The 101227-nt window shown below is 35.0% G+C and overlaps 1 protein-coding gene across 4 annotated transcripts; it reads right to left on the bottom strand.

Moving 5' to 3' along the window:
* Positions 1-16676: 16676 nt before the first annotated feature.
* On the bottom strand, positions 16677-100990 carry AGL (amylo-alpha-1,6-glucosidase and 4-alpha-glucanotransferase). Of its 4 annotated transcripts, none has more exons than XM_074188247.1 (34): positions 100892-100990; positions 100278-100412; positions 89560-89770; positions 87495-87661; positions 86959-87162; positions 75386-75567; positions 75099-75210; positions 74768-74894; positions 73984-74086; positions 73790-73887; positions 67006-67145; positions 62699-62886; positions 60553-60676; positions 59305-59468; positions 58943-59044; positions 57422-57577; positions 57183-57333; positions 52273-52397; positions 52068-52180; positions 51813-51947; positions 48774-48904; positions 46920-47056; positions 46543-46676; positions 45346-45521; positions 41872-41974; positions 35313-35538; positions 33200-33311; positions 32334-32469; positions 30236-30348; positions 27257-27468; positions 25674-25771; positions 21540-21627; positions 21312-21445; positions 16677-19626 (listed from the first exon to the last, which is right to left on the bottom strand). In XM_074188247.1, the coding sequence occupies exons 2-34, from the start codon at positions 100357-100359 to the stop codon at positions 19509-19511; spliced, it is 4602 nt and encodes a 1533-aa protein (XP_074044348.1). In that variant the 5' UTR covers positions 100360-100412; positions 100892-100990; the 3' UTR covers positions 16677-19508. The 4 variants fall into 4 exon arrangements, with proteins under 4 accessions (XP_074044348.1, XP_074044346.1, XP_074044349.1 ...); XM_074188245.1 differs by lacking the exon at positions 60553-60676 and adding an exon at positions 60107-60230; XM_074188248.1 differs by lacking the exon at positions 60553-60676 and adding an exon at positions 60107-60230 and having other exon boundaries at positions 73984-74083.
* Between the last annotated feature and the right edge of the window lie 237 nt (positions 100991-101227).

Here is a 101227-nt window from a genome sequence, read left to right as displayed (position 1 = left end):
AAAGCCACACAGCTAGATAATTAAGTGTATGAGGCCAAATTTTAACCCAGGTACTCCTGACTCCAGGGCTGGTGCTCTACCCACTGCACCACCTAGCTACCCTCATGGACCTCTTCTTCTCTCCTTTGATATCTTGGTGACTTCATTGGTTTCCATTTGTTGGTTTAATTATCATTCCTTAGATTATTCAATACCTGAACTTGAATACCACATGACAAGGTGTCTATTGGACATTTCATACTGGAAATGCCAGGATCATCTCAAACTCAATCACATCTAAAAGAATACTTTTTATCTTTTCCTTAACCCCTCTTCAAAACTTTCCTTTTTCAGTCAAGGACCTATTCTTCCAGTCCCCCTTGTATGTAACCTTGGTGTTGTCATCAGCTCCTCATTCTCCTATTGCTCCCATATCTAATCAATTCCCTAATTTTGTTAACACTACCTTTTACAACATCTCTTAGATCTCTTCTCTCCAGTCACCCATATTTAGACTTTCAATATCTTTTGCCTAAATGATTGGAAGCCTTTTAATTAATCTTCTGGAGATATTACTATATCACTTCTCCATTCAATATAGTGGTGCTTTACTATTTCTAGGATAAAATAAAAACTTCTCAGTAGCATATAGGTTGCCTCAGCCTATTTTTCCAGACTCATTGGCCATTACTGCCTCTCTTGCCCTTTGTGATCCAGCCAAAAAGACCTTCTTCATTCCTCATATATGACACTCCAGTTCAGTTAAAAAAAAAAAGAAACTAAAAGACCTTTTTCTATAGTGAAGCCTTTTCTGATTCTTTAAGTATTAGTGCTCCTCACCCCAAACTATGTATTGAACTTCTTTTTATAATTCTTTCATATATATTTATATATTATATTTATATTTATATTTATATATATTCTTATTGTCTCTGCAAGGCAATGAGGGATTCTAAGTGGCAATGGATAGGTGATTTCAAGTTAATACAAAGGAATAATATTCTTTTTAAGAATAATAACAGGGGTGTAGCTAGGTGGTGCAGTGGATAGAGCACCAGTGCTGAGTCAGAAGGATCTGAGCTCAAATATGACCTCAGACACTAAATAATTACCTAGCTGTGCCTTGGGCAAGTCACTTAACTCTATTGTCTTGCACAAACAAAAAAATTAAAAAAGAATAGTAACAAATAATGTCTTATCAGAATAATACCAGAAAAGTTAACATTTAGAATGAGCCCATCTAATTGTCCCTAAGTTTCAAATACACAAAAAAGTGGTTTTAATATTACATTGGGAGCAAGAAGAGAAGTAAGGTGTAAGAAGGAAACACTTGAGATGGATGAGACAATGGAAAGATGACACAAAGAGAAAACAACTATTCAAGTTCTTTATTTTTTTTCCTATTTTTTTTCTATCAAGAAGAATGATCCTTGACTAAGATGGTCTTAACTCCTTTCAGCAATACTGATCTAAGACAATTCTCAAAGATCTGTGATGGAAAATGCCGTCCACATCCAAAGAAAGAACTATGGAATCTGAATGCAGAACAAAACATACTATTTTCACATTTTTACTTTTGTTTTTTGCTTTTCCCTTCTTGTGGTTTTCCCTGTTGTATTCTGATTCTTATTTCACAGAGTGACTGATGTGGAAAATATGCATAACATGATTATACATGTATAACCTGTATCAGATTATTTGCTATTATAGGGTGAGGGGAGAAAAGGATGAGTGGGAGAAAATTTTCAAAAATGAATGTTGAGGGGCAGCTAGGTGGTGTAGTGGATAGAGCACCGGCCCTGGAGTCAGGAGTACCTGGGTTCAAATCCAGTCTCAGACACTTAATAATTACCTAGCTGTGTGGCCTTGGGCAAGCCATTTAACCCCGTTTGCCTTGCAAAAAACTAAAAAAAAATGAATGTTGAAAATTATTTCTTCATATAATTGAAAAGTAAATTAATTTTTTTCTTTTTTTCCTTAGTTTTTTTTTTGCAAGGCAAATCGGGTTAAGTGACTTGTCCACGGCCACACAGCTAGGTAATTATTAAGTGTCTGAGGCTGGATTTGAATTCAGGTACTCCTGACTCCAGGGCCGGTGCTCTATCCACTGAACCACCTAGCCACCCCTAGATTAATTTTTAAGAAGGATGATCCTTATGCACATCTTCTTATCTATCATCTCAACTTACACTGACAGATTGGGTCAGTTGGGGGATGGAATTCAGGGACTATGAGGTATAGCCTCCTAAAGTTATTGCTCAGAACTTTACTTTGGGTGGTGGAAGTTTTTAAATATTCAATGAACTGAAAAAGGTAGTTCAAAGCAAAGGCATTCATTCAAATGGCAGAACATGCACAAGTAGCAAAATGTTCTCCTATGAACTTGGGTTGTACTTTTCTATACATATAGCATCTGTAGGGGGAATGGGGACACACATAGAGTATACTAGTAGAGAGGCACATATATGTAGGAAACATGGGTTGAAGGAACTCACACCTCTGGCATTACTGAATTTTTTTTCTCTTCTCTTGGTCTCCTCATGATTCTTCCTCTGGTTGCAGCATTTATGCAAGAAACATTGTTCCACTGGACTCTGGGCCAGCTCAGCTTTCTGGGACTGCTCTCTGATAGATGAGATGTTTTTTATAAGTATCTGCTTCAGTTATAAGATTCCACTGTTAATGTGGGGGTTGGGGAAGGAGAAACTGTTCCTTAATGCACTCTGGAAGGAAGGTAAATTTATTATGATTTCATAGCATCTGAGAGCTGGTACCTCAAAGATCAAGTATTCTAAACTATACCTAGTAGGTGTCTCTTCTATAATAACTCTGACAAATTTCTGGTCAAGATGATGGAGAGAAACCAGGATTCCTCTTAAATGCTCCTGAGTTTCTCTCAGAACCAACATGAATCAAGCCATTTAACAGAGTTTGGAGAGGTAGAACACACCAAAGATCAGACTGAAACATCTTCCAGAAGGTCTGTTTGGGGGTGGAGGGAGGGAGGGGAGTGTGGGCATGCAAAGAGAAAAGACCAGAGACCCAACCCGAGGCTGGCAGGGTAAGGAAAGGGATTGATTTGAGATCCTTGGTTGTGGGAGTGGAGCTTTGGAGTTGGGACTTGGCTGCTTGATAGGAGGCTCCAGCACAGCCTCCTGCACAACTGATCTAGACAGGGAGCCTCTGGCATTCTGATCTGGGAAGTGGTACTGGTATCTTGCTTGGAGATAACCCCAGCCTTTTCCCAACAAACCAGGGTGGCTGAGTCTCCCAGTACTGACAGCCAATCCAGAGAGAGAACCACTGGCATTCCAACTTAGCCCCGAGTGTTTCCACCTCTTCCAAGTGAGGACTGGGTGGATGATTTTCCTGCTGAGAGAGCTTCTGGCATTTTCACTCTGGCCCAGTAAGTAACTGGGCTGCCTGTGGACAACTGCAAGGTAGCCCCAGATGTTTCCACTGGCTGACATCTCCAGCAGGGATGGCCCAAAGTGATAGAGCCTCAGATTTCTCTTACCCTCAGTCCACTAAACAACCCCTAGATGTTTCTAAATAGGGCAAGACTAGGATCTACCTAGGTCTACAAGGAAGACCCTCTCAAATCACAAGAATCTTGGGATAGGTAACAAAACTTAAAATTAATAAAGGTCAGAGAAAACAAGGATCCATCAAAAGTTACCTTGGAGATAAGGATGGGCAAAATACAAGCTCGGAAAAGGAAAGCAGAAGGGGTGCTACATGTGAAATTATGGAGGAGAATATGAATTGGTTTCCAGCCCAGAAACACTTCTCAGAAGAGCTCAGAAAGAATTTTAAAAATCAAATGGGAAAATTGAAAGAAATGCAAGAGAAAATTAACATCTTGCAACAAAAAGTGACAGAAGAAAACAAATCTTTTGAAAATACAATTGGGTAATTGGAAAAAGATATCAGCTCTTTTAAAAAGAAAATTGACCAAATGGAAATGGAGATACAAAAGCTAAAAGAAGAAAATACCTCCTTGAGAAATAGAATAGGAGTAATGGAAACTAATGATTTCATGATAAATGAAGAATCTGTTAAACAAAATTTTAAAAAATTAAAAAAATAGAAGAAAATGTAAAATACTCATTGGTATAAGATTCCCTGACAAATGGTCATTCATCTTTGAGGAAGGGAAGTCTACTTTCTTCAATGTGTGCCCATTTTACTTTTGGATAGCTCCAATTTTTAGGAAACCTTTTTTACCTGAAGCCTAAATCTTCCTCTCTGCAACTTTCACACATTGTTCCCAATTCTAGTTTCAGGTGCCAAGCCGAACAAATCTAATTTCTTTTTTAATTAGTTATTTTCCCAATTTTATGTATAGATAGTGGCATTCATTTTTGTAAAGTTTTCTCCCTCCCACTCTTCCCTCAAAGCTGAATTGCCTAAAAGGTTAATCATGAATTCAGAAAAGATTATTCTTGAGCTGAATCATATATGCTTATATATTCAAATAATCAGATATAGGTTATACTTGCACAATTATGTTATAGATATTTCCGTAACTAATTTCTTTTCTATGCAGTGGAACTGCAAATGCTTAAAGACAGTTCCTATGCCTTTTTCCTAGGTCTCTATCTATACTTTGAAACCTTTTTTCATGGATCTTCTGCAGCACAATCTCTAATCCTCTCATCATCATCATCATCATCACTGTTTTCCTCTAAACATGCTCCAATTTGTCATTCATTTCTAATTAGCAGAACTAATACAGGACCTTACCTGAGAGGCAGTGTTCCACAATAGATAACTTCAGAATCAGGAAGAGAATCAAAATACTCTCTCCAATACATATAATCTATGTCAATGACCCTAAGCAAGTCTCAAAACCTAAGTAATGCTCTAAAATTATAAAAAACTGAAAGTTACTTATCTGATATAAGAAACTTCCCATTATAGGCCCCTCCCAACCTCCTAGATCACAATTATCTTAAAGCTACTATCAAAACTGAATTTCTTAAAAGATTAACCATGAGTTCAGAAAAGATTGTCCATGAGGAAGATGGCAGAGTGGAGGCAGGAATTCCCACCAGCTCTCCCTCAGACTACTCCAAATGCCTTAAAATTATGAGCTGGAGCGAATCAGCTCCAGCCAACCAGGAACAGTCCACCAAACACCTGGGTTCCTGGGGGTACATGGACCTGTGGCAACAGGGTGGTTTTCAGACCTCTCAGCTCAGGGATTGCCAAGGACAACTTGGAAGTTCAGCGGGAAAACTCTGCCATACCAGAGTGAGTGCAGAGCCCAGGCCAGCACAAACTTCAGGGCAGCCCTGACACGGGAAACAGAAGCAGGTTTGTAGAGTAACTTGGCAGTGAGCCACCTGGCAGCTACTTCCAGAGTGTTCAGCCCACAGATAGTAAGGGGGTTGGGGGAGATCTCACAGGTCTCTCTGCTATCCCTGGGGGAGGACTCTGTTGCTCTGCCCAAACTAGATCCAGGCTGCAGTCTGAGGCCCCATACTTCCATAGCCTCACAGCTTCAGGGCAGAGGGCAGGGTCTGTGGTCATCTACAGACCAGAACACAGGCCAGAAGAACAGTCAGAACCTCTCATAAGACCTCGAAGGGATTGAGGTCCCTGGGGTGTTCCCCCCAGACCCTCAAAAGCTTGGAAAGTGCATTAAAATCAGGTCATAGGCTGAGGAAATGAGCAAACAATAGAAGAAAAGGAATTTGACCATAAACAATTACTTTGGTCCCATGGAGGATCAAAATACACACTCAGAAGATGACAAAGTCAAAGCTTCTGTATCCAAAACCTTCAAGAAAAAATAGGAATTGGCCTCAGGCCATGGAAAAGTTAAAAAAAGACTTTGAAAATCAAGTGGGGTGGGGTGGGGAGTCAGGAGTACCTGAGTTCAAATCAGGCCTCAGACACTTAATAATTACCTAGCTGTGTGGGCAAGCCACTTAACCCCATTGCCTAGCAAAAAAACTAAAAAATAAAACCAAGTAAGGGAGATAGAGGAAAAATTGAGAAGAGAAATGAGAGTGATGCAGGAAAATCATGAAAACTATCTCACAGCACCTTGGTGAAGGAGATACAAAAAATACTGGAAAAAGCAGACTAAAAGGTCAATGAAGAGAAGAATACCTTAAAAAGCAGAATTGGCCAGATGTAAAAGAAGATTAAAAAGCTCTCTGAAGAAAATATTCCTTCAAATGTAGAATAGAGCTAAAGGAAGCTGATGACTTTGTGAGAAATCAAGAAACAAAACTAAACCAAAAGAAAGGAAAACTAGAAGAAAATGTGAACCATCTCATTTTGAAAAACAACTTATCCAGAGAGATAACACATCCAGGAGAGATGATTTTAAAATTGTCATGCTATCTGAAAGTCATGACCAGGAAAGGAGCCTAGATTTCATTTTTAAAGAAATTCTCTAGGAAAATTACCTTTATATCCTAGAAGCAGAGGGTAAAATGCAAATTGAAAGAATCTATTGATCATCTCCTGAAAGAGATCCCCAAATGAAAACTGCCAGGAATATTATAGTCAAATTCCAGAACTCCTAAGTCAAAGAGAAAATATTACGAACAGCCAAAAAATGAAACAATTCAAATATCGTGGGAGAGTCTGTGGTCATCTACAGACCAGAGAATCAGGCTAACAAAAGATTGAGTAACTTCTACATTAAGAGCTCTTAGGGCTTGAAATATATTATTCCAGAAGACAAGAGAGCTTGGATCACAACAGAGAATCAACTCCCAGCAAAACTGAACATCCTCTTTCAGGGGAAAAAAACGAACATTTAATAAAATAGGGGACTTTCAAACTTTCCTGTTGAAATGACCAGAGCTGAACAGAAAGTTTGATCTTTAAGTACAGGACTCAGGTGAAGCCTACAGAAGGTGGATGAGAAGGGCAAATTATGAGATATTTAATGAAGTTGAACTGCATGTATTCTTGCATGGGAAGAAAGATACTGATAATTCATATGAACCTCATTTATTAGAGCAGTTAGGAGGAGCATATGTAGACAAGGAACAGGAAGGAGCTGAATATGAAAGAATAATAAATTATAAAGATGGAGTCAATGGGCAATAAAGGAATGTACTGGGAGAAAGGTAAAGGAGAGGTAAAATGGGATAAGATATTACCCATAAAAGAGGCAAGAAAAAGCTTTTGCAGTGGAATGAAAGATGAGGGGAAATGAGTGAGGTTTTTTTCTCATTGGAAGAAGCTCAGAGAGGAAATAACACACACACACACACACACACAAAAACACACATTCAATAGGGTATAGAAATTTATCTTACCCTAGGGGAAAAAAGGAGAGAAAGGGATGAGAGCAAGTGGACAGGGGGAGAGAAGGGGAGATGTGAGTGACAGAAAAAGAGGGAAAATTGGAAGAGGATAGTCATTTTTGAAGAGGGGCAGGGTAAAAAGAGAGGAAGAGTAGAATAAATGGGGGTGGGGAGGACTAGGATGGTAGGAAATACAGCTAGCAATAGTAACTGTGGGTAAAAAGTATTGAAGCAACTTCTCTGATAGACTCATGATAAAGAATGCCATCCATCCCAGAGAAAGAGCCAATGATCCAAACACCAACTGAGGTACAGTTTTTTCTTACTTTATTTTTCTTGAGGTTTCTCTATCTTGTGTGTGTGTGGGGGAGGGGGGTTGTGTTTGCTTTTACAACAAGACTGTTGTACAAGAATAATATGAAAATGAATAAAATTTAAAAAAAAGATTGTCCATGAGTTCTGGACAATTAATCTAACCACAATCTTCAAAGTGGATGGAGACTTTGCTGATAGTGATGTTAATAGGTCAGTCAATAAAAATTTATTGAGTCAATATTTGCCTATTTGCTAGGTATGGTCCTAGGTATTAGGGATACAAAAAGGGTCAAAACACAAACCTGGCTCTCCAGTTCACAGTCTAAGGGAGAGACTACAAACAAACAAAATGCACAGACAAGGATGCCAGGAACAAAGGATTAGCAGGAAATAATAAATAGAGGGAAGGAACTAGAATTGTGATTAGCTGTTCTTTTTCAAAGAGGAACAATGAGTTCACAAGGCTGATTGATGTCTTGACTTGCAAGTGAATTGGATTTAAACTAGACAGAGCTCTGGAAAGTTATCAACCTCACTCTCTCCTCTAGAGTCATTAAAGTTCAGTGGCAAGACAAAAATCAAAATAATGCAGTGAGTGATGTTGGCCTTTTTAAATTAAGATACACTGGAAAAATACAATAGATGAAAGGTACTAGAATTGAGATGTATTGGGGGTATACTTCCTGTAGAAGGTGAGATTTAGCTGGGACTTGAAGGAAACTAGCTAAACTAGAAAATGGAAATGAAGAGAAAGAGAATTTGATGCCTGGAGGCAGTCAATGAAAATGTGGACCCAGGAGATGACAAACTCATCTCAGTACCTACTGGGATAGGAATGGCTGATAAAGCCTGTTAGAAGAATGGATTTTGACAAAAAGGAAAAAAAAAGTCCTGGAATAGATAAGAGAGAAAAATGGTCTTTCCTGAGGATTGGGAAAAGCTTCTTATAAAAGGTGACATTTTGGTTGGGATTTGAAGAAAGTGAGGGAAATCAGGAGATGGAAATCAGAAAGGAAACATTCCAGGAAGAGATAGCCTGAGAAAATGCCTGGAGCAGAATGATGAAATGCCTTCTTCAAGGGCAGCCAAGGAATTCAATGTCACTTGATGAAAGTGTACCTGAAGAAGTATGAGAAGATTAAAGACATAGTGTCAGGGAGAGTAGATTTATAATGGACTTTGAATGCCAAATGGAAGATTTTGTATTTGATGATGAAAGATGATAGTGATAATAGCAGTAATAGCTAGGCTTTCTATAGGTTTCTTCAAGGTTTACAATACATTTTGTAAATATAAGCTCTTTTTAACTACTCAACCCTGGTAGATGGATGCTATTATTATCACTCTAATTTTACAGATGAGGTAGACAGGGATAAAATGATCAAAATGTCACAAAGTTGGTAAATGACAGGCTGAATTTGAACTCATTTTTCTAACTCCAGATCTACCTTTGTCCACTGCACCATCTAGCAATCCAGACTCACATTGCATTGCTGTTGATTTGTCCTGTGATTTCTGATGAATTTTCTTTTTTTTGTATTGCCATGCCAATTACTATGGTTAAAACTAAAAACTTATAAATTTGGCAGATTGTTCTTTTTTTTCAACAACTTTTTTTACTTTATTTAGGAAGGCATAAAATTAATACACACACATTTAACTACAGTCTCTATTCTGATGCCTCAAGTCTGCCTATCTTTCTGTAACCTTTCTGCTGACCTTCTGTCTTGCATCTACAACTGCTTTTCAAACATTTAGAATGGATATCCAGTATATATTTTAAACTCAACATGTTTAAAACAGAATTCATCATTTTTCTTCCTAAACCCTCCCTACTTCTTAGCTTTTCTGTTACAGTAGAGGGCATCACCCTCCTCCCTGTCTCTCAGGCTTTCATGTTTGCAGTCTTGGAATCATTCTCAGCAACTCCCCCATCCAGTCTGACCTTTATCAACATTTCTCAAACATTCCTTCTTCTCTCCTCTGATGCAGGCCTATCACTTTACACCTGGACTGGGCTGTAGTAAACTGCTGCTGGGTCTATCAATCTCAAACCTCCCTCTGCTCCCATTTATCTTCCATTTGATCACAAAATGATATTCATAAAGTGCAACTTCAACCATGCCACCCTCCTTTTCAGTAAACCCCAGTGGCTCCCTGCCACTTCCAGGAGCCAGCACAAAATCCATGTTTTAGCATGCAACATCCTTTACATCCTAACCCCTTTCAACTTTTCCAGACTCCTTTTTTTAAGATTTTTTTTTTTTTTTACAAGGCAAATGGGGGATTAAGTGGCTTGCCCAAGGCCACACAGCTAGGTAATTATTATGTGTCTGAGACCGGATTTGAACCCAGGTACTCCTGACTCCAAGGTGGGTGCTTTATCCACTACGCCAACTAGCCGCCCCCTTTTCCACACTTCTTACACCTCATTCCACAACATTTCAGTCCAATGATGTTGGCTTTCTGGCTTCTTGAACTTTATCTCTTGGCTCTGACTGTTCCCCATGTGTTGAATGACCTCTCTTTATCTCCACCAGCTGCCTGTTGCAAGTCGCTTCTAAAACTGCTTCATCTATGGGATGCCTTTTGCAACCCTTCTTAATTCTAGTAGCATCCCTGTGTTCACTATTTCCTCTTTATCCTGTATATGATCTGGTGGTTGTTCTTGTCTTAGCTCCCATTAGATGGTGAGCTCTTTGAGGGCAGAAGCTGTTTTGTGACTCTTTGTATCCTGGTACTCAATAAATGCTTATTGACTTATTTGAAATCCAAATGAAGGAGGTAGTTCCTTTTTCATTCTTTTTTTTTATTATTTTACTTATTTTGAGTTTTACAGTTTTTCCCCTAATCTTATTTTCCTCCCCCACCCCCACCCCACAGCAGGCAGTTTGTCAGTCTTTACATTGTTTCCATGGTAAACATTGATCCAAATTGTGATGAGAGAGAAATGATATCCTTAAGGAAGAAACATAAAGTATATAAGAGATAGCAAGATCAAACAATGAGATATCAGGTTTTTTTTTTTTTTTCTAAATTTAAGGTAATAGTCCTTAGTCTTTGTTCAAACTTTGCAGTTCTTTCTCTGGGTACAGATGGTATTCTCCATTGCAGACAGCCCCAAATTGTCCCTGGTTGTTGCACTGATGGAATGAGCGAGTCCATCAAGGTTGATCATCACCCCCATGTTGCTGTTAGGATGTAAAGTGTTCTGGTTCTGCTCATTTCACTCAGCATCAGTTCATGCAAATCCTTCCAGGCTTCCCTGAACTCCCATCCCTCCTGGTTTCTAATAGAACAATAGTGTCCCATGACATACATATACCACAGTTTGCTAAGCCATTCCCCAATTGAAGGACATTTACTTGATTTCCAATTCTTTGACACCACAAACAGGGCTGCTATGAATATTTTTGTACAAGTGATGTTTTTACCCTTTTTCATCATCTCTTCAGGGTATAGACCAAGAAGTAGTATTGCTGGGTCAAAGGGTATGCACATTTTTTTTACAATTTTTTTATACATTAATAAAATATTTTTGTTTAAGAATAAACAAAATACCCCCCCCCCAAAATATAGACTTGCTTGAGCAATAAAGTAAAGGGGAGAGAAAAAATTAAAATAAAAAATAATAGTAATAATTGTAGGCATGGTCAGGTGGTGCAATGGATGGAGAACAAGCCCTGAAGCCAGGAGCACCTGAGCCCATATCAGGCCCTGTATACCCAACAATCACCCAGCTGTGTGACATGCTAGCCACCCCAACCCCACTGCCCTGCAAAAGCCCTAAAATAAAATAAAATAAAATAGTAATAATAGTAGGGGTGGCTCGGTGGCAGACAGAGCATTGGCCCTTGAGCCAGGAGTACGTGGGTCCAAATCTGGCCTCAGACACGCAACGATCACCCTGCTATGTGGCCCCAGGCAGGCCACCCAGCCCCATTTGTCCTGCACCCCCCCAAATAATAATAATAATAATAATAATAATAATAATAAAATGTGCTTCAGTCTTTGTTCCAACACCAACAACTCTGTTGTGGGTGGATCACGTTCTTTATGATAAGTCCATCACAAAAGTCAGTTCCATATGTTTCCACCATTGCCATTGCTGATCGCAACTCCCTCCTTTCATATTTCTCCACTAACATGTACTATATTTTCTCTCTCCTTTCACTCTGACTCTGCTATAGAGTAGCTGAGTGGTGCAGCAGACAGATCCCTGGCCCTGGGGCCAAGAAGCCCCGAGCCCCCATTACCACCCCTTAGGCCCAGCATCTACCTGGCCCTATGGTCCTGGACAGGTCTTCCAATCCCAGCCCCTTGCAAGAAGTAAAAAAAGAAAATGTGTTATATCTCACCACTCTCCCCCTGTGGTCCATCCTATCCTCCTTCATTCACATCCCCCCTTCCCCCTGTCCCCCCTCTCCTTACTCCAGATACCTATACCCCATTGAGTATGTATATATATATATACATGTGCTGTTTCCTCTCCTAGCCACCTATGATGGAAGCAAAGATTCCCTCATTCCCCCTTGCCTTCCCCTCTTCCATATCATTGCAATAGCTCATTATAATAAAGAAAAATCTTATTATATGAAATATCTTCACCTATTCCCCCCTCTCCTTTTTCTTTCTCCCATTCCATTTCTCTTTTTTCTATTGACTCCATTTTTACACGATATTTTATCTTCAAATTCAGCTTTCTTCTGTGCTCCATCTATAAAAGCTCCCTCTACCTGCTCTATTAACTGAGAAGGTTCATGAGTATTATCAGGGTAATTTTTCTATGCAGGAATACATGCAGTTCATCATCATTAAGTCCCTCATATTTTCCCCTTCTCCTCCAATTTCTATGCTTCACCCGAGTCCTGTATTTGAAGATCAAACCTTCTGTTCAGCTCTGGCCATTCCCACAGGAACATCTGAAATTCCCCTGGTTCATTGAAAGTCCATCTTTTTCCCTGGAAGAGGACATTCATTTTTGCTGGGTAGTTGATTCTCGGTTGTATTCCAAGCTCTTTTGCCTTCTGGTATATTATATTCCAAGTCCTATGAGCTTTTAATGTAGTTGCTGCTAAGTCCTGTGTGATCCTGACTGCAGCTCCACAGTATTTGAATTGTGTCCTTCTGGCTGCTTGTAATATTTTCTCTTTGACTTGGGAGTTCTGGAACTTGGCTATAATATTCCTAGGGGTTGCTTTTTTGGGATCTCTTTCTCGGGGGGGGGGGGGGAATTGATGGATTCTCTCCATTTCTATTTTGCCCTCTGCTTCTAGGATATCAGGGCAATTTTCCTGTAGTAATTCTTTGAAAATGATGTCAAGGCTCTTTTCCTGATCATGACTTTCAGGTATTCCAATAATTTTTAAATTACCTTTCCTAAATCTGTTTTCCATATCAGTTGTTTTTTTTCGATGAGATGTTTCACATTTTCTTCTAATTTTTCATTTTTTTGGTTTTGAAGTATTGAGTCCTGATTTCTTGTAAATTCAGCAATCTCCCTGAGTTCTATTCTTTGTCTGAAGGATTTGTTTTCCTCAGAGAGTTTTCTTATCTCTTTTTTCCATCTGGCCAATTCTGCTTTTTAAAGCATTCTTCTCCTCAATAACTTTTTGAACTGTTTTATCTATTTGACCTAAGCTGGTTTTTAGCATGCTATTTTCTTCAGCATTTTTTTTGATTTCCTTGACTAGGCTGCTGACTTCATTTTCATGTGTATCCTCCATCTATCTCATTTTGTTTCCCAGTTTTGCTTCTAACTCCCTCATTTGATTTTCAAAGTCTTTTTCTGTTTTTCTTGGAGTCTTTAGATGCAGGAGCTTGTGTTTCCTCATCTTCAGACTGAGTATATTGATCCTTCTTGGGATCATAGATAATGTATTTCTCAATGGTGTTCCTCTTTTTTCTCTGCTTGCTCATTTTCCCAGCCTAAGCATGTTTTTGGGGTGCTTCCTGAGCTTTTAGGAAACTCCCACAAGGGTCTCAGTGTGTGAGGCTCTGTCCTCCCTCCTGATCTGTGAATGACCATATGCGCCCCCCTCTGCCACAGGGCTGAGGTGGGGGGGGCCCTGTTGTTCTATGGGGGGTCCTAGACTGCGATCAGGATCTGAATGTGCTCAGAGTCCCAGAGTCCTGTTCCAGGGGCAGAGGACAGAGCTCGGCAGCCTCTCTCTCTTCACTCCCCTCCCTCAGCTCAATGGGCTCATGCCCTGGGGGCTCCTGCTTACTGGGTCACCTGCTTCTGTTTCCTGGATCTGGGCTGAGGCGGCCATGCTGCTCACTGTGTGCCCTGAGGGCTGGGCTTCATGTGCCCGCTCTGGCAGAGGTCCCCCGCTATTCCCCCAATTTGCGTCTGGTGCTCCCCGGGGTGTAGCTCAGGAAACTCCCCCGCTGCTGTGAGCTGTGGCTCCCAGCGCTCTGGGGCTGCCTCTGGGAAGCTGAAGTTCTTTCGCTCTGGTGGGCCACCCCTCTGGCAGGCCCCCCCTCTGACTCCGGGATGCAGAGCCTTTCTGATCTTTTCCAGGTTACCTTGAGTAGGAGAACTGTCTCACTGGGTACCTCTGTGAGTTCTGTCTCTTAAAAATTTAGTTATAGTCCTTAGTTTCAAAGATTTATGAGAGAGCGCCTAAGACACGATCTGCTCTTGTCGCCATCTTGGCTCCACTTCTGGCGGATTGTTCTTTGAAGTACTTGAGAACAATGTCAGCAGCATTCACATTTCCTGAATTCTTTATCTGTTTGAGATCTGGTCACCAAAAAATCCTTTAATAAATCCTAAGGAGACATATGTTAATTGTATGTTGGATTTTTGTTTTCATCTTGGTGGTGTAGAATTTACACCTTTTCTTTTATTTTTTAACTTTTTGTTTTTTGCAAGGCAATGGGGTTAAGTGGCTTGCCCAAGGCCACACTGCTAGGTAATTATGAGATGTCTGAGGCCGGATTTGAACTCAGGTACTTCTGACTCCAGGGCTGGTGCTCTATCCACTGCACCACCTAGCTGCCCCTTTACACTTATTCTTTAGAGTTTTTGCTGCTAAAGGCTGGGAAATGATCAAGGGAGATTGACTACCCTGACAAACTTTAAATTACTAAAAAAGCAGTATATGATCTTATTGCTGGTGACTGCCAATGATCTGGATTGTAACCCATCCATGCTTTTCTGTCCTGTTTAACTCTTGCTTTGTTCTTCCAAAAGTTCACCAGAGAGATCTACTCAATGTGCTGGAAGCTTTCCTTTCAACATTGCAAAACTACCAATTGAGCACTTTGACTATCTACTACTCTTGCCTCACTTATTTTTTTTAAGGTTTTTTGCAAGGCAAACAGGGTTAAGTGACTTGCCCAAGGCCACACAGCTAGGTAATTGTCTGAGACCAGATTTGAACGCAGGTACTCCTGACTCCAGGGCCCCTGCTTTATCCGCTACGCCACCTAGCGATTAGATTCTAAAGGAAGGTTATAAACTTGGGAGAAAAGAAGGCTATTTTTATTTATGCTATTCTCCCAACTTTAGTGTAATTCTGAGGAAGGGCCCCTTGGTTTTACAAGACTGGCAACAGGGTCTATGCCACAAAAAGGATAAGTCCTAATTCATGTTGTCTGTCCCAGAAACATACATACATACTGTTGAGCAGATCTATATGCTGTCCATCCATACACATAATAGATATTGGATACTAGATAATGAATATTCTTCATTGCTTTCCTTGCTAGGATGAGATTTCTTTTTTTAGTTTAAGAAAGAGGTTATTTCCTATAGCTTCTATAAAAGCTATAGAGAAAAGTCAATCCTTTGTGCCACTAGTTTAGGATTTTTCAGAACCTTGAAAACTGGAAGCTGTATGGTTGGTACCTGTTCAGAGCCCCATTGGTAAAGAGGTGGAATGTAAATCTTTAATCCTGAGGTTCACCTCTCAGGTCTATTGTTTTCCAACCAGCAAAAAAATCCTAGTGACTTGTCACTGCTTCAGACCTTGGGCTTATCAGGATTGGGAAGGCACTGTAGGCCAGTTAAGGATCTGATATGTGATTGGTCTAGAAAAACAAAATCAAAGATTTGAAAAAAAGAAAAAACCCATTGATTCTAATAGTGGCCAAATCAAAAAAAATAAACATACTCCTTTTTTTTTTGCTCAAAGAGACAAATCTATATAATTTGGTCTCCAATATATATGGAATTTAGGAAGAAGGGTTATGCACTCCCAGTTCAGATGAAAGGCAAAGAGCATAAAGAGTCCATTCTTTAAAGTGTATTTCCTTTATCAGATTACTTGCTGCCTTGGGGACAAATACTAGACTGATAACCAGGAACATATAACCTCTAGGGGTATGTGTGTTTACAGTAGGATAAATAATATAAAATATATTCACTAGAAAAATCAGAAAAGGTCTCCTGAAGTCGCACTTCAAGTGAGCTTTGAAGGGAAGCATAAGAAAGGAGAGAAAGCATTCTGTGAAGAGGACCAAGCAAATCTAGACCAGTGTGGTTGGAAGCAGAGGAGTGATATGTAATTGGTCTAGAAAGACAAAATCCGAGACTGATTAAAAAAAATGGATTCTAATGGTGGCCAAAGCAAAAAGCAAAAAAAAAAAATACTCCTTTTTTGCTTAGAGATAAATCTATATAATTTGTTCTCCAGTATGTATTATTCCCTATTTGAATACAGACTATGGACTTAAAAGTTCGTAGTCAAGATTCTGAAACAGTTATGTAAGATGTTCTATGATCTAGATAATAATTAAAGGATTTATTTTTTAGAAATTTAAAGTTTCTCAAGAATCCTTAATTTGATATAGGTAGTTAAGTGTACAGATTTCTACTTCTTTTTTCTTGAAAACCTGGTGAACAAACAATGACTCAAATAAATAGTAGTTGGTCTAGATAAAGTTCAGTTACTTTGCTGGTGGAGATGGCCTTTAGGGGACATCTGAGTGTATGCAGTGGCTAGAGTACTGAACTTAAAGACCTAGGACCAGATTCCCACCTCTAACATTAATCAATCATTCTGGGACTCTTACTTTCTTCATTTGCAAAGCAAGAGAACTTAACCAGATGCAACCTCAGGTATCTTTCAGTTCTAGATCTATAACATGAAAACAACATAGTTCTTTAGGGAGGGTTTTATTTATTCCACACACAGATAACTGAAAGGACAAAATTTTTCAAAAAACAGTAATTGGTGAAAACATACAGTATACTTAATATAATCCTTTTTCCATTATAGCACACAGAGTTAATGAATTTTCTTTGTTTACTCAACTGTTTCTGATGTTATTAAAAAGATAAGCGCATATTAAAATGTCTGTAATGTTGTAACATGGCAAAGTCCCTTACATTAATCTAAAGAGTAGCATCACTGGGATTAGTACAAGAACAAGGCACAGAATAATTACAACTTCTTAAAATAAGTATAACACTTCAATTTTTATTGGGGAACGAGGTAGTCTACATAAATGAATTTTCCAGAAAATCAATGCTTACCACCTTTAAAAGTGGCAAAGATTTCATTTTAACCACCTTAAGTCAACATTTCTCCAAAATGTATTAAATATTTCATTTTTTGCTTTCTCTAAGAGTAATAACATTCATTTTTTTCTTTCTTGGTATTAATATGAGCAACTATTATATTGTACTGTAATGTAATGGTGTTAACAGAAGCTAGTGAAATGTTTAGGATTGCTTGCTCTGTCCACTAAAAACCAGACTACTTTTTTTTTGAGTTACATCAACTTACTTTTTTGACTCTTTCACCTTTAGTCTGATTAGACAGGCTTATCTTTTTACTTTCAGAAATTGCTGTTAACTGTAAGCCTTATGAAGGCAGGGACTGCTTTATCTCAATTTATAAAATACTAAATTTATAGAAGAGCTTCAATAAATGTTTGATGAATTGCAATTTTAATCTCTGTTGAGCTAAGAAATCAGAAAACCAAGCTAGCTTAGGGGCTTTTTGGTGAATGATATACCTAAACCTTTGTGCTTACTGACTTTTTTTCTCTCCCTTCAGTTTTTAGTTCTCACTGTTATTGAGAGTTGAGGTTCCCAAGTAAGTAATCCTTCATAAGTGAAGTGTCACTGTACTAAAAGCAATTCATTAACTGTAATATGATAATGGCTACACTTTTATTATTAGGGATACCATTTAAACAAAACTATGGTTCAGAGCACACAAACATTGTAAATGACAATTATTTCACTGATCATTTCTGTAATTTGATTTTTTAAAATTATTTTTGGGGTGAAGTCCAGTACAAAGTATTGCTGCAACATTTTTCCTGATGCTGTTTCTCAAACTAATAATCCTCCCAACCATTTAAAAGTATAGTTTCTATTTTTCCTAAAGTGACAATCAGATTTCGCATGCAAATGACAACTATTGTTTCTGAGGCCAATGCCACTGAAAGCATAATTGTAACTAATTTAACTGTTATTAATCACTTTTCACATTGAAAAATTTGCATATTATTTGGGGAAATAACTAATATTATTGCTATTCTTTATTTATATACCTTTATTTATATAATCCCTAATAAAACAGATGAATTCTCTTTAAGAATATGCTTTCATATTAATGTTTAAAATTATGTCAATCTAAAAAGATTTTAACATTTTAGGGTGTTAATGGCATGATTCACAATCCATACTCGGGTAAAGAGTATAAAACTCGCAAGGTAAAACAATTTCTTCCCTTCATACTTCCTACATAATTTTATGGATTAAAAGATTAAAATAAATTAAGTGCAAAACTTGTTTAAAAATGCATTTTTTCAAGAATGTAAACTTTTTTCCTTTTAGAACTGTTTATAAGGCTAAAAATAGTTGTTATATAAATATATTTAATGGAAAAAAGTACCTAGTATAAGTGACAAACAGAATCTTTTATATAATATGTAAACTGATATGTTTCACGAATTAAGAATCTATTTTCTTCAAAGAATACATTCTGAAATGTATTTATTATTTCAATAGGAGGTTAAAGTTTCAAAGGTCATAATTTCCCCCTCAAAATTAGAACTCAACTACTAATTATTTCTATATCCCGAGTTTAGATGCTAAGAAAAAAAATCATGTATCTCTATAATAGAGGCTATTTGAAAACCATCTTTTTATTTGGTCATTACCTTTATATTTAACTAGTACTTAATTGTTTGCATTTAAGAGCTATCTAATCAAGACCCTTCAGTTTTCTTCATTATTTGACTTTTTCCCTCTCTTTACTGGGTCATGAGATATCACTTAAAATGTAATATAAATACCTTAGCTATTAGCTTAGTAAGTATGTCTGACTGAAAATTTTATCCCAGACATTGCATAGAACATTATGAATGGGAAAAGATTTTTATCAGACCTGCATCAAATACAAAATACCAGAAAAAAAGGGCAATGTCTAGCATGTTGCTTTCTGCCTAGAAGGTATTTAATGTTATATTCTCTATTTATTGAAAATAAAATGTAGATGAGAGGGCAATAATGAGTCCATGGCCTAAGGAATGCATTACTATATGAGAACATACCCACCCTTATTAAAAGGATGCCTTTTTAATTTCTTTTAAATTGTTTTGCCTAATTTAGCAAATGCCCACAGAAAGAAATGAGACCATGATTATTTTTCTAAACATCTAATATTTGTTAAGTTGAAAAATATTTTCTAAATTTAAAGGTAAAAATAAAAATAAATACTTTATGGGTAAAATGATTTTCCTATTCTAATATAAATCAACTCATCTAAATTTACAATATTAATGCTTTCATTAAACATTAGCACAGTGCTTTGCACACAGTGGGTGCTTAAGATGTATTGGTTGAATTGAATTCAAAACTTTACCTAAGCACTACAACACTAACGGGATTAATTTTTATTTTTAAATGAACTGAATGTGCAAACTATTGTAGTTATACAACTGAGTATATACTTTATGAAACTGTAAAAAAATAAACTATAAGTCGAAAAGAATCTCCAGAATAGCAGCAATTGACCAAGCCTGTGTTTCACAGCTGAAAGAACAGTATTGTCCATTTTCATTTGTCAGTTCAGGAAGGCCCTTCCAAGGGGATCTGAAAGAAAGAAAAAATACAAATGATGTTCTTTCAAAACTTGATTGTCCCTCTAACTTCTTTTTCTTGTCAGCACACCTAGATTAGCCCCTTGGAGCTTTCTTCTGGACATTCCTCATTTTATTATTAGTTACTAAGTCCAAACTAGAAGTCTACTTTCACAATGTATCTTTCATCTGTCCCGTCACTTTTACTTTTACTGCAAATGTCCTGGTTTAGGCTATGATCATCTCTTTCTCTTGGGACTATAATTAATGATGTTCTTTATGGTCTTTCTAGTGCTAGTCTTTGTTTCTGTCATCCATCTTTTATGTGGCCATATAGCTTTTAATGCAGTTTTCTAATCATATTACTCATATACTTAAAAACTTTCAAGACTCCCCAAATCCTATTATTGAAAAACCTATACACATACAAATTCTAAATCTTTGTGTTCAAGCCTCCCTTCATAATATGGTTGTAATTATCTTTCCCTTATCTTACTCCTCTTCTTATAATATATATTTCAGCCAATAGTACCTTGTTAATAACACTGTTGTTTGTACTTAGGATTAATCTCCCTTCATCTTTGATTAGTCTTTAGAGTTTAAATCTTGGTGGTATCTTCTTCATGAAGCCCCCTTTTTTAAATATTTTTCAAGGCAATGGGGTTAAAGTGGCTTGCCCAAGGCCACACAGCTAGGTAATTATTAAGTGTCTGAGGCTGGATTTGAACTCGGGTACTCCTGACTTCAAGGCCAATGCTCTATCCACTGCGCCACCGAGCCACCCCCCATGAAACCCTTCTTGACAACTTTCTCATATTTGTGAATTGGAAAGAAACCCTCCATCTTCACATTTGTCACAGAATTCTTCTTTGCTCTTACTACACAAATTAACTACATTCATAAACTACATAGTTATGTGTGTGTATGATGTTTCCCTATTACGAGTATGGTCTATGAAACATACACATGTGGATCTTTTCAACTGAATTTCTGCATGACTATATCCCCAGAACCTAACCTTATGCTTTGTATAAAGTAAGTACTTAAGTGTCTGCTTTATAAAACATTAAGGAATACCAAAGAATCTTCTATTTTGACTAACAATTCTGACAGGATACTCGTTTGCAGAAAGATTGATTTTTCTCTCTCCTTTCTATTTGAGAAAAAAATAGTCTATAGTAATTTGTTATAGAAGAAAACAAAAGTCTAGGTATAATGGTTTATGCCTATAATCTTTATCTTGAGAGTAGCCAAGGCTTCTTGGGCTCTAGAATCCTGAGCTGCAGTGGAGTAAGCCAGCTGGGGCTCCCCTGGAGAGGAAGGGCATGGTACCAGATATGGGAAACCCATTCTCAAAAAAAATACACATATTTATGCATATATAAGTAAAACAAATATTTTAGAAGTTTATGTGGAGAATATAAAGAATCTAAACTTGCACACTAAAAAGGAACTCAGTATAAGCAATTTGGAAATGAAGTACTCAAAATATCAATCAATTCTTTGAAAATCACACTACTTATGAAGAGTTAAAATCAAAATTCCTTTGTAGGACTATGTTGTGTATACATTTACAATTTCCTTTAGAATATTACAAAGTAAAAAGAAGTACTTTTAAGAATAATGTATTTCATTGGTATCTAAAATGTTTAATTAAATACTTGTAAAAGAGTTTAAATATATAGTTTCACAACCTACCTCTCAAGATGAACATAATGACGAGAAAGAACATTTTTAACCAAAAACACTGTTTGTGAATAAGTTTCCTTGCCCATTAACTTAGAAAAATATAATTTTGCACGAAGAAAGTATCCAATTGGCCACAGCCATTCCTAAATATAAAAAAATTGATAATATCTAAGTTAAACTTGTGAGAAATGAAACTTCAATTTAACTGAAAACTCAGAAAAAAAATAATATTCTTACAGGTCCTTGGTGATAATTAAAACCTTTAGCAAGATTGTAGTTGTCATTGTCTAAGGAATTATCATATACTCCACAGTAAACCATGTCACTGAAAAATGATAAAAAACATTTGTTATAAAATAAAATAAAGCATAACAAACCACACCTAGCACATTAGAAAATATTTACCAATTACCAGAGCTCAAGTCAACAACAGTAAAGATTTAATTAACTACGTGACAAAATATAGTATCAACATTAATATTCATTTATCTAGTCATTCCTTCAACAAACATTTAAATGGCTAGGTGCCAGACTCACCTTGGAGACAGAAACAACAATGACAACAAACCATTCCTGCTTTAAGAAGTTTACATTTAATTGGGGATGGGAGGACTGGAGAAGAAGGCAACACATACACTATTAAGGCAATATAAGATTTATATAATGTAAACAGAGAGTAACTGGGCTGGGGCAAGCCAGGAGGGGAACATTTGCAGTGAAGGGGACTGTAAGTGCCTCTGAAAACTTTAAAGAAGATAAGAATTCATCAAAGGAGAGGTGAGGAGAAGGAATATTCCGGGTCAGAGGATAGTCCATGAAAAGGTAAGGAGATGGGCAATGAAATGTTGTATATGGGGAACAACAAATAGATCAGTTTGAATTAAAATGCAGAATGTGTGGAGAGCAATATGCCTAGAAAAAGTAAGTCAGAAGCCACATTACGATGGGTCTTAAAAGTCAAATAGGATGTATTTTATCCCTGAGGCAAGTGGAAATCCTTGTAGCTTCTTAATTAATCAATAAGCATTTATTTACTTAAAAATATTTTTTGGGGGGTTAAATGACTTGCCCAGGGTCACACAGCTAAGTAATTATTAAATGTCTGAAGCTCCATTTGAACTCAGGTCCTCCTGACTTCACAGCTAGTACTCTATCCACTGCACTAGCTCACTACCCCCAATGAGCATTATTAAGCATCTACTTTCTATTCCAGATCAACAGTGCCAAAAGCTAGGGATCAAAAGATAAAAATCAAACTAGACACTGAGTATAAGGAACTTATCCAAGGGAAACAATACGTAAACAAATAAATATATACAAAATAAATGAGATAAATTCTTGAGTAAAGTAATGCTATGGTCAGATCTATACTTAAGGAAAATCAGAAAACTTCTGCTTTGGCAGAGGTTGGAAGATGAATTCAAATTGGAAGAGATTTAAGGCAGGGAGAACAATAATAAAGGATTAAGTGCAATAGTTTAGGCAAGAGATAAATAGAATCTAAACTGAGAAAGTAGCTATGAGTAGAGAGGAGACAGAGAAAAGGGATGCTGTGGAGATAGGGCCGATATGACAAATACATAGTAAGTGGACAGGACGTGGCTGGTTATCTAGACAGCTAAACTGACTGAGAAGTGGTGATCAGGCAGGAAAGCCAGGGAAGCCAAGGAAAGAGTGCTAAGAATGTTGAAAAAGATGTAGAAAAATCAAGAGGATGATGTCTGAACAAAGGAATAAACACTTAAAGTAGATGGTTGTTACCTTTATAGAATAATTTAATTAGAGTAGGAGGACTGATGGGGTAAAAAAAAAAGGTTTTAAACAATAAAAAGGGGATAGATTGAAGATAAGAGAGAAAAGATCAAGGGTAGATATTTAGAGGTTGACCTTGGCAAAGAGAAGGCTCAATTCTTCTTGGAGCTAAATTCAACAGAAGAGAGTATAGGTGAAGACATAGATGATTTTACGTAATGGAACAGAGAGAGGAGGAAGCTTAGGACAATAATTCTAATTATCTCAGTCAAGCAGAAAATGAGCTTACTTCCTATGAAAGAGGGGAACAGAGATGGCAGTAGAAGTTTCAATGGCAATGGAATATCCAAGCACTGAAAAGGGATATTCCCTAGGGATAACAGCACCATCAAGAGAGAACCAGATTTTCAATGAAAAAAAGTGAGATGAGAACTAGGATGGAGTTAGTTAACAAATAAATGAACATGTTCCTAGGGGGGCATTATAGAAAGGGAGGGAAGAAAAAGAAATGCGAAGAGTTGAATGGTGTGAAGTCAACAGAGAGAAAAAATAGGGGAAGAGGGTCAAGCAGTTTTGCATCAGGGAGATTAAGAGGCTTTGGGGTGAGAATTTATTAGCTATAGTACTGGAAAAATACCTACTGATTAGGAACTCTATCTTCCTAGGTCTCATTATCATGAAGGCATCATTCATGATGATGTTCCCTCTCTAAATCCTGGAGGTGGTGAAGTGTTGGGCCTAAGGGTCTTGGTCAATAAATGCTGGAGATTGAGGTTGGAGTAGCTAGGCTGAACTTACAGGTGGTGCGGATTCTGTAACTTCTTCTCAAGCTGGTGAGGGATAAGACCAACCACAATATCCTATGCTCCATAAAGCATGCACTTGGTTCCTTTTTGGATCTAGTTTCTGAAGTACTAATAGTATAACCTCTGTTCTTATTATCCTGTTTTATAGGACCTTCTTTAGTTCTCCTCCTCACATACATCTTTAGCTCTTCTTCTCTAATGATTCCTTTGCAATTCTAAAGGGTACTGGTTTCCCTCCATAGCTGAACTAATTCTTTTATGAACACATATATGTTAAAAGTATATTTATTCTTCTTTCTAATGCCAACACATATTAGCTTCTGAAAATGAGTACCTTCAGAACTGATACTCAGCAAAGTAGACCAGTTGGGAAACCCTAGCCTGAGAGATGATATTAATAGACAAAAAACATCTTATACCTTGTAAAACTCTCTTGTCCTATTATCATTCCAAAAAAAAATATCACTTTTTTTTTTTAGGTTTTTGCAAGGTAAACGCGGTTAAGTGGCTTGCCCAAGGCCACACAGCTAGGTAATTATTAAGTGTCTGAGACCGGATTTGAACCCAGGTACTCCTGACTCCAGGGCCGGTGCTTTATCCACTACGCCACCTAGCTGCCCCTATAACATCACTTTCTTAGGGAGAGATAAAGTCTATTAGGGTAATAGATCTTTCTTAGTGGCTAAATCAGGTCTTGGGGAGGTGAAGAAATGACTTTCTAGTCTCAGTTGGAAAGTCTTGGGATCCCAAGATACATCACTGCTAAAATGTTATTCATTTAAAAGATCAATTGAGAAAATCAGCAGAAGTAAAGGACACCTGGAAAAATAAAAAAAAATCAAGAAAATCAACTTTCATTTGGATTTGAAATGCAGTCAGAGGAACAGCCATTCATACGAATAACCATACAGTCACATGCATTCAATTCTTCAAAGAGAAGTTCTCAACTTGATTTAGACCCAGGTTTTAGATAATAGGTAGGGAAAAGGGATAAGGAAATACTAATATGTTGTAGGTATTTTACTTATCCAAAATATGTTAGGACATTGAAAACTTTTCCAACATAAACTATTACTGGGTCATAATGGAAAAATATACCTTTGCTTACTGTAAACAAAAATAAGATTATTTTTGTTCATAGTAGTTCAAAATTCCCCTTTCACTTATGACAGCAATGGGTTCAAGTACAGAATCATATTATATATGTAAAATATTCTCTTTATAACAGTAAATAGTTGTAATTATTATTACCCTTGTCTTAGAGGTGAAAAATCTGAGTGGTTCAGAGAATAAGCATTTCTTAAGTCTTACTATCTGATGTGCTAAGCAATATGGACACAAAGAAAAGCCAAACACAACACCTGCTGCCTACAAGGACCTCACAATAAAAAAAAAACCAACCAAAAACCCCTGATGTACATATGAACTCTCAGTAGGATAAAAATGTAAAGTAGCAGAATGAAGAGAACCTGAGAAAGACCTCCTCTAGAAGGTAGGATCTGATCTGAGACTCCAAGGAAGCCAGGAGACAGAGATGAAAAGAATATTTAGACATGGGAGATCTCACAGGACACAGGGAGAAGTAAGAGGGCAAAGTAATGAAGGGCTTTGAACACCAGGGTTCCAGGACCCCTGGGGGACACAAGATACTTGGAATAGGACCTGATTTGAGTCATTTGAGTCCAAGTCAAGAGTCCCCCCCCCCCCACTATTTTACAGGGCCTCTCAAATGAGAAGAATTATAGTTTTTCTATGCCCCCCCCCCAAAATGAAAAATTACTCAAGTATTAACTAAATTTGTCTTTCAACTTACTCAGGGTCCAGAGTTTTCATTCCCAAGGTACCAAGTAACTTTTCCTCTGCTATTTCCAAAGCTTTCCAGGCCTTCTTTGGAGTAAAGAGCTCAGGGGCCTGATGATATTTAGAAATAAGAATTGTTAATTCTTGAGATTATAGTTGAAATAGTTTGTTTCTCACTGTGATTATTCTAAGTCCTCCAAAATAACAATAATAGTAATAAAGTTTACAAGTCCTTTACACACATTCTTTTAAGCCTTAAATAGTCCTGGTTAAGGAAGCATTAAAATGTATTATTTCCCCAGTTTATAATTTCATAGAAGCTCAGAGGAATACAAATTCAGAGCTGGAGGCCATGTAGCCTGACCTCATTTTATAGATGAGGTAAATGGGGCTACTGATGTTAAATGGTGCACCCTAGGATACATTCTAAAAATCAAAGATGGGATTTGAACTTGGTCTTCTGATTCCAAGAACCACTGGGTTTTCTATCCTACAGAGTTATATAAAAGAACTAGCAAGTCAAAGAGTATTATTAAACACTTATAATGGGTCAATGTTAAGCACTGGGGATACAAAGGAAAGGCAAAAACAAAAGTCATAGGAGGGATATGAACCTCAGTCTTCTTAGCTCTAATTCTAGGATTGGCTTCCCAAAGTCATATTCAAAATACAATTTACTTTCCATTGAATTGGGTGCTTAAAAATAATGCAACAATCTGACCCTGAAGCATGTCAAACTAAAGTTTGGAGGTGCTATTTTAGGTTTTGGAAGCTAGGGAAACTGAGACAAATTTACACTGATGCTTTTCAGGGGCAGAAAACAATCCAAAAAGAGGGGAGAGGGGACTCAACATTTATTAGTTCTGTCATGGTGAAGAATTCAGTGGATACTATTTTTTATTTGATTTAACTCTCAAAATACTCTTTAAAGCTATTACAGCCTCTTCTAAGAAACAAAGGACAAGACCAACTTCAGGAAGCTGCTAGATGGCATCATTATTCTGCTAACAAAGAAGAGCCTAAGGATGAGGTGAAATTGTTGGAGGATACCTGAGTTTGAGAGGGAGAAAAAAGTGATGGAGGAAGTCTTTCCATTTTAAAGTTTTGTTTAGCAAAATGCTAATTTAAATAAATAAAATCATCTGAAAAATGATAGTGAGTTATTTATGCTTTCCCTATGGTAAAGAGCAAAGTGTTTAGGTATATCTTTTTGAAGAAAAAATTTTGGAGAAAAATATTAAGCTATATTGACTGGGGTAGGCAAAAAAAGGGAAGATACTTTATGATTATCTTCAGTATCTACTTTCAATAATATAGGGATTGAGAAAGGCCTGCAAACAATTCCTAGTAGTAAACATTAGACTTCCTATTTTATTCTAGTAATAGTTATAAGTTGAAAGTCTTTATATAAAAGATAAATCAAACTAACAATAAAACTCTTTTAGTTCTTAAAAAATTAAAAACAAACAGAAATGAATCATTTGTTAAGGAACTAAAAGCAAATCTTTACGCATGTAAACTTGAACCTAGCATTTTAGGAACAGTTTTTTAAAAATATGATTTTTCAAATTATTTACTAAATCTGAAAATACTTACTACGACCATGGCTATAGTGAAATTTGGTCTGAGTTGGTAGTCACACCAAGGACTTGAAGCTCCATAACTGTCTTTGTATATTCCACGTTTGTGAACTAGATCAGGACGCTTTTCATTAGGATCTGATGGATCCTCTGAAACATGGAACAACTTTTCAAAGTGGTCTTGTATTTTCCTGTTCCACTCCTCATATGAAATTTTAAAATCTTTTCCTGTAATATGATAAAATGCACTGTGGTACATTCAAAGCTTTCCATATGCAAATTAATATACTAGGAAAATCTAATGAAGAAGGCATGAATCCTGAATAAAGACGATTATATATTACTAGCCTGTTAATTGTCCAACAGGCACAAGGAAAAAAAACCTTATTTGACAATACTGACCTTTTATGACATGGTAACAGAATGATTTGCATTTCTCAATTCAAAGATACTGTATCATTACAAAACAGTATTAATAATAATTAATTATGTTACTCCCCTAATGATAGGAAAATGATAATAATGCTATTTCATATAGTCTTTTTTTCCATGTCTAAAAAAAAAAAAGCCTAAATTTACACCAAATACAATAGCACTTTATTTGGTAGATTGGTAGAATTTTTCATTGAATCCTCTGAAATCATGTTTGGTAATTACATCAGAATTCTTAAATCTTTCAAAGGTCTTTACAATATTGATATTAATTCCACAAATTATTCTAGATTCTGTTTATTTCACTCTACATCAGTTCATGCAAATCTTCCCTGGTTTCTTCTGAAATAATCCCTTTCATATTTTTCTGTTACTCAATAGTATTCCAATACATTCATATGTTGTAATTTGTGCAATCATTCTTCAAGTGATGAGTATTACCTCAATTTCCAATCCTTCACCACGAGAAGAAAGTGATTTTGTACATATGGGCCCTTTTCCTCTTTCTTTGACCTAGTATGATATCAATGGGTCAAAGGGTATATGTAGTTTAATACTTTTGGGGGCAGTTCTAAATTGCTTTCCACAATACTTTTATTAACAGTGCATTAATATACCTGTTTTCCAATATTACCTCCAACATTTGTCACTTTCTTTTTTAAAATTAGCCTGACAATCTGATGAATGTGAGGTAGGGCTCCTTTAGAATTGTTTTAATTTTATTTCTGTTATATATGGAGCATTTCACAACATGACAACTGATTTTTTATGAGATTAAGTCTTCTATTTCTTATTCTTTTAATCTGGTCATTTTTAGATTACTGTGTATATATTCATTCCTTTCATTAAGATTGTCAGTTTTATAGTATATATTTGGGCAAAATATTATCCTTTATTACTTTATTTGTTGTGAATTCAATTCATTTTTCATTTCATTCATTTTCTTTTTAATCAAAGAAGCTAATGGTTTTTCTCTTTTATTCTTTTTCTTCCTTAAAAAACTCCTAGTTTTAGTGATTAATTCATTTTTTCCTTCAAATTAAAAAAAATTTCAATTTTTGTTAATTTTTTCTTTGATTTTCAGGATTTCTATTTTGGTATTTAGCTGAGAGTTTTTAATTTATTGGTTATGTTGTATGTTCAATTAATTCCTGGGTTTATTCTTTGTTTTAACGATGAGAGTATTTAGAGATACAAATCTTTAATTACATTCCAAAAATTTTGGTTATGTTGTTTCATTGTTGTCATTATTTTTAATGAAATGTCCATGTCTATAATTTGTTCTTTTACCTACTCATTCTTTATGATTAAGCATTTCTTTAGTAAGCCTTTATTGAATATAGTTTTATTGTAATATGATCTCTTAAAGATGAGTTTGGTATTTGTTTTTTTGAATTTGTGAGTTTTTTTTAAACGAAAGATTTTTGTAGGGCTGAGAATGTTTACCTTTTTAAAATTTTATTCAATATTCTCCAGAGGTCTAACACATGTAACCTTCCCAAAATTCTATTCAGGTCCCTAACTTCTTCATTATTTATTTTTTGGTTAGATTTGCCTAATTTTATTATCTATTTTTTTCCGGGTAACTAACTTTTCTTTTTAGTATTTGGATGCTATGCCATTCAGTATCCTGTTTAGTTTTGATATTAATTTATAGTCTATGATATTTTTCAGCACAAAGTAAGTTCTTTTAAATATGTTTATTTCTATTGTTGTTTTACCTTCAGATTTAGTGCTAACTTTGATTTTTTTTAACTTCAAGTGAAGCATAACATATTTTGCTACAGCACCTTAGTTTATATGTGCGAAATTTTCTGAAGCAACAAGTGTTGCTTGTAAATAACTTATTATTGGAGTCTTCTAATTATTTGACTAATTTCTTCCTTTTTATGACCAAGTTCATCCTATTCATTATGACCTTTAATTCTGCTATTTCCTTTCTATTCTCTTACAATTTCTTCTTTTTATTTCTTGCTATCTTTTTATAAATCAGAGTGTGATAAGACATAAGAATTATGTTCTGCACCTGTGTTCTGGAGTCGATGCATGTTCTGTTTCCCCTTTCTCTTTTCTCTCTCCCTCACCCAGAATCAAATAGTAGGTTCTTATCTTTTCTTTCTTTCAAAACTATAATCTCAATTCATCCTCCATAATTAAGAGTTTGTTTTATTAGGATGGATTCTTCCTCTCATCTCCCATTCTTCCCTCTTATATCTCCCTCTCCCTTTCTTTTCTGTTTTTTCTCTGTAGATAGAAATGTTCCTCTAACTAGTTTAGATGAAAATAAAGTTTTAAGGGTCACCTATTTCCCCAGTACTCTGCCCTCTTGTTTGTATTGTCTTCTATTTATTCATCCTGATAACATGAGATAATTTGACTTAGTTTTTTGTTCATTTTCTAGAGTCCATGGAGAAGCTTTTGGGGAGTTCACTTATACTTCTTCCAGTTATTTAACTATTTATAGTGAATTTATAGTGAATTTCAAAAATTCCTATGCTAACAAGAACAGCTGGCGATCCAATCCTTTGTACTTTAACATAGTGATTTGATGCAAGTAGCTTACCATTTCTTTTTACTGTAACTGCATGATAAGGGAACAGATTCCTTTTTGATAATTCTAGTAACCAACGAACAGTGGACTTGCTCAGACCAACAATTTCCACAGCAGAACCATCTCTAAAAATTAAAATTCAAAATTTGTGACATATTAACAAAATTTATAAAAACAAAATCTAAGTTATGAGTGTGCATCTCATAGAAATGATAATGTTTTGACTACTCAGGATATAACTAGTACATAAGATTTTACTTTATCCTTACAAAGTGTTTTACTTCTATTTTTTTTTTTTTGATCCTTACAACCCTTTCGAGGCAGCAACACTATTATACTCATTGCATAGATGAAGGAATAAAAGCCCAAAGAAGTTAAGTGATTTACTCAAAGTCACAGTTAGAAAGTGGCAGGGGTAATGATAATGATGATAATGATAATAATAGCATTTACACAAGCATTTTAAAATTTGCAAAGGCTTTATACAGACTTCTCATTTATTCCTCATAACCCCATTGAGATCAGTTTGATTATTATTCTCCATTTGATTGAGGAGGAAACTGAACCTGAGGACAGGTAAGTGACTTGCCTAGGATCACACAAATACTTACTATCTAAAAGCAGAATCTGAATTTAGGTCTTCCTGACTCCAAGTTCAACATTTTATCCAGTGAGCTACCTAATTGCCCAGAGATAGGACTTAAATTTAACTCTTATCACTCTAAGTCTAATTCTTTCTATTACTACTATGTTGCTTCTTGAGGATAATATTTCCTCACTATTTATGTCAACTATCTTTAAATGAAAATCATTTCATGTTTTATCCACATGGATTCTATCCTATAGGAAACCCTTTTCAAAATTATTTTTTGCTTTTCTCCATCCTCTTGAAGAAAATAATACATGTTGTATAAAGTACAATTGGGCAGTAGGTAATGGCAAAAGATTAGATAGTCTTATGTAGAGAGTACAAAAGAGCAGATACATATATGTTTGTGTGTGTATGTACACAAAGATATAGATGCCTACATATCCACACACACACACACACACACACACACACACACAGATACGAAGATTAAAAGGGTATTGAGAAACCAAGCATGACATATAAAAAAGACAAAGGCTGTAGTGGGAAAATGAAGCATTTTAAAGAATTTCCTTGTAAGTATAGTTGATACATATAAAAATATTCAGAGTGTCTAGAATTTGCAAATAATTTTGTGACATTTAATGGCAGATTTTTTTTTGAGGATCTCTTTTTTATTATAGTGTAGGATTTGGAATAAGATGCCATCAATCAATAAGATTTAAAATGATCTATTATTCCCAGGAAATCAGCTACTGGAAGAAAGGCAGGAAAGAAAGAAGGAGGAAGCATTTATCCTTTACTGCACTTTTTGAATAACTCAAATGATTTTCACTGTGGGATATAATTATTATTCTCATTTTACAGAAGAAGAAACTGAAATACAGGGAGGTTAAATGATTTGCCTAGGACCAACTAGCTAATGTCTTTGACTGGATATGAACTCGGGTCTTTCTGTCCATAGGCCTGGGATTCTATCCACAGTGCCACCAAGCTACTTCTAAATGGGCTAAAAGTTAAGGCAAAAGACTTTTCAAATGAATATAAGGAAGAATATGATGATTAAACATAAAACTGGAATGACATATACAGAGAGGGTGTGGTTACTCCATACCCAGAAATCTTTAAAAAAAAATAGGGAACTCTTTCAAGGCTGATATGATAAGGTAATTTTTTAGGGTTTCCTTTAAGTTCTAAATTCTAAAGTTTTAAATACATGCGAAATTATGGTAGGTTTTTGAGGTCAAAAAATAATTATTTTCTTCATTGAGAGCTTTCTATGGAGTAGTACCCGAAAATATCTTAGCAGAGATATTTTTCTTGAGTAATTAAATTTAGTAACATTTTCAAATGTTAAAAAATCTTTTGTAGATAATTATTTATGGCTGAAAACAGGAGATGAATAACAAACTAGTACATAAAGATCAGAATGTTCTCCTTGAAGAAGGCAAAAAAAACTAGATCCTGTTAAACTACTTTCTGAACAGTCAAATTATACAAGCATTTTAAAACAAACTATACCTTGGGGTAGCTGGAATTCCTTTGTTTCGGGCTCTGTCACTTTCCCCCATTTTATCCATCCAGGTACCACAATTAAAGCGATTTCCTCCAAAAACAAAACCTGTTTGATCATCTACTCCTGCAGTTATATTAAATCCTTCAAAAGGAAATAAAAGAAAAAGTCTTAAAATTCTCCAAGAATTATCTTAAGTTGCTCTTTAGATAAAAATGTTTATGCTTTAGAAATTTCTGGTCTAGTCAAGAAAATATAATAATATTCAACTGGTACATGCTATTTAAAACTTATGTTGCTTCTACTTTGTTATCTGAGTATTAAATTACATTTATTGAATATTTTTTGTTTTGACAGACAGTGGGGTTAAGTGACTTGTCCAAGGGCATACAGCTATGTAAGTATTAAGTGTCAGGTTTTCTTGACTCCAGGGCCAGTGCTCTATCCACTGTGCCCCTAGAATGTTTAAGAATAAACAAGAAATTCTTAATTTACAGCAAAATTGTGTTAATGAATTTGCAACCCTAGGCAAATCACTTCTACCTTAAATTCCTTTTCCCCTTGTTATAAAAGATAATATTAACACTTAATAACCAAAATATTTTTAGATTTTTGCTAAAAGGACTAAAAATTACAAAATATTATCTATCATATCTTGATGTCAGAATATCTGGTGTTATGTTGTCAGGTTATGCAACTGTGTCTACCATGGGACTTAATAGTTGTAATAAGGTATTCAAAGAAATAATTTACTTACCTCTAAGAATGACAAAAAAAGTTTATTCTAAGTGTAAAATGAACTTCTAAAATAGCCAAACCAAAAAAAGTCTAAATTGCAATTTCCAAAGAACAATGTATGTCATTTCAGCTCTACCTTCATCCTTCATGTTTCTATCTATCTGTGGGCCAGCATTTCTTTCCCGGAACTGTATACCCTGCAGGTGGCGTTGCATAGCTTCTTGTATTACTTCATATAATGGCTGATCCTTATTAAGATAAGAGTAAACAATCAGTCTTTGAGAAATTACATTTTTATTTATTATAGAAAAATTCCCAACTGAATTGAAACAAAAGTAAATTATCCCTTCCAAGAACTATTTACTACTTTTTATTCACAAAACAAAATAATGAGGTATTACCTAATCTAATAGTATGAAATAAGATGAAGAAATTAACAGAATTTTTTTTGTGTGTTCTTATATACTGGTATATTATTATAGAAGTAGTAAAACAAAATCTATTATCCAAAAACTATTATTTGTGAAATTGTGCACAATTTAATTTTATTGAAGTTTATAAACTGAAATTTTTCCTATATTGGTGTGAAAGTTCCTCCTTATAACTATGAATAGTTAAATTAAATAGTTGTAAAGTCAGTAACTGAATACAGTAATAGGCTCTTGAAAACAATGGCTTATATATGCCATAACTAAAAAGTTTAAATCTGTCAATACCATAGATATCCATTTATGCCCTAAATTAAATTTAAATGTTATTTATTAAGTACCTACTATATGCTGCCTATTGAATCTCATAGTGTTAAATTTTCAAATTTCTTTAATAGTCTCATCATTAAATGCTTCTTATTGCATAAAAACTGCATGACATAAAGCAATACAATTTTAATTATCTTCAGTTTTAGAGGAAAAAAACATTGTTATAAATTCTGACATAAATTTTAAGTAATCTTTTAAATTAGAATGATCTAAAGACAAACTGTTAGCTGTCCAAAAAAGTCAATAGGCAATAAATGGTTGATCAGCCAAAAAGGAGGAAGTAGATTCATATTTCATCCGTAAACACATCATTAGAATCACATTTTTAAATCACATAAGGAAGCTGGCTATGTGCAAAATTAGGGTAGAATCAGAATCTTGAGGAGATTCATTTTATCATCTACTTTCCTCTCAAAAATGTCACTGATTTATGGTAATTTAAAAAATCCTTATCACTACTCTCCAAAATATTGTTTTAATTATTTGCTAAACTAATATAAATCATGTTTTCCTTTTATATTTCCTTGAAACTTTCTCCCCTTATTTGGATTTATTGCTGTTTTTCAGTTATTTTCTTCTCTTTGTGACTCCATTTAGGATTTTCTTGGTAAAGATACTGGGGTGGTTTGTCATTTCCTTCTCCAGCTCATTTTACAAATGAGCAAAGTGAGAAAAAAGGATTCAAACTTGTCCAGGGTCATCACATAGATACCAAGTACCAGAGGTCAGATTTGAACTCAGGAAGATGAGTCTTCCTGACTCTAGACATGACACTATATCCAGTGTGCCAACTGCCCTGTCCCCCTCTTTTTTTGACATCTATGGCACTTTAATAGAACAGTTTCTTTTCCTAACTTCCCCAATCATTCCTGTTTAACATCACTCTGGCCTCCAAAATGACAAACATGCATTTTTTTTTCTCTTTAGTAGAAATAGATCAAGTTTTAAAGATTGGAGAAAATTTTGTCTCTATCACCCTTGTATTCATCATGATGTCTTTGTGTCTAGTGGGTAATCAGTTTTTTGGTAAAGGAATAGCTACTGAGTTCTTGTGATTTATATTATTTTATTTTATTTTTTAAGAGTAATGAATAATTTATTAGAAATTATATTACTGATGAACTTGTTCATTTCAGCAGCACATTAATCAAAGACGATTCTAAAAGACGTGATAGAAAATACCATCCATATCCAGAGAATGAAGAACAAAGCTTACTATCTTTAATTTTTAAAAGTTGTCTTAGGCATTTTTCCGTCTTTTTTGCCATTTTTATTTGATTCTTCTTTCATAACATGATTAATATGGACCTATGTTTAGGCATGGTTATACATGTATAGGCTATATTAAATTGCTTTCTGTCAGGGGGAGGGAAAGGAGGGAGGGAGAAAAATGTAAAACTAAAATTATCTTATAAAAAATGATTGTTGAAAACTACCATTGCATGTAGCTAGAAAAATAAATAAATATTTTAAAAAAGAAATTATATTCACCAATGTTCCTGCTGGCAAAGGCAAAGAGTCATCTGTAGGATACATTCTGGAAACTGGACACTTAAGAATATCTGTGCCATTTGGAACCATTTTGCAGTAATCCTGAATACACTGTAACCACCACCATACAGCATCTCGGCAATTAAACCTGGCATGAGTTCCTTCACCAAGCAGATTAGGAATGAGTCCATGTCTCAGGGTACCAGCAAATGCTAAAATTATATTTCTAAAACCAGAGATTTAAGCATATAATTTAACAAAATCATTTTAAAATACTAAAGACACAATATATTAGATTCAATCTTATCTTCCCCTTTTCTTTTAACAGCAAATTAGTGTATAATTGAGGAACTTTTAAAAATTAAATTTATTTATTTTGAATTTTACAATTTCCCCCCTTAATCTCACTTCCCGCCCCCCACCCCTCACAGAAGACAGTCTGTTAGTCTTTACATTGTTTCCAAGGTATACACCGATCTAAGTTGAATGTGATGAGAGTGAAATCATATCCTTAAGGAAAAAAAATAAAGTATAAGAGATAGCAAAAATATATAATTTTTTTTTTTTAATGGAAGGTTAATAGTCTTTGGTCTTCATTCAAACTCCACAATTCTTTCTCTGGATACAGATGGTACTCTCCATTGCAAATACCCCAAAACTGTGCCTGATTATTGCACTGATAGAATGAGTGTATGATGTTCTTCAGGTTCTGCTCATCTCGCTCAGCCTTGGTTCATACAAATCCTTCCAGGCTTCCTTGAATTCCCATCCCTCCTGGTTTCTAATAGAACAATGGTGATCCATAGTGTACACATACCACAATTTATTCAGCCATTCCCCAATTGAAAGACATTTACTTGATTTCCAATTCTTTGCCACCACAAACAGGGCTGCTATGAATATTTTTGTACAAGTGATGTACCCTTTTTGTACAAGTGATGTACCCTTTTTCATGATCTCTCTGAGGAACTTTTCAATAGCTTGCTACCAGTAGATGAATTTTATTTTTCTTTCTGGTCACAGAAACTCATACAATCATCCATTTCAACTTAGAGATGTTGTGACTGAGTTTCTGCTATAATGAAGATTCACACTGATGAAATGAATGTATTCCAGAATCATATACTCAGAGCTACATGGGGTTTGAGAAGTCACCGTATTTCAAAGCTGGTTTGTTTTTTTGCAAGGCAATGGGGACAGTTAGGAAATTATTAATTGTCTGAGTTTGGATTTGAACTCATGTTCCTTCTCACTCCACTATATCACCTATCTGCCCCCTCAATGCTGTTTTACAGGTGAGGAAGCTGAGGCTCAGAGAGGTCAAATGACCTGCCACAGGACAGAAAAGCATTAGGCAACAGTCATTTTAATCCAACTCAGTTTCTCTGATTACACATGCACTCTTGTCTTTTACTATCTTGAGGAAACAAGGCAAAGTCATGCAGTCTATAGGATCATGGCTTCTTGTGTATAAAGGGAGGATGCTGGCCAAGGTGACTTGGGAGTACCTACTTTCTAGTTCTTCAGCAAAGCAGCTGGGAATCTTTTATTATAATGATAAAGAGCCCTAGATTCTTCAATATCCATAGCTTGACTGCTTTAATAGATGAATAAAAACAGATGTTCATAACACAATAGCCAGCACTTACATAAATTAAAAAAAAATAATAATTGTAGGTATGGCCAGGTGGCGCAGTGGATGGAGCACCGGCCCTGGAGCCAGAAGCACCCGAGCCCAAATCCAGCCCCAGACACCCAACAGTCACCCAGCTGTGTGACTCTATGCAAACCACCCCAACCCCATTGTCCTGCAACCCCCACAAAAGACCCAAAATAAAAAAATAAAAATACTAAGAATAATAGTAGGGGCGGCCAGGTGGTGGACAGAGCACTGGCCCTTGAGCCAGGAGCACCTGGGTGCAAATCCGGCCTCAGATAACCAACAATCAACCAGCTGTGCAGCCCCAGGCAGGCCACCCTGCCCTATTTGTCCTGCACCCTCCCAAAAAATAATAATAATAATAAATGTGCTTCAGTCTGTGTTCCAACACATCCAGCTCTGTCGTGGGTGAATCAGTCTTTAGGATAAGTCCATCACAAAAGTTACTTCCATATTTTTCCACCACTGCCATTGCTGATCACAACTCCATTCGTACTTATCCACTACTATGTACTGTATTTTCTCTCTCCTTTAACTCTGACTCTGCTGTAGGGGTAGCTGAGTGGCGCAGCAGACAGATCCCTGGTCCTGGGGCCAAGAGGCCCTGAGCCCCCATACCACCCCTTAGACCCAGCATCCACCTGGCCCTATGGTTCTGGACAGTCCTTCCAATTCCAGCCCCTTGCAAGAAGTAAAAAAAGAAAATGTGTTATATCTGACTACTCTCCCCCCAAGGTCTATCCTCTACTCCATCACTCACATTTCCCCCCCTTCCTCCTGTCCCCCTTCTCTCCTTCTTACTCCAGATGTCTATACCCCATTGAGTATATGCTGTTTCCTCTCCTAGACACCTCTGATGAGAGCAAAGATTCCCTCATTCTCCCTTGCCTTCCCCCCTTCCATATCATTGCAATAGCTCATTGTAATAAAGAAAAAGCTTATTATATGAAATATCTTGGCCTATTCCTCCTCTCCTTTTTCTTTCTCCCATTACATTTCCCTTTTAGCCATTGACTCCATTTTTACACCACATTATATCTTCAAATTCAGCTTTCTCCTGTGCTTCATCTATAAAAGATCCTTCTGCCTGCTCTCTTAAATGAGAAGGTTCATATGAGTATTATCAGTATCATTTTTCTATACAGGAATACATGTAGTTCATCATCATTAAATCCCTCATATTTTCCCCGTCTCCTCCACTCTCTATGCTTCACCTGAGTCCTGTATTTGAAGATCAAACCTTCTGCTCAGCTCTGGCCATTCCAACAGGAACATTTGAAATTTCCCTGGTTCACTGAAAGTCCATCTTTTTCCCTGGAAGAGGACATTCAGTTTTGCTGGGTAGTTGATTCTCGGTTGCATTCTAAGCTCTTTTGCCTTCCGGAATATTGTATTCTAAGTCCTACAAGCTTTTAATGTAGTTGCTGCTAAGTCCTGTGTGATCCTGACTGCAGCTCCATGATATCTGAATTGTGTCCTTCTGGCTGCTTGTAACATTTTCTCTTTGACTTGGGAGTTCTGGAACTTTGCTATAATATTCCTGGGGGTTGTTTTTTTTTGGATCTCTTTCTCAGGGAGATTGGTGGATTCTCTCAATTTCTATTTTGCCCTCTGCTTCTAGGATATCACGGCAATTTTCCTGCAGGGTTCTTTTCCTGGTCATGACTCACGTATTCCAATAATTTTTAAATTATCTTTCCTAAATCTGTTTTCCATATCAGTTGTTTTTTCAATGAGATGTTTCACATTTTCTTCTAATTTTTCATTCTTTTGGTTTTGAAGTATTGTGTCCTGATTTCTAGTAAAATCAGCAACTTCCCTCAGTCCCATTCTTTGTCTGAAGGATTTGTTTTTCCTCAGACAGCTTTCTTATCTCTTTTTCCATCTGGCTAGTTCAGCTTTTTAAAGCATTATTCTCCTCAATAACTTTTTGAACTGTTTTATCCATCTGACCTATGCTGGTTTTAAATGTTATTTTCTTCAGCATTTTTTTGTATCTCCTTAACTAGGTGCTGACTTCATTTTCATGTTTTTCCTGCATCTCTCTCATTTCTTTTCCCAATTTTTCTTCTATCTCCCTCACTTGATTTTCTAAGTCTTTTTTGAGCTCTATCATAGCCTGAGCCCAATTTCTATTTTTTTCTTGGAGTCTTTGGATGCAGGAGCTTATACTCCCTCATCTTCAGATTGAGTGTTTTGATCCTTCTTGGGATCACAGGCAAAGTATTTCTCAATAGTGTTCTTTTTTCTCTGCTTACTCATTTCTCCAGTCTGTGCCTGGTTTTGGGGTGCTTCCTGAGCTTTTGAGTATTAGTGGAACACCCCCACAAGGATCTCAATGTGTGAGGCTCTGTCTTCCCTCCAGGTCTGTGAATGACCACAAGCGCACCTCTCTGCCACGGGGCTGAGGTGGAGGGGGCCTGCTGTTCTATGGGGGACCTAGACTGCGATCAGGATCTAAATGTGGTCAGAACCCCAGAGTCCTGTTCCAGGGACAGAGGACAGACCTTTGCAGTCTCTCTCTACTCCCCTCCCTAGGCTCAGCCTCATATTTTTAACTTGCATAATTTCCTTCCATCTTCCCTTCCCATTCCCCTCCCCCTTGGTGGTGAACAGTCAGACAAATGCTGTACATACACATTTATGTTTAAAATGTTTACATATTAGTTATTTTCAGTATGAGGAATTAGGATTAAGAGAAAAGAAAGAAAACAATGAGATAGGAAAGAAGTACATAAGAGAAATATTTAAATAATGAATGTAGTGTTCATTCAGATTCTGTGGGTTTTTTGGTTTTGTTTTGTTTTTCTTCCCCTGGCTGTGGACACATTGTCCTCAGCTAGTCTCCTAGGGTTGCCATAGCTCTCTGAATTGCTCAGAAGAGTTGCATCCATCATAGGTGATCAACTCACAATATTGTAATTAATGTGTACAGTGTTCTCTTGATTCTGCTTCGTTTGCTCAGCATCTGATCCTGTAATTCATTCCATGCTTCTCTATAGTCCGACCATTCATGGATCTTAAGAGATCAATAGAATTCTGAAACATTCATATAACATAACTTGTGCAGCCATTCACCAATTGGTGGGCATCCCTTCAACTTCCAATTCCTTGCCACTTCAAGTAGAGCTGCTCTGAATATTTTGGAACATGTGGGACTTTTCCCATTCTTTTTATGATTTCTTCTGAATATAGACCTAGAATTGGAATTGCTGGGTCAAAGGGTATGAACAGTTTTGTTGCTCTTTCTGCCTTCCAGAAAGGTTGAATTTGTTCATAACTCCACCAGCGATGCATCAATAACCCAGTCCTCCCACAACCTTTCCAACATTTTGTCATCTTAGTCAATCTGATACATGTGAGGTAGAGCCTCATAATTGTTTTAATCTGCATTTCTCTAATCAATAATGATTTAGAGCATTTTTTATATGATTCTAGTTTTATAGCTTTTATTTCTTCATTTGAAAACTGTTCATATCCTTTGACCATTTATCAATTGGCGAATGACTATATATTTTAGAAATGAGACCTTTATCAGAACCCCTAGCTATGAAAATTGATTCCCAGCTTTCTGTTTTCCTTCTAATTTTGGCAGCATTGGTTTTATTAGTGCAAAACTTCTTAATTTTAACATAGTCAAAATCACCAATTTTGTAATTTATAATGTACTATATTTCTTGCTTGGTCGTAAATTTTTCCCCTTTCCATAGATCTGACAGATAAGAATATTTCTCAGTCTGTTAATTAAATCCTATACCCATTTTCACCACATTTTGGTAAAGGGTTTATGCCTAGTTTTGTCATAGTATTTTCCAGTTTTCCAGTTGTCAAATAGTAAATTCTTATCCTAGAAGCTGATGTCTTTGGGTTTATCAAACAGTAGGTTGTTGCAGTCATTTACTGCAGTTCCTTTACAACCTATCCTAATCCACTGATCCATTACTCTATTTCTTTCTTTCTACTTTTTTTTTTGTTTTTTTGCAAGGCAAAAGGGGTTAAGTGGCTTGCCCAAGGCCACACGGCTAGGTAATTATTAAGTGTCTGAGACCAGATTTGAATCCAGGTACTCCTGACTCCAGGGCTGGTGCTTTATCCATTGTGCCACCCAGCTGCCCTCATTACTCTATTTCTTAATCAGTACCAGACAGTTTTGATAACTATCGCTTTAGAGTTTAGTTTTAGAATCTTAAGTTTTTCTGACTCCAGGTCCAGGGCTTGCTCCCTCCACTGTACCCTATATCTGACTCTGTACAGAATTTCACAACACTAAAAAAAGGTTGAACATACGTGTAACATATTCTTTTCTTCTAGCTTGTTTTTCAAATTGCTTTGACAATTGAAAGGATAAATTTAGTTAACTTGAAAAATCACTAAGAAAAACCTCATTCTCAGAAGATGTTAAATAAATGAAGTGTTATGATGACTTTTAAATTAAATATTTCTTTTAAAGTCAAGGGTTTTTAATCTGTACAGGGTTTCTTTTGGTTTTGTTTTAACCACAATTGATTAGTTGCATACATTACTGAAACTTGTAAATCTTCGGAGGCAAAATAAAATCATGAATATATTTAAGGTCAGATAAGAAATAACTGGGATTAAAAAATCTGAAGCTTCCCAATTCTTTCTCCAATGCTCATTTTATCCCTAAAACTGTCTCCTTGTAGAAAACATAAAAGACTAGTAAAAAGCAGCAAATTATCTTTTCTGCCTATGATATTTAGAGATGTAACCAAATAATACATCTAAAAAAACTTTCATCATATAGGACCTAAATGAAGTATTCTAATGTGTGCTTGGAAAAAATTTCACTCTAATATTATCAAGATTGATTAAAATAAGTCATACTGAATATGTAAGTAGCAATATTTTATAAATATTTGAACTTAATAGACATCTTACCTGGCCTCTAAATAGCGTCCAGTAATCAGTAGTAAACCTCTAAGAGCAATAAAGGTATCCCTTCCCCAGCAGCGAAAAATACCAGATGAAAAATGAGGTAAGCCTAATAGAAAAAATCACAACAAAATATCAATTTTTCTTAATCACAATCTAGGCTCATTGCAGAATTTCATTTTTTTCCAGCCATTTTTTAGTCATGCCTGACTCTTCATGACTTCATTGGGCTTTTCTTGACAATAATTCTAGAGCAGTTTGCCATTTCATCCAAATAATTTTACAGATGAACAAACTGTGACTTGCCTAGGGTCACACAGCTAGCTGAGACTGGATTTGAACTCAGGAAGATGAATCTTTCTGACTCTAGGCTTGACATGCTAAAATACATTGTACCACCTAGCTGCCCTTCCTGACAAAGCAGCATTTTTCAAAGTGTGGTATGGGACTCATGACCCTTACCAAAGATTCTGCAATGTCAAAACTCCTTTTTTGAATAATACTAAGGCAATTTAATTTATAATTTGATAAATATCAGTAGCTACAACCCACATAAACAAAAGTTCTTTGAGAAAGAAGTCCTCAATTTTTTAGTGCTTTTCAGGGGGTCCTGAGACCACTGCTACTATGAGAAAAGAAAGCAGAATTGAAGCATTGCTACTAATGAATATTTTTATCTGAATTAAATATAAATGTATGTAAAAATACAAATTTAAATAATCTTTTGATTGACCAAATTTAGAAAACATGAAAAGAAATATAGTCTAATATTAAAAATATTTTCAACAGAGTTACTTGTAAGTTTAAGAGCGACAGATAGAACTGAGCCTGAGATTATAGTTGTTTCTATTAATAAGACAAAATTTAACATTACTCAATACTCTACACTAAATAGTGATTAGCCCATTATAGCCCATTAACCTAACTTAATTAATTTGATGTTCAATTTTCCTCCATGTCAGGGAAGGTGAGAAAATACCCAAGACAAACAAATTAAAAAACAAACAAGAAGAGAATGCTTCAAAGCAAAAAAGAAGTTTCATCCTCAAACAAAAATAGAATGCTTCAAAGCGAAAAAAAAAGAAAAAAAAAAGAAGCCTTACCCATCCCCTTTACCATCCACCAAAATGTATTAGAAACAATTTCAGAACCACCTGGCTTCCATTTCAAGATATGATTTTTTTTATCTTGATGGCTCTCTAGAAATGTGTATTTTTATAGTCTAAGGACTTGAAAGTCATACATGTATATCTCATATTGCTTATTTTAGAGACTGATAAAAATATACACAATATCTTTTTAAATTCCTATCTCTAAAAATAAAGTCTACCACTCATCTAGCAGAACCACTTTATTTGTAGCCATTTTTGTCTATGAAATTTCAATCTACATGGAAGAAAGCAAGGGTTCCTTTGTCAAGGTATCTATATACTTCCAGGTAACTATATAAATGAACTGAGACACAAATGATTGAAGAACAAAAAGGGAAGTAAAAACTGTGGATAAGTTTGGTGTCTTTCTTTTCATTGAAGATACTAAGAGTACTATCCTATTATTTGCTTCTTTGGTAACCAGAAAATCAGTATGAAGCAATAGGACAAAAACAACACAGTATTTATTTAGAGAACACTTCAATAAGTATTAGAGTTAAAGCAGAATGAATGTCAAAGAATTGGGAAAATAGATGACTAAGCCCAAAACATGTCTTTAGAAATGAAAGATGAGAAAATCTCTTAAAACATTTTACAATTCAAATTAGATCAATTAGAGCTATTTCTAATAAAAGAATATAAATGCCATTATTTCATTACTGAAAGATTAGAGTTGAAGTTGGCTATCTTTCCATACATGAAAAGCAAACATTCCTAGAAAGAAAAATTCTGCATGGTAAAATACATTTTTTTATATTTGATTTGGAAAAAAAATTATAATATATTCCTACAGCAATGCCTTACAAACAAAAAGTAGAGAAGCCAGGTCAACTTCAACACTGACATTTATCTCTCTGTATAGAATCTCCTAAAAGAAACATAAATATTAGAGGAGCTCATATTTTCATCTGATTATTGAATTTTTTTTTTAGGTTTTTGCAAGGAAATGGGGTTAAATGACTTGCCCAAGGTCACACAGCTAGATCATTAGTAAGTGTCTTTAGGTCACATTTGAACTCAAACCTCCTGACTCCAGGGTAGGTACTCTATTCACTGAGCCACCTAGCTGCCCCTGGTTATTTAATATTAAAGTCAAGGTGCTTTTCTACTACTTAGAGGGACTATTTACTGATTGTCAGTACAAATTCACTAATTCTTAAGTACTACTCTCAAGGCTTTTAAAACACTTATTTCTCCCTTATCTTTTTTGTTTTTATTTTTTAAACAAAAAAAAATCTTTTCTAGATGGCCAACATGAAGTAGAACTGTTAAAACATGAAGAAATGAGTGAATATCACTATTTTCTGATTTATAAATTCCATAAAATCAAGTTCCACAGAAAATTGTTGTATAATGACATAGAATGAGAAGTATCTTCAAATTTTTAGTCTGCCTTTTAGTCATAGCAGCCTGTAGCACAGAAATGTGTGTGTGGGGGAGGATTTACTTAAGCATTGTATTTATTTATTTTTATTTTTATTTTGTTTTTTCAAGGCAGTGGGGTTAAGTAACTTGCCCAAGTCATACACACAGTTTAAGTGAGTATTAAATGTCTGGATCTAAACTCAGTTCCTCCTGACTCCAGGGCAAGTGCTCTATCCACTGCCCTACCTTTAGCTGCTCCTAAAGTCATTCTTTTATAGAAGCTTATGAAAAACTCCTATGGCAGAAAAGTTCAGAGAAAGAGATGAAAGAAACTAATAAAGAATTAACTATGACTCAATTAACAATAAGTTTGTAGGTGTGAGAGCAGGTTCAACTGTCAAATCTTTTTTTCCCCCTCTGCTAAGAAGATCAAAGATGGAAGTTAAAAAATATTTTAAAAAGGTCTTTATAAGACATTCTTTTATTACTTTCTGATAGTTTTCCATCATCTTACTAGTTATGTTAATTCATCCAGGCCATGTTTTGGTCATTTCTTAGGGAACAAAACAAACACAAGAGCCTAACCACATGAGTGAACTGGTTTTTCCTGCTTACATTTATTATTTTATTCAGCTTTTATTCTTATTTATTACTTAGAGACTCCTAATTTATCATAAATCTTTCAAAGAATTTGAATAGCTGTCAAAGTCTGGTTGACTTAAAAATACATTGGCAACAAAAGAGTTCAAAAATTAAATGGAATAAAATGGAAGAGGACTAAATGGAAATAATTCCATAGATTAGTTTGACTAGTTAAAAGTCTTCAGACTAAACATAGATTATGTTCAAAACCACAAGGTTTTATAATACCACAAATTATAAATCATTACACACCCCCTTAAAAACATGCAGTTTCTCTTAGAATATGGTATAGTCATACATTTTAACATCATATATTTCTTACCAGCAGCCAGAGAAACACAGCATTGCTCCTTCTCATTGGTTATCTCATTTAGTCTGTATGGAACACCAGGAAGTGAGGGAGAAAGAAGGGGAAGAGAGGAGAACTTTCCTATTCCACACATTTGAACTGAACCCAATGAAAGGTGTTTTACAAATGTTGAACCATTCTGAACAAAGCTGTATTAAAAAAAAGTTAACCATTATTTGATTTACATTCCTCATTCTAATAATCCTATCTTCACAGTTAACTATAACACATGTGAAGTGCTGGTAAAATTTCATTGAATAAGCATAACTATAATTTATATAGCACCTTTAAGTTTTCAAAGTTCTTTGTATATTATCTCATTTTATTCTTAAATGTAAAGTAGATGCTTTTGTTTAACCTGTGACAAAATTGAAGCTGAGTTTTAATGACTCATTATAGAGGCACACAACTATTAAATGTTTGAGGAAGGACTGGAATTCAATTTTTCCTGATTCCAAGTTTAACACAATGCCCTGAACTATCTGGCTTATAATTCTGAACTGATTAGCTGTTAGAACTAGTAGAAAATACTTTTATTTTATTTCTAACATGAAAAAGAATTTATTTTATAAGGAAATCTTATGAAATAGGAACTTTTGGGTTGGAATTTTATTTTCTGAATATCTCTATTATATGCTTTAAAAAACTGAAATATATTTTGAATTTACCTATTTTATGTTTAAAAAACCTGAAATATAATTTATCATTTACTTCTAAGGTCAAAATCTTTACAAATCTGAAAGATCATTATATTAAAAAAAGAAAATTTGAGGACTACTGAAAAGAGAACTAAAATAATAGGTGAAGACACTAAAAAACAAACACTTTCGATTATGTTCTATGACAATATAAAATGACAAACAAAAAACTGAAACTAGGTCAACTTTCTGAATTGTACTTTTTCTAAGACTTAGGGGAAATTTCATAAATGGGATCATGGAGATATGCTCCTGCCTTTAGTCTCTTGTTAATGAATTAACTGGCCACTCAAAAATTCTTTCCAAGACTATGGTTTTAAGACAAATTATTCATTCATTGATATTTTTATTTGTTTATTTAAAACTTGGTATTGAAAGTCTTTATGTACCTTTATAAAAGAGAGTATGATAAAGTTATCACATGTGTCTTCTTTATAAAAATTAACATTTATTCTACTTTTGCTAGGTATACCTTGACATCTGATTCCATGCTGCATCCAGAAGAGTAGTATATGCACCAATTAATATAGCATCAAAGTAACATGGGATAAGATAACGTGGTATCTGCTTCAAGTAGAAGAACATGGCTTGCAACCATTTACCAACCTTTTAGAATAATAATTGAAAAGTTAGTTTAAGTTTGTTTCCAGGCTAGCTGAGATTTAGAAAAGGAAACCAAGCACATGATTTTACAATCTAGCAATGGAACAGTGAAATTTCCATTCATTGATAATAAAGAAAATAAGAAAAAAAATAGCCACATATTAAAAAACTATGTAAAGATAAATATGTGTATTTCACGTCTTTCCAGGGATAAGGCTGCCCTCCCTAAAAAATAGTTCTACTTACTTCTGCAACAGCTCCTGAGCGTGAAATCAGCCGATTACTGACATAGTCAATCATCCAATCTCCAGACCTTAGGTTATTACAAAAAGGATGACCCAGGTCATTTTTTGGTCTTATTTCTGCTAACACAGACATTAAACCTGAAAAGAGAAAACATTACTTTCTATTCCAGCTGTAAATCTATGCTTCTAGGAACAATTTAATGTTATGGACTGGGTTGTCATTAGCCTCTTCTTACTCTTTAAGGGCATTTTATACATGTAAAGGAAGATGGTTACTGTAAAACCTATCTTGGCATTTAAAACTAAAATATGAGTGATGAATATGTGAAAGATATTGTGTAAGTACCACGAAAATGAAAGGTGCACTGCAAACTGAGAATTAATGGGACTTGGGAAGACAAATCTTCCATCAATGAGATGTGTATCTCGGAAGCCTTGAGAAAGAACTGGGTCTGTTTTGTAAGATGTGAATGTTCCTGTACAATGGGCTGACTGGGCTTGAAGCTTCTGGCATAAGGTAAGAATTCTTAATCTGTGCACAGCTTTCTTCAAGCTATGAAACATTCCTGTATAAATTAGATTGCAGTCAACAGCCATTAAAGAAGTGTGGGAAGGAGGATAAACAAGAAGGAGTGAAATTATCTTTCCAGTGGCCAAAAGCAATGTATGTATGGGGTTACAATGAAATAGGTTTCTGAAACGACACTAACATTTTCAAGTTTAATGATAAGAAGTCTGGAGGACTTAGCCATAAATGAAACATATCTGCTGGTATGCCCACATCTCTGGAACCTCTGTTACATAACATCAAAGCAATGGCAAAAGGACAAACTTCCTTGACAGTACTGGATAGACCTTGCATACATTGATATGTGATGGAACATGATGTCACTGATTCAGAAATTAACCCATTTTCCTATTTTCCTTTCCAGGCTGTCCCTCAAACTAAGGGTTCCAAGAAATGAAAGTGAAGAAGGAGAATATTCTAGGCATGAGTTCAAAGACTCAGCTCAAGTTCTACCTTCTACATGAAGCCTTTCCTGAGTCTCTCAGATGCCAATATACTCCTTCCACAAATTGCTTTGTAATAATTGTCTATGTTTTATATGTTAACACATATATCTCACAAGTAGACAGGATTCTTAAGGGTTTGAAGGTGAGGGTTGTTTCTTTTTGTTTTTGTATCCCTAACACTTAACACAGTTCTTAGCAACTAAATATAATAAATAAAAAATAACATTCAAAATAGCACTGTAAGGTTGGCTGAATTCTTTATAAATATTATTTAATTTTATTATACAAAAATACCTTTCATATATACTATATAAAGTAGTCTTCTTGTTGTTTAGTTGTTTCAGTCATATCTGATTTTTTCTGTTCCCATTTGGGGTTTTCTTGGAAAAGATGCTAGAATGCTTTGCTATTTCCTTCTCCAACTCATTTTACTGATGGGGAAACTGAGGCAAAGAGGGTACAAGTATCTGAGACTAGATTGGAACTCAGGAAGATGAGTCTTTCTGACTCCAGGAACTCTTATCCATTGTGCCTTCTATGGACTGACTCCTTTTATGAAATCCAAGTCAAATCATTTACTGACAGGAACAGTAGAGCGAGGGCTCTTAGAGGGAAATATAAAAACCAGTTCAACAACTATTTAAGTACCTTCTAATTGTAGAGCACTGCCAACTGGGAAAGATACCAAAATACAAAACACAAGGCTCCAACTCTTAAAACTGCAGTGTCAGGAAGAGACAACACATACATAGGTAACTGTAACAGAAATAGAAATTGAAAGCACACCACCTTTTGTTCTCCAATCTAGCTAAGAGGTTTAAGTGTCCTTGAACTTGCTTACCCTGAAGTCCTGCATATTTTAGGGGTGACCAATTTGGAATATTATAGCATCCTCCACCATCTTCTTGTTCTTCTGACTCACAGCGGTAGAGTAACTGATTTAGGTCAGCCAAAGTTAATTTGGATGCTATTCTAAGAACAAGTAAATAAGTAAGGAAAAATGATTATTTCATCTACCAAGTTCATATATCATAAATATTTAAATGATCTGTGATTTCACTGACATAAGTCCCGTAGTACATTAACATCCAATTCATATCCTCAAAGTTAAATAGTATTTTAAAACCTCAGACTAATTGTGCTAAAAGAAAAACTACGAAACAGTCTGGCTTCTTGTTAACAAAAATACAGAAAACACTAGAACTCTAATTAAAATCACATTTCAGTTATGTATATGTTTAGAAATTGAACAAATACAAATATAAGGATTCCAGTGGTTCTCAACTTACCCACCTATTGTGATTCTTGTTCATGTCCTCTTATAGATTTTCTACAGAATATATATTGAACATGTTAGGAACCTTTTTTTTTATTCTCCTGAGATGGTATGGATGCCAGTTCCAGAGCTGTCTTTCATTTTGGCATCTGACTAGCTTCATCTCTTCTGGTCAAACATTTCTCCAATTATTTCTTTTAGAATGTTTTCCCTATATTTTCTCATTGATAATGTGTTGTAGCCTATCACTTTCACCATATGCTGCTCCACTGCCCTTCAGGTAATCCTCAACTTCAATTGTTTGAAAACCACTATTTTGTGACTAATAGCTATGCATAATGCCTTTGGTTTAGGAAGATTAGTGTCATTAAAAGAATTATAAAATTTCCCAAAAGCAATCTAATCAACTTTCCTCTTGTTCAATTCAAAGTTAATTCATCACTGTTCATTTGAAGATATGTGTACTATTAAAAGAACACTCTAAGTTCACAATCTAAATGTTTATTTAGGACATGATACATCTATTGCCTCAATCTTCAGAACTTGTTACAATTAGCCTGCAAAAATAAGAATCTGAAAACTCTCAGTAACTGTAAGAAATACTTTTTTTTTCTTTTTTACTTAGATTTTGTTCTGGACATTCTCCATGACAGTGACAAACACCTTTGGGTGAATTTTCATCTCCCTGTTTCATGTCTCACTTGATACAAATAATAAAAGTGTTGAAGAGAGTGTTGTTACTTCTTAAATGAAATCCTGTAAGACTTTGACATATTTATGAAAATTGTCTTATTGGAGATGAGTTTTTACAAGGGAATTTTATTCTATTGAGTGAAATTTATTTTTTGTAGTCAACCAAAAATAGCACAGGGGAATCTGATTTTCCATGTATCTTTCAATCAATTTTATGACTGAAAAAAATATGTGATCTACTATGGAATATAATTTATGAAAGTCTGAAGTCCCTTTAGATAGTTTCAAGGATAGCTTGATACATGAATTCATGTGCATATTATTCTCAAAAAATTTTGTATATATAATTCAAAATGGCAAAAAGATAGTAGCTATTAATATTTTTGGGTTATTTTTTGGTTCCCCCCAAACTTCTGGCATCTTCCACTTTCCAGACACTCTGAGAACTGATCATGAAAGCCTCTGCAATAATGAATGCAGGCCTCCAACATGAAAGGATGCTTGGGTCTGGGCTTTTTTCCTCATTCTTGTTTTCTTTAGCCTTGTTGCTGCTTCTTCAAGCAGCATTTTGGCATCATAGTTTGAGAATTGTAGGCTCTACTATATGTAAACTATCAGTTTTTAAGGATTTAACATGTAAAGTATCAAGAGTAAAATGAACATTTATGGCATGTGATTATTGGTATCCAGTGCCTTCTTTTTGGTCACACTGTCAAGAAATACCAAATTTAACTGGCAAAAATCTTCTAAAAGTTCTTTCGGTTGTCATATTCTAAAGTCTGGAGAGTTATTTTATTTTTTCGAATGTCCTCAGTTTGTCTTTAAAGAGCTTTTTTACTTCTTTTACATCCTCTAGATAGAGAACCTAGCTATTGTTAATTGTCACAATGAAAAAACAATGAATTTGGAGTTGGAAGAAAAGAGTTTGAATCTTGGTGATGCCATTAGTAATCATTTCCACTTGGCATTGTTTTTTTTTTTTTAGGTTTTTGCAAGGCAACCGGGGTCAAGTGGCTTGCCCAAGGCCACACAGCTAGGTAATTATTAAGTGTCTGAGACTGGATTTGAACCCAGGTACTCCTGACTCCAGGGCTGGTGCTTTATCCATACCACCTAGCTGCCCCCTCCACTTGGTATTTCTGTGACCCTCAGCAAGTCATCTGAGCTCTCTATAACCCTGTTTCTCCTTTAAAATAGGATTAACACTGGAATATTTGTTTTATAGAGCTATATCAAATAAGGATGTGTATTCTTTGCAAAATAATTTGTAAACTGAAAAGATCCAGAAAAATGCCAATTATTTTTATTACTAATTACCGAAAGCTATTTTTTCCCCTTATTTTTCAATTACATGCAGTTAATTTTCAACCTTCATCCTTCTACATTTTTTACCCCCAAGATATTTAATTGGAGAATTAAAGCATGCCCCATATAATTAACAACTGATGCACTGATTAATATTTGTACACTGCTTTTCTATCTTCCCCAACTCAGAGAATGTTAGGCTCCTCAATACAGCTAGGTTAAGAACTAACCAGGTCTGAGACAATGGCACCACCACATGGTAGTCATTATAGCACATCTTGATTAGTTGGCTTTTCAGTTGTTGCTTTTTTAAATTTCATATCGAATACAGTATTTAGTTATCTCTCCTTTTTGCTGAAAGTTTTTTAGATAAAGATTTTTTTTTACTTAATTATTGCACCTAACTTTAAGACCATTTAAGACCTGTATTTTTTAAACTTTAGAGAATGTATCCTCAACAAACTGAGATTTTATATACATATATATAAATATATATATGAATATAAAATATTATTCAAGCAGTAGAGAATCAAAATTAAATTGAAAAGGGCAAATAGTTATTAGCTATTAAAAAGTGATCAGATTTCTTAAATAAGGCATACTTACGAAACAAAAGGAATTTTCAGTATAGGATCTGCATTGTCAACAGGAAGGCTTCCAGTTTTAAAATGAGGATTAAACTGTGTCAAATGATTTCGAAGAATGCCAACAGCTACTTGTGCATGAGGATCAAGACTAACTCTGAAAATATTAGTGAAGAAATGATAAAATGGAACAACTTGTGAAAAAACAATAAAACTGATAAAAAGTATCAATTATATAATGTACACATATTTAAATATTTTAACGCAATAACCATACCTGAATATAATAATACTTCCTGGAGTTAAGTTTTTGAATTCTATTTCTTGAACATATTCATTAGGACCTTTTTTGGCAATCCCAGCTTGCTTCACAATTTTGCTTTCATTAAGCTTAAAAACAAATTAGTTAAAATGTCAAATGAATCCATACTAATTGTCATTAATGTATTACCTGTAATAACAGAAAGAAAAGTCATACATACCTGGATATGTTCTTTAATCTCTACTGTGAAATTTGGCATTCCATTGATTACATTCTCATCTTTTCTATATGGACTTGTATTTCTTTCAACAGTTCTAGCCTCAAGAACAACTTCTTCAATTTTGCCTGGAAAAAAATTATATTATTTTTCAGTTACAACATAACTTGGAAATAGCAATTTTTAATGCCTTTAAATTTTTTGAATTTATAAGCATGTAGTATTTTAGTTCCAGTACAAGTTAAATAGGTGCAGTAGGAATTTGGAGATGAAAATGAAATAAAAATCATAGAACTGTAGGGACAGAAAGGTACTTGGAAGTAATCAAGTGAAATGCCTGATGCAATAAATGGATCTCTTCTATATTCTTACTATTACATTTAGTGAATACTTCCAGTAACAGGGAACTGCCTATTTCACAAAGTAATCCATTCTGTTTTTTAGATAGCATCAACTGATAAATTTCTTATCTGCTAATCCATCTTCTAAGGGACTGTAAATTAATCCTTTTTTTTCCACAGGATAACTGCTTGACATATCTGAAGATTTATCATGTCTACCTGTCTAATTCCTTTAACTTTTTCATGGCATAGTTTTGAGTTCTTTTTCCATCTTAAAATACACTGCTCTTGGTTCACTATGGCCTGACTAGCTTAAAATACTTCAAAGCAGTCTTACCCATACAAGGTACAGGGGGATTATTGCTTCACTATATCTGTAAACTGTGCTTTTATTAAAGTCAAAAAGTGCTAATAGCAGTACAAATGTCAAAACAAAATAAGAGTTGAGGAGGGATACTTGGGGGATTTATCACTAGAGACCCTCCTCCAGATTGACACCAATATTTTATTTAACACTTTTCAACCAACTACGAATATGCTTATTTATACTATCTCCTATACCACATTTTTCTACATTTGTCCAAAAGGATATCACAACAGATATGATCAAATTTCTTCTTGTTATCTTGATAAACCATGTCTATTTCCCTTAGACTAGTCTAGTAACTGTGACTTCAGTGAACCCAGCCTGGTTCCCAGTGATCTGATTCTCTAAGTTCTCATAAACTATCCACTTAATAATCTATCTCAGAATTCTGCTGGAAATTGAGATTAAGCTCACCAACTTATAATTTCTGGAATTAATCATTTAAGAAATATACTTCCACATGGTATTAACTTACATTTTTAAAGGTATTTTAAAATTTCAGAAGTATTTAAAAATAAAAATTGTCCCTTAGCATTTTTCTACCTATGAACTCATATAATACATCTTAGAAAAGTCACAATTTATTAAACATTTAAAAATCTTAAAAATACTATCAATGGCTGCAATATGCAAAAATATATATACATATAGTTGCCAAAACAAACCAACTACTTTAGTTCAGATGAGGCAGAGATTGTTAGTGGATTTTTAACTGGATTTTAAAGCATGTAGTATTGATAAGAAATTAAAAGAGGTAGGTGGGAACAAAGATAAAAAGCCCTAACATTAAAAAAGTCCGTATACTAATTCTATTGAAGCAGAATATCTGTAAGGAGAGTAGGCTATAAATGCAGGTTGGGGTAGATTACAAGGGCTTTGAATGCCAGGCTCAGATTTATCCTAATATACAAAAGACACTTTGATCAAAGAAATGACATCATGAAATTTGTAGAAGGGATTTATGTTTAAGTACAGAAGACTCGCAATTCTTGAGATTGTTATACCTGATACTTACTAGTTGTACGACCTTGCGTATGACACTTAATCTCTTTTAGCTTTAGTTTCCTCATCTGTAAGATGGGGAAAATTTTATTTGTAGTACCTACTTCACAGGTGGTAATGAGGATTAAACACAATGCTTTGAGAAGCCCTTAAAATATTATATAAATGCTAGCTAGTTATTATTACTGTAAAAACCATAAGAATACCACTTGATTTATTGCCTCACATTATTCCTCAGTGGTTTTATTTAAGTCACCTTTGTTTCTTCAACTAGATTGGAAGTTCCTTAAGGGAAAGTATTCTGTTTAATATTATAATACATTCCCAATGTTCCTTAATCCCCAAAGTAGCACTGTTCTAGATATGAGTTAAATACTTATTAAATACCTACTAATTAAAAAGATAGCTATAGTTTGAAAAGTTTGATATTAGCATTGTCGCTTGATATATGAGATCTGAAAAGTCACATTGCCTCCCTGGTTGTTTCCTTATTAGTACCTTAAAAAAAGATGCTAAAATTTACATCCTGATGAAAACACCAGCTTCCCCTAAAGGAAATAGGTAATAATGTAAAGAAGTAAAATTGATTTCAAAAGTCTCACTGATATTGGTGAAGTGAAATTCAAGATGACAGAATGGCTCTTATTCAAAATAAACAAAATAGGAAAAGAAGTGTGTAAGCAAGTCAAGTCAGCATTCCTTATGTGAGGAAATTCAGGAAACAGAAGGGGGGGGGTGCAGTTAGGTGGCTCAGTGGATAGAGCACTGGCCCTGGAGTCAGGAGTACACTTAATAATTACTTAGCTGTGTGGCCTTGGGCAAATCACTTAACCCCATTGCCTTGCAAAAACTAAAAAACAAACAAACAAACAAACAAACAAAAAACAGAGGAAGGAAATCATAGTGGAGAGAATTTGGGTGAAAGTCAAGGGAATGAGGAGAAATGCTTTTTAATAAAATTATAATATAGACCTAAAGAGAAAAATAGAGGAGATTGGGAAATATATCACTAATCTAGCATAGACACATCATATAGAAATTGGGGGGGGGGACTTCAATTAGCTAGGAATTTGCTGGACATCTCTCTTCCAAAAGCAGTGCAATTACAAATTCTTGGCTTGCTTAATGAGAATTTCCACCTTCAAAAAGTAGATTGATAAAGAAGGAGGAATTCCATTCTGGATTTCAAGCTCAACAATATGGGAGAATTACTTTCTGGGGGTAGAAATGATGAGGCTCTTGTGTGGAAGTGAATAATCCCTACTACAATTTTGATAGACAAGAGGAAAACCAGAGAGCTTGACATGTACCTTAGATTTTGGGAAAACAACTTATTTTTTAGGTTGTTTTTTTGCAAGGCAAAAGGGGTTAAGTGGCTTGCCCAAGGTCACACATTTAGGTAATTATTAAGTGTCTGAGGCCACATTTGAACTCAGGTTCTCCTGACTCTAGAGCTGGTGCTCTATACACTATGCCACTTGGCCACCCCTTAAATCTTTTTTTTAAGTTTTTACAAGGCAATAGGGTTAAGTGACTTGCACAAGGACACACAACTAGTAATCATTAAGTGTCTGAAGCTGAATTTGAACTCAGCTCCTCCTGACTCCAGGGTCAGTGCTCTATCTATTGCGCCACCTAGCTGTCCCGTGGAGATGGAAATTCTTAGGAATGGAATATTGAGTTCATAGAAAGAAATAATTCTGATTAAATAAAATACTGGAGTTGCTGAATGAGACTATGTACACAGACAGTAGATGCACTGAGAATATAACAATTAAAGACTAAAAAAGATGTATAGAAGATGAAAGAAAGAGCAGGAAACTTGAATACAAAGACCTACATAATCTACAATACTAACATCAGGAATATTACATCTTAGAATGAGCTGAGGGTAGTGAAAAATGCTAAGGACAACAAAAAAGTCTTTTTAATTTTTAAAACTATATTAGGGGACAGCTAGGAGGTACAGCAAATAGAGCACCAGCCCTGGAGTCAGGAGGACTCCAGTTCAAATCCGGCCTCAGACATTTACTAAGTACCTAGCTGTGTGACCTTGGGCAAGTCACTTAACTCCACTGCCTAGCAAAAACCTAAAAATAAAATCAAAACATATTAGGAGAAAAGAGATCCAAGAATAGATAGGATTGCTACTGGCATGGGGGTGGGGTGGTAGAAGACCCAAAGATTACTGATGGAGATGTTCAACTCTTATTTTGATTGTCTAGGATTATATTTGAAAGATTAGGGCACTAGTGCATGAAAAAGGGTAAGTGTTGTTCTAATTTTTAAAAAAAGGGAAGAGAATAGAGTTTGCAAACAGTAATTCAGTATCTAATTTCATGTGAAAATTCTGTAACAGATCATTTAAGAAACAGATAACATCTAGAAAAGAAAAAAGTAATTTAAAAAAAAGCAGCCAGGCTTCAGTAAGATGAATTATTATTATTCTGATTTCCTATGCAAAAGGATTACCAAAGTAGCAGATAGCACATTATATATATAACATGGCTTTTGATCTCCCCTTACTGAAGTAGGTGCTCTTAGGATTTCCATTTTACAAAGGAGTTAACAGAAGTTGAGAGTATTTTGCCCAGAATCACCCAGTATATCATCCACATCTTGAGGCAGAATCTAAATTTTGATACTCCTCAATCCAAGTGCAGGACTCCATCAACTAGGCCAGGCAAAATCTTACATGTAACTTCAAAGAGCTATTATGCAGACCTGTTTTCTTGGCTCCAAAGGACAGAACCAGGAATGACATGTGGAAGTTACACGGAAGTAAATTAAGATTAATGTCAAGAAATGATAGCCATGTATCAGAAGAGCTATCTTGCAGACTTGTTTACTTGGCTCCAAAGGGCAGAACTAATGTCAAGAAAACTTCCTAACACAGAGCTGTCCCAAAGTGTAATGGACTGCCAAGGGAAGGAAAGCCAAGGAAATAATTTCCTTATTAGATGTCTTTACAGTGAAGTTGGATGACTACCTGTTGGATATACTGTAGTGAGGACTCTTTCAAGTATGCATTAGCTAGCATAGTCTACTCAAACCCCAACCAACCACATAATTCTATACTATATAAATCCAAAGATAATAAAACAAAAGGCTGATGGCAAACCTTGGTTAAAGTAAAAACCTAAGGGTGAAGTTAAATAAAAAAATTTGGTCACAAAAAATTTAAACAAAATGAAATGTTTTACCTGGGATGCACATTTGAGGAACTTCTTTGCTGTAAAATGATGTCTTAGGATTCCTGAATGCAGTTCGAGACACAGCCACTACAGACTGATGGATACTAGGTGAGTGTCTTGTTACGGCTACTATATCTTCATCAACTTGATCAACAAACACCTGAAGAAAGTAAATAAAAAATAAAGTATTTACCTAAGAAGTTTAGCTTCATTGTAAATCTTTTAAATTAAATAATCTAGTTTTATACCTGAATGAAACCTTTAGCTCCAAGCTCTTGGTGTAATTTATTGATGGCCCTTCTTGCAGCAATAATTCCACTTTGGAGGTTAACTTCGCTTGCATTTGATGGAGATGCATCAGGATTCCACTTAGTATAAAATCGTTCTTCAGATACTACAGAAATCTGCAAAAAGTTAAAATATAGAGCTACAGATAGCTATGTATATATAATTTACATTAAAAAGATAACTCTTCAGAAGAAAGAATTAAAGTTATTCTATCCCACAATAAGTTCAAAGCAAATACATGACAAAAATATTAAAGAACATATTAAGAAATTAAAAGATAAACAGATTATGACATATAGCTTTTATAAGTAAGGTTGGAAACACATTTTTAGTCTAACAAGGGATATAGCTAATTTCAAAAGATAGACAATTTTGATTACATGAAGCTGAAATGCTTTGACAAACAAAAAAAATGTCTCTAGGAAAAGAAGAGAAGTGGTTGAATGGAAAAAAATTCTTTTCAGCAAATTCCTCTAATAAGGGTTTAGTATTTACAATAAATATATAGATAACTAACAAATATAGAAGACTAAAAATAAAAGCCATTTCTCATCAGAAAAGTAGTCAAAGGATATGATCAAAGAATCCTTAAAGAAAGAATTGCAAATTATAATAATCATATTAAAGAATGCTCTGAATCAATAAGAGAAATGCAAATCCTAAGGTTTGATTTCCCATCAAGCAAATTGGCAAAGATGATAAAAAATGGCAATAATCAATGTGTGTGTGTGTGTGGGTGTGGGTTGTGTAAAGATAGTAACACTAATACATTACTCGTGAAGCTGAGAATCAGTCTAACTACTTTGGAAAACAATTGGAATTATGTAAATAAAATAACTAAAATGTTCCTAACTTTTGATCCTGATGTTCCACTATTTAGGTATATATATATCTCAAGGAGGTCACTGATAAAAAAATGAAAGTACACACACACATACCCCAAAATATTTATGGTAGCCTTTTTTGTGGTAACAAGGAATTGCAAAGAATTTAGACGCTCATCAATTGGGGAGTGACTAAACAAATTGGTATATAAAGAAAATGGGATGTTATGATGCTGTAAGAAATGACAAAAGAGAATACATATGGAACTGATTATAACAATCATTACTGTAACAGGAAAGAATAACCACAAAATAACTGAAAATGAATGTTACAAAATTATGAAGAACAAGCTTGACCTTAAATAAGAGATATAAGTACACTCCCCTCCTTGCTCCTTTTAGAGTAAGGAATGACAACAAATGTGAAAAATTGAATATATTGTTATGCTTTTTTAATGCATTGATCAAATTTACTGAATTTGTTTTTACAATCTGATAAAAGGGATAGCTCCATGGGAGGAAGAAGGGATATATGGGGAAATTTAAGGGATGCAAAAAAAAAAAGAATAAAACTTATGTTTAGAAAAGAATCAAAGTAAAAAAATCAAAACAATTTTTTACACTACTATATTATACAACAATGGAACACATACATACCTGATGAGGTACTAATTCATCATAGCCTTTAGTACTTCCACTAGCACAACAAGCCATGGAAACAATTGTGGAGCTTGGGAGAGCATCATAAGCTGACCGATGCTAGGAGGAAAAAAAGTTTTTTTTCAGAGCTACATACATACAAAAACCTGACAGAAAGATAACTGCACAATGTTAAGTTCTCATGTGGACTTTTCAAAAAATCAATCAATTAGTAGCATTTATTATAAATACCACTTATTGTTAATGTCACAAACCTCAAATGTATTCTGAGGATCTGATCATGTATAAATTTCAAATCAGTAAACTGTAATTTAACATCTGGTAAACAACTTAACATAAGAAACAAATAAGATGCTTACCACAATAGGACACTCATTATCATGTGTAATATCCATGAACAGAGCATGTGCAATAGCAGGCATTAAAGGTCTCAAACATGGCTGAACAAAGGATCCAACAGGTTCTCCTCCATAGCGGTAAACTAATCTGCCTTCTTCATGACTATTATAAGCACTCATTGCCTCTGCAATGGAAAACATGCAATGGTAACTTGTTCAAGCAACATTCAAGAAAGTATTAATAATTCTTACTGCCAGTATAAATACATGCAATCTATATGAAGTATAAACTACTTTAAGAGTAACCAAGGGTTTAACTTTTTAGAACAAACTAGAATATGTAACTGGCAGGAGATTATTTATCTATTTTAGAAAGAAATAAATGTTTCATATAAAGTGAATATTCAACAAGGTGGTTACTAAAAGAAACTCAAGGATACAACCGAGTTTCAAGGCATATATTTTAAAAAGACAGGCATTTTTTTCAGATATCAAAAAACAGTTTGGATCTTCTGTTTTAAATCATGTACACTTACAATTAATGAATCTCACTGATTGCTTCCGTCGATTATTCAATTTAAAATGAGGGACTTCATTCAATAGCAGGAATATATTACTGATGACATATTTCTATAATAAACTATAAGCTGCATTCCAATTATCCTTAGTTATCATTTTGAAAGATAATTACAAGATTTTATTTTAATTAACTGCATTACAATATGCTAAGCAATGTGCATGACTAACAAATGCCTTTTCATCAACTAAATTAATATCATGCATGCTTTTTTAGACAAAAAAAATTACACTACAGCAAGCCTACCTCTTATTAAGGAGCTAATGCCCAGTCTAGTCACAAAGATATTGTCCAGCTCCTCACTTCCTGTGAACAGCTCAGCCACTACATACAAATTGGGCTGTAATTTCCTAGCAGCATCAAGCATATACTACAAAAAGCATGACCACAAAAGCAAGAGAAGTGCAAGAAAAATAAAAAGAACATGAGACTAGGCATAGATTAAACACAGGAAATTGCCATGCAGAAAGAAAAAAACAAAAAACCAAAAAGAAACTCCAAATTAATTTAGAAATATATATGCATAAAATAACAAAAGAACCCAACACACACAGCCAAAAAAGAAAAAATTAGAATTTGCAAGATATAAGGATACAAGGCAGGGGGAAAAAGAAAGAGAATGTTAGTGTCACATTAAAAAAATATGAATCATAACATTGCCATCTTGCATGGCTTCCCATTGATTTTTATACCTCTAATCAGACTGGTAATCCCCAGGTGATTGACAAAGACATTGTCGAGGTACTCACTGCCCGTGAAGAGTTCAGCTATCACATAAAGATTAGGTCTGACTGACCTGGCTGCAGTCAGCATCTCCTACAGATTGTAATAAACTTTTAAGGTCTCTTAAACACAACCTGCACTTGTGCAGGGGCACACTTGAAGTGAGTGTGAACCAGGAAGCTAAGGCCAACCCAGTAACCAGTTATCAGGCTTGTTCAGGAAAATATTTACCAGAATCTATGTACAAAACTATGAATTCTATAAACAAACAATGAGAACCCATCTTCTAGTGTATATGTATTATGGGATTTATAGGTTATATATTACAGACTTGTGAACAACTTTAAATTACAAGCAAAAAATTTATGTTTTAATTATCTGAACTAATATGTGTATAATATACATAAATAAATACATATTTTTAGCAGCATCATAAAGGGACATCTTTATATGCTTTTCTTCTCTAAGGATTTATCATGAAAATTCCTTTTTTAAAAATTTTTTGGGATTAGGATTGTGATTTAATTTGTCTAAGAAGTGACTGGTGAGGAATTCTTTCTTTCAGTGCAGTTTGGTACCTTTTCTTCTAGTTATAGTCTTAACTGTCTCCTCTGGTCACTGAGACATTAAGTGATATGCCCTGGGTCACTCAGTCAATGTGGTTAAGAAGTGAAACTTATGCCCAGGCTTTTCTGACTCCAAAGACCATTTTCTATTTACTATGCCACCCTCTTTTTATTTAAAAAAAAATCAACAACAAATAAATCAAAAAGATAGAAGTTAAGATTATGGACAAGCACAACTTCTAAATGATACTATTTCAGAAGTTAAAGTAGTAATTCCTGGTGGGTTGTCAAAATATACATCAACTTGGAGAAAAATGATAAGCCCCAAAGAATAGGTATATGAATACATTTATAAAACTGCCCTAGATAATAAAAGCTAGCATTTATATGGTGCTTTAAGGTTTTCAATGTATTTTTACAACCACTCTGAGAGGCATGGTCATATCATTATCCTCATTTACAAACAAGTGACTTATTTAGGGTCAAACAGCTAGTGTCTGCGACAGAATATGAATTCAGGTCTTCCTGTTTACATAAGGTTCTATGTTCTACCTACAGAACTACCCAGCTGCCTTAATAGTTTCAAATGCTGGCTGTGACTCAAGAAGACTTGCTAAAAGCCCCAAACAGCAGGTTGCAACAGAACTATTAATGCAGATACTTACATTTACATGTTAAGAAATTAACTCAATATGAGAATATAACTGGCTTCAAAATGCATGAATATTAATGTTACAATTGAAGACAGTTTCATTTTAAATTAGGTTCTACATTAATATCCAAACAGAATTTAGTATCTTAGTTGAATCTTACAATAATGTAGAAATATACTAAAAATTCTGGGAAGATGTATGTATGATATTAGGAAATTAACAATGTAAAGATTAATGACTTTCATACTTTCTGTCATGGTTATACTGACAGAAAAGAATTCATCAATTCTGTTTAAGCCTTTTATTGGTACTATCTGTTACAGTGTTTAAATGTGTGTGTCTATAAATACATACAAATACAAAAACTATACTTCAACATAAACATATATATGTAGGATCTCATTCAAATGGATACTCCCACAATGACTACATATTGTGACTTTTTCTAGTCTCTTCAATTATTATTTAAATAATAAATAACTTTTAAGGATATTAATTTAGAAATTCTTGGGAAAATAAGGTAGGGGAAGAGGAGATAATATATATATGTACATATGAATAAATATTGCAATTTAGAATATGATATACAGTTTTAAAGTGTTAAGAAAATATTAAAAGTAACCTAGAGATAATCAATTATAGATCAAGCAAAAATTGCTAGTACTTTGCAAATTATCAACAAACTATATTTCCCCCAACTATTTAAAAGTTAAATTGAAAACATCAATTTGTATATATTTCAAAAAGTAACAATACCATCAGAAAATGAACTAATAAATCAAGGTAGGAAAAAATGTCCAATCATTAAAAGCCATCATATTATTTTTTGCTTTAAGTATTTTCTCCTAGCTTTCCTAAATTTATTTTTATAATAGATATGTTTTAATTTCCTGTACCTCAGCTACATGAAGAGGTGTTGAGTGGCAATTATCAAGGCGTACTCCATGGAAACAAGTGGCAGTTATTTCAGTATATTTTTTCATATGAGCCCAAAGGTATGGACAATCTTCTGGTTTATTTCCATAGCGCAATTTAACACTGTCACCCCAGCAAATTAGCTCTCTCCTCAGATAAACTTCTGAACCTGTAAAGAAGAGAACTTGTTTTACATAGCACAAAAATGTGAATCAACCAACAATAATTTATTTATTTTCTGCTAAGGCAAACAGGGTTAAGTGACTTGCCCAAGGCCACACAGCTAGGTAATTATTAAGTGTCTGAGACCGTATCTGAACCCAGGTACTCCTGACCAGGGCTGGTGCTTGATCTACTATGCCACCTAGCCTTCCCAACAATAATTTATTTGACAATTACTATGTACTAGGCATGACATTAAATATTGGTGATTTAAAAAAATAGCGAAGCAAGTCCCTTTCCTTTACATTTTAATTAGGGAGACATGTGAACATAAAAATTATATAAATAAGATAGATAAAACAAAACAAAGTAATCCTTAGAGGAAAAGACACGGGTAGACAGAGGTTTTCCTTAAAAAGATGGTATTTAAAATGAGTCTTGAGAGAAGCCACAGATTCTAAGAAGACAGAAGTGGGGAGGGATAAATTAAAGGTAGAAAGGCACAACAGAAAGTCATAGGGAAAAAGTCATGAATGAGATGGGATTTTAAGAATGACAATTTGGGGGCGGCTAGGTGGCGTAGCGGATAAAGCACCGGCCTTGGAGTCAGGAGTACCTGGGTTCAGATCTGGTCTCAGACACTTAATAATTACCTAGCTTTGTGGCCTTGGGCAAGTCACTTAACCCCGTTTGCCTTGCAAAAACCTAAAAATAAAAAAAAAGAATGACAATTTGACTGGCCTGTAGTGGTGAGAGCAGTAATATGACATAAAATTGGAAGGAATAACTAGACAGGGTGTAAATAATTTTAATGCCAAAGTTTATATTTGAAAGTGTTGGGTAGGAGGGAGGGGAGCTATTTGTGTGCGTGAGACCTGACTGGACTTGTTTTTTAGAAAAATCACTTTGGTATGTCTTGGGATATTGACTTTAATGAGTAAAGACTTGAGACTTTAGACTAAATAGTAGACTATTGCAATAGTAATAGGTGAGAGGTGATGAGGGGCAGAACTAAGGTGGTGGTTTTAATAGCTGCTGAGGAGATTCAGAGGAGGAATAGAATAGACAGAAACCACAAGATTTGTTAAGCAAAATGCTTTGTTAAGCAGATGTTAGTTAAGTGAGGATAACATTAAATTTGGGAACCGAAGTGACTGAAAGGATGGTGGTCTCTGACAGTAATAACGAAGTTCAGAAGAAAGGAAGATTTGGAGGGAGAAAGTATAGGAAATTAATGAGTTCACTGAATCTTACTGAGTTTGATATGTCTACAGGATATGCAGTTTGAAACATCCAACAGTTGGTGATATGAGACTAGATGTCAAGAAAAAAGACTAGAGACTGATAGAGAGTACTGAGATTCATCCACACAGAGGTGATAAAATGAATCCATGAAATATATATTATGCCATTCCCCACTTAAACTGTAACATCTTTGAAGGCAGAGATCATTTTATTTGAAATTACTTTTCTGAGCAGTTAGTGCAGACTTGTACACAAGTGTTATTTAATAAATGTTTTCTGAATCTACTAACAAACGATTATTAAGTTCTCACTCTGCACTAGGCACTGTATTAAGGACTAGGAATAAAAGCACAAATAATGAAACCATCTCTATTTTCAAGGAACTTATAAAATGACTTTAGGAAGAAGGGCACAAGTATCTGGTAGGGGGGAGGATCTCATACAGAAAAACTTCATATGGAAGGCAGTGTCTGAGCTGCATTTCAGATAGGGGTGAAGGTTAAGGAGGGAGAATTCTATGTGAGGAACAGAGAAAAGTCCTGTTTGGCTGAATCACAGTGAGCAGAAAGAGGACTGAGGTCTAAGAGATAGATTGGCACTAGGCTAAGAAGGGCTTTGAAAGAGTATTGTTATGTTAGTATTCTCTGGGAGAAAAATAGGTCTAAGGATGAAATGAAAAATACATTTGAATATGTATAATACCTTTTCTTTGATTGATAAAAACATATCATTGCTTAATAAATGCATACTAGTAGAAAGAATCAGAATTCCAACCAAAAGATAAGAGCAATGACAAAATGAACAAAATGATAATAGGAAATTAACAGGTACTGGTTCAAAACTGGGAGCAACTAAATATACATGAGCATGATATAAATCTATTCTAACACTCGTTTGTGTGTGTACTGAAATTGTCAGAATTAATATAGGTCAACTTTTACCCAAAGTTTCTATGTTCTCCAGAGCCTACCACCATGTATCATGCTGTAAATACAGGAAATTTTTTTTTAAGGTTTTTGCAAGGCAAACGGGGTTAAGTGGCTTGCCCAAGGACACAAAGCTAGGTAATTATTAAGTGTCTGAGACCGGATTTGAACCCAGGTACTCCTGACTCCAAGGCCGGTGCTTTATCCACTATGCCACCTAGCCACCCCCAATACAGGAAATTCTTAACATGTTTAATGCTATCTTTTTTACAACATTATGTTGGGAGATAAATAAATGGCAGAATATCATGTAGAAAAAAAAGTAATTTAGTCAAAACTGAGTTAAGAGGAGATCTATTCTTGAAAAACAGTTTTATAGTCTATCATTATGTAACTGGAAACAGTTTCTACAGAAAATTGGGGTTTAGGGGATATCCAAGTTAAATAACATAAACTATCTTATATTTAATAACATTATCAATTTCCAAACTCGATAGCCCACAAATGAGAGAGGAAGTCCTGAAGGTGATCAAAGAAAAGTAAGAAATATTGGGAAGGTGGCTCAGTCTCCCTTCTGTCTCTCAAATATAAAACAAAGAAGATTTTGGCTTTTCAAAATGGTATCTAAAAGAGGAGGCACACCTTAGTTCAAGAATTGATGAGTAACAGGTTCTGGCAGAATGGACAATGAATATAAGGAAGATCCTTTTGCTCACAAATATCTCAGGCAGGGACAGTTAAGTGGAGCAGTGGATAGAGCATCAACCCTGGAGTCAGGAGGACCTGAGTTCAAATCCATCTTCAAATACATAATAATTACCTAGCTGTGTGACCTCAGGCAAGTTACTTAACCCCATTGCCTTGCAAAAACCAAAACCAAAACCAAAAAAAAAAATCCCAAATATCTCAGACTTATATCGCAAGAACTGAAGATTAATCTATTGGCTTAAAAACAACTTTTTTAAAAAGTGCAAAAATACCCCCCACTCAGTTTTATAACTATTTATAATTTACCTCATATTATGTTAGAAATCAGAATGTCTAATTCCTGAGATTTTTGAGGTTAATTTTTGTCTAAGATAGGAGAGGGGAGAAAATTCTGCAACAGTGGAACATTTAAGAAAATGGTAAGTCTATGTGGAAAGTAGGGGGTCTTTGAATAGACAGAGGACAGCAAAAAGCTTACTAAGTACTACCTTCTTAACCATTCTCTAAAGCACTGGAAAGAGGTAAGCAAAAAAGAGGATGTTAAAGAAGGGAAAATGAAGAGAAGAAAGGTTTGAGGATACTAGGGGCAAGCTTTATCTACTTTGAAATTTTGTTTAGGGTCCTATAAGTATCAACCAAGTTGGCTCGGTTTGCATTTGCAAATGCTTGACACATGTGACTTAGGTAATTTCATGGTACAGTAGATGAGTGTTGGACTTAAAAGACCCTAGTTCAAATCTTGCCAAAGACACTAGGCTTAGTAAGTTTGTTCAAGTCATCTCTATCAGAACTCAGTTTCCTTATCATCTATAAATTAGGATTATAATAACAAACACCCATATCACAAGTTTGTTGTGAGGATCAAACATGATAACATATAAAGTGCTTTGCAAATCTTAAAGCCTTATGTCAATGCTAGTTATTAGTAGGTGCTAGTGACTTTCACTAGTTCACAATGCTTAATATACTATAATAATGTAAAGGAAAATAATATCTCAGCTGAAACAATGGTAAAAATTGAAGGAAATACATTAAAGAAAAAAACCTCTGAAATAATTCCTAACCTATATAGTGAAAATTATATGTACATATATATAAAAAGCAGTAAGGTAATTTGGTCAAAAAGTAAAAATATCTAATCATCCTTTTAGCAGTAGCTTGACCCAAAGTAAAATGAATGAAATATATATTATTGAACAACAATAAATTGTTCTTGGTTCCAACCATATATCTTTTAAAAAATATACCTGGTTCAGCAAAGTTTCGAAGAGGATCATCTCCCATTACCCAGCCATTATGTGCCATAAAGAAACAATTTTTATCAGGCTGATTAATAAATGTTTCTTCTTCTGCAAGTGTCATTTCTCCAAATGGGAAAGTAAAGTATCTATGAAAATATAATTCAACATTAAGGCAATTTTAAACAATCAATGTGAAAATTAAACTTTCAACCCTCAGAAAAATAAAATTAGTTTTTCACATTTCCAGGAAATAAATTTCAATATAAGCCACAGAGGAACTGTTTTGACAGCACTTTGAGTTGGAGTTCTGAGGCAAAACTTTAATGCAAAGCTTCCTCAATCTAAGGCTAGATCTCTCTCTTTCCACATCAGAAACTACGTTTTCTAGAACATTCTGTAATTGACAGAGGACTTTAGTAATTCTCTCACTGTATCCTCACAATTCAATGAAGGTGATGAGAGTATTATCATCATTTAACAGGGGAGAAAAGGGGTTCAATGACTTTCCCAGGTTCCCAAGTTACTCAGGGGCAAAAATGGGGAATGAACCAATGCCCCTAACTCTAAATTCACTGCTTTCGCTACTTTTGCCCACAATATTTGTCACAATATTTTGTGTCAACAACCATGAAATACTGAAAAATTATGCAGAGAAGGTACTGGGCAGCCCAGAAAGCAAGTCATCCAGTTGTTCTGGTGAGTAATAAAGCAGGCTTTTACTCCTTAAACTTTTATTTGGGTCACTATTGCCACTATTCTTCATTTCTGCTTCTATTTGCTGAATGCCACTGGACTCTCATGCAATCATGCTAACTTGGTCTAACACAAATTTATGTTATGCAGTTGAATTATACTTTTCCTTTCCAATCCTTTTACTCTTGCATGACACATTATAGCCCTTCCCACAATGTCAATTATTAAATGAGGTTACATTTATAAAACACTTGCACAGTGCTGGGTACATAGTCAGTTTTTAATAAATATATGTTCCCTCCATTCCAAACCATTTCCTTTCTATTTTTTTTCAAAGTGAACATTTTATTTGTTTTCCAATAGTAACATGTACCCATCATTTTTTGCAAGGCTCTGAATTCTACAATTTCCCCCCCTCCCCACCCACAGAAGGCTGTCTGATAATCTCTACATTGTTTCCATGCCATACACTGATGTAAATTGAATGTTATAAGAGTAAACACAACCCCCCCCCCCAAGATGGGAAACCTCAAGAATAGAGAGAAAAATAAATGTACTTCAGTCTGTGTTCAGATTTCAATGGCTCTGTGAGTTGCTTTCTTTATCGTAAGGCCACCAGAGAAGTTGTTTCAATATTTTTCCCTCAGTTACTAGTACTGGTACTAGTACAGTACTAGCTGTACCTCCACTCTATTCCTCCCCACTCTCATTTATTCTATTCTCTCTCTCTCTCTCTCTCTCTCTCACTCCTTTCATCCTGGCCCTGTCCAAAAGTGTTGAATCTGAATACCCTCTCCCATGATCTTCCCTCTCTTCTATCACCTATTTCCCCCCTTCTCCTGTCCCTTTCCTCCCATACTTCTCCAGGGCAAGACAGATTTCCTCACCCTATTAAAGTGTGTATGTCATTTCCTCCGAGCCATTTCCAATGAGAATGAAGGTTCACTCATTCTCCCTTGCCTTCCCCCTCCACTCCATTGAAAAAGCTTTTTCTTGACTCTTATGTGAAATCTCTCAGCTTCTTCATCTCCATTTCCTTCCTCCCAGTACTTTCCCCCATCACCCATTGACTCCATCCCTTTACTACATCATACCATTATAATTCCACTCCTTCCTATGTCCTGTCTATATATACTTCTTCTAAAAGTTCTTATAAATGAGAAAATTCATATGAGTTATTAATATCTTTTCCCCGTGTAGGAATACAAACAGTTCAACATCATCAAGTTCCTCAAAGTTAGTCCTTCTCTTCCACTCCCTCTATGGTTCACCCGACCACTCCCTCTATGGTTCACCCGAGTCCCGTACTTGGAGATCAAATTTTTTGTTCAGCTCTGGTAGCCTCGATAGGAAAGTCTGAAAGTCCATATTTTCCCCTAAAAGAGGATGTTCAGTTTTGCTGGGTAGTTGATTCTCAGGTGTAAACCAAGATTTTTTTGCCTTCCAGAATATCATATTCCAATCCCTACGAGACCTTAATGTAGATACTGCCAGATCCTGTGCAATCCTGACTAAGGAGCCTTGGTAGTTGAATTGTCTGTTTCTGGCAGCTTTTAGAATTTTCTCTTTGATTTGGGAGTTTTGGAATTTAGCTATAATATTCCTGGAAGTTTTTCTTTTGGGATCCCTTTCAGGGCGTGACTGGTGGGTGAATTCCCTTAATTTCTATTTTACCCTCAGCTTCTAGGATCTCAGGGCAATTTTTCTGTATTATTTCTTGAAAAATGAAGTCTAGGCTCTTCTCCTAGTTGTGGCTTTCAGATAGTCCAATAATTTTTAAATTATTTCTTTTGGAACTGTTTTCAAGGTTGGTTGTTTTTCCAACGAGATATTTCACATTTTCTTCTAATCTTTGACTTTTTTGGAAGAGTTGTATTTCTTCCTGATTTCTTGCAAAGTCATCAGCTTCCTTTAGTTCCATTTTGCATTTGAAGGAGTTATTTTCTTCAGAGAGCATTTTTATCTCCTTTTCCAGCTGGCCAATTCTGCTTTATAAGTCATTCTTCTCCTCATTTGCCTTTTGTTTTGCTTTTCCATTACACCTAAACTGGTTTTTTTTTAACATTATTTTCTTCAGTATTTTTTTTATGTTTTATCAAGCTTTTGATTTAATTTTCATGATTTTTCTGCATCGCTTTCATTTCTCCTCCCAATTTTCCCTCCACCTCCCTTAATTGCTTTTCAAAGTCTTTTTTTTGAGCTCATCCATAGTCTGATCCCATTTTCTATTTCTCTTTAGGTTTTGGATATGGAAGCTTCGATTTTGTCATCATCTGAGTTATGTGTTTTGATCTTCCATGGGACTAAAGTAATTCTCTATGGTCAGATTCTTATTTTTCTGTTGTTTACTCATTTCCTCAGCCCAATTTCTCAATCACCTGAAATATTATCTAGCTCAAAGTGCTTTCTCCAAGGTCACCAATGATATCTTTATTATTAAATCCAATACTTTTCCAAATCTTCATGAAGCAATTAACTAATAAATGCTTATTTTATTTATTTCCCCCAATTTTTTTTTTAACATTTTTATTTAAAAATTTTAGGCCCAAATTCTATCTTTACTTCTCTTTTAACCTCTTGCCCTTCCCTGAGATGGTAAATTGTTATATATAAATTGTTCATGTGCAATTATGTAACTCAATTACATATTAATCACTTTGTTCAAGAAGAGTCGAATAAAAGGAAAAAAAATGGAAGAAAGTAAAAAAAATAGCCTGCTTCAGTCTGTATTCAAACAATATCAGTGATAAACATTACATATCAGGTGTTGCATGGGCATGGAATACCAAGACAAAGTGAACATTATTTCATGGCTGAAGGCAGGGGGAATAGGGAATACCATGCTATAAATAAGCATGTACAAAATAAGTATCAGGCAAATTTGTGGGGAGTAAAGGATATATGGACAAGGTGATACTAGAGCTGAATTTTGGGGATAACTAGGGATTTTATGGCAGCTAGGTAGAACAGTGAATACAACATTTGGTCTGCAGTCAGTAATACCTAATCTCAAATCCTGCCTCAGTTATTTACTGGGCAAGTCACTTCACCCTATTAGCCTCAGTATCTCATCTGTAAAATGAGGTGAAAAAGGAAACGACCAGGCCACTCCAGTATCTTTGCTGAGAAAACCCAAATGGAATCATGCAGATTTGGAAAGGGCTGAAACAACTGAGTAACAACAAAGGGACTCCAAGAGGCAGAAATGAGGAGAGAGCACATTACAGGCATGGGAGAGAGGCTGGGTAAGGTCCCAAGGAGGTGACTGCTTGTTATAGATGAAGACCACTAGGTACTGGGCTGCAAGACACAACAAGGAGAACAGTGATCCAAGGCTGTGAGGGACTGCCTTTAAGAGATAATAGTTTCTGGAGTGTGCTGAGCATAGAAGTGATGGCATTAATCTCAAGCTTTATGAACAGGACTGGCTACTGTATCAAGAATAGTCTGGAATGGAGAGAGACCTGAGACAAGGACACTAATAAAGGGCTTAATTCAACAATTCAGGTGAGGGACTGAGGTTGTGGTCTAAGGTGGCTGCAGCAGCATGGAAGATGAGAAAGATGCTGCAGAGGGAGAATTGACAAGGATTGGCAAAAAACTGACTATGTGGAATGAGGAAAAGTGAAGAGCTGATGGAAACTGTGAGGTTACAAAATATAGGTGAGGGGAGGTACACAGTGGGTACTTAAAAAAACTTAAAACTTTAAATAAAAAGTAATCAATGCTTACTAGACTATTAGGGAATGGAAAGAACTTTGTATCGGGCCTTAAGTACAATGAGACCTCTCTCAACACTGTCTTTTGTATTTAGGTAACCAGGAAACTATGTTAATGTCTTGAACCTTAGTCCCCTGGACCAATTATGTCTCAAGAGTAGTTTCACTCTTTTTTTTCCCCCAAAGTAGCTGGGGTTAAGTGACTTGCCTAGGGTTACCCAGTTAGGAAATGTCAAGTGACTGAGTCTGGATTTGAACTCAAGTCCTCCTGACTTCAGGGTCAGCTCATTATTTACTGCACCACTAGCTGCATTCAATACTTTTAAGGAAAAAAAAAACTGGCCTAGTCTGGAACAGATGTTGCTTCTATGATACACGAATATTAGACAAGAGGATCAGGGGAATGATAGAGATGGTATATTTCTATTTCAGTAAGAAATCCGAAAAAGCCTCTCATGATATTCTTATGGACAAGTTGAAGAGACATGTTTGAATGCCGCTGTTAGACTGATCAACTTGGAGGCACATGTGTAGTATTTTATTCCTAGAGTCATTTTAGAACTATTTTCCTCATTTTAATCCATTACTTAAATGACTTAAATTTGTCAATGGAAAAAGTTGGGAGGGACAACTAAAGTAATGAGGGAATTGGGATCCAAAAAGTTTAGCTGGTATAACTGACTAAAGTCAACAAACTAAATCTTTCCTAAGTAAAACTTATGTTTTAGGGTAATTAAATTTTATTGTTTCTGGTTCTCCCTTGTTTAATCTTTCACTGATCTAATTCTCCATTTTTTTTTAAACAACCAATTCCAAATGTTTTGATTACTACTGCTTTTTAATAGTTAAGAGATCTGGAATGGCTACTCTCCTTCACTCCAACTTTTTTTCATTATTTGCTTTAATATTATAGATCTTTAATTTCGCCAATTGAATTTCATCATATTGAATACTATAAAGTTATCCCTTTGACAGTTTGATTATATAGCATTAAAACTATAGATTAACCTTTTTAGTAATGTCATTTTTATTATGATCAAACCTAGCCATGAGTACAAAATATTCCCCTTGCTATTTAAGTTGCTCTTTATTTAATTTTGTAACTATATCTGTACAAGTCTTTTGTCTGTTTTGGTAGATTGTATGTATTTTGTATTTTCTTAGAAGAATTTATACAATTTATGCAATTACTATAGCAGGTTGGTAAAGAGAAACAACTTTTTTTTAGGTTTTTTGTTTTTGCAAGGCAAATGGGGTTAAATGGCTTGCCCAAGGCCACAAAGCTAGGTAATTATTAAGTGTCTGAGACCAGATTTGAACCCAGGTACTCCTGACTCCAGGGTCGGTGCTTTATCCACTGCACCACCTAGCTGCCCCAATTTTGAAAGACTTTAAAAAATTCTGATCAATGTAATATGATGAACCAAGTCTCCAGACAGAGATACATGTTATACAAAGAAACATACATTTTTTGATATAGTCACTGTCTTCATTCATTTTGCTTGACTATGCTCATTTTTAACAAGAATAATTTCCTTTTTTCTCTCTCTTTTGTAATGAGAGGAAGAAGGGCAGCATAATGATGTCAAAAGAAAAAGAACCTACTGAAACTTTTGAAAAAAATCACAGAAAACAGAAAAAATTCAGAATGAGGGAGGATAGTTTTGGAAAGTGATGATTAGAATTTATCTACTTTAAAAATTATGATATGGGAATTCATGGCTTCCTAAAGATGCCTCTTTTTTGTATTGTTATGTGTACAGAAATTCTCTTTTTGGTATTTATGTTCAGAATAATGAAAAAAGAAAGACTGTAAATAACTTCTACAAATTTATCTCAAGTCCCTAATATTTTGTACTACTTTCACCATCACATTAACCATTAAAAAAGAGTCTAGCTCAAGTTTCAATACAGGAAACTACATAGTAATAAAATCTAGTGAACAAAGAAATTAATTTTTAGCATTAATAACAAAAGCTTCAGGGTTATTTACCAGTGGTAAATATTAAAAATTATTCAGTGGTTTTAGAAATCACAATATAAATAGTACTCATGAATTTGTTTCAACTAAGGAAGTATATGTTACAAAACAACACATAGGTCAATACTGCTTTCTAAATTATTTCCAGTTCAATTATTCTTTTTTTTTAAGTTTTTGCAAGGCAATGGGAGTTAAGTGACTTGCCCAAGGTCACACAGCTAGGTAATTATTAAGTGTCTGAGGTCACATTTGAACTCAGATCCTCCTGACTCTAGGGCCACCGTGCCACCTAGCTGCCCCTCCAGTTCAATTATTAAAATTCACACTTCAAATATTTAAGTACATTTGAAAAATAAATAGGACTATAATGTTTTTAAAGAGACAAAAAAAGGAATACCTGGTAACTAAAGGATGTTTTCTAGTCACAGGACCTAGTTTAGGACCATGGCCAGCCAGGCGTTCATAAAACACATTTCCCAAAACACAATTAACTGCCTGAAAGACATTAAAGTATATGTTACTTTAGCAAAGAAAAAGAAACAGTTATAAAACTCAAAGAAAGAAACAAAACAGTAGTAAAATAAACAAAACCTGTTCTTGATGGTAGTTTATTTGACGAAGTTTCTCTGCATTTAATTCCTCAATTCTTTTACGGAGCCAGTTGCAGCACTCATCAATTGCAGCTGGTCCACTGCTAAATGAGATATAATCATTTCAAATAACCATTTAATGATTTTATGAAATAACTATATGATGAAACAAACATTTCTGGTATGAACAACACAAAGGTATAACCTATGTGCTTTTAAGATTTGCATAACAGATCTTTGATGATTCATAGCCTATGGATGAGATAACTTCCCTGAGAAAAGGGATGGTGTCAAGGATCCTTAGCCTGAGAGAATGATAGAATGATAACTGACAGTATGCTTAGGAGGGTAACAGATGCATGTTAAGTTTGTCCAGACCAAAATGATGGCTTGGCTAAATGGATTGCAATAACATTTTAATTAGGTTTAGTTTTACCATAGGTCAGTTAACTTTTAGTATACTTTGAAATCTTGTACACATTTCAAGTTTAATTATTTCCCTTGTAATTTCCAAACTCTTGCTAAAAAGTTTAACTGAATGCTAAAGTTTAAGTTCAAAAGGGGAATGTACAACGAGGAAAAACTTACAGATAAAAAGATGATGTGGAAGGCAACCAGTGTAGGGTGTTCACACTGTGAATGGGTCTAACTAAGACTCAAATCCCCTGGGAGGTATGCAATCAATAAAATCCCACGAAATTTATTACTCAACAAATTTAAAGGTCTCAGAAAATTCAAAAATATTACTAAGATAGTTATTTCACAGGAAAAATAGAGTTACATACTTATGTGGTATGAAAGTAGCTAAAGCAATGTTCATATCTATAGTACAACCAAGTCGTTTATATTCTGGATCCTGAATAATCTTAAGAAGCTGCTTTGGATCAGATTTTGTTATTGTTCTTCTGTTTTCTGAAAGAACAAGAAAATAACACATTAATCCACAACTCTACAAAGACATGAATTATTTCTTTCAAAATTCTTTCTTTCACAATTATTAGATGCAAAAATACAAATTTAGGTTTTTCAAATCTCCTTTAATTATGTTAGATTGAAAATCTTATAGAGAGGTGTGTTTATGAAATTTCTTTAAGTCTGTGACTGCATATCTTTCACCTTGTGTAAGAAGGGCTCTAAATTGTTGAACTGTTTTGTTAACATCCACTTGAAAAAATTCCCAGAGATGAATCTTTGGATAAATATCCTCCCAAACTATTTTTCGAATACACTGAAAAAATACAAAGAAAAAGACTTTAGAAATCTTTTCTCGGGGTATTTAAAAAAAAATAAATGTATTATATACAGTTAATAATTCCAAACTATGTTACAAAAGAAATTTACTTTGTTCTGTCATAAACTGCACTACTATGTTTTCAATTAGGTATATCTTTAGGTATACTAACATTCATTTGCTGGTCATTTTCAATCAAAGCAGGTAGTCCTTTTTCTCTGTATTTTCCTTCAGAAACATCACATGTTAAGTGCCAAAGTGCCCTGTCCAGGACCCAAGCTGGCTTCAGATGTGGAGAATTCACTAGATTATATGCACATTCTGGATGTTCCTGGATCCATTTACTGTTAGCAGCTTATAGAAAAAAGAAACAAAAAAAAGGAAAAACTTAAAACAAAATTAGCTTTTATTGGTTTCTACATTACCTTTAAGGGAGATATAAACTATTTCTGTTTGGCAGCTAAATGATACAGTGGTTAAGAGTTCAGAGACAGCAGTCAGGAAGATCTGAGTTCAAATCTAACTTTCGACATTTACTAGCTGTGTGACCCTGGGCATTTAACCTCATTTGCCTTAGTTTCCTCATTTGTAAAATGAGCTAGAGAAGACAATGAATGACTTCAGTATCTTTATCAAGAAAATCCCAAATGGTGTCCTAAAGACTACACATACCTGAAATGACTAAACAACAAATTACTATTACCCTTTAATTTTCTATATTTATAACAAAGTGAAAAATTTGGTACCTTAAGAAATATTGCCCATGAAATCATTTACTATTTTACACAATCCTGCCTAGGTGGTCCTCTTGGTACAACATATTTTTATGGCAATAAACCTATTTGTATATTAAATGCAATGGTTTTTGATTTTACTACTTAATAATGAAAGGGTCTTTAAGATGAATAATAATGAGACTGGCAAAGTCTCATTAAAGTTAAAAGAAATAAGACCAAATAGAAACAAAAATGAAAGCTATAGCCCATGAACAATTTATAATAAAATACTAAATTTAAAATGAACAAAGAGACATTTTCATCACAGCTCTTTACAACAATGATTTTTATATAATATCAAGTTGCATATCCTGAAACAACCAAATATGGTTAAAAGCAGAGTCCAAGTATAATTCCTGGAAACCCAATGATGTTATAGAATATATACTATATTGCCACAATTCTTCTTTTTTTTTTTTTAAGGTTTTTGCAAGGCTATGGGGTTAAGTGGCTTGCCCAAGGCCACACAGCTAGGTAATCATTAAGTGTCTGAGGCTGGATTTGAACTCAGGTACTCCTGGCTCCAGGGCCAGTGCTCTATTCACTGTGCCACCTAGCTGCCCTTCACAATTATTCTTAACTGGTTTCCCTATTTCTAATCTTTCTTCTCTCCAAGTAACCTTCCACACAGTTTCCAAAATAACTAAGGTCAAAATTTGACCAAGAAATTCTTTTGTTTAAAACCTTCATAGTTCTCTCCCAAAATCTTAACTTTCTGGCCTTTTTTTCACATTACTTCTCTTCATGGTCCATGAAAATTTCCAGCTAAGCTGGAATATGGTTTCTTCAATTATGTATTTTCTTTCTTTTGTCCACAAATTCACTGAAGCCATCTCCCAAGCCTAGAATACACTGTTTCCTGACAAAATCAAAGCTTTTGTTGTAAAGGACCTCAAAGGTCATCAAGTCAAACTCATATCAAATCCCCTCAGCAACATATCCAGAGTCTGAATACAAACAGCCTACTTGATTTAAGATAATAAGTGAAAGGGAATCCATGACGCACTTGTTCATTTCATCAGTACAAAAATCAAAGACAATTCTAAAAAAGACTTGTGATGTAAAAGCCATCTACATTCAGTAAGGGAACTATGGAGTCTAAATGCAGACCAAAGCTTACTATCTTCAATCTTTTAAAGTTGTCTTATGTATCATCATTATTTTCTCTCTAATTTTTTTTCTTCCATTTGGATATGATACTTCTTTCACAACATGATTAATACGGATCTATATTTAACATAATTACACATGTGGAGCCTATATTAGATGGCATTCTGTCAAAGGAGAAAGGGAAGAGAGGGAGAAAAATATAAAACTCAAAACCTTATAAAAAAGGTTGATAAAAATTATTGTAGCAAGTTGTTGGAAAAACAAATGAGTAAAAATATTTTTTTTTAAAAAGGGAATGCACTAGCTCCTAAGGCATTCCATTTAGGAATAGTTCCATTTAGGAATAGTCCTAATTTTTTGAAGGCTTTCTTTTCTTCAAGTATTAATCTTCCTCTTGGCAATTCTAATCAATTGTTATTGGGTAGGATCAGCGGAGTCAAGCAAAACAAGTTTAACCACTCTTATCAAGATAAGTCTTCAAATATTTAAAAACAGCAAATAGGTCTCTCCAACCTAGAACTTTCTCTGGGCTAAAAATTCCTGGTTTCTATCCTTATGTCTATCTGTAACATAACCCTTAAAGATTTTTCACCCTTGTCAACTACTGGATGCATTACCTTATAAATTTTTTCTAAAACATGGCACCTGGAAATGAATGAGTTATCCTATATATGATGAGAGTTCTGTAGGACTAAAATTTCCTTAGCCAGGGATACTATGCCTTCCTCAATGCAATCTAAGATCATATTAGTTCTTTGCATGTCATAATGTTGACTCATACTGTGCTTGCAGTTCACTAAACCCCCAGATCATTTCAGATAAATTGCTATCTAGCTAAGTGTTTCCAATAATGTATGTGAGTTGATTTTTTCCTCAAATGGAAAATTTTACATTTCTTTCATTAAAATTCAACTTACTAGATTTAACTTAATAGTTTAGGCAAAGATTATTTTGAATTTTTATTATGTTATCCAATGTTAGTTACCCTTCCCAGTTTGATAACAAAGCTGCTAATTATATCTTTATTGAAGCCAGTGGTAAAACTATTAATCTATACAAGGCCAAGCAAAGATTCCTCAAGGTACTACAATGTAGATGTCCTTCCCAGTAAATATCAAATTATTTATGACTCCTTAAGTCTGTCTAAGATCACTTCTGAATCACCTTAAACTGTACTGTCATACTCCTTCATTCAGTTAAAACTACATGTTCATTATTCTCAGTCTAACAGTCTAGGAACTTCCATTTCATTCAATCAGCATCTAGGATAGGCAAGTATTGGGGATACAAAGACAACAATAATTACTTCCTTATAGCTTACATTGTCAAAAAAAGGAAAATGAGGTTATTCTAACATAAATTGTTCATCTTCTGTCTCCATTCATTAACCACCCTTTTTGAAATACTCTAGAATTTTACTAGAAATTTAAGACAAGTTCAATGACTGATAGCTCTTTCTTTTTGGAAAATCATAAAATCTAATCTTTTCCAGTTCTATGTAACTATTCCCTTCTCTATGATCACATGCAAGAACAATCACATCTGCAAATTTTCATTTATAATTTTTTTAAAAATTATTTTTTCAATCAAAGATCCACTCTTTCATCCTCCCCCTCCAATTGAGAATGAAAGAAAATCAAAACCTCTGTTATAAACATGTAGTCAAGTAAAACAAATATCTGGATTTGTCATATCCAGAAGAATATATGTGCATATATACAAGTATATATGTATATACATACATCTCATTTTACACAGAGACTTTATTTTATTTTTTTTTTGCAAGGCAGTGGGATTAAAGTGGCTTGCCCAAGGCCACATAGCTAGGTAATTTATTAAGTGTCTGAGGCTGAATTTGAACTCAGGTACTTCTGACTCCAGGGCTGGTGCTCTATCCACCTAGCTGCCCCCTACACAGAGACTTTCAACTCTATCAGGAGGAAGAAAGCATGTTTCATCAGAGGTACTCTGCAATCCTTGGTTAGGTTCATACTGGTCAGAGTTCCTAAGTCAAAGTTGTTTGTTGTTATCAATATTCTTATCATATAAATTGCTCTCTTGGTTTTATTCCCTTCACTTCAATTTGTACAAGTTTTCCCAGCTTTCCCTGAAAGCATCCTCTTCAGAATTTCTTAAAGCAAAATAAATATTATTCTATTATATTGTATTCTTATATATATATCATAACTTGTTCAGCCAGTCCCCAAATGAGGGAACCCCTTGAGATTTCTATTCTTTGTCACCTCAAAAAGAGTTCTAAATATTTTTGTATATCCTTAGAATTTTGTTATGCTTAGGACTAATCTAAGTTTACTCTTTTCCCTCTAATTCCTTATTCCCTTTCCCTCCTACTTTCCTCTAAGTAAAATATTTTTAGTGTTCATTTGTTCATATGTATTCTTCCCTCTCTTGACCAATTCAGATGAGAGTGAGGTCCAACTATTAGCTGCTCTGCACCTGTCTGTTTGAATAGACTTTGATTTGTGTACTCTTATGTAAGATAATTTTCCCTAGCTTTCCTTTCCATCCTTCACTACCCCTTAAACTTCCAGTATTCTTGTTCCCTTTCTCATCATTCATCTTTTAATATCATCAAGATAAAGCAGAATCAATCCCAGGCCCTTTATATAAAGAAATTCCCTTTATAACCCCTAATGATATATAACGTGGTTCAGAGATTCTTGTTTTAGTTTCTTAAAATTGTTCATTTAGGTTTAACTTTTTATGTTCTCTTTTTCCTCTCACTTAATATAGTATTTGATTTTTTCAAATTACATAAAGATAATTTTCAACATTAACTTTTGTAAGATTGAGTTCCACAGATTTCTCCCTCCCCTTACATCTCCCCAAGACAGCAAGCAATCTGATATGGCCTACACATGTACAGTCCCTATCCTTAGTCATTTTGTGAAAGAATCAGAACAAAACAGAAAAACTATAAGAAAAAAGAAAAAACCCTAAAAAGTGAAACTAGTATGCTTTGATTTGCATTCAGACTTTCTCTGGATGTGGATAGTATTTTCCATCATGAGTCTTAATTGAACTGCTGAGAAGAGCATAGTTGATCACTGCCCAATGTTATTGTACAACATTCTGGATCTGCTCACTTCATTCAGCATCAATTCATGTCTTTCCAAATTTCCAAATTTTTCATTATTTCTTCTATTAAAATACTATTCCATTCCTTTTATATACCACAACTTGTTTAGCCATTCCCCAATTGGTGGATATTCCCTCAATTTCCAGTTTTTTGCCATTCCAAAAAAAGCTGCCACAAATATTTTTGTACTCGTGGATCCCTTTGTAGTAGTGGTATTTTGGATCAAAGGGTATGCAGTTTAGTCCTTTGGGCACATTAGCAAATTAACTTTCCAGAACAGTTAGATCCATCAACAATGTATTATTTTCCTTTTCTGTTATGTTAGCCAATCTGTACATATGAGATAGTACCTCAGAATTATTTTAACCTGCATTTCTCTAATCAATAGTGATTTAGAGCATTTTTTTAAATATAGCTACAAATAGTTTTAATTTCTTCCTCTGAAAACTTCCGCTCCTATCCTTTGCCCATTTATTGATTGGGGAATGATTTGTAGTCTTAAATTTTTTTTTAGTTTTTTTTGCAAGGCAATGGAGTTAAGTGACTTGCCCAGGGTCACACAGTTAAGTAATTATTATGTGTCTGAGACAGGATTTGAACTCAGGTTCTCCTGACTCCAGGGTCTGTGCTCTATCCATTATACCACCTAGCTGCTCCTAATCTTAAATATTTGACTGTTACATACACACACACACACACACACACACACACATACAGAGAGAGAGAGAGAGAGAGAGAGAGAGAGAGAGAGAGAGAGAGAGAGAGAAATGTGACCAATATTAGAAACACTGGCTATAAAAATCATTTCCCAGATTTCTGTTTTCCTTCCAACATCGTTTATTTTGATTTTGTTTGTGTAAAACTTTTTTAATTTCATGCAATCAAAATTACCTATTTTTGTATTTCATAATGTTCTCTATCTCATTTGATAACAAATTCTTCCCCTCTTCATAGATCAATATTTAGTAGGGAAATTTTTTCCGTTTTGGCTCTTTCTGGTTTGGGTATCAACAATTGTGAAAACATTGTAAACTTAAAAAACAAGTCTAAAAAAATACAATGCTTGCTTCATATGTTCCAAGAATTCTACTTGTACTTATGCCTAAGCTATGTTTTCTTTGTGGTTTTGATATTGGAATCAATCTCCTCTTTTGGGTTTGTGTCTTGAGCAGTCTTGTTGCTATATTAACTTTTTATGGTGGGATTCTTTTTTTTCATTTGCTCATTCTTCCAACCTACTCTGACTTCAGATTTGACGTTAAGAGCAAATTCTATGCATTTTTTGGAGGGGATATCTGAGGCTGTCCTCTTGCTGCTTTCTTGGTGATAGTGTTGGAATTTTAGGATCCAAGGGACAGTTCAGGCTAAGGACTTACAGATGCCATTTTGGTATGACCTCTATAAACTCTTGACTTGGATTTAGGTCTGAGCAAGAATAGATTACTATTGACTCTGCCATTATCAGTTAGCTGGGAAGCTCTACTGGATCAGTGATAGTAAGCTTCCCTTTGGTTATTCTTATAGGCTTTAAAATGGGCTAGAAGCTGGAACTGAGACCCTGCTCTGCTTTTGTAGTCCAGGTATACAACTGCTGCTTGCTTCTAAAATTGCTTTTTTCTCAGTACATTACCTAGGGCCTATAATCTCTGTCTTTTTATCTTGGAACATCAATCTGGGTGCACGTCTCCTCATCCTAGATCTGTGACCTGGAACTGGTTCTTGAGTGATAAAATTGCTAGAACTATTCCCACACCCTGCATGTGGTGCCCCAAGTACTATGGATCGGGGCCTCCTCTTACCTTGATGCACAGTTTTTCTTTACATTAGAGTGCCCTGCATAGCCAACAGTCCTGGTCAGACTCAAACCTTACTGCCCAAAGGCTTCTTTGTGACAACCTGGCCTACAAAAATGATTCACTGTGACTTCTCCCACCCTAGATTTCTCCATCAGGATTTGTCTGGTGCATTTTTTACATTTGTTTGGAGTTGGAGAAGTAGAATGTTTCACTTTTTGCTATTCCATTATCCTGGCCCAGTCCTCTGCCAGTTCTTTTAATAGCTTGGATTAGACTGGGTCCAATAGATTGTTTGGACTGGGTCCACTGAACTCATCAATGACACTAGGAACTCTGTTACCATCTCTTTACTTATTTGGGGTTCAACTAGTTCCTTGTTAGAAATGTATGTTCTAGGCCTTTCTAGTCCAAAGATTAATCTCTTTGGTAAAGCCACAGAAGTAAATTAAATCCAGGGGCCTCCATTTTGGAGATATCCAGGTTGTCTAACCTTTTTTCTGCTCCTTGTTCTGCTTCTGACTTTCTAGACCATGCCACTATATCTTAGCTTCTATTTGACCCTGGAATGTCCTTCAGTGCCTGATGCCTCCTCACCCTAAAATATTATTCTGTCATACTGGAATCTTTCTCTCGTTAGTGAATACCTCCCAATCCTCCATTTTGGGGAAGAGTTCAGGCTGACAAACTTTCATCCCTCTTCTAAATCTGTTTCTAAATTTTCAGATTTCATGACCATGCCATTCAAAAAAAATCCTTTTTTGTTGTCCTTAAATTATTTTTGCAGGGGCCAGACATACCTCATTCTGAACTTTGTGGTTTCTAAAACTATTAAGAACTATGTCTCATTTTTATATTTATCTTCTATTACTCACCCTTGTGTTCATCTTCTATACATGTCTTTTAAAGACATGTTATTAGTTAGCTAATGAGTTCTCTGTGGATTCAATATTAGCCTCTTTAGATAGTTCCTTTTTTCCTCATCAAAATTTCTTTTTGTGTCTTCATAATTTCATCCATGAAATCATCACAGTCTTACTGGGCTAACTTCTAAAAAATTTTGATCAATGGATCCAACCTGTCCTTTCTCAGGAGCCAATGAGATCTGTTCTCCCAGAATTTAATTTGTAGGTTAGATTAGACCCAATTTCCCTCTCACCTATCAAAAATTCTAAATTGGAGTGAACACTTTGCCCTCAGAATTCCTCACACTTCCAAGTCATCAATGACTTTTTTTCTTGGTATTGAACAGCTAGTTCTAGAGTGGAATTTTCCTTTGTTGATGTCTTTATCTTCTAAAGTGGAAAGTGTATTAATGCAAATAAAGAAATTATTTGCTGCTTTTGTTTTTGGAAGAGGGAATACTTTCATTGATATTCAAATGAGTAAAGCTGTTCATTCCTTAACATGATTCTACTTCCTGTGATAAGTTTCTCTCAGTTCCTTATTTGCTTCTGAGTAAAGAAGTCTACTTTTACCAAGTCAAAGACTTAAATAACAATAAGCTTTCCAAATAGCTTTATTAGTATAAATCAGAGAATAATCCTTATATATATATTGCTGCTCAATGGTCTTTTTTGATTAAACTTTTAGACCTTAAAATTACATTCTCTTAAAGAAATATTTCAGAACTTACATATCCAAATGAATACTTTCCCTAATAAATGGCATCTGAGAATACTATTTTATAGTGGTGTTGTCACTGCTAAAAAACATTTTTTTGGCAACTTTAACTCTGGATCTCTCTTCACAATACTATAGCACATTCATCTGAAAATTCTCAGTGGTGGAAAGTCTTTATCCTTGAGAGTTAAGAGTACTAGACTCAGTCTTGGAGTCAGAAGATTCAAATTTGAGTCCTGAGTCTCTTCTTAGCTAGTACACTGGAGCATTGTCATGAAGAAATAAACCAGGTCATAATACATTGTTTTTGAATCATACATAATTTCTCAAACTCTTAATAATGATATATGAATGATAATTTGAATTTCTGTGATAGTGGGCACTTAGTAATTGCTAGATGAATGAATGAATGCAACTGATGTTAAAAAACAAATCAACAGTCTTTGTGTTGACTTTGGGCTAATGTGTTTTCTTGTATTTTGGTAGATAACAGAATTTCTGCTGAAGACTTTGACACTGTATCAGTGTCATAGTAAAAAAAATACTATCACCTTACTATTATCTTCAAAAATATTATTTTATTGAATTTTTCTTATAAGGTCAAAGGTTAAGTCTAAGTATTCACTGTGTTCATTCAAGATGTATGACAATCTTTGCAGAAATTTTCTTCATGCTCAAGTTTTCTGTTTAGTAAATATGTTTATCTGAATTTAACTGAAAAACTAATATTTTCAAACTAATTTTGACATAGAATACCTTTGTGCTTAAGCCTGTCTAGGGGAAGGTTTAAAGTAATAGAATATTCTATGGATAAAAGGAAAGAAGTAAATGGAAAATATTTCATAATAGGAAATGAACCTTATTTTCAAAGTTCCTATTTTGTGGTATATAATTATTATCTATTTAATTTCTTATTTAATCTTTTAGAGGGGAAAATTAATTATCATTTTTCTCAATAACTCTCCTTTTTCACACTTTAATGTAAGAACTCTATAGAACAAGCTTTTCAAATGTTTCACAAAGCTGTGGCAATGGGTAGAGTGGTAGAATCAAAAGGGTAACCAAGCCAAAGAAACTATAAAAGCTAAAATCAGATGCCAAGGAACAGAGTCACAAGTATTGCTTTAACCACAAGGTAGCCAATTTTCTTTACCTAGAAATAATGATTTTTTTTCCAGGTAGATTTTATTACTTCATAAATTGAAGGAATGGAATAGAACAGGATGGGGGGGGGGATATCCTCCTATTATATTTGGGGAAAAAATCCAGAAATATGGCTTCTATACTGTTTTCCAAATTAACTGTTTCTATGAATGAACCCACTTTATGACCATTTCACATTCTGTGTGAAATCTGGGCACATTTGGGCAACTCAGTTAAAATTCTTGGGTTATCAGTTTCTTCATATGAAAAATGAGCATATTAGACTAGATGGAATCTGAGGTCTTTTTCAGTTTTTAATCTATGATCCTATGATTTTTTTTGGCAAGGCAATGGGGTTAAGTGACTTGCCCAATGTCATACATCTAAGTAATTATTAAATGTATGAGGGCAGATTTGAACTCAGGTCCTCCTGACTCCAAGGGCAGTGCTCTATCCACTGTGCCACTTAGCTACTCCCGATCCTATGATTTTTTCATCCTAAATGATTAAGCAGTTATTTTGTACAAGAATGAACAGAATTCTGTACCTTCTTTAAATCTTTCCCAAGAGTAATATTTTTGTTCATGACATTCACAGATTAATGGACATTTAGAGTTGAAAAGATCCTGAGTTCATATAGCTTAAGGACTTTCAACTAAAATGGCAGCAGATTAGGACCTGGAGAAATCCAGGTCCATAAACATAAACATCCCAATAAATTCTAAACATAAGAAGGAGTAATAATAAGGACAATCAAGAAGAAATGTTTATAGACTTCACCATCCAGTCCTGGAATATACAAGCTACCAGAAACCTGTGGAGGTCCTGAATAGAGACAAGATAAGGTAGGCAAAAGGCATGCAAGCAGCCCAGACCTAATAGCAGGAGACAAAACCAGACCATGACCCAGGCAAGTTCAAGCCCAAGCCACTGTAAGGGTAATTTGGATCTTGTAGAAAATCTGCTACCAATACAAATGACAACATCTAGTTGGTGTATTGGTCAAGAAGAGTAAATTCCAGGTTTAGTGATTGTGAAAGAGGAAAGAGACAGAAGGCGCTGAGGCCAAAATCCAAGTCAAGCCACCAGAAAATGAAATCAAAATCAAGGAACTCCGACAGGAGGAGGAGTCCAGGCTTAACCACTGTATCCAAGATCAGGTAAGCCAGCTTATTTTAACTACAAGTATGAGAAGAAGTAAAGTATATACCAAAACACAAAAACCAATTATAGAACTGAGACTATATATTAAAAACAAATATATCAAAATAAAATTTAAAAAGAACTATGGACTGAGAGTAGTTGAAGACATGAAGCTAGAAGTAGAAAAAAGTAACACCACAAGTCCAGGTAAAGCTTCGGAAGAAAAAATGACCTAGCCACAAAATCTAAGAGTACCTGGAAGAAATGAAGCACAAGATATAAGGAAAGATAGAATAAACCTCTATGAAAGGGGCAGGGCAAAAGGAATAGATGAAGAGTAGTGATACGGAAATGGACTGCTTCAATAATACATTACTACTATTAAGAACTCTCTTCTTTGTAAAGAGAATGTAGGACAGTGAGAAGAAAAAATAAAATATATTTGAAACACAGATTTACATGGTTAAAATAAGGGACAAGAACAAAATCTACTATGTTTCGATGCAGGAGTAGGAATCATGACCTCAAGCCAAGTGTCAGCAAAAATTAGCTTTACAAAAAGGAAGTTAAATTATGCTTAAAAATAATCAAATCCCAAAATAAAAATCACTTCAGTCTACAGATGAGCAAACAGATTTCTGGGAGGTTAAACAAATGCATCTCCAAGTCAAATATCTTAACTTGTAGGCAAAATTGATACTCTTTGCTCTAAGTAATACTCATTCATTTATATTCAGATCAAAATATATAGTTTTTTTAAAACAAATGTCAACTGACTATGCTGAAAAGTACCATGCTTCATATTGAAACAATGAAGCAATATGTCCTTACTATGATCACTTTCCTCCCACTTAACAAACTTCCTCAAATAATTACTTTATTCTGTACAGACTGCAATCATCATCAGTAATGTCATCTTTGAAAATGAAAAGCAATATATTGGATAAATGATAACTATTTTGAAAAAAGCATATTCAAGAGCTAAGTTCTCTCACAATAATAAAAACGTTTAAAGTATTTGTAAAAGTCAGTAAAGCCAATTTAATGAAATACATACCAGTATGGTTATAGACAACATCAGTAATACAAAGCATGTTCCATTCCTTTTTCATTTTTTCTACTAGTTGTCCCACATCGCTCCAAGTATACTGCTTATTAGGTGTAGAAAAGTCAGGATTCAGTTCCAACTGATTTGACAAGGAATAACATGACCTAGACAACCCCAAAGTCTGAAGTGGGGTAAAATGAATCATGTTGTAACCTGCAAAATATTTTTTTAAACTTAAGAAAAAAATTTAAGAAGTTGATAATAAAAACCTGTATATGTCTAAAATGTATAGTATTAGTATAGAAATTATAAAGCATATATAAGAATATTTTTATGCATAAAATATATTTTTAAATATGAATTGAAAACATTTATTCAAATAAGATTTCATTTATCAGGTTGATGCTAATTTTTTGATTTTAAAGTAAATTCTTAAAAAATGACAATGATATACTTAGACCTGATCTGAAGCTGAGTATCCCAAACTTTGCAATTAATTTTTTATAGGAACTAACAATGACATTTTAAGAAAATTTTACTATTACCTGATTCTTTTGCAACTCTGAGTCTGCTTTCCCATTCAGGAAAAGGTCCCAAACACTTGGCAAGAAATGTCTGGAGAGTAACACAGTCCAAGTGTAATACTTGATTATCAATTCCAATGTGTAAAACAGGATCCACGACTATGTAACCTCCACCACTCTTCTCATTTCTTTAAAAAAATAAAGGAAAAAAAGACTTAATGAGAAGGTAATTTATATTCTTTTTTTTTTTGCAAGGCAGTGGGGTTAAGTGGCTTACCCAAGGCTACACAGCTAGGTAATCATTAAGTGTCTGAGGTCGGATTCAAATTCAGGTACTCCTGACTCTAGGGCCAGTGCTCTATCTAATGCACCACCTAGCCACACCTATATTTTTTTTATAGTTAAAAAGTTTTTAAATTTTTTTTATAAAAGCCTACACTTTGTTTTTCCATTCTCTAATCTCTGCTTATGATATTTAACTTTTTTTTAATTTTCTACCATCAGAATTCAAGTTTCAGTAATAGAAGTTATTATTCTCACCTTTTTTTACTGAGTCAGGCCTTACAATTTTAGAAGCATTTAATTAAAAAACTATTTTGAATAATTTTGTGGGTATAATAGCTTAATAGTGATGATAAGATTTCCTTCTTTTTTTATGGAAATTTATTTATTTTGAATTTAAAATTTTTCCCTTAATCTCACTTTCCTTCCCCCCCCCCCCATAGAAGGCAGTTTGTTGATCTTTACATTGTTACCTTGGTATACACTGATCTAAGCTGAATGTGATGAGAGAGAAATCATATCCTTAAGGAAAAAAAATAAAGTATAAGTGATAGCAAAATTACATAATAAAATAATGTTTTTTTTAAATTAAAGGTCTTTGGTCTTTGTTAAAACTCCACAATTCTTTCTTTGGATGCAGATGGCATTCTCCATTGCAGATACCTCAAGTTGTGCCTGATTGTTGCACTGATGGAATGAGCAAGTCCATTAAGGTTGATCATCACCCCCATGTTGCTGTTAGAGTGTACAATGTTCTTCTGGTTCTGCTCATCTCGCTCAGCATCAGTTCATGCAAATTCTTCCAGGTTTCCCTTAATTCCCATCCCTTCTGGTTATGGGACAATATTATGGGAACACAATAGTGTTCCATAATGTACATATACCTCAATTTGTTCAGCCATTTCCCAATTGATGGACATTCACTCAATTTCCAATTCTTTGCCACCACAAACAGAGCTGCTATGAACATTTTTGTACAAGTGATGTTTTTGCCCTTTTTCATGATCTCTTCAGGGTACAGACCCAGTAATGATATTGTTGGATCATAGGTTATGCACATTTCCATTGTCCTTTGGGTGTAATTCCAAATTGTTCTCCAGAAAGGTTGGATAGTTCACAGCTCCACCAACAAATGCATTAGTGTCCCAGATTTCCCACATCCCTTTCAACATTGATCCCTGTCCTTTCTGCTCATATTGGCCAGTCTGAGAGGTGTGAAGTGGTAACTCAGAGATGTTTTAATTTGCATTTCTCTAATAAGGATGATAGGATTTCTTTTAAAAAATTAATAGTTTAAAAAACTGAATACTACTGTAAAGGGTACAAGTATAAATTTGATCATGTACACATATACAAACATTCTTACTATTAAGTGAGGTTCAAAAGTCATTTGAAATATTTACAAAGTTTCATGAACCAGAATTTATAGTTGAATTAAAAAAATTAAAACTATATTGTTGATATGCTAAAAAGATCAGAATAACCCTCTAAAATCTATTTCCACAAAAAAATTCTTGCTTAATTTACTTTATCAAGAGTTAGTGTAAAGATATCAAAGAGTTTTTATGTCAGCTGTTTTGTCTAACATTCAATAAACATCTCATGAAAAAGAAGCTATGCAACACTTTATACTATACAGAAAGGGCTTTATTGTTTATTAGAAATTATATGATATGACTTTTATTGGATAGCAACAAAGCATAAGAAAAAAATCTCTTTGCCATTATCTATACTTTATTTTTTGGCAACTTAAAAACACAAAATTTTAAATCCACATTTTTCACATACACAAAGCTTTACTTACTCCTGATTGAAATAATATTGAAATGATCCAGCTTTCTGAAGATTAAGTTTACAATATTTATCAGAATCATCTTCCCTTTCTGTTGGATTTTCCCAAGCCAGGGGCCGGAATTTTTGTCGATTAAATTCTTCTCCAGGAGGAGGATAATTTGTGTAGACAGTAACTGTCTTCCCTTGTAAAGTTGGGCCTAATCGGAACTGTAATTCAAAACCTGAAAAAGTCAACTGTTAATAAAGTCACTGTAATTTTTAGCAACCATAAAATTCGCATAATTAAATAAGCACACAAATAATTTTAATTAGTACAATTATTTCTGGCAGGTTTGTGTCTAAAAGGCAGAGCTTTTTTTTTTTCCAGGAATTAGGGTAGGGAAATCCTTATCCTAAATACAGATACATAGTAAACCTCAGAGTTTATTATGGATTGTCCAAAGGTATTTACTCACTTCTATGCTTATCCAATGAAACAGATAATTTTATCTTATATATTGGATATGCCTAATGTGAGGAAGTCAAAAGATTTTAGTAATGTCACCCAATTTGATGAAAATAGGCTCAATTTTCCAAAGTAGAAAAACCTGATCACATGTGGTTAATAATCAACTAGTTAGAAATCTAGGGACAACATCATATCTCTCACTTTGTAGAATTTATCCAAAGATATGAGTTTAAAGGCCAACAAGGCTTCTTACTTATCTTAGGTGACCTTGAAAAAATAATTGAATTTCTCTAGGCCTATGCTCTCACATATAAAATAAAGACGTAAGATAAAATGTCTTCTATGCTCCTTTCTCATCTGTTAACTTCCAAAGGAATTAAAATCAGGAAAGATGATAAAGGGCAAAAGGTGATATAATTTTTGGAAATAATTTAAAAATGTTTTTTAAAAACTCAAATAAAATATTTAAGTGGCCTGGAGAATATAAAACTTCATAATCAACACTAGACTTATTTTCTCACTGGAGAAAATGGTGCCATTTTGAACAAATACAAGTATCAGAGTTCAGCTGCTTGAGCATATTTAAATAACCTGTTCCCTTTTCAGTTTATACAAATAATGCTTTCAGGATCATCCATGAATTCAATGAAGTTACAGTACAAAGGTTACCCGCCATCCAAATAGTTAAAAGTTTATCACTGAAGACTACTATATCTAGTTGAATGTCCTTTATTATAGTAAATGAGACTATTAGATAGTAAATGAGTTTACCTACATCAAATTCCACAGTTAATAAATCATTTTGCTAAAATTAGCTGAGATCCCAGTAGTACATGATGCTACAGTCTTAGTCCTGATAGTTACATTAGGAATATTTTTCTCAAATTAGCTACACTTTATCCCAAGTAACAACAAATAAGATATTTCAAAACTATCATATTCTAAATTTATTCAAATGTTCTCTTCCTAAAACTATATGGGTTTAAGCTCTGGAAAAGGTAATCTTTGTTTAATGTTCCATAAGAGTAATAGTAAAAATAATTATAGACATATGTTTAATAAAGGTGAAAGAACTTTTAAGTGTTAGTAATCTCAAAGACTTAATATTCTATTTTCTATCAATTCAAATTTTCCATATCAAATTACCATTAAATCAGATTTTAAACCAAGGTTGCTATGTGATAATAGTATTTCATAGAATCAGAGTTGGAAGGGATTGAATTGGCAATTTAGTCCAACTCATACGTAATAGTAATTTCCATTTTAACATATCTAATAAGTGGTTGTCTGACCTCTCTCTGAAGAGATCCAAAATGAGAAATGAAGGCAATTTATCCAATTTTGGACAATTCATCATTTTAGGAATGTTTTCTTAAATCAATCCTAAATTAACCTCTTTATTACTTCAGTTCATTACTCCTGATTGGTTTTTTTTGGGGGGAGGGCAATGTCTGATTTCTATTTCACATGAAAACTCTTCCAAAAGTTGAAGACAGCGATCACATCCCTCCTGAATCTTCTCTGCTCTACATTAAACATTCTCAATCCTTTTACCTCTTCATCCTTAGAAAGGGTCCAGCTTACCAATTGCCCTACTTTAAATGATGGAACTCAGAACTGAACCCAAATTTCCAATGACCAAATGCTCTCAATTCTCTCAGTCACTCAGATCGGTAACCTTGGTGTCTCATCCTTAATCACTCACTCTTGTTCCGATAAGTTACACTATTATTTTTGACTTTTCTAACATCTCTCAAATTTGTCCCTTATCTCCTCAGACCCAGATACCATGCTGAGGAAGCTTCCTATCATCTCAGGTCTGGACTGCTGCACTAACTTGCTGACTTATCTCCCAACACAAGTCTCTCTCCATTCCTACTATTGACCCTCCTACCTTGAATCCATCATCTCTAGAGGCTCGTTTTGACTCCAGGACCTAAGCACTTCATAAGCAGCTCTCTTCCCACCTTTTCCAGCCTTCTCATCCTACAGCTTCTCAACACACTCTATGACTAAGTGATGTCAGCCTCTTTGGGTCTCCTTGCTCCATCTCCTGACTGAAGATGTTCCCTGGCTGTCCCCAGACCTAAAATGCACTCCTCTTCCCCTTCACCTCCTGGCTTTTTGGGTTTCCTTAGAAATTCAATCTCCACTAAATCCCATTTTTGCAAAATAACCTTCCTCAAAGTTCTTCCATGCTAGAGACTTTCCTTTAAGACCACCTCCAATTTATCCTGGATATATTTTGATTGCATGCTGTCTCCCTCATCACATTTCAAGCTCTTTAAGGGTATGGACTGGGTTTTTTCCTTTTTTATACTGAATGGTAAGAAGAGTCCTTGGCACAGACTAGGAGCTTATTAATGCTTGTTGACTTCAGCAGGCTGGACCGTTAATAGAGAGAAGTAACAAGGAAGTCCTGGAAATTTACAGTACAGAGGAATTTATATTTGATCCTAAAAGTAGAAGCCACTAGAACAGGGGCAGGGAACTAACAGGGCATTAATTTAGTCTGGTACTGCCATGGCAACTGCAGGCAGGACTCAAAATTCAATAAATCTAACAGCTTTTTAAGGATGAATTAATTAAAGGTTTGATCAATTAGATCAGGCTAATTTTTAAGCTGATAATATTGTATGGACTGTGAATGTTATAAATATCTGAATGGCCTCTTGGCAGAAAAAAGGTTCCTCACCCCTACACGAATATTTAAAGAGAGGAGTGCAGAGTCTGTGTTTTAGGAAAATTCTTTCGATAGCTGGAGAAAGAGCAGGAATAGGAAGAAGTTTGAGGTAAGGCAGCCAATTAGGTGATCAGGGGAAAAGATGATGAAGGCTTGAATGAGGATGAGGACTGTGAATGAAGAGAAGTTTATGAAAGACATTTTACAGAGAGAAATCACAAGACCAAGAAATCACCAACTAATTGGATAGACTAAGTGAGAGAGGAATCCAGCAAGATTTCAGAGTTAAGAACTTTAGGTGACTTGGAGTTTGAGTAATAGAAAAGCTTGAAAGAAGGGAAGATTTTGGGGAAAAGATAATTAACTCTGTTTGGATATGTGGACTTTGAAATGTCAGAGATTAATATAATTCAAAGTATCCCATAGATAGCCAATGATACAGGCCTGAAACTAGGACCATTAACAACTAAGTATTCTTGAGTCTGGTCATTCAACCAGTTCTGAATTATCTATATGACTGTATTATATAGTCTACATCTCCCCAGCTCTGCTACAGTTTTAGTATGAGATACTTTATCAAAAGTTTAGCTAATATTTAAGTAACTTATATCTGCTGCATGCATTTCCTTTATCCATTAATTCAGTAATCCTTAAAAGAAAATGAGGTTTGTTTATCATGATTTGATGATGAAATCTTACTGACCAACTTGCAACCAGTTTTATTTCTTCATCAATACGGCCATACTTGCCAGTAAAGAGGATTTTAAATTCTTTATACTTCAACATTTTCATGAGCAACTGTTGTGACTAAAAAAATTAATCACCTGATAGCCACACTTTGGCATCTATCTCCAAACTCAGGAAGTCTTGAACAAAAGAACTTACAATTTCTTGTTGAGCTCATAGTTCAGGTCTTTACAATTTGGTAGAATCTGCCTAAGACCATATACTTTGTTGGCACAGCTTGCCAGTGTTGGGCAGTGACTTGCCCAGTCACACAACTAGTAAGTTTCTTGGGCCATATTTGAACTCAAAAAGTCTTCCTGTCTCCAGGCTTGGCACTCTATTCACTCTGGCACCTAACTCCCCAACTGCTGATTATATTATTTTTTTTTTGTTTTTTTAGATTTTTTGCAAGGCAAATGGGGTTAAGTGGCTTTCCCAAGGCCACACCATTAGGTAATTATTAAGTGTCTGAGACCGGATTTGAACCCAGGTACTCCTGACTCCAGGGCCGGTGCTTTATCCACTGTGCCACCTAGCCACCCTGATTATATTATTTCATACAAGTTTTTTGTTTTATTAATATTTATAAATGAGATGCAGATCTATTCTTGATTAAAGTGCTGAACTGTGAGTCAGAAAATCTGGGTTCTATTCTCTACTTTATCACTAAACTAGCTGTGTGACTTGGGATACAATTTCTCTAGGTTATTAGCTTTCTAGGAGATAAAGATCTTTTCAGCTATAATATTCTACATAATAAGAGAAGCTTAGATTTTGTGCTCTGAGGCTTACAAAGGACTTTAAAAACATTATCTCATTTGATTTTTACAAAAACTTTGTGAAGTGTGCATCACAGAGAGGCTAAAAGAGTTGTCCATGGTCACAAAGCTAAAAACCTGCTGGAAGAGGAATATGAATGCAGGTTTTTCCTGACTCCAAGTTCAGTACTTTCTACTAAAACATAGTTATAGTAAATATCATTATTCATGTGATACTATATGGAATACCCTACCACAAATATAGACAAACTCAAAGTAATGTTGGAATATACAACTAACAAGGGGCAGAGTAGGCCTGAACCCAGGCCCTTGTGACATCAAGGCCAGTGCCTTTTTTTAATGACTTATTCTGTCCAGTCTGATAGGAGTTATTAATTATGACACATTTATATGGTTCTTTAATGTTAGCAAAGTGTTTTATGCATGTTCTCATTTGATCAACTGTTGTTGCAAGTGACTTAGATTTAAGTGAGAGAATACTGTGTAAAGTCACCAGTCTCATTTTCTCCTCCAGAGTCATCTGAGTCCAGTGGCCAGATATGGATAAGGACAACTGGAGATGGCCCCTGGATGCAGTAGGAGACCTTGGCCTTTAAAAAAATTTTTATTTATTTATTTAGGGCAATAGAATTAAGTGACTTGCCCAAGGTCACACAGCTAGGCAATTATTAAGTGTCTAAGGCCAGATCTGAATTCAGGTACTCCTCACTGCAGGGGCCAGTGTTCTATCCACTGTCCCCATCCTTGACCTTTTTAAACTAAGATCTTTAATAGGTCTCAGTATGACTAAGAACTATATAATGGATAGTATCAACATATTAGAAGAGTTCAAAAAAAGGAAATATATAGCTGCAATCAGGAAATAACTTATCAGGGACATATTTAGAAATTATTATTTCTAACATTATATTTAGAACATTATATTTAGAAATAGAATACATTTATATTTTATGAAAATGTACTTTTTTGTACTAATTTTTTTGAAGAGACATTTGATGGGGGAAGAAAATCACTACTATCTATCAAGTAAATCAAGGTAGTTTCTATAGAAGAACTGGCATTTTAGATGATCTAGGGAGGTTGGGGAAAACAGCTTTTTTTATATGTATAGTTTACAGCAAAGCAAGAGAAAAAGGGCAGCTAAAAATTAATATAAGCATAGGCTGTACTAAGAAAAGTATAGCTTCCAGGACTAGAGAGGTGTTAGAATTATTGCAATATCTCTGATTATAGCACATCAGGAGTACTGGGTTCATTTGGGAACCATATTTTAGAAATAATATTGATAAGTTGGCATGAAGACACAAGAAGGGTAAAAGAATAAAGAATCTTGCAAACAAATACATAAGGATATTTGAAGGAGGTGGGGATATCTGACTAAGATAATGCTTAGTTGGGGCTATCATCATGATGATAGCTATCATCAAATATTAAAGTTTCTAAATGCAACAGAAAAGATTACACTTGCTATGCTTGGTAAGATGCAAAAGTGGAAGCTATAGGTTGTTTGCTTTTTTTTGTTTTGTTTTTTGCAAGGCAATGGGGTTAAGTGACTTGCCCAAGGTCACATAGTTTTAAGGTTCAATCAGAATCATCCAAAAATAGAATAGATTTCTTTGGGAGGGTCTCTGGAAGTTTTCAAGAAAAGTCTAGATAATAATAACTTATTGGTTATACTTTAGGAGAGAGATTTTTCTTCTAAAGCTTTATACTTGGGTATTAAAAAAATGAACATGAGATAGGATAGGTCTGGGATGGTTAGATAGCACTTGAAGATGATTTTTGGTTTTAGTGGATTACAAACTAAATAGAACTTAGCACTGACATGGCAGCCAAAAAAGCTTACCGTAACTAAATTAGTAAAGATCTAGATTCCATGACTGGGAGGTGAGGAAAAATAATTCAACCATATTTTGGTCTGTAATATTGTGTTCATTTGTGGGCATTATAGTTTAAGAAGGACAGTGATAATCTAGATTGTCCAGAAGAAGGCAACAGGATGGTGAAGGGGTTTGAGTTCAAATCAAGATCTGCTGAATATATTATTCATGTTTAATGTGAAGAAGATAAAGAGGGTGAAAGGAAGATATATGGGGCATGATAACTATTTTTAAGACTTGAGGGGTTGTAATGTAAAGGAGAGATTAGGCCTGACTATCCTCAAAAAGCAGAATGAGAAGCAACAGATGGAAGTTGCAATTTAGGATTGATTAGGAAAATCTTCCCAATAATTCAAGCTGTCTAAAGGTACAATTGGCTAACTTGAGATGATGTAGTTTCTCCCCTCTTAGGAATTTTCAAACAGGCTGAATAAACCCTTATCAGGTATTTTCAAATTCTATGATTCTGTCATTTCTTGTACATAGGTTGGCGTTAAATGGCCTCCCTCTGAATTCTGAAATTTTGTAATCAAATTTATTGAAAATGAGATAAATCATACACAAAAGGTATGAAGCCTATTAAGCAAAAGGGCGGAATACAAGTCAGATGCAGTCTGGGGGTTGTTTCCAGAAGTATGGTATAATTTGCTTTATAGTAGTCCTCCATGGTTATTTCAGTTTTACAGTATGTATGAAATCCCCAAATGGGTCTGTGGCTAGACAGCTCCCCTTTCTCTCAAAATCCATTATTCAAACAGACCAAATTAAATGCACAAATTAGACAGTATTGTATTTCTACCGTAATTAATATGTATGTGTTTATATATACATACATGTGTGTGTGTGCGTGTGTGTGTGTGTGTGTATTGCAAGGCAATGGGGTTAAGTGACTTGTTCAAGATCACACAATTAATTATTAAACATATGAGTCCAAATTTGAACTCCTGACTCTAAGGCCAGTGTTCTAGCCACTGTGCCACCTAACTGCCCCATTAATAAATGTATTGAAAAATGATTTTAATTTTAGTTCTGGTGTCAATGAACAAGTTTTTACTAAATGACTATTACTGTGACAAGGACTTTTATTGTGGGCATAGAAAGAGGAAAATATTAACACAAAAATAACTGGAAAACAATTAGTTATTATAAATATGATATACATATATATACATATATATTCAAAGAAAGTAAGACACATGAAATTGGAGTATTAAAGAAAGGTGTACCAGAAATAGTAGATTTTGAGGGCTAGATTTTCAGACTAGATAGTATTTGGATAGATGAAGAGAAAAAAGGTAGAAATATGGGAAAATAGTGAAAATGAATAAAGAATAATAGGGGGAAGTAGCAGACCAATATGAGTAGCATGGATGATATATGTTAAAAGAATAATGGATCATCATGGTGGATAGCTGCACAAAATTATTGAGAATCTTAAGGTCCAGGAAGAGGAAACTTCATGTGGTAAGCAATAAGGAACCACTGTAGTTCCTTATTAAGAAAACAAACTAAAAGTGTATTTCAGAAACATCATTCTGGCAGTATCCATATGCAAGACAGACTGGGAGACACAAGAGGGAGAAAGACTACCAAAAATGTTTCTGCAATAATACACAAGGATGTGGTGAGCAAGAATAGACACTTTGAAGGAATTATTAGCAGGACTTAGTGACATGAAGGTGTTAAGTGAAATAAAACTTCAAGGCTTCTAATCCAGGAGACTGAAAAATAACAATACTGAAGAAGTCAGTTAGAAAGCATATCAAGTCTGAGATTAGGAAGAGAAGTTGGAAGAAAGGGGCAAATATCATGACTTTGAACATGTTATATTTAAGGCAATGGTAAAATACCTAATTGGGGAAATACTCCAGCCAATATAGAACTGAAAGACAAATGACAGAGAAAGACCAGACAAAGGCAGAAAAGTTCAAGAAAAGAAAAGAACCAGAAAAATGCAGCCATTGTGAAAGCTGAAGGAAGAATGTTTATAGCAACAAATAGGTGTTCAATGGGGTCAAATACTGAATTCAAGGCAAATATTTTAATAAGTGTCTTATTTAAGTACGTAAAATACCTAGCCCTGAGCTAGGTACTAAGGGGTATAAAGATTAATTAAGGAGGAGCTGGGTGGCATAGTGGATAGAGCACTGGCCCTGGAGTCATGTGTACCTGAGTTCAAATCTGGTCTCAGACACTTAATAATAATTACCTAGCTGTGTGACCTTGGGCAAATAACCCCCTTACCTTGTAAAAACCAAAAAAAAAGAAAAAAAAGGTTAATTAAGATTTAATTCTTCCCTCAAGGATCTTATAGTTGAAGATAGGAATACAACCCAAAATACATATAGATAACAAAAATATAAACTAATATGTAAATAAGAGGTACAAAGAAATTAGGGATCTGAAGAAAGAAAGATCATTTATGATTAGAGGAAATAAGAGAAGACCATGAAAGAGGTAGCATTTGTGTTGGATACTGGAGACTAGGAATGGGAAAGGGCGTGGGCAGATGAAGCAAGGGAAGACTTAAAAGAACAGCCTGGAACACAGCAAAGGACAGTTAGAAGCGACAATGAATAGACCAGTTTGGTGTAATAGTATAAGGTCTATGGAAGGGAATGGCATGAGATAAAGCTGAGAAGTAGGATAGTTCAAAATTACACGGGGTTCTTAAACTCCTCTTACAAGGTAAGGCAGTTGGATGAGGCAAGCATAAGCCACTAAAGGACTTTAAGCAAAGCTATAAGAAAAGTCAACTTTAAAATGGCCACTGGGTGTTCATAAATTCAATAATACGGATTTAACAGCTGACATCCTTTCAGCTTACTTTCTCTCTCTCTCTCTCTCTCTCTCTCTCTCTCTCCTCCCTCCCTCCCTCCTTTTGCAAGGCAGTGGGGTAAAGTGGCTTGCCCAAGGCCACACAGCTAGGCAATTATTAAGTGTCTGAGGCTGCATTTGAACGCAGGTACTCCTGACTCCAAGGCCAGTGTTCTATCCACTATGCCACCCAGCTCCCCCCTTAATTAATCTTTATACCCCTTAGTACCTAGCTCAGGGCTAGGTATTTTAGGCACTCTATCCACTGCATGCCACCTAGCTGCCCCTTGCACTACCTAGCCGCCCCTTTTCAGCTTACTTGCCAAGAATTTTAAGATATACCTGCAATTGATAGCCAGCTGGTGCAATGGTGAAGAGACATGGAATTTTTTGCTTAATTTAAATTTAAATTTCAGAAGTTAAATTGGAAGAATATAATTTAGAAAAACTCATCTTTTTTTTTTTTTTGCAAGGCAAATGTGGTTAAGTGGCTTGCCCAAGCCACACAGCTAGGCAATTATTGTGTCTGAGGCCAGATTTGAACTCAGGTACTCCTGACTCCAAGGCCAGTGCTCTATCCACTGTGCCACCTAACTGCCCTGAAAAACTCATCATCTTGAAACTATTTTTAATGATCTTACATCTAGATAAGAATAAAACTATCTATCTATATATATATATATATATATAGTTATTAATAGAGAAAAGTTCAAATTATTTGATTTTAAAAAAATCACATTTCAAGCAATTTCATTTCACTAGAAAAGTAACTACATGTAACTTTATCCTTAACTAGCTTTCAGAAGCTTTGGGTTTGGTTCTTTTACAATTTACCAATTTTAGGAATAAGTGTGGGGAACTGAAAGAAAAAAAAACTATAAACATTTATAGTGCCTAGGAGTTGAATTATTTAATTTGCACCTGTTTTATTTCTTTAAGGATTAGCAATAGAATTCTTACTACTATGTAAATAATCCTTAACAGATTTTTGATGAGAGTGGGCATGCAGAGACATATGAAATGGTTTCATGATTAGTATCATTTCTTTCTGGATTTTTTTTTTAGTTTTTTGCAAGGCAATGGGGTTAAGTGGCTTTCCCAAGGCCACACAGCTAGGTCATTATGAAGTGTCTGAGGTCATATTTGAACTCGGGTACTCCTGGCTCCAGGGTCGGTGCTCTATCCGCTGGGCCACCTAGCCGCCCCTGGATCTTTTTTTTTTAAAAAAGCAAAATAATCAGCAGCAATCCCTTGTTACAAAGAAAGCCACTCAGTCATGTAGTTTTTTCCTTTCTCTGACAAAGTCTGGATAAATATTTTGGATGTGCGTTCTTTTTCATTCATTAGCTACAGAAGTAAGATAACAGAAAATGAAGAAAACACCTTCCTACCCACCTTGTTCGAGCCGGAAGAGGGTCTTTTCTAGCTTTTCCATGTCGTTTAAAAGCAAAATGCGAACTTGCTTACTGTGACCCATTTTGACTCCCAAGTGATCTGAAGAGAATGACTTCAAAAATGAATAGACGATCCCTATAAAATAATGAAAAGCCATTAAAAAAGAAAGTCTCTGCGTGCCCCGAATCTGTTCAGAGTCGCACTTACATGTTGTCAAAAACCCTAGCAGACACACGGCGGCTAAAGGGAGCAGTTCCAGCCAAGGAGCCCCGGAGACCGTGGTAAAAGGCGTCGCCTCCGGGGCGGCGCGAAGCCCGGGGGCTGGCGTGAAGGCGGGCAGGGAGAGGCCGGCCGCTGTCGGGGGAGGCCGCGGGGGTCGGGAGACCAGTCCGGCGCCTGCGAGTGGCACCTGCGCCCGCGGCTCTCTGCCCGCCCGGCCCGCGGCGCCAGGTGGGCGACGGCCCCCGCGACTCCAAATTCGGGCAGGAGGTCGCCGAGGGGTGGGGCCGGGGGGACAGCTGCGGCCCTCGGAATGCCCTCCATAGATAGAGAACGTACGGAGGAGGGAAGACGCGGGGGGACAGGCGCTCTGTCCCCCGGGGGTCGGCACTTACGGGGGCCGGAGGACGTGCAGCCGCCGGGACACCGAGGGCTGGAGGCCGGGGGGCGGGGCGGCGGCCGGGGGGCGGGGCCGGAAGGGCCCGCGGGCTCCGGGATCCCTCCGCCGCCGCCGCCGCCGCCGCCGCCGCGAGAGACCGGGAGGGGGAGGGGCGGGAGCCGCGGCCCGGGCCACCGCCTTCTTCCCCCACGCGCGCTCGTCTCACGGCCGATCTCCGGGAGGGCTTGAGCCCGCTAGCCGCGGCCGCAGAGTCTCGCGAGAGTGGGGGAGCGCCTCTCGGCCCCCTCCCCATCCCTGGGGTCCCTGTCTGTCTGCGGCTCTGGCCGGGTCC

This window comes from Macrotis lagotis, chromosome 5 (genome assembly GCF_037893015.1).
Source record: "Macrotis lagotis isolate mMagLag1 chromosome 5, bilby.v1.9.chrom.fasta, whole genome shotgun sequence".
Classification (NCBI taxonomy): Eukaryota; Metazoa; Chordata; class Mammalia; order Peramelemorphia; family Peramelidae; genus Macrotis; species Macrotis lagotis.
The sequence above is the reverse complement of the archived record's forward strand: the minus strand, read 5'-3'. Positions and strand labels throughout refer to the sequence as shown.

Bases quoted from the DNA above. Each gene is read 5' to 3' on its own strand.
- AGL (XM_074188247.1), bottom strand. From the start codon at position 100,359: ATGGGTCACAGTAAGCAAGTTCGCATTTTGCTTTTAAACGACATGGAA. The intron at 57,334-57,421 runs GTATAAAACTAG...TACTTTCTTCAG, and splicing joins GAGCTAAAGGTTTCATTCAG to GTGTTTGTTGATCAAGTTGA. The intron at 27,469-30,235 runs GTAAGCTACTTG...ATCATATTACAG, and splicing joins AGTTACAGTAAAAAGAAATG to GAAAAGATTTTAAAATTTCA.